Raw genomic sequence first — 144179 nt, 5'->3', positions numbered from 1 at the left:
ATGGTTAAGTTTATAAACTGTTCACCTGCCACCGTGTTAATAGTATAATGGAAAAACTGCGCTGTCCAATACCGACACGGAGGCGACCGTTGTGCACCACGGCCATAAACGTCAGGAGTGAAAAACGGGCGCGGAGGTGTATAAGGGTGAACCGACGTGAAACTCCTCGGACGAACAAAGAGGCTATCAACAGTGTCTTCTCAGCGACCGTTCAGCGAACGTTGGTGCGTGTAGGCTTCCACAACAGGCGCCTAGTTTATGCAATCCTGCTGTTTGCTGTTCATCGATGACGAAAGCTTAAATTTTCACGCCAGTACAGCAACATGACGTCCAGTGAGTGGCGACGGGTGGTCTTTTCAGACGAATCACTTTTTATGCTTCATTGTGAAGAGGGCCGTTGTAGTGTACGGCGTCAATCGTGTGAGGGTCCCGGCGGGGAGAGGGATCGTCATGGTCTGGGGATTGTTTCCGTGGTATTCCTTGGGTGAACTCGCCATTCTGGAAGGCGCTATTTATCAACACAAGTATACATCTATCCTTGGGGAGCCCGTCTATAGTTCGTTTTTCCTCGGCACGATAGCATTTAGTAGCTGGACAACGACATGTATCACACAGCTCGCAGTGTACGTGCGTGGTTGGAGAGCACCAGGATGAGTTTATCATACCCTCCTGGACATCCTGGTCACCGAACTCCCAATCGAGAATCTATAGGACAACCTCGATTAGGCTGTTCGCGCCATGGATCCTCAACGAGAAGTCTAGCGCAGTTGCTTAGGTCACAGGTGTCGGCATGGGTCAACATCCTAAATCCTCATTGACTCTCTTCCTGCACATTTGGCAGTGGGCCACGCTGCAAAAGTGATTATTCAGGCTTTTGACAGAAGGTCAACTAATGTGACTGGATACTGTAATACCACTTTGCTCATTCCCACCTTCTGTGTTACATTTCTTAAATTGTAATAAATGTATCTTAGAAATTTTCGCCATATGTGTCTGAAAGGATGAGCTGCAGATTACCTTTAGCAAAACGTTTATGTAATGTATATTCAATTTCAGTAAAAGCAGAAAAATACTGTGTATGGTACAATTTATGAGACCTTACCATACTATTTTTAGATAACGAGATATTGCCCAAAACGTAAACAAAAATGTTTCAATAAAGCTATCTTTCCTACCTCATGGGTTATTTCAGTCGGAAAAAAAGATACAACAGTGCACATATTTAAGAGAATAACTAATTTGTCAGATTCATTCAAATTTTCATTTGTATCTCCAACAGTATTTCTCTTTATTCCATTTGTTATTCTATTCGTACTATTAAGTCGCCATCTGTGCACCTGTTTCCTTTTTTTAGCTCTTCTTCTTTAACTCGGAAAATATGAAATTTCACACATTCATTCACGAATGCATCTGGTGGCGTCACCTCTCTTATTCCTTAAAAGAACGAAACTCTCTTGATATGTAAATCTTCTATCTTCACTTGTCGAAACTGTTGACGATAAAAGTACTTACATTATAATGGGAGAAAAGACAGTATCGATTCAATTCCGATGTATGCGCGTACCCTTGGGTGCCGATACACTGTTACGTACGAAGGCAAGCGGAAGCCTGTAGCATGGCAGAGAACTTCCACTGGCGATCAGCTGTTGGCTGCCTAGAGAATGCATCACATACCAGTATTATTCATAGTCTGATTTTCTTTGTATCATTTGGCCGCTCATCGACTTGCTACTGATCCGTTAAGTGATGCCAGTTCAGCTGCTTCCCTCGAGAATGTACCTCACTGTTCCACTGCGTACTTTTCATTGATGGATTGACTCACGTGAACTCCTTAATATGAGGTAACTTTTTGAGCTATTATTTCTATACTGTTATTGTTACATGCTCCGAGGCTCTGCTTGTATGTTCTTCAGTCATCGCTCTCTTCTACTCGTGACATTATATCTATTAATTCGTGATATCAAACCGTACTGGTCCAGCATCTTATAGCCTTAAATGGAATGCGTTATGAAATTACTGATACGAAATGATCGAAATTGCAGTAAATAAAGGCATAATAAAAAATTCGATTGTAATGCCGAACCTTCTACAAAAAGAACTTGTCTATTATATTCCTGTGCCTCTCTATTTTTAACAGTGATATGGCATTAACCAACAAAAGGCAAAGCGATCACATGAAGAAATTATTGTCTAGAAGTTACAGATTTACGGAAGTAATTAAGTAGATTAGAAATGCGATTACATAAAGGCACGTAAGACATAGTAAGTTAACGACTGATAACTATCGTCTAGCAACTGTGTTTGTGAGTGTTACATTCATTACTAAGAACCATCAACAAATGCGAAATGTCCACCAATGAACATTACATTTTCTTAGGCATAGTTGAGCACCAGGTTCTGTAGACGCGAGAACCTAACAGCATCTGTCGTAATCAGCTTTCAGCGTCTTCGCTAAAATAAATGGCAGAATTTATCACCATTTTTGACATTTAACTCCAACCCCGAGGGTTGCGAAATGTGCCTTCCATTTAATCAACCGATAGTGATAAAAACTCTTTCGAATGCTACCATCAACATAGTAGTTCAATATTATTTATTGTTTATAAACCAACGTGACATAGGAACACGAAAGTAAACTGGCGTGTGTAAGGATGGAAATAAAGACGTTCTTACGGAAAGAGATAAAACAAATACGATGTGCTTTAGGGAAAGGAGCACTCTTACATTGAAAGAACTCTCCTTCCAAATGAACTTACAGGGTATATTCTTAAACATGACATACATATCAAACAGTTTCGAGAAAACGGTCAAATCTGAAAAATTTTGGTCCATAATTTACAGAGGCAGACGCAGTCGAAGTCATTCTTTCAGCATACTATTTGTGTTTGGCAAAGTAGGCGGAATTAGCAACTAATGATAACGGTATGCAGCATATCATCACACTGCGTGAAGTGGATTGCCATGTACGAAGGCAGATGTGCTGAACAGGAATACGGCTCATATTTTGACACTTAAACGGCGCTATCAGAACCAGATAAATTGATCACTCCAGGACACAGAACGCTACGTTACTCGCATGGCACACCGAAAAGCAAGCTCAGTGGTCTTTCCGGTTCCTGCAGCAGTGACCGAATTCAGTTGTAAGTCAGTGACCTATCAACGAACTTACCTGAAACTTTGTGACCTCCTGAAGCAAATGTTCACCTGGAAGCAAGAGGTTCTTGGCCTGCAACAAACTTAGAAAGAGTTTGTCAGAGCGCATGGTCGGGTCTATTACAGTTTCTCTCAACGTTGGCAAAATGTTGTGCGTTTGCTAGACATCCTCAATATATGCAGGTATCCCAGATAAATACTAGTCACTATTCAAGGGTAATGATTAAATACGTAAATCAGCAGAAGAGTGAAGCTGTATGAATTTAAGAGCCGTACATAAAGTACGGTAAGATTCCTCAGTTTCCAGTAAACATGACAATATTAGGTGATCCAAATGCAAAAGCAGTGATGATAATTTCCCAGAAATCTGATAAAATAACAAAAATATACTAACTGCGTGACACACAAGACACATCAGTAACTCTAAAGTCCTCACATGGTAAACTAACAGCAATGAGATTTTACATCCCGGTATTCACATAGCATTGAACTGAACACCGATGGGCTGAGTTGCGTATCATTATGCCCAGAGTTCGTCACATAAAGTATCGATAGACGCTAATGCGAAATCCGTTCTGTGGAACAATCGTGCAACAGATGAGCGTGATACACAAAAGCAGGAAGCAACTGATGAATTAAATGTCCATCTGCAGAACAGAGCGTGATGTCCAGCCACAGCTCGTGCCGTAACCAACAATATCACGTTGGCAAAATCAGTCAGCAGTTAATAACATCGACTCTTGGAGAGTCTACGCGTGCTACTGGAACAACCACAGAGCGTTTATGATAGATTTTTGTATCCTGGTTTACTATGGGTACAGCAGTGGAAGGCAATCGTATTCGATACACTTTCCCAGATTATTCTCTGAATGCGAATTTCTTAACATCAGCTGAGTTGGATATAGACGTATTAACCAACTGTGACGTATGAAAACTTGTGCCGCACCGGTTATCGGGAGCGGTCGCCTTAACCATTTCAACTATCTGTACATGCACCCCGACCCGATACAGACCTCTATATCTTACTGTCCACTTCCTTAAATCATAGTCTTATGTACGTCTCTCTTCAAGCTCGCAACATTCTTTGATTCCTCATCAGGGAGAATTGTAATACCACAAGGAATCCAGACCAATTTCATCGTCGTGTGGCCTGCCTCAGCATACGATACTTACACACGATTTGACGATCAGCATCTGCATGAAATAGTATTTAACATTCTTGGCTCGATGTGAATTTTATGACATAAGACATACACAAGACTACGATATAAGGAGGTTGAGAGTGACATACGGAAGTTTGGATCGGGCGGGGAGCGTGCGCTGATGGCTGAAATGGCTATGGTGAAAACTCGCGATATGCCGGAAATTCGGGCTTAAGTCCCATCGGCAACAAGTTTTCGTCTGTCGCAACTGATTGGTACATCTGTACCCTTTGCAGCTGATGTCTTGCGATTCGTATTCAGCGAATAATTTGGAATAATATTTCATGCAGCTGCCGATCGTCCAGTCACATGTACGCATTCGACATAACATGAAAAAGGCCAAATGGGAAAAATTAAATGTAGAAACGCCCTTGAGATATGAGAAGATTCTGAGCGTGGCGTGGACTAGATGGCACAGACATTTACAACTGCCTTGCAAAACGTATATTGGCCATCCCAGTATATAAAACTGCTAGACAGTGTGGTATATCCTGGAGTACAGAAATTACAATTCTGAAGAAAAAGAAACTTGTCAACAACAGCACAAATTTCATCAAAGAACTTTAGGACAAGAGAAGGGCGAGGTTAGACTACTATTATATAGTAGCCTAGTGAAAGCCGAATGAAAAGCTCTCATAGATATCACGAAGAAAAGGTACTGAGACTAATGTGTTCAAAGGAAACTAGTAACAGATGTATGAGGTACTGCATACAGAACAGTAATAGATGAAGTAAGAACAACTGTGTTATCTATCTACGCTTATAGCAGCAAGGAACTGTTACTAGAGGTTGGAGAGACCCCGTTAAATACCAGTTAACGTCGCTTCTTCCGGGAGATAATAGCGAAAATGTTGACGCTCTTCAAAGCGATGTTATGGCCCAGATGAAAGCCCAGATGTTGTCTTCCCTTTCCATGAGAGGAAATACAGTTTCTATCACTCAGCTAGTGAATGGATAAGCTCCCGGTCCTGTTTACATTCAAAACAAAACGTTGAAAGGAGCAGAGGAGAAATCTCTTCCATTATTAACACACGTATTAAATGTATCGCCAAGACAAGGAGGAATTACTGTCGTCTGGAAATCCGCGCAAGCTATAACGGTACATAAAAGCGTGACTAGAGATGCAATGTTTCCTAAGAGGTACAGACCAATATGTCTTCTTGACACCTTGGGTAAAGTACAGGGGAGCTTGCTGCGCAGCAGACATCACTTCCACAGGGAGTGAAAGGCGTCAACCATAGACATTTCGGAATCAGTCCCCGAAATTAACTGTGCTCTCAGCGTTATGGCCAAAACTAGCAGCACCTATGTCGTAAGCATCATGTTTGACACTTCGGGCGCATTTGACAGCCTGTGGTGAGCCGCAATGTTGGACCGCCTGACACAATTACAGGTCCCAAAATATATTTAATTGGTGTGAAGGGCGCAAAGTGGAGTGTGACACAGGGTCCATTAAGCCAGTGAGGCATCCGCTGGGATTATGTATGGTACCTTACGTTCGAGCCATTACTAACAATTCTGAATGAAAACGCTCACGTGTCAGGAGTAATAGCCAATGCAGGTAATATACTAGTTCTCCTGGCAGAGGGCTCAAAGAGCGAGGCTGGAAAGAAAAGAATGTGATGTGTTTGCTCAGATGCAAGAGTAGTACTCAGATAATAAATTAGAAATCGCATCATTTACCTACCTGCTGCTTAAAGGCATCCTGTCCCACTCGCGGAAGTCTGCTCTGAGAACTGGGAGAACTCCGGTGCAACACAGTGAAATATTTAACGGAAAAAAAACTTGGACGAGAAGCGTAACTTTCACTCACACAGATTTGTCAGGAAGATACCAAAGTTACGCGCAAATTGGCAAAACAGGCCTCCGTTTACTTTAAGATCCCTTTGCAACAGCTTACATTTTATAACTGTATAATCATCACTGCTATGGTGATATCTGAACCAGCTCCTGGGCACATAAACTGAGATACAACCGATTAAAGTCAATCCTAAGGCGTACACAGCGGTGTGTTGCTGGGGCTCACAGGGGCCTACGGTACGATACCGACGGAGCCACTATCAGTCACATTAGCTATGTGCCTAGTGGATATTACTGTGAGATATAGGGGTCTCTCTATTGGCTGCGCAAAGGGAATCATCCCAAGGTGTGAGAAATAACAACCAAACAAGAATTAATATTATCGAAAGCACGTGAGTGGCAAAGAGAGTTGGACAATGTCTCAGCAGGTCGAAGAGTATATGGCATATTTCCGAATATTAAGGAAGCATGATCCAAATATCTAGAAGCATGACAGGCTATTCCCTGAGGATGTATGTGTATCTGACAACACCGGTGCACTAGACCACATAGTGAAACTTCCTGGCAGATTAAAACTGTGTGCCGGACCGAGACTCCAACTCGGGACCTTTGACTTTCGCGGGCAAGTGCTCTACCAACTGAGCTACCCAAGCACTACTCACGCCCCGTCCTCACAGCATTACTTCTGCCAGTACCTCGTCTCCTACCTTCCAAACTCTACAGAAGCTCTCCTGCGAACCTAGCAGAACAAGCACTTGCTGAAGGAAAGGATATTGTGGAGACATGGCTTAGCCACAGCGGAGTGTGCGATGATATGAAACTTCCTGGCCGATTAAAATTGTTTGGCGGACTGAGACTCGAACTCGGGACCTTTGCCTTTCGCGGGCAAATGCTCTATCATCTTAGCTATCCATGCACGACTCACGCCCCGTCCTCACAGCTTTACTTCTGCCGCTTCAGTCCGGAACCGCAGGTTCGAATCCTGCCTCGGGCATGGATGTGTGTGATATCCTTAGGTTAGTGAGGTTTAAGTAGTTCTAAGTTCTAGGGGACTGATGACGTCATATGTTAAGTCCCATAGTGCTCAGAGCCATTTGAACCATTTTTACTTCTGCGAGTATTCGTCTCCTACCTTCCAAACTTTACAGTAGCTCTCCTGCGTTCGCAGGATTTATCTACATCTACATCTACATTTATACTCCGCAAGCCACGCAATGGTGTGTGGCGGAGGGCACTTTACGTGCCACTGTCATTATCGCCCTTTCCTGTTCCAGTCGCGTATGGTTCGCGGGAAGAACGACTGTCTGAAAGCCTCCGTGCGCGCTCTAATCTCTCTAATTTTACATTCGTGATCTCCTCGGGAGGTATAAGTGGGGGGAAGCAATATATTCGATACCTCATCCAGAAACGCACCCTCTCGAAACCTGGGGAGCAAGCTACACCGCGATGCAGAGCGCCTCTCTTGCAGAGTCTGCCACTTGAGTTTGATAAACATCTCCGTAACGCTATCACGGTTACCAAATAACCCTGTGACGAAACGCGCCGCTCTTCTTTGGATCTTCTCTATCTCCTCCGTCAACCCGATCTGGTACGGATCCCACACTGATGAGCAATACTCAAGTATAGGTCGAACGAGTGTTTTGTAAGCCACCTCCTTTGTTGATGGACTACATTTTCTAAGGACTCTCCCAATGAATGTCAACCTGGTACCCGCTTTACCAACAGTTAATTTTATATGATCGTTCCACTTCAAATCGTTCCGCACGCATACTCCCAGATATTTTACAGAAGTAACTGCTACCAGTGTTTGTTCCGCTATCATATAGTAATACAATAAAGGATCCTTCTTTCTATGTATTCGCAATATATTACATTTGTCTATATTAAGGGTCAGTTGCCACTCCCTGCACCAAGTGCCTATCCGCTGCAGATCTTCCTGCATTTCGCTACAATTTTCTAATGCCGCAACTTCTCTGTATACTACAGCATCATCCGCGAAAAGCCGCATGGGACTTCCGACACTATCTACTGGGTCATTTATATATATTGTGAAAAGCAATGGTCCCATAACGCTCCCCTGTGGCACGCCAGAGGTTACTTTAACGTCTGTAGACGTCTCTCCATTGATAACAACATGCTGTGTTCTGTTTGCTAAAAACTCTTCAATCCAGCCACACAGCTGGTCTGATATTCCATAGGATCTTACTTTGTTTATCAGGCGACAGTGCGGAACTGTATCGAACGCCTTCCGGAAGTCAAGAAAAATAGCATCTACCTGGGAGCCTGTATCTAATATTTTCTGGGTCTCATGATCAAATAAAGCGAGTTGGGTCTCACACGATCGCTGTTTCCGGAATCCATGTTGATTCCTACATAGTAGATTCTGGGTTTCCAAAAACGACATGATACTCGAGCAAAAAACATGTTCTAAAATTCTACAACAGATCGACGTCAGAGATATAGGTCTATAGTTTTGCGCATCTGCTCGACGACCCTTCTTGAAGACTGGGACTACCTGTGCTCTTTTCCAATCATTTGGAACCTTCCGTTCCTCTAGAGACTTGCGGTACATGGCTGTTAGAAGGGGGGCAAGTTCTTTCGCGTACTCTGTGTAGAATCGAATTGGTATCCCGTCAGGTCCAGTGGACTTTCCTCTGTTGAGTGATTCCAGTTGCTTTTCTATTCCTTGGACACTTATTTCAATGTCAGCCATTTTTTCGTTTGTGCGAGGATTTAGAGAAGGAACTGCAGTGCGGTCTTCCTCTGTGAAACAGCTTTGGAAAAAGGTGTTTAGTATTTCAGCTTTAGGCGTGTCATCCTCTGTTTCAATGCCATCATCATCCCGGAGTGTCTGGATATGCTGTTTCGAGCCACTTACTGATTTAACGTAAGACCAGAACTTCCTAGGATTTTCTGTCACGTCGGTACATAGAATTTTACTTTCGAATTCACTGAACGCTTCACGCATAGCCCTCCTTACGCTAACTTTGACATCGTTTAGCTTCTGTTTGTTTGAGAGGTTTTGCCTGCGTTTAAACTTCGAGTGAAGCTCTCTTTGCTTTCGCAGTAGTTTCCTAACTTTGTTGTTGTACCACGGTGGGTTTTTCCCGTCCCTCACAGTTTTACTCGGCACGTACCTGTCTAATACGCATTTTACGATTGCCTTGAACTTTTTCCATAAACACTCAACATTGTCAGTGTCGGAACAGAAATTTTCGTTTTGATCTGTTAGGTAGTCTGAAATCTGCCTTCTATTACTCTTGCTAAACACATAAACCTTCCTCCTTTTTTTTTATATTCCTACTAACTTCCATATTCAGGGATGCTGCAACGGCCTTATGATCACTGATTCCCTGTTCTGTACATACAGAGTCGAAAAGTTCGGGTCTGTTTGTTATCAGTAGGTCCAAGATGTTATCTCCACGAGTCGGTTCTCTGTTTAATTGCTCGAGGTAATTTTCGGATGTGCACTCAGTATAATGTCACTCGATGCTCTGTCCCTACCAACCGTCCTAAACATCTGAGTGTCCCAGTCTACATCTGGTAAATTGAAATCTCCACCTAAGACTATAACATGCTGAGAAAATTTATGTGAAATGTATTCCAAATTTTCTCTCAGTTGTTCTGCCACTAATGCTGCTGAGTCGGGAGGTCGGTAAAAGGAGCCAATTATTAACCTAGCTCGGTTGTTGAGTGTGACCTCCACCCATAATAATTCACAGGAACTATCCACTTCTATTTCACTACAGGATAAACTACTACTAACAGCGACGAACACTCCACCACCGGTTGCATGCAATCTATCCATTCTAAACACCGCCTGTACCCTTGTAAAAATTTCGGCAGAATTTATCTCTGGCTTCAACCAGCTTTCTGTACCTATAACGATTTTGGCTTCGCTGCTTTCTATCAGCGCTTGAAGTTCCGGTACTTTACCAACGCAGCTTCGACAGTTTACAATTACAATACCGATTGTTGCTAGGTCCCCGCATGTCCTGACTTTGCCCTGCACCCGTTGAGGCTGTTGCCCTTTCTGTACTTGCCCAAGGCCATCTAACCTAAAAAACCGCCCAGCCCACGCCACACAACCCCTGCTACCCGTGTAGCCGCTTGTTGCGTGTAGTGGACTCCTGACCTATCCAGCGGAACCCAAAACCCCACCACCCTATGGCGCAAGTCGAGGAATCTGCAGCCCACACGGTCGCAGAACCGTCTCAGCCTCTGATTCAGACCCTCCACTCGGCTCTGTACCAAAGGTCCGCAGTCAGTCCTATCGACGATGCTGCAGATGGTGAGCTCTGCTTTCATCCCGCTAGCGAGACTGGCAGTCTTCACCAAATCAGATAGCCGCCGGAAGCCAGAGAGGATTTCCTCGGATCCATAGCGACACATGTTATCAATGTAGTAAAAGCGGCCGACAATGTGAAATTGTGCATGAGGTTCGAAATTCTCAGGAAAATAGAACTAAGCTATATGGAACGACAGATAATACACAGTATATACAAGAACCCAGGAGGCTGCAATAAGAATGGAAGACCAAAAACAGAAGGGTTTGAAATAAGAAGGTACAAGACAGCAATGCAGTTTTTCGCTCCTATTGACCAATTTATATATCAAAGAAGCAATGACGGAAAGAAAAGGAAGGTTCAAGAGTAGTATGACAGTTAAGAGCGAAAAAATATCGATTATAAGATTCGCTGACAACTTTGCTACCCTCAGAGAAAGTGAAGAAAATTTACAGGATCTCCTGAATGGATGATGATGATGATATTCGGTTCGTGCGGCGCTCAACTGCGCGGTTATCAGTGCCCACCCCAATTGCCAATCTTTTCACTGTCCAATGTCGCCACTATCGCAAATGATGATGAAATGATGAGAACAACACAAACACACAGACCCCGGGAGGAGAAAATCCTCCACCCGGCCGGGAATGAAACCCGGGGCCCCGTGATCCAGAAGCAGCAATGCTAGCCACTATACCACGATCTGCGGACTGCTCAACGGAATGAACATTCTATAAAGTACAGCATATGGATTTAGAGTAAATTAAAGCAATGAGGATTAACCTAAATTAGATTAACGGTATACTTAACATCAAAATTGATAACCACGAATTTGACGTAGTCAAGGAATTCCGCTATTTTAGGAGCAAAATAGCACCTGACAGACGGATCAAGGAGAACATAAAAAAGGCTAGCGCATGCAAAATGAGCATTCCTGGCCGAAAGAAGTCCGCTAGCTTAAAAAATGGACCTTAATATGAGAAAGAGATGCGTGAATATGCACATTCTAAACACAGCAACAAAAATCATGGGATACCTCCTAATACTGTGTCGGACCTGGTTTTGGCCGGCGTAGTGCAGCGACTCTACGTAGCATTGACTCAACAAGTCGTTGGAGCTCCCCTGCACAAATACTGAACCATTGTGCCTCCGTAACAGTCTATAACTGCGAAAGAGTTGCCGGTGCAAGATGTTGTGCCCAAATTGGCCTCTCGATTATGTCCCATAAATGTTGGCTGATCTGGATGGCAAAATCTTTCGCTCGAATTGTCCAGAATGTTCTTCAAGCCAAACGCGAACAATTGTTGCCCGTTGACAAGGTAACATGAAGACCATGAGTGGCTGCAAATGGTCTCCAAGTAGCCGAACCTAACCATTTCTTGTCAATGATCGGTTCAGTTCGACCAGAGGACCCAGTTCATTCCATGTAAACATAGACCATCGCATTGTGGAGCAACCACCAACACTTCACAGTGCCATGTTGATATATTGTGTCCATAGCTTCGTTTGCCACATTCGAATCCTACCATCAGCTCTTACCAATTGGAATCGGGACTCATCTGATCAGGCCGTGATGTTCCAGTCGTATAGGGGCAAACCGGTATGGTCACAAGCCCAGGAGAGGCCCTGCGTCCGCAGCCCGTGGTCGTGCGGTAGCGTTCTCGCCTCCCGCGCCCGGGTTCCCGGGTTCGATTCCCGGCGGGGTCAGGGATTTTCTCTGCCTCGTGATGACTGGGTGTTGTGTGATGTTCTTAGGTTAGTTAGGTTTAATTAGTTCTAAGTTCTAGGGGACTGATGAACATAGATGTTAAGTCCAATAGTGCTCAGAGCCATTTGAACCATTTAGAGGCGCTGCAGGCGGTGTCGTGCTGTCAAGCAAAGGCACTCGCGTCGGTCGTCCGCTGCCCTAACCCATTAACGCCAAATTTCGCCGCACTGCCTTAACGGATAAGTTCGTCGCACTTTCCACATAAGTTTCTGTGCTTGTTTCACGCTGTGTTGCTTAGGACTGACGACTCTATGGAAAAAGCTGCTTTCGGTCGGTAAGTGAAGACCGTTGGTCTTTGCGTTGTCCGAGGCGTGAGGTAATGCCATAAATTTGAAACTCTCAGCACACTCTGGACACAGTGGATATCGGAATACTGAACTCCCGAAGGATTTCGGAAATGGAATGTCCCACCCGTCAAGCTCCAACTATCATTCCACGAACAAAGTCTTAATTCCCGTCCTGCGACCATAACCACGCCGGAAACCTTTTCAAATGAATCATCTGAGAAAAAAATGACAGCTTCGCCAATGTACTGCTCTTTTATGCCTTACGTACACGATAGTACCACCATCTGCACGTGACCATATCTCTATCCCATGACTTTCCACGTTAGTGTATACGAGTAATTATGGGCTGCGAGAAAATCGCAAATGACGTGATTCGAAGCCTTCGAGAAATGATGACGTAGAAGGGTGCCTAAAATTAAGTAGACTGATAAGAAATGTGGAGGTTCTCTACAGAATCGGCGAGGAAACGAACATATGGAAAACACTAGCAACAAGAAGAGATAGGGTAGTAAATAATTGTGACAGGGCCACTTTCCATGCTTTAATCTTGCATATTGTAGTCGAAGAGTAATTTACTTCATGTTTGCCGCGTCTCAATTATGATGACAGGTTTGGTGTATCATAATATACTCTGATTATAGGTTTTCCTGGATTAGGAAAATTTTGAATATTTCTTGAGTATTTAACCTGACAGCGTCATCCAGCCGCGCAGAGTGGCCGCGCGATTTGAGGCGCCATGTCACGGATTGCGCGGCCATGCCTGCCGGAGGTTCAAGTCCTCCCTGTGGCATGGGTGTGTGTGTTGTTGGTAGCATACGTTAGTTTAAGTAGTGTGTAAGTCTAGGGATCGATGACCTCAACGATTTCGTGCCTTGGGAATTCACACACATTTGAACATTGTTTTTTTTTTATTTTTTTTTTTTAAGCATCATCCAGAAGGTGCTATATTTCGGTACGTCAGCTTCTTCAGATATGAAGAGGGTGGCTTGCCGAAACATCGTGCCACCTGGACGGCGCAGCGTGACTGCATACCGGAGAAATATTCAAATTTTTATACTTTGTTGCTGGAACTTTGCTATGAACTACACTGACAGAAAGACAAATCGCAACACCAAGTAGTAGTTGTGCGACCTAACCTAAAGTGGTAGGTGTGTTTCTACATCTGAATGATGAAGTCTGTTCCAATTTTGCACCAGTAGCGTCATTATGATGATGTAAATTAAGTTTGCTTTAAATACAAACCGTAAGAGTTGTGAGCGCGAGTTAGTTTTGAGATTGGACGTTGTGAATTAACGTTAGAATGCCTTTAAGGCGACAAAGATGCCATTATCAGCACCTCATTGGCTTTGAACGATATCGGGTAACAGGGTTACGAAAATCTGAATGTTACTTCTGTGACTTTGCAGAAAGACCGTACGTAGGTGCTGGAAGTGGTGGTCAAGAGAACGTACGATCGCAAGGAGACCTGGCTCCGGACAGCCTTGTGGCACTACCGAGGGCGAAGACCAGCGTGTTCAGTACATGGCTCTGTTGCATCGTACTGCATCCTGAGGAGCAATGTCAGCAGCAGCTGGCACCCCAGTGACATCACAAACTGTTCCAAATCAGTTAGCTCAAGGACAGCTCCGAGCCGCACGACCTGCAGAGTGTGTTCCAGTGGCCCAAACCACCATCTTTCGCAACTTCAGTGGTGTCGAGAGAGTGCTCAGTTGAGGGCAGGGTGGAGCTTTGTTGTGTTTTCCGATGAAAGCTTAGTCCGGCTCGGTGCCAGTATGGCCGTGTGCTAGAAGGAGGCCAACTGAGGACTTGCAACCAACCTGTCTGAGTGGTAGACACACTGGATCTACATCTGGAGGTATGGTCTGGGGCGCGATTTCGTTGTGCTCCTATTGTGCTGTCGTTCATGAACAGCATTCCAGGAGGTGCATTTAGAACAGGATAACACCCGCCCGCCTCCACTGTTGCAGCCCAACATGATGTACAGAGTGTCGGGATGTTGCCTTGGCCTGTTCGATCACCAGACTGTGTCCAATCCAGCACACATGGGACATCATCGCACAACTCCAGTGTTATTAAGAAACAGCATTAACCGTCCTTGCATTGACCGATAAAGTGCAAACGGCATGGAAGTCCATACCCCAAACGTACATCTGGGACCTGTACCACTCAATGCATGCACGTTTATGTTCTTGCATTCAACATCCTGGCAGTTACACCGGTTATTAATGTACCAGCACTTCACATTTGCCATGGAGCATCTTGCGATTACATTAACCTGTGATCTTCCAATGTTAATCACTTGAACATGTTACGTAGACAGATGTATTCACGAAATTTCATTGCTCTACTTTAGGTATTCCTTGGTACTGGAATTTTTTTACTACGGCTCCCACACCATCTAAATTAATCTGCAACTTAATAGCCATTACAGAAATAATGAATACTGTTTTGTATTTTAAAATAAATTTCTCGAATTGCAATTGTCAACAGTTGCATTTTTTACGTTTAATTTGAACCCCTAGAAAATCTCTAGTGTGCTAAAGCTACCCATTGGGTTTACTCATTAAGAAAAAAATAACAAAATAAAAAAAAAACTCTTGTTTGAAAGATAACGCGCTATAAAACTGCGTAGCTGACATACGAAAATTGTGGAGGAATCGAAAATACATGACTTGGACAGCAATTTTTATAACCCCACTGTTATTATAATGTTTATACACAAATATAACGACTCATGTATTACTATCCTAGAGAAACACGAAGGTTTTTCACATACGACGAACGACGTGTGTCCAATGGAAGTGCAGGCACCGATTTCCGCAGAAATGTTCGATGCATTTCTCAGGCGATGCAACAGTGAGGGGGTGAATGGTTGCCTGTTAGACTACGACGTATTGATAGAGTATATATTTATTATTGACAAGGGGAGGTCACGACGCAGGGATCATGGATTTACTGAAACTTTGTACATCTTTAGTAGGCCATTAAAACAACATAAAGTGCAAGTAGTAAGGTGCACTACTCTGGCAATTCCGAGAAAATCGTAAAAGAAGTAATACGCGTCTGTTATGTAATTGATGTCTCTGTGCGAAGGTACAGGTCGTAAATGATTGTGGTCAAGCGGTTAGCGTTCACGATGTGCAACAGGGCGGTGGACGCGGCGATGGTTCAAATCTCGCAAACACTGACTTTTTACGAATTTCGCAAACACTTACTTTTTAATCTATATTTTTTTCATCACTCGTCACATTATTTAATTAATATGACATTTGGGAGCTAATATAATGGTAAAAGCCACTTGCATTTTCAAGAAGTTGTAGTGAATTTCATATGTTGTTTGACTATTTATTATTTTTCATTAAATTTTCAAGGACGAGGGACAGGCTTGGAAAGAAGTCAAACCTCGATAATGATGCAAAAGATGTTATTCATCATTAGAAATACAGTATGTCACAATGTGCCAGACCGCAGGAGTAATAGACAATTACTCATCGAATGTGCTGTCGACATCAAACGTCATACAGACATTGAAAACATACACTGAAGAGTCAAAGAAACTCGTACACCGGCCTAATATCATGTAGGGCCACCGCGAGCACGCAGGGGTGTCGCAACACGATGTGGCATGGACTCGAATAATTTCTGAAGTAGTGCTGGAGGGAACTGACACCATGAATCCTGCAGGGCTGTCCACAGCTACGAAAAAGTACGAGAGGTTGGAGATCTCTTTTGAACAGCACGCTGCAAGGAATCCCAGATATGCTGATTACTGTTCATGTCTAGGGAGTCTGGTGGCCAGTGGAAGTGTTTAAACTAAGGAGAATGTTCGTGAGGCCACTCTGTAGCAGTTCCGGATCCGTGGGGTGTCGCAGCTGGAATTGCTCAAATTGACCAAGTGAGTCGGAATGCAATATGGACATGAATGGAGGCACGTGATCAACAGGTTGCTTACGTACGTGTCACCGGTCAGAGTAGTATCTAGACATATCAGGGGTCCCATATCACTCCAACTGCACACGGCCCAAGCCATTAAAGACCCTCCAGCAGCTAGAAAGTCACCTACTGATTTGCAGGATCCATGGATTCATGAGGTTGTCTCCTCACCCGTACACGTCCATCCAATCGATAAAATCTGAAACGAGACTCATCCGACCAGGCAACATGTTTCCAGTTATCAACAGGCCAATGTCGGTGCTAAAGCTTTGTGTCGTGCAGTCGACAAGTATAGCCGAGTAGATCTTCGGCTCCGAAAGCCCATATAGATGGTGTTTCGTTGAATGGTTCGCTCGCTGACACTTGTTAGTGGTCTTGCAGTGGAACCTAAAACAATTTGCAGAAGGGTTGCACTTCTGTCACATTAAACGGTTGTTTTCAGTCGTCGTTGGTCCCGTTCTTGCCGGATCTTTTTCCGGCCGCACCAGTGTCGGAGATTTGATAATACTCAGGGTATACGCGCCAAATGATCGTACGGGAGATCCCCACTTCATCGTTCATGCGTCGACTATAACATCATGGTCGAGCTCACTTAAATCTTGATAACCTGCCATTGTAGCAGCAGTAACCGATCTAAGAAATGCGACAGACACCTGTTGTCTTGTATAGAAATTGCATATCGCAGCGCCGCATTCTGCCTGTTTACATATCACTGTATTTGAATACGCATGCCTATACCAGTGTTTTTGGCGCTTCACTGTAAATTGGAACGGTATCTATTACTTCTAATGAATGCTTTCTCCCTGTATTTACAGCGAATTATCATGTTATATTAATTAAATAATATGACCACGGATGAAAAAATAGATTAATAAGATTGAGCGGGAATCGAACCGTCCCTTCATACACTTCCGTCTTCCGTTGCTTGAACGCTAGTCACCTGACCACCATGAAATCCAACGTCCAGGGGCTACACGTAATAGACGTGTGAAACGTCTCTTGCTATTTTCTCGGAATCGCCAAGGTAGTGTACCTTACTAGTTGGTCATTATGTTGTTTCAAATGCCTACTAAAGGTGTACTAAGTTTGAAGTAAATCTTTGATCCCGACGTCGTGGCCTCCCCTAGTGAGTACTATAATACTCGTGCCAATACTCAGAGGGGCCATAGCCATTAGGACGTAAGCTGTACATTGCTGATGGGGAAGTCGCTGTGGTCAGCACGCTGCTCGTCATTGTCGTGCAGGCGAGAAAGGGATGACATCAACAGCAAGCAGGGCCGCTGATGCCAGCTCGTCGGCATCCATTGCGAAAATCGCGCTGGCTAAAGGAGGCCAAGTAGCCCCAGATGAGGCACGCAGTGACGTGCAAGATAACATTCGCTCAGATCTTGTCTGACCCACTTATTTGCCCCTTGCATTAGCTGTGGCAGGTCTCATAAATTTTTACTCAGCTGCGCTAATTAAGATTTTTGACACCTTTACCATCCTGGTGTTTGTCATAACATCCTTTATGGATAAAAATAGAGGAACAGTATTCTGATATACTTGAGCCACTTGCAGCACGTTTTAGCACCGCCTCCGTCTAGTAAGGTCAGCCGAAGGCCAGTATCAGTTGCAAAGCGATTTAGAAAAGATTGCTGTATGGTGTGGCAGATGGCAGTTGACGCTAAATAACGAAACGTGTGAGGTGATCCACATGAGTTCCAAAAGAAATCCGTTGGAATTCGATTACTCGATAAATAGTACAATTCTCAAGGCTGTCAATTCAACTAAGTACCTGGGTGTTAAAATTACGAACAACTTCAGTTGGAAAGACCACATAGATAATATTGTGGGGAAGGCGAGCCAGAGATTGCGTTTCATTGGCAGGACGCTTAGAAGATGCGACAAGTCCACTAAAGAGACAGCTTACACTACACTCGTTCGTCCTCTGTTAGAATATTGCTGCGGGGTGTGGAATCCTGACCAGGTGGGATTGACGGAGGACATCGAAAGGGTGCAAAAAAGGGCAGCTCGTTTTGTATTACCACGTAATAGGGGAGAGAGTGTGGCAAATATGATACGCGAATTGGGATGGAAGTCACTAAAGCAAAGACGTTTTTCGTCGCGGCGAGATCTATTTACGAAATTTCAGTCACCAACTTCCTCTTCCGAATGCGAAAATATTTTGTTGAGCCCAACCTGCATAGGTAGGAATGATCATCAAAATAAAATAAGAGAAATCAGAGCTCGAACAGAAAGGTTTAGGTGTTCGTTTTTCCCGCGCGCTGTTCGGGAGTGGAATGGTAGACAGATAGTACGATTGTGGCTCGACGAACCCTCTGCCAAGCACTTAAATGTGAATTGCAGAGTAGTCATGTAGATGTAGATGTAGATGATGAAAATGCACATGGTTCTTGTAGTCCTTAGGACTCCATGCTTTCGCCGTAGCTGTCTGTTCGACACGAAGATTACTTTCGTGTGTTTGAGCTCATTTATTTTCACTCCGGCGGCGCAGTCATTTGCTCGCTCCGATCTCTTTTCGATTACATCATGCCCATGGCGCTGGAGAAACCTTAACTTGACGCTACTTTAGCAGCCGAACTTCTAACTTTTTCTCCTCTCAGGCAGAAGCTGGGGGAGGGGGGGGGGGGGGGAGGGGCATGACGCCAGATTTCCCTGAGGAAACTCGGCGACACAGACACCGGAGAGTAACGAGCAAGCCACTTTGGGTATTTTCTGCAGGCAGCGTGTTCACATGCCTAAATGCTTCGATATTGAGGAAATTTACTTATTACTCTAGATATATGCCTGCAAAATTCTTCAAGTTTTTTCTCTCGTTTCTCCCGTTCTTCTCGCATTCGATCATTCGTTGACGCCTGCATAATGGAGTCTTTGTTATCAATAATAATTTAGGTATGTTCTGCCATATTAGATCGCGTTCGGAACCTTCGCAAAAGCCCCAGCAATTAGACCCTTTTTCTCTAAGACTTACGCTTAGAATTCGTTCACTTGTGTATTATTCTAGAGAATTCTTCATTTCGAATTTCATTTAACTTTATATATATATATATATATATATATATATATATATATATATATATATATATATATATATATATATAGTAACACGAAAGTTTCCCTTGAATTATATTCTACTTTTTGAGGTCATCGTCCGGTGCAGTGTAGCGCTCTTAGTTTCAGAAAATGTTTCGTCCGCTGCTGACCAGTGCGTGACTCGACAGATTTTCAAAGGACTGTCTTCTCTAATGATAGTGCGGTAGTTAAATAATCATTGCCTTATTTTGAGTAACGTAGCTTTTGCAGCATTTAATGTATTTTTACAAATATTTTTGTCTAGCAAAGTTTTTCTTTAGTTCATGTTTCTCCGCATTTATTTCTGGCGCCTGACGCCAACCGGCTCACGCCAATTGTAACATCTGTACTCCAGCATTTAATGTTTGATTATAGTGAAAATCTGTCGGAGCCGCAACAAGTATAATATCGACCGTTTTGTTTATACATTAAATTAATCTCATTAATTCGAAACGAACGTTCAGCAATAAGAAATATACGTGTAATTTAATACTATTTTTGAGTCTGTCTTTCCCGCACTCAGAAGATATGTAAATACCTTACCTGACGTATACCATCAGTTCCGTCACATCTTCTACATTATAGTTACAAAGAAGTAGCGGTAAACTGCAGTGCTGTCATACACTCTTTGTAATATCGCCTAGCCACTATTAATTTATTATCCTGTAGCAATTTCCAGTGTCAAAATTTCTTGTAACCGCGAGTGACAAGTTGCACGTAATGTTCTGCAATTGCTGTTTCAAAATTCGTTCACCAGATTCCACTTTGGGTCTGGGACAAAACGATAAGCATATCTTCTGCAATTCGTCTTCCTTTTTGAAGAATCCTAGAGTTTCATACACCCTAAACAGACCTACGACCAAGATATACCGAGAACTTTGGGGAAATTATTAGATGATGTAAGTCGATAGCGACCCTGATGGTTGAGGTCAGGATATTTGAGGTATCAGATCTACATGATCGACCAATAGGTTGGTATGTCGTTCACTAGCTGAGAATAATGCGAGATATACGAAGGCCTCATTCCATCTTATGCAGAAAAGCATCAAATTCAGGAAACAATGACAGAGGTGGATAGCGATCACACACCCTTCTCTCCAAAGTAGACAACAAAGCTCAATAATATCGAGACCTCGTGAATGGTGTAGCCAAGGGAAATGCGACAACTCCTACTCGTGCTCACAAAATCAGTTCTGGACGATGCGAGCTGTGTGAACAGGGTTTAATGTCGTCTTCGAACACAACATCGATGAAACAATGTACCAAGGGATAGACTCGCTCACCCAAATGATCACACAGTCCTTGGCAGTAGCGTGACCTTGGGCTCGAGGAATATCATGATATGGCTGCCCGAATCATCACCGAACCCACGCCATATCTCAGGTCGTGGTGTAAATTCGGCCAGAAATCGGAAAAAGTGTACAACAAGACTCGCCCGTTAAATGACTTTTTTTTACATTGCTCCATAGTACAGGGTTTGATGCTTCGGCACCATATTATCTTCTTACGGGTATTTCCATCACTGGTATTTGGTTTTGGAACTCAAGCTCTGCAGTTCCCAGCTTGTTGAGCGCTCTTCGCGTTGTTTTGTTGTTGGCTGGATTCGTTCACTTCTGCAGCGACGTTTGCAGCTATCTTCCTTTTACTTTTCGTCACAATACTCTTCAGGAACAATCTGTCAGGATCACTCAAAACACACTTTCATCTGCGTTGTAACTTTTCGGATGATGTTTTTCCGCTTTCCCTATATGTGATATAAATTTTCGATACAGTGCTGTCGAATCATCAAATGCCTCGGCTCCCTTGGTTACGGAATCGTCAAAATTTTGTCCAAATTTAAATTCAGTTGACTTCTACATAATTCAGTCACAACAACACAAAACACTGTTCTAACCACAACTGAAACTTGGAACGTAGAGAGGACATTGTACAGGTCCCGTTAGTGGTTAAAAACTACAGTTATTGTTTGCATCAGATTGCATATTTTCGTTCTGTACATACTCTACAATCTACAGTACGACGCAAGGCGGAGGGTACCTTGTACCACTACTTGTCGATTCCTCTCTTGTTCCAGTCTGAAATAGAGCGAGGGAGGAACGACTCTCTATATGTTTCCGTACTAGCCCTTTCTTTTATCTTCTACATTTATAATCCGCAAGTAACCTCGCGATATGTGGCAGAGGGTACTTTGTGTACACAGCCCCTTCCTCCCTTTCCTGTTTCAGTCGCGTATGGTTAGTGAAAGGAAGATTGCCAGTAAGCCCTCGGGTATTCCCGAGTCTCTCTAATTTCGTCATTGTCTTTTCGCGAGATATACATATTTAACAGTAAACTACACTGTGACCCACAACCCCTCTTTTGCAGCGTCTGACGCTTGAGTTGATTGGTCATCTCCTTGACGCTGTCGTGCTTAGTAAATGAAGCTGAAAGAAACACGCTACTCCACTTTGGATCCTCTATCAGTCCTACCTGAGATATTCAAGTAATGGTCGAACAATGGTTTTGTGAGCTGCCTCGTTTGTTGACGGACTAATGAGGATCTTTCGAGTGGGAGTCTGGCATCTACCTTTCCTGTGGTTAGTTTTATGTAGTCGTCCCTGTTTAAATCACTCCGTACGCATTCTCCGAGGTATTTTACTGAACTAACTGCGTACAGTGACTGATCTTCATTAGTGTAACGGAACAATAATAGGTCTTTCTGTCGTTTTATACGTACTACTTTACTTGTGTTTATGATGAGGGTCAGTTGGCAGTCCCTGCGCCAAGCGTCGATCTTCTGTAGGTCTTCCTGTACTTCGCTACAATTTTCTAGAGTTGCGATTTCTCTGTATACACTATCATCATCCACAGAAAGCCTCATAGAACGTCGGATGTTGTCTATTATGTCACTTGCATACACTGTGAAAAGGATTGGCCCTAAAACACTCCATTGCGATGCGCCAAAAGTTACATTTATGTCAGAAGATTTCTCTCCATTCAGAATAACACGTTGTGCTCTGTTTGCTAGAAACTCTTCAGTTACACAGCTGTTCAGATATTTCAGACGCTTGTGTTTTGTTCATTAGGCTTCAATGCGGCAGTGCAACGAATGCAATACGGAAGCCGAGGAACACGGCATCTACCTGGGCTCCCGTATTTACCGCCTTCTCGGACTCGTGGACGAACAGAGCGAGTTGTGTCCCACACGATAGTTTTTTTTTCGGAACTGGTTTGGATTCCTACAGAGTAGATTTCCGGTCCCCAGAAATATCATAATACGCAAGCAAAATAGATGTTCCAGAATTCTACAACAGACAGACGTCAGAGTCATAGGCTTGTGGTTTTATGCGTCTTTTCAAAGACCCCTTGAAAAGGGGAAAGACTTGTGCTCTTTTCCAATAACCAGAAACGTTTCACTCCTCCAGAGACCTACGGTAGTCTGCTGCTAGAAGAAGGGCAATTTATTTCGCATACTGTGTGTAGATTCTCATTGGTGTCCCATCAGAAGAGAGGCTTTTCCTCTGTTGAGGGATTTCATTCGCTTTTCTATCCCATGGTCAGTTATTTCGGCATCGGGCATTTTGTCGCTCGTGCGATGGTGTAAAGAGGTACTACAATGCGATCTTTCTCAGCGAAACAGTTTTTGATAAAGACATTTACTATTTCGGCCTTGTCAACGCTGTCCTCCCTTTCAGTGCCATTATGGCCACAGAGTCCCTGGACAGATGGATTCGATTCATTTACGATTCAATCTAAGACCGAAACTTCCTACGATTTTTTGAGAAGTCGATAGACAGAAAGTTACTTTCGAATCCGCTGAATGCTTCACGCGTGGCCATCCTTAGGTCAGTCGTGCCTTAGATATATTTTTGTTTTCTCTGTGGTTTCGGCTATGTTTGTATTTTCAATGAAGCTGTCTTTGCTTTCTTAGCAGCTTTCTAACATGGCTGTCGAACCAGGGCCGGATTTTTTCCATCAGTCACAAATTTTGTTCGGCACTTACCTGTCTAAAGCATCTTGTATAATGCTCTAGAACTTAGTTAGTTGAAAATGGACATTGTTAACTCTGCAGATGAAACGCTCTTGCTGACCTCTCAGGTAATTTAAAATCTGTTTCTTGTCTCTCTAAGCAGAAATATCTTCCTGCCTTCCCTTGCATTTCTATTTACAGCCGTAGTCAGTGATACTGTAACAGCCCTATGATCACTGATTCTCTGTTATACTCCAGATCGCAATCTTCAAGTGAGACACAAGCAGATCTGAGAGGGTGTTTTCACGACTCTGTACTCTAACTGCTCAAGGCAATTTAGGAATAAGGCATTAAGAACAGTTTCACATGATTCCATATCCCCTAATCACGTGAGTGTCCCAGTCTATAGCTGCTAAGTTGAGATTTTCATCTGATGCTAATGGTGATCCTTAAACGAAATGCACGTTAGCGGCGGTAGAATCGTCCTTCAGTCGGCTTCGGACGTTCAGATTACTTTCTGCGCTTCTGATAGCTAAGGACTGCTTCATAGTCACTACATCTCAACAATACCAGAGGCCCATGTTTCGTCTGCCCTGATGTGGCAGTTCCAACACGAAACCTACTAGCGACTGTGACCGTCTGTGTCCGGATTCCTCGCCACATCGTGCTCTATGTCAAACCCGCTAGCGCTAGCCGTCTCAGACGTGTTAGAAACATCTGCTTTAACTCTTGTAATGAGCCACTCTTCAGTCGCATCGCTGCCGGTGTTGTTGTATCTGTTAACAAAGGCTCTGAGCACTATAGGACTTAACTTCTGAGGTCATCCGTCCCCTAGAACTTAGAACTACACTCCTGGAAACTGAAATAAGAACACCGTGAATTCATTGTCCCAGGAAGGGGAAACTTTATTGACACATTCCTGGGGTCAGATACATCACATGATTACACTGACAGAACCACAGGCACATAGACACAGGCAACAGAGCATGCACAATGTCGGCACTAGTACAGTGTATATCCACCTTTCGCAGCAATGCAGGCTGCTATTCTCCCATGGAGACGATCGTAGAGATGCTGGATGTAGTCCTGTGGAACGGCTTGCCATGCCATTTCCACCTGGCGCCTCAGTTGGACCAGCGTTCGTGCTGGACGTGCAGACCGCGTGAGACGACGCTTCATCCAGTCCCAAACATGCTCAATGGGGGACAGATCCGGAGATCTTGCTGGCCAGGGTAGTTGACTTACACCTTCTAGAGCACGGTGGGTGGCACGGGATACATGCGGACGTGCATTGTCCTGTTGGAACAGCAAGTTCCCTTGCCGGTCTAGGAATGGTAGAACGATGGGTTCGATGACGGTTTGGATGTACCGTGCACTATTCAGTGTCCCCTCGACGATCACCAGTGGTGTACGGCCAGTGTAGGAGATCGCTCCCCACACCATGATGCCGGGTGTTGGCCCTGTGTGCCTCGGTCGTATGCAGTCCTGATTGTGGCGCTCACCTGCACGGCGCCAAACACGCATACGACCATCATTGGCACCAAGGCAGAAGCGACTCTCATCGCTGAAGACGACACGTCTCCATTCGTCCCTCCATTCACGCCTGTCGCGACACCACTGGAGGCGGGCTGCACGATGTTGGGGCGTGAGAGGAAGACGGCCTAACGGTGTGCGGGACCGTAGCCCAGCTTCATGGAGACGGTTGCGAATGGTCCTCGCCGATACCCCAGGAGCAACAGTGTCCCTAATTTGCTGGGAAGTGGCGGTGCGGTCCCCTACGGCACTGCGTAGGATCCTACGGTCTTGGCGTGCATCCGTGCGTCGCTGCGGTCCGGTCCCAGGTCGACGGGCACGTGCACCTTCCGCCGACCACTGGCGACAACATAGATGTACTGTGGAGACCTCACGCTCCACGTGTTGAGCAATTCGGCGGTACGTCCACCCGGCCTCCCGCATGCCCACTATACGCCCTCGCTCAAAGTCCGTCAACTGCACATACGGTTCACGTCCACTCTGTCGCGGCATGCTACCAGTGTTAAAGACTGCGATGGAGCTCCGTATGCCACGGCAAACTGGCTGACACTGACGGCGGCGGTGCACAAATGCTGCGCAGCTAGCGCCATTCGACGGCCAATACCGCGCTTCCTGGTGTGTCCGCTGTGCCGTGCGTGTGATCATTGCTTGTACAGCCCTCTCGCAGTGTCTGGAGCAAGTATGGTGGGTCTGACACACCGGTGTCAATGTGTTCTTTTTTCCATTTCCAGGAGTGTACTTAAACCCAACTAACCTAAGGACATCACACACATCCACGACCGAGGCAGGATTCGAACCTGTTGCGTAGCGGTCGCACGGTTCCAGACTGTAGCGCCTACAACAGCTCGGCCACTCTGGCCGGCTATCTGTTAACACGAATTATTCACGAGGATTTATAGATTCGTGGCACCTACAAGTAAACGCATAATTTATGTGAAACTATTCAAGTACAGTTCAGAGAAGTTACGGGAATGATACCGCTCGACGTCTTCGACAGCAGCCGATATTCCGAACACGTGCATGCACAGTCACTTTCAGGCGACAAGTACAGCAATGAAGCGCTGTGCAAGGGAATTTGAAACTTCAGTTTGCGAATTACGTCCACAAGCATGACATCCCCCCCCCCCTCCCCCCGCCATACACACACAAACTCTCTCACTCTCTCTCTCTCTCTCTCTCTCTCTCTCTCTCTCTCTCTCACACACACACACACACAGACACACACACACACACACACACACACACACACACATTCGCACACAACTGAAGATGACCGGCGTCGATAGTTAATAACCAAAGCAATAACTCTGTCCCTGTGTTTATTGACAAGGGAGAGAACAGGACTCCATCCAGCCTTAAGGAAAAAAAAACCTTCATCTCTATTTATACGATCACTCGCTAATTATATATGAATTACTTCCTTAATAACACTGTCCCAACAACTGCAAGTGCACGACAGAATCTCCATGTTGTTTTATTCCATGTAATGAACGGTGTAAAGGCAATATTCTACAGTAGCAGATTTTCTCGGATACTGTAAACGTGTGTGACGCTTATGCTCAGTACACAGGTTCTCCACGGTCCTAATGGTCTGAAATGCCGCAACTGCAAGTGATACGATGTACCTGCCTTACGCAAATCAAGAACATCCTTTACGGACCCTTGGCTTTGGTGTCACCTCGGTATTATCGTCAGCTCATCACTCACCCGCTGAATGTATGGACGATAGAGCAACACAGGTGTGACCCGTCAGTCACTGTAACCATTCTGACGAAAGGTAACTTCGAAATGGACTAGTTCAGCTAACAAGCTTTCAAGGTCTGGGATGACGTGGACCCTGTGTACCTTATAAATAGAAGGGAGGCTGTTGCTGCGTGGAATCCTGCGCTCTTCCTTGCCAAAAACCAGAGGGACGGAGATACTGCTATCTCGACCGATGATTATTAATATTCACTGTCGGTAACTTCTGACGTCGGTCATGTTTGGTTGCGCGTGCTTGCGTGTGTGTGTGTGTGTGTGTGTGTGTGTGTGTGTGTGTGTCTGTGTGTGTGTGCGTGTGTGTGTGTGTGTGTGTGTGTGTGTGTGTTTGTGTGTGTGTGTCTGTATGTCTGTGTGTTGCCTTTCTGGATTCGCTTGCAAACCGAGGTTTCAAATTTCCTTATACAGCGCGCCCTCGTACAACGCTTTCTCACTGCATTTGTGCCGTGAAAATGGCAGGGTCCGCATGTGGAAAAATATCGGCGATTTTCAAAGACGTCACCTGGTTGCATTCCCGTAAGCTATTTGAACGTAGTATACGCCGGGACAAACTCAGGTTTCACACTGAAGTACATCTTTTGGTGGGAATTGTTGGACTGGATAGAGCTCGTCAAAATTTTAGGTTTTTTAAAACAGCCAGCCTTCAGTATTAGCCAGCATTATTTCGGACTCGCCAGGACAGTGCATCTTCTGGTGGCTCGTCCAACTCTTCAAATTCGGAAGCAACGGTAGGCGTCTGAAAACCTCTGCCGAGTCGGCAGGCCGCAGTAACTGCCAAGTCACGCGATTCCCGCTGACGACTTCCGAGAACTCAGGCGTGACTTCCCTTTACGAGGAGAACTTGCCGCCACCTGCCGTATCATCAGTGCGATCTCAGCAGTAGCCTCTTTTCCTCTACGTTCTAGTTATGCTTCAGAAGACTTGTCTGGATGAAGGAGACAGAATCACCAGTATAATCTTAGTGAAGTATCTGGTTTTATTAAATTTTCATCTCATGTGCCACTAATGCCTAAGGTTATGTATGACTGTCAGAAGGTTTCTCAAAGCTGTGTTACTAGAAGTCACTGAAGGAAGCCACGTTAGCGAAGTCTCATTAGTACCTACGCATCTTTCACGGTCCTGCAAAAATCAGATGTGAAGTGTAATTGCCAACTTCCTTTCCAGTTATAACAATAATTTTACCAATAGTCTTACGGACGGTATCACTTTCAATTTAATCCACTCGCTGCTTTTGTCGACGTTTCACAGATGTTATATTTGGAAACAGAGGTGTCAAACCTAAATCTTCATTTATTAATTGATGGAAAAGTGGCATGGAATTTGGTATATCAAAAGAATACATAATGTGTGTTTAAGAGTTAGCGATCATTTGCACACTTTCATTAATGAGTTCAGTCTACATCACAGAGATTTTCATTGTTTTAATACTTCACAGATGAGTAGTATGGGACCATTGGTTATTATCGGATCTGTGCAAATGGAGTAATATATACTGCTACGATATGCGATAAAAAAAATACAAAAAGCTGAAACACAACACAGATGTTAGACGCTGTGGTGGGGTATTATGTGTGACGTATAGAAAATTCGAATATATGCAGTCTAGGATGAATTGATTAATTAAAACGTTCCCCGTGTGCAGGAAATCTTAAGCCTAGTCCCACTTCGGAACAGTTTTGGTCAATGAAAATAGGAAAAAATGTAATGAAAAATTCGAATCATCATGATTCGTTGATTTTGGGTCGTTAATTCAAATCATGGATGCTCGCCACTCTGAACATATTATTACTGCACATGTGAGGTCATACCTGCAGCCATAGCGTGACTTTAATTCAATGATGGAGAAAACTTGGTGTAAGCCGTAACAGTTATTCTCACAGTTGAGAAGGGACGGCTGCAACCCATACATTAATTAAGCTGGCATTCCACTCGTTGGGCTATTCCATGAAGAAAGTCATGGAGATTTCACAAGGTTACCTATCTAGCGGTTTCAGGGGCAACAACAATTCATGTTCATATAATTACTGACCGAGTTAATTTAAAATGCTGTCATAATCTGCTCATTGAGAGGTATAATGTTAATTACATGGCTTAAAACTACAAGTTAGGAAGAAGCTATGTATATATATTCAATCAGCATAACTCAAGGCACAAAAACTGCCCAGAATTACCACAAATAAATAAAGGAAAGAAGTTTATCGCTGTTCATGCAGTCAAACTTCAACGTAAAGCATGATGTTTTATTTTATTCTTTTTCACTACTTACTACACTGGCAACACATTTTACAGACGGTATCCGTTTGTACCACTGAACGTACATGCAAAATTATTTAACTATGCAGTGCATAATTCAGAACATATAAGGCCACAAACACTGAAATGCGGCCGGCCGAAGTGGCCGTGCGGTTAAAGGCGCTGCAGTCTGGAACTGCAAGACTGCTACGGTCGCAGGTTCGAATCCTGCCTCGGGCATGGATGTTTGTGATGTCCTTAGGTTAGTTAGGTTTAACTAGTTCTAAGTTCTAGGGGACTAATGACCTCAGCAGTTGAGTCCCATAGTGCTCAGAGCCATTTTTGAACTGAAATGCGCGAAAAAAGTAGTATTTTCATTAGTCTATGGATGAATAGTCCGAAATAAATAAAACTTACATAATTAGGTTTTGCATCTTCAGGCACAAACGTTTTACACGCTTGCAGTTAAATATTTAACACATCAACTCATCTGTAAAGTAATCACATGTCTGAAACTGTTTGTGCATGGAGTTCGATTCTGTAGAGAATAAAGGGTTGGTAGGTGGTGATGCACTAACACCGTTTCTCCAGGAGGGCGAGCGGCTTAGTTCGCCACTAGTGGAGTAGAACGAAGTCCATTGAAAAGCGCACTGAACGTATAGAAATTGCATTAGACTTGCGGGGAGAAATGTCTTTTGATTGCATCATACTGAGCTAGTGAAAATTGGAGACGTCCCAAGGGGTGAATGATGCTATGTGTAGTGATGCAAGCGAAAGTTACTTGTCCGCAGCTCGTGGTCGTGCGGTAGCGTTCTCGCTTCCCACACCCGGGTTCCCGGGTTCCATTCCCGGCGGGGTCAGGGATTTTCTCTGCCTCGTGATGACTGGGTGTTGTGTGACGTCCTTAGGTTAGTTAGGATAATTAGTTCTAAGTTCTAGGAGACTGATGACCATAGATGTTAAGTCCCATAGTGCTCAGAGCCATTTGAACCATTTGAAAGTTACTTTTGAGTCAGTGATTACAATTTTCGTGTACAAAGTCAACCAGCACCTTGGAGACTATGAGATTGTATCAGACAACAACACACTCGTATAGGACGGTCTAGCCTACAATAACGGTAAATCTCTTGTCTTTGTTGATATAAAACTCAGCAGTCTGGGGTACAACATTATCACTACCCAGCCGGTTCCATAATATTTCCTATGTCAGTCTCCTAATTAGTGTGTGTGGGTGCGGTATGGTTTAGCAGTGACATACTTTGACCAATTGTGATAACAGATAGAAGTTGCTTGAATATCCGCTACAATTATCTCAATGCGCGAAAGGCTTCATTATATCGAAATAAGAGCACATAAGATGAAGTTATCTATAAGGCTATGAGCCATGCCGTCATTATGTCCTTAGTTTACGTTCCTTTATTGTGCTCATATATTCTGTACTACTTACGTTACACTTGAATCAAACGTCATTGATGTTTGACCTTATTCATGGTGTTCATTTTAAAAGATTACTTGTCAAAATTTCAACGAAAGTAAAATTCGTTATTTTACGATGTTGTCCCTAGAAATGAACTGATTTCGTCGAAAACGGAAGTTAAACGATGTCAGTGGTCAAGTTATGATGTACAACGTTGGCTCCTGCACACCCGCACACGTTGCCTCCACTGCTGTCAGTAGTATAATTGCCACCAGTTGGATTTGCAGTTCATTCGCTTGTGTCAACAATATATTTATTTGTGTTTGTCGGCAGCTATTGTTTCCTTTATTTGTACAGGCAATCACAGTTTAATATGCCATGTGAATAAAACTGTATGCGGATCGCTGACGATAGCAAATACATAGCAAATAACAGATTTCATAACTGACAGGTAAATTAACAGTTTTTGGTTCTGGTTTGATTTCTTTCTCCTTTGACAGAAATTCATCCACGAAGATTTGGAAACAAACTCGAAAGTCTCATTTATGTTGTTTTGATCGAAGAAGTTGAAATTGGTCACGTGGGTATCAACGGAATAACATCTCCGTCCGGCATGGTAAGTGAACTGATAACTGCGCCAGTGCACCATAAATAAAACTCAGATCATTTAATTTTTCATTTCCCACAGTTAAAAATCGAACCAAACCCCCTGAAAGACATTGTTGAGAAGCTTTCTGTAATTGTATGTGACTTAATCTCCAGAAAAAGCATGTATTCACTTTCTCTTCGTGGATGCTTGGCTCGTAGGTAGTCATTATATCGAAAATAGTACACAAACTTACGATTAACGTCATGTAGGAGCACATAGATATTATTTCATCAAGACATCATTCATCAAGTATGTGAATGCTGTGGAGTCCTAATTATAGACAAGTTTTGACACAATACACAATAATCCGTTATTTAGATAATGCCCTGTGTCAGTTATATGTGGAAAGATTTTAGTTTAGTTTCCGAGATGCCTTAAAGACCAGACATCATTTTTGATCCAGCAGCCATTACGTATTAAGACATAAAGGAATGCATAGTCTATTGTCTGTCTTGTTTGCTTCTATTTGACGTACACATACTAACATTTAGTTTCAGTTCAAAGCAACTGATCCACCTCCTCAAAATGGACACATCTGAATTGATTTTCTCCCTTGTTTTTCTCCAATCTAGACTTGTATTCTGTCTTTAATAACATCATCATCAGCGACACCTCAAACCCCAGTCTTTCATTAATTTGCCGACTCTTCAGCTGACACCGTATTCTGTACTAATAATTGGGCAATACAATTAAAGGGTCACTTTCTGAGACTCCAAAGCTGTCTCCTGTTGTGACGCTGAAGTTAGAAATTTGGCTCGAAGGCATGTACAACCTCCCTCTGTAATGGGGTAAAAGTGTGGTGTTCTGCAACATCCCTTTGGCTCGGCGATGCTTCAGACAGCAAGACGTCGACACATGTGAAAGAAAAGGTCAGAGGTTCATGCGAGGTGTAAGGTAGATTAATGACGTCACATTGGAACCAAATTTCACGACGATTCTGCCCAGCGCTCCCATGGACACGACACACAATTAGGAGGTCGTCATTCTCCGTCTTACGCACGTTTCTACCCCTCTCGTGATGCCTCTTCGTTGGACTATCTGCTGGCAGTATGTGGAATCTGTGTGGTGTCGAAAGGGTTGCCTATCCCGCCCTCACCGCCAAGCAATTATCAGTGAGACATTTTAAAGTGCGCCGCATAGGTATGTTGGTATCATTGAGGGTGTTGCTGAACTGGGGGATCTTAGAGGGACACTCCGCCATTTTATTCATGCATGTGTCAATGTTGCAACCACGCCTCCCATCGCCCCTCCCCACGATCACGCAACGGGAGGGTGCGAACAGGATGGCTGAAAAATCTCTAATACCCTTCGCCGTTCAGGGTAATGTTCAAATTTTGTTGAATGCTTTTGAACGGATCGTAGTGATTCCCCCAAGTGTGCCAGAGAAAAATACTGTGGAATACGTTATGGGAGAGGCAGTGATCAATGTTTTACAAATATTTGCTATTAAAAAACAGTCTTGATCATGATTTATTTATCAAGTTGAGCGGTTTCGACCACTACTGTAGTCATCTTCAGACCTACAAGTTGTATACAAAGCTTTAATTAGAGGGCTACATAAATTAAAGAAAAGTTTCGCAACAACTTCGTTGGAAAGAAGCCTGTTGCCACATCTTTGTACTGGCGTTTGTCCTCACCATGGCAACCACTAGCTCGCCTATCGACTTTACAACAACTTCAATGGAAAGAAGTCTGCTGCCTCATCTTTGGAACACCGTCCAACTTCACCATGGCAACCAGTGGTTCCAAATGGTTCACTAACAGGCCTTGAGAGGGCAACCCATGTACTGCCAAACCGAAGTTCATTTATCCTACATGTTTAAATATTTTTAACGCTTCTTAATTGACAATAGCTGTTTAATAAACTAAGTTCAGTGTGTAATTATTTTTAATTCTTGACAATGTTCTTTTAACTAAGAAATTTTAAATTGTAATTCGACTTATAGCTCATTGGTTAGTAATGATATCATGCCGTCAGAAGTGGGCGGAGCCTCCATTATACATACCAACACGTGCACTGGTTTCTCCAGTAGTGATTCTCCAACAGAATGAGGTTCCTACTCAATGGTAATTCATCGTTTTATAGCATTATAACTTTATGTATTTTCTTTAATGTATGTAGCCCTCTAATTAAAGCTTTGTATACAACTTGTAGGTCTGAAGATGACCACAGTAGTGGTCTAAACCGGTCGCCTTGATAAATAAATCGTGATCAAGACTGTTTTTAATAGTAAAGACACTGTGGTCACGCCAAGCTCTAAATGGGTGCGATCACGTATAGTGGGGTTGCAATCTTCCGATGTACTTAGAGAAAGGCTGAATCGTCCAAGAGGGTGCCAGCAGTGTCAGAAAAAGTTGTCAAAGACGTCGTCCTGTTGTTTATTACACTGTAAACAGTCGTTTTCAACCGCTAAAAGTGTGGGAATCAAGACCTCAGCTTAAGCGATGCTTTCAATGAGCGGCGGTGTGTCTGAAATGTTTTCCTCTGTCATCGATAAGAAAACCGGGTGATTTCAGAGCTGGTAATCGCAGTTCCGAGGTCCATTACACAGATGTCCCAAGGAGGTGTGACGACCTTCCCACCGTGTGACACGTCCACAATGACGATTGGGCAGAATTGTGGTGAAATTTGGTGGCAATGTAACATCATTAACGCACCTTACATCTCACTTGAACTGAGCTCTGACTTTTCTTTCGCATGGGTCCACACGTTGCTGTTTGAAGTTCACCGAAACCGAGGGTAGAAGACAAAAGTATATCTGTACAAGCTTACTGAAGTAGGGGAAAGGTACATGTCGTCTAAAACACGTCTTTTTAGGGATGAGAAACAGCTGTGTGATTGTATATGCCAAGCGAGTCCGTTATCAAAGAATATATTAAATATATAGTTAATGGCGAATATTATATTTACTAGTAACAGACATGTGGTTTACAGCATTTTAAACTTTAAAACCTGCCAGACGTCGATGAATAATCGAAACTAGTTTAAGCTAAATTACCATGTTTTTGGCGGTATCTATAAAAAAGTCATAGATAAAATCTGTAGACCATTTCTGAAGGGTAGTGATGAGTCAGAATTCTCCATTTGCCCTTAATTTAGGTTTTAGATGTTAATTTCTGCTATATCCCGCGTGTCAGAGACAAGGTGCCGGCAGCTCGCCGCTGACCGCTCGGCTCCAGGCGCCTGGCGGCGGCCGCTTTATTGGCCAATAAACAGCGTGTCGTGTCGCGGCCGTGTTTTACGAGCGCGCCTCATCTCCGCCGTGATGAGCCGCTGCCCCTGACAGGCCGACCCGCCCGCGGCGCAGCGTAGGTCGTTGCCAGCAAGCGCCACTAGGCGGCTGGCTGTTTTCTCTACTGCGGCAGTTGAGGCAGATAGCCGACTGCGATGTGGTCGGAAGGTCGCAGATTACCTCTTTCTGAAATGAAGATAGCAAATGCGAAAACTGCGCTGCTGGCTATTAAAAGTGAAAGTCATGACGGATATCAGAAAATCAAGTTTCGTTTAATGCGAGTGTTAGAGAAAAAAATACATCATTAATTTTAGGCGATTTGGAAACGTTCGAGGAGAGAAATTTAGTAAACCTCTTGCAACAAAAATTGTTCGAACCTGGTCGGACCGAGCTTCGATGACAGATATCGATACTTCTGCTTCACTGCCACGCCATAGTCCATCAGTCATTTTAGCGGCGCTTGATAGGTGGCTGTCTCCGGCAATTTTTGACCAGACATTTTTAATATCCGAGAGATTTGCTTGACAGGGCGAGAGTCGAACGGTTTACGTGTTGAGGGACCAGGGCACCATGGCAGTATGCGGGCTTGTGTTACTCTGGTTCAAATGGCTCTGTGCACTATGGGACTTATCCTCTGAGGTCATCAGTCCCCTATAACTTAGAACTACTTAAACCTAACTAACCTAAGGACATTACACACATCCATGCCCGAGGCAGGATTCGAACCTGCGACCGTAGCGGTCGGGCGGTTCCAGACTGTAGCGCCTAGAACCGCTCAGCCACTCCGCCCGGCTGTGTTACACTGTTTAAGATTCTTGCAGACTCCGAATATACGCCCCACCACTGGTCGCAACACGTCAGCAATGTAACCGATGATGCTCGTGTTGCGTACTCTGTGAGATCTCATTACTTCATGCCATGTGCTAGGCATATATATATATGACGATGACGAAAGCAATCCTGACTCATAAGTTCTCTGGAGCCTCGCACAACCATATGTCAGTGACGCACTAGCGGCGGCGCTCGTTTCTCTAATTCCACGTCAAGGCAAGCTGCAACAATGGTGGCTATGCTGATGGTCCGCGATGGCCCATACACCGTTGTAGTGTTCGTGTGCATACTTTTATTACTTCAGACAAGCCAATTTCTTTGCTGAAGGTACGTGACGCGGCTTTGCGATTCTGCACGGGTGAGCAAATAGTTTGTTGGTCCTCTAGTGTACTAATCACGTGGGTGCGCTCAGATCCCCATAAGGCGTTGAACATCGTTCCCAACGATTCCACATTCGCGTGGCACACTTGGGAACCTGACCAACGTTGCGATCTTGGGCCTGCCTGACCTTGTGCTTGTGCTTGCGCATTTGTGCGTGCGTGCATGTGTGTTTATGTAACGCAACAGACCAGTGCCGATAGCTTTCTCCTTCATACATGAATCATAACACGACCATCGTAAAAACAAACAATATTACAACACTATGTCGGCATGAGAGACCTTCTGCGTAATCTTTACTTGTATACGTAACAAAGACGTCAGTAACTCTACATACTTTGTGCGATTGAGCTGAAATGCTAATAATGACGCCATTTTTATGGTGTTGCAGTTTTAATGCTCATTAGTTTATTGTTACATATAGACTAAAAGTTGTAAAAGTTGTTGATCCAAGAAAGGATGGCCGCAATGACTCCAAATACCAGCTGTGTAGAATAGTGTATTAGCAGCTAGTGATTACTACAACCTGGATTTTAATGTCCTAATAACAGCTAAATATTTAAGTATTTATCACTTAAAACTTGCCGGCCGCTGGTGGCCGAGCGGTTCTGGCGCTACGGTCTGGAACCGCGCGACCGCTACAGTCGCAGGTTCGAATCCTGCCTCGGGCATGGATGTGTGTGTTGTCCTTAGGTTAGTTAGGTTTAAGTAGTTCTAAGTTATAGGGGACTGATGACCTCAGCAGTTGAGTCCCATAGTGCTCAGAGACATTTGAACCATTTGAACTTAAAACTTATTTAAATAGGACCTTAAAAATGAAGCATTACTTCATGTAAGTTTTTTTGAAAATATTCTTGTTGATATTTTATATACCATGTAATAAAACACACACTCTTGATCAAATTTTGAGTATAGTACTTGCTTGTTGCAGTGTTTGAAGCTAGCTAGCACTTATTTGTGAAACGTCTGCATCTGTCTGAAAGATAAAAAAACGCGACGTATAGTGCAAGCAACGACACCCATCCAAAAAATAAAGCGATGTTTTTAATATTGCATGCCATTTGTTTAAAGTATCAACATGTCTTCTCAGTCTTCATGTTCTGCAGATTTGCTCTGGCTCACAAGGTGCATTTTCAGGTTTTCCAGTTTCAAGTCTACTTTTTCAAAGGTCTACGGTTGTCGCCGAAAATAGTTTCTACCTTGAAAATACCCTCTACACACCGCAGGGCGTCACAGGAGCGTATCTGAAGGCGGCGATGTCACTGCAGGCCAGCTTTGTTTCATTGCCTTCAAATGTTGTGCCATTCCCAGAAAGACTATTACTTATTTTACACATTGTAGCATATCCAGGATTCCGCTGGACTTGGCAGTTTTTGTTCACTTTGCGAGCCACATGACCACGACCTTGACACATTTAGCTCTGCACGATTTGCACAATATGTAGGGCGACACACAGTTGAGAACCAGCAGCTTCCAGTCGCGTGATGGCTTTTAATACTACTGAAAATTTGGCGTTGATATATACTAAGTTTCTAGACAAGGTGCCTGTAAGGATTTTTCGCGGTTTTGGTGGCCCTTGATTCATCACTATCAAGCTGTCTTTATATTGGTGTAGTTGGTACAGTAATACTCAGTAGCATTTGAGCGCAGACCCTCATCATGTAAGAACAAGCTGAGGGGGAGGGGCATTCAAGGGCTTGATCCTTGTATTTCTGTACCAGTAGCGGAGCTTTCTCATAGATTTTCTTGCCAGAGAAAACTACTTTGTCCACATCGGGGTAATTTCTTCGTACCTTTTCTGCAGCTCTGCGTAACGCGTGTGCACGGCACGTAACATATACGATACTGGGATAGAAAATACGAAGCCCCTTGGTTCCTTTAGCTGTGTATGAAGCATCATATATTACTAGCAGCAAAATGTTGTCTTTGTTCACACCCTTCGAGCACAGTAGCTTGATAGAGTTGTTAAACAAACTGCCAGATTCGAGTTGTTCACTCCATGGAGAGCTTCACACGTTAGGAGCAACGTTTCTCCAAGTCCGTTAACTCTACGACAGTACTGGGCACTACACATTGAAGTTTGAATAGTTTGGCTCGAGCCCCCACGTGCTATGGCACGAAAGTATGTATATTTGTTACACCCATCTTCATTGAGTGGCCCAGAGATGTGGATGGTCTCAATGAATAGCTACGTTTCCGTCATTGGGTGCCAGCTCACACCTGTCGTAAACTCAATTTTTAAGCTGAAATAAAATATAACAAAACAATGCAGGCAGGTATTGCGGTGAAATTTAAAATACTGAGTCACTCACGTTGATTTACAATTTTAGCAAGTAGTTTATTTTTCTTCAGTATATTCACTAAACACTGAAAATGCAGTCTGGGGGGACTTTTACGTAAGGGCGGCCAGTAATAACTGATGCTACAACACTTCACTATAAAATTCATGCATCGTGATCACCGCACTCGATAGTCTGTTCACGATTCCCAAAATACACTCTTGTCTGCTGCCCTAAACCACTATATGGCGCTTCACTTGGTCGCTTTAGAACATGGCCACCAACCCACTACAACTCCCGAATGCGCTGCACGTCCGGCTCTTAGCGCCGCTCAGAACCTACTCCCTTGTCCTCAAATATGCCGCCCCATCCACCCTCGAAACGACTGACTAACTCAAAACAATGTTCGACAAAGGTTACGAATATTCTAAAACTAAACACAAAAACATATATGATACATTTAAAAATATGGAAATTTTCCAGGAAATAACAATCTGTGTGTTTGAACACAACGCACCAAGTGTGTTTGAACACACAACGCATCAACCACTCCTAACTATGGGACTCCGCAGCCGACGACCCATGGATGTGCCAATGTTAACAACCATGACACTGACAACTATGACTGGAATGGGCAAGTGACCATCGGCATTGGACGTTGGCGCAGTTGCAGACCATTGCATGGTCTGATGCATCCTGATACTTTCTTCATCATGCCGATGGGAGGGTGCGAATCCGTCGTAATCCAGGAGAACGGCTCCGTGAGAACTGTCCTGTGGGACGGGGACAACCTGGCGCCGGCTCCCTTATTGTCTGAGTGAAACGTGCTATTTGCGTCCAATAACAGGAATCAGCAGAGCCATGATTACCAAACATACACAGCTTGTGTTAAACAATGTTTATTAGCTTTCACAATTTAAATGCAATAAAACAGATAAATTGCACAACATCACAGGAACACAATAAAATTTTTTCTTAAATCCCTGTTGAAATCTGCATGACAAATGGTTAAAACATTAAGAAAATTTCTGTTAGTGTAAATACTTAATACAATCAAAACTTGCCAAACTCTGAATCCACAATGACTTCTCTTTAGCAATATAAATTCATACCAATCTATAACATTAAGGTATAACATAAGGCACACAAATAACAGTAATGCAATTCTAAAACTTCAGTGCTAGGAAATGAAGACACCGTGCACACAACCCTCTGACTAAGGAATAAGCCAGTTGACTCCAGTAGAGGTAGGCACTAAGTAAGTAACAAACAATTAATAAAAAACAGCGCCTGAGCATCTAAATATTCCCTGAGAACATACGCACATGAAACCCTCCTTTCCAAAAATAAACTTCACAATCAACATACAAGATACAAATATGATACAAATGGCTGATAATGGAATACAGAATTAATAATGTGGAGCGTCCAGCAATCTGATCGGGCACTAATTAAAGAGTGACCCCGTTTTATAGGTTTAAATTCATATATAGAGATAAAGATGCATCCTCCAAAGCGACGGAGGAACGAGCTACAAAGCTTATGATCTGACAGAGTGAGGAACAAAGAGAACATCAAAACTCAACTTAAGGACGAGATCGAGGCAGAAAGCTAGGTACATGGAGCCCAGTCTAACGAAACACTGTTCCACTGGCAGCGGCCAAGTCGTCAAGACACAGTGCCACGTCCCACCGTACCGGATGAAATACACTGCGCTCAGCAGAACTGAAACATAAATCAACTGCAACAGCACTGCTGCAGTTGCACATTCATATTACATAAAAGAATAAAACATAACATTAAAACAGGAGTGCTCACCAATTTCTTTTCTTTCAAATTCAACACTTAAGAATTCGTCTAAACACTGCAATACACGCGTAAATAAGATTGTTCCTGAATTCGTAATAGCAACAGCTGAGTATTACTTTAAACGGGCAAGAACCCACCAGAACTACACTTCTATGGAGTGTGATGTAGTTTTTCGAGACAACATAGTATTTAGTTACTCGTTAATTAAGGTACAAATTTTGGTACTTAACCACCTTGGTTACAACAATTTTAGATATACCATCACTCAATAATGAGTAGCTGACGGGGTTTGCTTACGTATAGCTGTAGATTCCTCATCAGGTGGTAGGAAACTAACATGGAAACCCCAAGCCCCTTTATCATGCCACGTGTGACATAACTTTGACATATCAGATTCGTCACTCAAGACAACGTTAGTTAACCATTAACAAATACGTATATATATAAGCACACAATTGAACCTGTTTGCCGGTCACTGTGGCTGAATGGTTCTAGGCGCTTCAGTCCGGAACCGCGCTGCTGCTAGGTTCGAATACTGCCTCGGGCATGGATGTGTGTGATGTCCTTAGGTTAGTTAGGTTTAAGTAGTTCTAGGTCTAGGGGACTGATGACCTCAGATGTTAAGCCCCATAGCGGGTAGTGCCAGCATCTGTTTAAACCAAAAGCACACCGTATGCCCTGGCGAACGGTTAATTCCCGGTGACGCTACGGCAAGCCCTTCTTCTCAACATGCACTGCGTGGCGAGAAAGGCCAAACACTACGCCTCGTGCCGGAACCCAAAATGTTTCCGCCGTCTCCGGCCGCAGCACTCCAACAGTACCACGCACAACGAGCATGCGGACCAAGCAAGCACCAACCTCCCGACCGTGTTGTAACTCCAACCGACAGATCACACAGTGATTGAACGTGCAATAGTAAATCGATCATGCGAGTCTCGTGGCGGGCGTTATGAGTATGTTTAAGGTGGTCACTACAGCAACGAAAAAAGAAAAGCTTTACAAAAATACTTGTATTTTCAAAGGAGACGCATTACCTTACTCGTTGTCGATGTTATCGTCATGTGAAAGTCCATGTGATGTATACGCTACAGGGACAATTCCCTTTTTCCCATAGCCGGGGTAAACTCTGCCAATATCACGCAAGAATATCGGCAGAGTGTCGCATGCGTTAACTTTTCCCTGCAAACGCAAGTTGTGGAAGTAGAGTTACTGAAACAAGTACAGTTCGTCTCTTTGTCTCGGATGCCCTTCTCTTTTTATGGAAGACATCACAGATTTCCACAGCTACTCAATATTCTGCATGTGGACACTGGGGCCATTCGAAGACACGAACTCCACAGAATGGTTCACGAATTTGTGATCGAACCCTTCAGCTTTCAGAGTCTTGTACGATTGAAACCCGTCTGTAATGACTTTAGTACCAGGCAGTATGAAGTGTTTTATGATACCCACTAAAGTGACCTTGTCTCGGGACAGTGCGCTCTCAACAAAACACTTCCGGTACTCTCTCTCTACTCCACTGAATACCCAAATATGATTGACTTCACTTTTTGAAGCTCGTCCTGTGGCGTCACCGCCAGACACCACACTTGCTAGGTGGTAGCTTTTAAATCGGCCGCGGTCCCCTAGTATAGGTCGGACCCGCGTGTCGCCACTGTCAGTGATTGCAGACCGAGCGCCACCACACGGCAGGTCTAGAGAGACTTACTAGCACTCGCGCCAGTTGTACAGCCGACTTTGCCAGAGATGGATCACTGACAACTATGCTTTCATTTGCCGAGACGATAGTTAGCATAGCCTTCAGCTACGTCATTTGCTACGACCTAGCAAGGCGCCATAGCATTGGATATTATTTTATATTGTGTTTATAACATGTACCATCAAGAGAGATGTTCTACAACTGTGGATTAAAGTTAAATATTATATCAACTACGTACTTTATTTGCTACTATTAATTCCCTTAACTGTTCCAGACCTCGCGCCAGCCTGCGTGAGCTGAAGCGCGTGCCTTTCGGCTTCCTCTCATTGTGACTTGGCTATCTTGCCAAGTCACAACACATCCTTTCTCATTCTTCCGTCTAGCTATATGACATTCGTCTACTTCTACAACTTTATTCGCTCCGCCAATTGGTACACTATCATTTATCACTACTACGTAACAGACTTCTTGGCAAACCCGAAATAGTCACACACGGTATTTGCAGATAGCTCAGTTTCTGATTCCGTTGCTTGCAACGTGTAGTGTCGAATCCAGCACGGTAGAAGAATTACTCTCGTCTGAACTGATATCTTGGAAGAGTCGAACCAGTATTTTTCCTGATACTCGTTCGTTTTCCGCACTGTCCGCAATGAAATTGTAACGGTATTTCAGCATCGTCACTCCTATTACGAAGTTTTACAGACTTTGTAGCACCACAGTCAACACAGTCCCTCCTTTCCTCCTCAGGCACAACTCCATATTTTCGGCAAAAAGTCAAACAATTCTCTACGTTGTATATGCATGGAATTAAGAGTTTTCCATGTCAGAGAATCCACCGAAGATACGTCAGGAACACTAGACATCACACTCACTATCGACAGAAACCGTCTGGGTTTCCCAATCAAGTTACACATAATTCGCGCGGGAATGTAATGTAGAGGAACTAAAGGAACGACGGAAAACAGATAGAAATGACAATCACAAACGATTGATAATAACGCCCACCACGAGACTCTCATGATCGATTTACTACCGCACGTTCGATATGTATCGATTGGACCCCGCGACTTTGATAGGCAATCATTCTTGGAAATTACCGAGATTGGAATACATACAACCAATAACTGAGGACGTCAGACTGCAAATGCCACTCTGAGATGGAAATGAAGACACAAGACAGGAATATGAAGGAAGCCACATCAGACCGATCAGAAGACTAGTTCATATTCTCCTGGGATCTGATAATTAACCACACAGCTGAGTGTTCTGAAATTATCATCATTATCATCATTTTCCCCCCCATGAACCATGGACCTTGCCGTTGGTGGGGAGGCTTGCGTGCCTCAGCGATACAGATGGCCGTACCGTAGGTGCAACCACAACGGAGGGGTATCTGTTGAGAGGTCAGACAAACATGTGGTTCCTGAAGAGGGGCAGCAGCCTTTTCAGTAGTTGCAGGGGCAACAGTCTGGATGATTGACTGATCTGGCCTTGTAACATTAACCAAAACGGCCTTGCTGTGCTGGTACTGCGAACGGCTGAAAGCAAGGGGAAACTACAGCCGTAATTTTTCCCGTGGACATGCAGCTTTACTGTATGATTAAATGATGATGGCGTCCTCTTGGGTAAAATATTCCGGAGGTAAAATAGTCCCCCATTCGGATCTCCGGGCGGGGACTACTCAAGAGGACGTCGTTATCAGGAGAAAGAAAACTGGCATTCTACGGATCGGAGCGTGGAATGTCAGATCCCTTAACCGGGCAGGTAGGTTAGAAAATTTAAAAAGGGAAATGGATAGGTTAAAGTTAGATATAGTGGGAATTAGTGAAGTTCGGTGGCAAGAGGAGCAAGACTTTTGGTCAGGTGATTACAGGGTTATAAATACAAAATCAAATAGGGGTAATGCAGGAGTAGGTTTAATAATGAATAAAAAAATAGGAGTGCGGGTTAGCTACTACAAACAGCATAGTGAACGCATTATTGTGAGCTGAAGATAAGGTGGGTAGATCACGTAACTAATGAGGAGGTATTGGTTGGTTGGTTGGTTTTGGGGAAGGAGACCAGACAGCGTGGTCATCGGTCTCATCGGATTAGGGAAGGATGGGGAAGGAAGTCGGCCGTGCCCTTTCAGAGGAACCATCCCGGCATTTGCCTGGAAATCACGGAAAACCTAAATCAGGATGGCCGGACGCGGGATTGAACCGTCGTCCTCCCGAATGCGAGTCCAGTGTCTAACCACTGAATGAGGAGGTATTGAATAGGATTGGGGAGAAGAGAAGTTTGTGGCACAACTTGACTAGAAGAAGGGATCGGTTGGTAGGACATGTTTTGAGGCATCAAGGGATCACAAATTTAGCATTGGAGTGCAGCGTGGAGGGTAAAAATCGTAGAGGGAGACCAAGAGATCAGTACACTAAGCAGATTCAGAAGGATGTAGGTTGCAGTAGGTACTGGGAGATGAAGAAGCTTGCACAGGATAGAGTAGCATGGAGAGCTGCATCAAACCAGTCTCAGGACCGAAGACCACAACAACAACAACAACATCATCTTACAAAAATCAGTGTTTGCAAATCGTGAGATGTAAAACGACTACGCCCTCTTCAAGGTTGCCATAAATGTGGTAGACTTAAGTAATCAACTCCTTCGTGATAAACTGTAACTGCAGGCATTCATCAACCAAGTCATCTCTAAATATTGCCTTGAATGAAGGTCTGTAGGAAAGAAGGAACATTTATGTTGATCTGTAACCCTACAGATCCGTCAGGGTTCAGACGCATCGATAGACGACTTTGGCAGCGATGCAACATTTACCAAGCCCGGAACAGTTAGCTGTTTATGAGACTCTAAAAGCGTTGCCGAAGGGCAGATAGAGGGACGGGACTGGCGCCATCAATTTCAGGCCACCGCCGTTCATTGGTGGCGTGAGAAAGGCGCCCTAATTCGCGCAGGTATTTTATAGCGTCAGCCTGAAATATCGATAGCTAGAAGAGGGCGCATCTTGATGTCAGAAGCGAGAGAGATTGCTTAAAGCTCCAGGCAGCAGATGTTCTGTCTTCCGCAGTTAATTTCACATTTTTCATTCCTTGCAATAATGTGCACGACGGCTTGTTTGGAAAGCGGCGCATTATGGAGCTGCAAGTGGGGCAGAATGGTTCAAAACTTATCTTTCTACTTAATGTGGCATAGTGTTGTATATATTCGAAACCATGTGTTGGATGATAACAGCAAGCGATAATATCCTCGAATTTCAACCCCTTAAACTCAAATAAATCAACCAACCAAGTCGAATTTCAGGCTAACACCTGTGGGCCTGTCATTTGTATCGCATGAGGAGAGGAGCGTCACAGCGCAAATTTAAGTCTGCTCAAAAATCCGAAAGTAGCGTCTCTTTTCGGTATCATGTATCTGCAACAAACTCGATTTTCTGACTTTCAATTTCACCTTATTATTCAATACTCATAAGGAGAGTTGCACCACATTGCTCGTACTCTGCAGTCCATGCGCAGTCTGCGTATGTCATCGAACTACTGCTATCCAAGTCTTGCAGTTTGAATAAGTAGCAAGACTGTATTTCCCTTGCGAAACACTGAATATCTTAAAAAGTAGGACAGAACATCTTACATACTGCTACACTTACATTCGAATCTCTATGCTGATCATTGCACAACGCCTCTCTAATATTATAACCTCTATTACAGCGCAACATGTTAACGTGACTGCCAGCGTTCTTCCACCCCCCCCCCCCCCCCACCACCCCACCCCCACCATGCGATACGACGAACATCGGAGGGCTTGACGAGGTCGAAACTAGTTTGTTGTAACATCAACATCGATAGCTGGCGGTGGTACATTCGTCATTTCAATGACATTCACAGAATGACCTTGATTTTCCCAACTCTTGTCAGGCGGACCAATTGGCACCAGACTATGTTGTAGTTAGGTAATATTTTCATTTCTCTGGTTCTGGTTTGCCTTATGTGCGTGCCAGTAATCGTTATTGTTGTTTCTCTAATCTCGGACGCTGTCATTTCCTTGATAGCCAGGATGATACGCGTAATTATTATACCACCTATTATCATTCCTGTTCATGTTAGGCGTGCAGTGATCAGATCGTCTCAGTCGTACTCTGATGACGTCGGCTGAGACGTCACAGAAGAACCGCGAAAGCCATTCGGCCGGTTTGGCCGCTGCTGTGTTGCTACGTGCGCAGCTGAATCGGCGGCGGCGCACTATTGTAGCCTTTATTTTTATTAGCCTTCACATCGTGTATTAGGCCAATCGAATGTGAAAACGATACGTATTCTAACTTTTCACGAATATCTACTAGCATTTTTACCTTCAAAATTCTCAGCACGTGTTTGTGCGAGACTGGCTCATCTCAGTGAGATTTTTGTATAACACTTTCCGAAGTAGCGGTGGACACTACCTCCCTTAGAATGGAATTCTTCTGGGTTAAAGTGCTGTTTTCTAATTTTTCGCTTATGACCTCGAGACCAATATTTCGATTAAAATAGTTGGTTCCAGCTGTTCATACGTTTGACAGTACTCAGCCATTTGTATCGCCCATGAGGCTCTATCTTTTTTTATATATCCTGTCGTGAAGCGTATGTCTTGCTGCTCCGACCAGGATGGCAACAACACAGCTTTGAAGGCCTTTATAAAAGCAGTCGGGTGGGGAGTATTCTTTTCCGTTGGAATTGTCTGTGTTTGAGGAAGCTCTCTTGAAGGAAGACATTGGGCAACGAAGGTGTTGCCGCTATTTCGTAACCTTTGATTGCAGATATTTCTTACTGAACGCTAGAAATCTAAGTTTGTTTTATCTGTTCGAGATCGGATTTAACTGAGTCACCAGAACTGGTACAATTCAACAATGCGGCAGGGGCCGTTTCGCTCACAAATCGGCCAAGTTCGGAATTTAGTTTATCGTTGATTTCCGTGTCTTTCTTTGTCAGCCATTGCGAAAAGTCGTCAACAGAGACTTTGCACTGATCTTTAAAGTGTTTTTCCACTTTCGCCTTCTGCTTATCAGCGAAAGTGTTTGCTTTATTCTCAAATTTTTTTTTATTGTACCGCGTACTTGCTTTTGCTCTTTCGTCAAAACTGATATAGCTTGATAAACTATTGTACTGCATAGACAGATCCTTAAAATCGGCAGTTAAAGTCGCTAATTCACTAGATTCTTTATTCTGTTCTGTTTTAAAACTCTTAAAATTTTCGCGTAACTCTTTTTGTTCCGTTGACAACTCATTCAGCTTCTTAAACTCCAACATAATCAGATCAGTACGCTGGTTATTAACTTACGTAACAGATTCACTGGAAGCATCGTCTGTCGGAACATTCGCCTCACGTAAAACATGCCCAGTTTCGAAGTCTGTATCTGCTTGAATATTGTCGTCACACAGAAGATTTCCAACTAAAATATGCACCAGCGTTTCAAAGGTGGATTCTAGTTCGGGCTCGGAAACATGACAATTTTCTAGATCCATAGCGACAAGTTCATTTTGCTCAGCGTTCATCTCAACGTTATTGTTATAGTGTGAAGCCATTTCCTACCTTCGCAAAAACAAATACATTTAATAAAATAATCTCAAAAAATTTTGAATGGAGTCAAGATTTAAAAAGGTATTTACAAAATTAAGCTGAGAATAAGTAGTGGCCAGCATAAACAATTTACTTCCGTTGGCAAACTATGAAATTAATCATTCGCATTGTACATAAGTTATGAAACGAGCTGCAAATTGTGGCAATGAATAAACGCAATTAAACTCAATAAAGGAAAGTTCACATTTATTCAGCAATTATGGACGAATGCCTTAGTGTTATTAATTGCACGCAGTGGAGCACAAAGCCTGTTGTGCCCAACGTGTGTGCCTGAAACAGCACTGATGTCGCATTGTCTTCAGTAACGTTTTTCACATTCAAAGCTTGTTTATACATCTGTATGCAGTTTTGGTCCGGAATACTTTTCATTCACTTCCAAGAATAGTAATGTTCTCGTGCAACAACGAACAGGTGTAATTCCATGAAAAACAGAAGAAAAATTTTACATACCCTGACTCCGTCTCGCCATTTATAATATTTATGCTCCACTTTAGAGTTAACCATTAAAATGTTTACTAATGGAATTAATGAGAGTATCAATATTATTATAGAAGACGACAAGTTCTGAAAGAAAATGAAGGAATAAAAGTTATATTTTAAAATCGGCACAATTGGCTTTCGTGGTCAGTCATTAATATGGTGACGCTAGATCGTGTATCGGCAATAAAGGTTTCAATCACCAATTCTCACATGCATAAAAGTTAGTACAACAAATTGTGATCGAAATTCGTGAATCGTGAAGAGATAACGAAGGCAGGTTGTACGACTGACCATACGAATTTGCATATAGGCTGGTACAATGGCGGCCGATCATCGCCTTATCAAGACTTCCACGTCGTCTCGTCTCATATTAATGCTGAACTAGATACATACCGGTTAGGGCAAGGTAGATACAATGATCTGTTTTAAATAAGAATGTTTCAGAGTTTAACTGTTATATTTACTAAAAATTTTCAGACATAAGAAATACTTACTGCATCTCATATGAAAATGTGCGCCTACATCGGAAGCTGCGATAGAAGAAAGTGAGTGAGACGAGATCCCTCGCTAAACAAACTCGAATCATTTGTTTCAACAGACGTTGTTCACATCTCAAGAGTCACATACTATGTTTACATGTTTTTCTTATTACGTTGCGTCGTTCCATCCGTGGAGCAGAAGAGTGGAGGAAAAGGACTAGTATAAGTTCCCACTGCCACGGTAAATTTTCTGCCTGAGACAAAATACTTCATTTTTCGCTAATTATCATCACAATCATGCTGATTTGAGTCCCGCCGTAGATGGCTACACATAAATCCATGAAATTCTCTTTTCCAAATGTCACCTTCCACTCAGTACTCTTACGAAAACATCTCCTTCTTACTTAAATGCAACTGATTTTCCACTACTAATCAGACAAGTCCCATCTACCTTCTCAACACTCGGCCGTCCGGCGACACCACATTGGTGTCGTGCGCGAAACAGCGGTCAACGGCCGCAGTCGTGTCGTGTGCATAGTATCGCTCACTGGCTGGCGACACCGCAGTGGTGCCGTGTGCATAGTATCGCTCACTGGCCGGCGACACCACAGTGGTGTCGTGTGCATAGTATTGCGCAGTGGCCGCTGACAGCACTTTAGTATCTTTTTTATTCTGTTAGTGTTTTGTTTAGGTAACAATAAGTTACACACGTCAACTAGTTTTTTGTTTTTATAAGTACTTGGGCACTTTCATCATGGCAGACGAAAGAGACGATACGATTAATTACTGTAAAAAAAGCAAGGATCGATGATTACTGGTCAACGAATACGTTGATAGACACACCCATATTTCGCAAAACGATGTCCCGCAATCGATTCAGACAAATATTATTATTTTTACATTTTTCGAACAACAACAACAAACCGGATAATGCCGACCGGCTTTTCGAAGTGCCACTCGTAATTATTTTTCCAAAAAGTTTAAAGAAACGTTTAATTTAAGTCAAAACATCTCAATTGATGAAGGAATGATACCGTGGCGTGGACAGTTAAATTTTAAAGTTTGCAGTCCGTCGAAAATTACGAAATATAGCATACTCATTCGGATGCTGTGTGAGTCGAGTACAGGATACATTTCCTCATTCAAGGTATATTCCGGCGCTGGACAACCTTTAGTAAAAACAGTTAAGGACCTATTGACACCTTCTTATGGAAAGTAGCGTCACCTCGACATGGATAATTCTTATAACAGTGTAGACCTTGCAGAGAAGTTGCTTGAAAAGAAAATTCTAGTTTGTGGAACCATACGGCAAAATAGAGGATTTCCGGAAAAATTAAAGCGCGCAAAAGTAAATGTGTTTGAAGCTTGTCATCAACGGAAAGGTGACAAGCGGCCGGCGACAAGCCAAGTAATCCGAATTAGAGCTGATGGCGTCAAGCGAATAATTTTGTACGAGATGTGCAGACGGCGAAGTGTTAATATACACAAGTGCCACTGAAGACAGCCTATTTCCTTCGTTACTTCGCCGCTCACAAATTTGTACATAAATAAAACTTTCCCTATTAGAACAATGCTTCAGAAAACACAGGGGTTACTTATAACTACGTTGACAGCGTGATATTACAGTTTCAAACAACGTTTTCCTTATATTTTTCTTTACATTCAGATATGAAATAAATATAAGATACTTAAAAGACAAACAAAATACAAATTTACAATTCAGGTTTTAAGCTGTTCAAAGGTGTCTGTGTAATTACTGGATGGGCTGCAAATATAACCAATGTATTAGAAATACCAAAACTTGCTTGAGAGTCACTGTTTCTCACGTCTAAGATATGGACCACAGACTTTCTTTCTAATGACAGACAGAGCTATAATCTGCTACGTAGATGTCCCAGTTTTTCTATTGCTTCACTCCATGGTGTTGAGATAAATACTGTATAATACAGGATGTTTCCTATAGGAAATAGTACTGGTCAAAACTAGAAGAAAAGTTGTTATAATTGTATGCCGGGACACCAATACATGTTCATATGCGACCAATCTACACTCCTGGAAATTGAAATAAGAACACCGTGAATTCATTGTCCCAGGAAGGGGAAACTTTATTGACACATTCCTGGAGTCAGATACATCACATGATCACACTGACAGAACCACAGGCACATAGACACAGGCAACAGAACATGCACAATGTCGGCACTAGTACAGTGTATATCCACCTTTCGCAGCAATACAGGCTGCTATTCTCCCATGGAGACGATCGTAGAGATGCTGGATGTAGTCCTGTGGAACGGCTTGCCATGCCATTTCCACCTGGCGCCTCAGTTGGACCAGCGTTCGTGCTGGACGTGCAGACCGCAGACCGCGTGAGACGACGCTTCATCCAGTCCCAAACATGCTCAATGGGGGATAGATCCGGAGATCTTGCTGGCCAGGGTAGTTGATTTACACCTTCTAGAGCACGTTGGGTGGCACGGGATACATGCGGACGTGCATTGTCCTGTTGGAACAGCAAGTTCCCTTGCCGGTCTAGGAATGGTAGAACGATGGGTTCGATGACGGTTTGGATGTACCGTGCACTATTCAGTGTCCCCTCGACGATCACCAGTGGTGTACGGCCAGTGTAGGAGATCGCTCCCCACACCATGATGCCGGGTGTTGGCCCTGTGTGCCTCGGTCGTATGCGGTCCTGATTGTGGCGCTCACCTGCACGGCGCCAAACACGCATACGACCATCATTGGCACCAAGGCAGAAGCGACTCTCATCGCTGAAGACGACACGTCTCCATTCGTCCCTCCATTCACGCCTGCCGCGACACCACTGGAGGCGGGCTGCACGATGTTGGGGCGTGAGCGGAAGACGGCCTAACGGTGCGCGGGACCGTAGCCCAGCTTCATGGAGACGGTTGCGAATGGTCCTCGCCGATACCCCAGGAGCAACAGTGTCCCTAATTTGCTGGGAAGTGGCGGTGCGGTCCCCTACGGCACTGCGTAGGATCCTACGGTCTTGGCGTGCATCCGTGCGTCGCTGCGGTCCGGTCCCAGGTCGACGGGCACGTGCACCTTCCGCCGACCACTGGCGACAACATCGATGTACTGTGGAGACGTCACGCCCCACGTGTTGAGCAATTCGGCGGTACGTCCACCCGGCCTCCCGCATGCCCACTATACACCCTCGCTCAAAGTCCGTCAACTGCACATACGGTTCACGTCCACGCTGTCGCGGCATGCTACCAGTGTTAAAGACTGCGATGGAGCTCTGTATGCCACGGAAAACTGGCTGACACTGACGGCGGCGGTGCACAAATGCTGCGCAACTAGCGCCATTCGACGGCCAACACCGCGGTTCCTGGTGTGTCCGCTGTGCCGTGCGTGTGATCATTGCTTGTACAGCCCTCTCGCTGTGTCCGGAGCAAGTATGGTGGGTCTGACACACCGGTGTCAATGTGTTCTTTTTTCCAGTTCCAGGAGTGTATCATCTGACTCCCGTCCGTCTGTTACGTAGAAGTAGATACTACAGGCGGTGCGGCATACCTTTACCACCCATCTTGACAGATTCTTCACCCCTCCTTCGCAATGAGTCATTCACATTTTCAAATACAAACTAGCTCCAATCGGTTTGTTTCATATGCATTGGCCATATGCTCCTCTGACGTCTGCACATTGTCAGTGGGTTGGGTGTACACCAGAGCTTTGAATGTCTCCGCAGCTAGAGATACAACAGAATCAAGTCTGGGGGCTGGGGGGCTGGGGAGATCATGCTACTACATCTTGAGAAAGCCATCGCCCATGAAACGTAGCGGTGCGATACCGTCGCATGATCGGCAGAAAATGAGTGGTGCTCCGTCTTGCATAAATTCATCATCATCAGTTATCTGCTATATTAGCAGGTCCTTTGCCTCTCCATTTTCTGCGATCCATTGCTTCCTTCTTAAGGCTGCTGTATGTTGTACCGTCCATCATGTCATCCAGTATCTGGAATCTCTTCCTTCCTCGCTTCCTTTTCCCTTCTACATAACCTTCTAAAACTGTTTTTATCAGTCCGTCATTCTTTCTTAATATATGCGCAATCCAATTTCTTTTTCTTCTCTTTATTACGTCTAGTAACTGCCTTTTCTCTCCCACTCTTCTCAGTACCTCTTCATTTTTTACTCTGTCCATCCAACTTATTCCTTCCATCTTCCGCCATGTCCAGATCTCAAAAGCCTCCAGCCTTTCTCTGTCTTTTTTCCTCATAGTCCATGGTTCAGCGCCATATAGAAGAACACTCCATACAAGACATTTTATGAGTCTCTTTCTGAGTTCTCTGTCCATACCGCTGCAGAAGATTCTCCTTTTCTTATAAAACGCCTCTTTTGCCATTGCTATCCTTGTTTTAATTTCTGTGGTGCACTTCCAGTCGGTGTCTATCCTGCTTCCAAGATACTTAAAATTTTGCACCTGCTCTAATGTTTCTCCATTCAGCACAATTTTTATTTCCTTATTTCCTCCTATTGCCAATACTTTTGTTTTATTTGTGTTAATTTTCATTCCATATTTTTTTCCGTTAGTTGCAATGGTGTCCACCAAATCCTGTAATTCTTTTTCCCCTGTGGCTAGAAGGACCATGTCATCAGCAAATCTCAAGCACCCTACTCTTCTTCCTCCAATTTCTACTCCTTTGTCATCCAATGAGCATTGGTCAATCATATTTTCCAAGTACAGGTTGAAAAGAGTAGGTGATAAACAGCATCCTTGTCTTACTCCTTTCCCTAGTCTGATCCAGTTTGTACTTCCTCCTCTCACTTTAACTGAAACTTTTTGATTAAGGTACAATGAGTTTATAAGTCTTCTGGTTTTCCAGTCCACTCTGTTACAACAGTTATATTCCGCATTGGTAGCATTATCTAACAGCGCTGGTAACTCATCGTGCAGAAATCGGTGATATACAGCACCTCTTAATTTGTCTGTGAAGTGTATGGACCTATTAGGGTGTCAACGACAATTCCTGCCTATTCACTGATATTAAAGTGTTTCGTACGCCTCACCTCAATGATTGATAGAGTATTTGCACCTACCCATACGTGCGGATTGTAGTAATTGACTACAGTGGGAAATTTTTTGGAAATTTGTGGTAAGGTCTTACTAGACCAAACTACTGAGGTCATCGGTCCGTAAGCTTACACACTACTTAGTCTAACTTAAATTAACTTACGCTAAAGACGACATACATGCCCATGCCCGAGGGAGCAGTCGAACCTCCGACAGGGAGAGCCGCGCGGGCCGTGGCCGAGGTGGAATGGCTGTGGTTGTAGGAGTGCACACTGCTGGGTTGCAATATTAAGGTACTTGTGATCGGGAAACGAAGTGAAGCTCCATATGCGATCACGCAAATTTACTTTCAAAAGGTAATGAAGCAAGTTACGCAAATGCATGAAATACACAGGTGAACCACCACATGACACCACGAATTAGTTAAAGAAAGCGTCTAACTACTGAATGAAAATGCACACTTATAAAAGATGTTATTTGTTTCTCTTAAAATGCATTCGAGTGGGAAAATCTACAAAAAGATGATAATAAATGTGAAGCTACAGAAGCAACAATGTTTAACTCCGATCTTGGTACGAATATTGCGATCACGTAATGAATATAGTCAGTGGTCAAAAGAAAACCATCTCAGAAGGTGCTAATGGTAAGTACACTCGGAAGAGCGCGTGTTTGATGACAGATATGTTTGGTTTGTGGGGCGCTCGACTACGAGGTCATCTGCGCCCGTACAAAGTCCTAATTCTTGCACCGTCCAATTTTTTCACAGTGCAATCTAGCCACTGTAACGAATGATGATGATTAAATGATGAGAACATCATAAACACCCAGTCCCCTACCTGAGAAAATCCCGAACCCGCCTGGGAATCGAACCCGGGACCCCGTGATCCAGAGGTAGTAGCACGTGTTTGGATGAGCGATTTGCTAGCAGCTCGACGCACTACCTCCTGTCGTTGACTTTCGTGGAGTTACAACACCCGCTCCATTCACCACCACCGCCTTCAATCATGGTATAAGGGTATGAGGATGGTCCAATACTGACAGAAACCGTTTGCCATCTAAATAAATGTTTTAGCGACCAAGAATGTTTATAATCCATTTTTAAAGTTCTTTTAGCCATACTACTGATTCTCCACGAGAAATATTCTCAAAAATTACTAAGTTATAAGGGGATTTATACTTTAATGTGGATTCTGAATCACGGAGCAACTCAGAGTTTTCACATCAAGAAATATTGCCAGAGAGGAACGAAATGATAAGTGACAGATAAAAACCCGAATGATAATCGGGGATTGAAGCCGAGACCTTTGGATTTGTAGTCTAGTACTTTACCACTGCACCACCAAGCTTCACACTGGCCCTTATAAAGAAAACCTCTCAATCGAAACCCAAGACTGAGAACACTATTCACTTTCAAGGTTGTACCTTTAATACATACCGTGCTTCACAGTATCAGCAAGAGCTGTGAGTTTACTAAACTTATATCCTAGTCGCATACTTCGTATGGAGGAGATTACTGGCAATGTACAATATGGGATCAGCTCAAAAGAACTTTTCACGGAGCTAGGCGCAACAATGCCTGTAGCAGATTTGAATGACATCTAACGAAATGTTAATAATGCACCTAGGCCTTGTAACAAGGTACTTAACAAAAATAGCTCTTTATATGTAACACAGAGATCTGCACAAAGAAGTTTGGTGACTTTCTCTAGGATTCATAAATATTTCTTGTAGAATGCACAGACGATCAGATTCACATAGCCGAAGTAATGCAAATGAAAAGTGACGGTATGTAAGTCATTGCAGTTAAGGCCGTCATGCATATGACCTTTAGAGTGGTAGTCCACCAACACATAGCAAAGTCAGGGAAATGAAAATGGACGTGTAAGCTCTAGATGGGTGCGGTTGTTGCTTTAGGAGGTTTACCAGATATGTTAGACGCTTATTATGATTGGCTTTGCTAACCTGGTAAGAAACAAATAGGCAGTGAATCAAAAAGCATCTAGACCTTTTCTCCTCTCAGTGGAACAGTGAAAAGCCTTGTAGGTACAGCAAACTCCTCGCTGCATAACGGCTAATTTTCTACCAATTTTAGTTACACTTGTCCTACTGGTAGATAGTAAGTACTGAAAATGCTTCTTAATGAAAGTTTTAAATACTGAATTTACCTCACCTTCAAATTGACCTTTCGCGCTTTGTTTCAGTCTGCAGTTTGAACCTAACTTCATATGGAATATTTGAGCTGTCCCATCACGTGATTTGAAGTCTTGTAACTACTCGCTGCTTATCTGGAATGTTTTGCGGCTGAATTTAATATCCTTACCGTAGTATTAATAAAAAGTGTCCGCAATTGTTGTGGGTCATTGTCTTGTTAGAACTCATGTTTTCCCTGTATACCACGCTTATTGTGTACTAAAACGAGCCGGCCGCGGTGGTCTCGCGGTTCTAGGCGCGCAGTCCGGAACCGTGCGACTGCTACGGTCGCAGGTTCGAATCCTGCCTCGGGCATGGATGTACGTGATGTCCTTAGATTAGTTAGGTTTAAGTAGTTCTAAGTTCTAGGGGACTGATGACCACAGCAGTTGAGTCCCATAGTGCTCAGAGCCATTTGAACCATTTTTACTAAAACGAACGTCTTCATGTTTGTTGATTTGGTTTGGTCACATGTTCCTGCAGGTGTTATTTGCACCATTTTATAAGTCTATTCTACAAAGTTTCATCTTTGACGGCAATTTTCTTCCCTCCTCAGCGATGAAATGCACTCAAAAATAGATGCTTTCTTGTCACTTTAACTTCTGCAGACTTTATCGTAATCGTCGCATTTTGCTTGTACATCGACGTTACAGCTCCACTGGCTAATTTAGAAATAATCCTAATATGTCCTCTCACACATCATTCTGAAAATTCCTACATCACTTTTTTCTCAGACATTTATTTAATCTGACGTCTGTTTAGCTTTGGTGCTGGGTTTTTGCATTGTTATCTTTCTTCTGTGTTATATCGGCCCATATGTTATTGCTCAATAGCAACTGCAAGTCAGATCAGCATATTTTGTGATTTCCGCTGCCAGAAACTTTATTTAACAGTCGCTAACTCAGTCACCTAGGTTTCCTACGTGCCATCTTTTTGTAGTGACCATATACTCTTGTATCGCAAAATGTAAATTGTGATCTTCAAAACACTTGATTCTCACAACAGACTGAAGCGCTGAGAACCGCTCGGCCACAGCGGCCGACATTACTTCACTGGCAGGCTCAGCATTGTAAATAGTGAAGTAGAGAATCATAAGGAACGTTTATAGGCACTGAAACAAATGCAAAATTTTACTTGAAAGAATTAAGCAAAATATGATTGTGCAAACAAGTTCAGCCATCTGAGTAGAATAATTGTTTGGGTAGACTTTAAAAAAGGCAGAGATTTAACTTGACGATGCCACTAGAGCTTCGTTATATTAGGTCATGTTTGAAAGCAGATCTGAAGATCGTCATCGCTGACCGAAAGCGGTAGTTTAAGGACCTAGCAATTTTGTTATCATAGACGGAAATAAAATATTTTTTTTTACTCTTTCTGGTTTGCTATTCTGCTCGCGAGCATGTCGCATCTTGTGTAACTTGAAACAATGAAGCAAAATATGACATTATAGAATGGCTCAGCAGTCTGACTGGCAAAACAGACCCAATACAAATGTTCAAAGAAACTGCAAAAAAAACAAAAATTTGACTAGATTTCCAATGAAATGAAACTGAGAAGTCTGAGATACCTGAAAGGAAACACGCGCACAAATTTCATGGCTTTGCTTAGGACTTAGTCAGAAATAAATTTTCCACAAAGTTAAGAACAACATATAACATAGTGATCGCTCGTTGGTCGTCATGGTTGACCACCGCACCGGGCTACGTCCGGAATAACTTAAACGGTGCAAAAAAAAGAAAAGGGCGAGAGAGATAGAGAGAGAAAGAGAGAAAGAGAGAGATGATCTAAATACACCAAGAGGCAAATTAATGGCAATGAACAAGTGATCAAAACCCATACTTAGTCTTAGGCTTAACACTACATTAAGCACAGCAAAAGAAACGTTAAGTGTAGCTTAAACCAATGCTCACAAAAGAGCGCAATTCAAGCTGAAGCCCGTTTAAAGGGTAAATAGGAACCTTTTCCAAATTTTAATTGAAATAACTCTAAACCATCTTTAATGGGTGGATTACAATAGCAAAGTCTTATCTTAGGTACCTTTTAAAATGAATCAAGGTTACACTGACCAGTCTTCAGAGAGTAGTAAAAATCTTTCAGACTTTCAACAATTCGTCATCACTAAGGTTACGGTGAGCCACTCTCAAAAGGTGAGTACTTTAACTTCCAGATCCCCTTTATTTCGGACGCAGAAGTTCCGATATTGCAGTTATCAACAATTAATTAACAAGCCAGAAGATCCGCAAAACGTGGCAGGCTGGAGGCGACTAAAACGCGGGCACAACCAAGCCAAATCAAATAACTTCGTAGATGTGATCAGCCTTGCCGCAGTGGTAACACGGTTCCCGTCAGATGACCGAAGTTGAGTACTGTCGGGCAGGGCTAGGCCTTGGATGGGTAACCATCCAGTCTGCGGAGCGCTGTTGGCAAGTGGGGTGCACTCAGGGCTTGTTAGGCTAACTGAGGAGCTACTCGAGTGAGAAGTGACGGCTCCGGTCTCGTAAACTGACATACGGCCGGGAGAGCGGTTTGCTGACCACATGCCCCTACACATCTGCATCCAATGACGCCTGTGGACTAAGGATGACACGGCGGCCGGTCGGTACCGTTGGGTCTTCATGGCTTGTTTGGGTGTTTAGTTTTTTACGCCGATGTGATGTAGGAAAACAGTACTCCGCGGGCAGAGGATCTTTAACATTTACCGCTAAAGGAAGTCAAACAGCAACATTCAAATAAAGCGGTTCATCAATAAAGGTCGCGGCAACTAGCCAGTAAAGTAATTCGCACTGACTACAGTATACTGCAAAGAATTCCGCTACACGGGCCACACCGCCCAGGCGAGTGAGTTCGGCCACACGAGGCGCTGCTCCCGCGAGACGTTCCCGGCGCTCGGCCAAGGTCTCTGCTGCTTGACACACGCGGCCGTTCGGCCGGCAGCCCGCGCTACCCTACCTGTTTCGTTCGCGAACACCGCCTGTCCACCAACTCCCTCTCCATACTCGCCTCACTACTTTGTCATCCCGCTTTCTTAAGTAGCCACCAAACCAAGACATTGCTCACACACGTAAACGTTATGGCCAACGATACGGGAGCTACGTATTGTGATATGATGATGTGATTTTAGTTCTGGAACGTAGTGAGCCTCTTCATCCAATAGAACTGTAGTTAAACGATAATTTTTCGTTATTCAAGTGCAGTGGCAGGAATCATTTAATGCCTATTTCTGAAATAGACCTCTGGGGGTGTGATAATTTCGTGATGGAGTTCTTACACATTTAAACCAATACTGCAAGTAGTTCTCGTAAGAGAAACGCGGTATACAATAACTGCCGACTTTAGTTGGATGTAGGTTGTAAGTGCCCTTCGTCTGTATTTTACTGTGGCAGCGGCTATGATGGTTGTACCCGCCAGGGTATCCGAGAGCGCTAACGCGCTGCTTCCTGGACTCAGGTAGCCGTGTCGGCACCGGATCGAATCAGCCCGGCGGATTAACAACGAGGGCCAGTGTGCCAGCCAACCTGGATGTGGTTTTTAGGTGGTTTTCCACGTCCTGGTAGGTGAATGCCGCGCTGGTCCGCACGTTCCACCTCAATTAGACGGCTCGCAGACATCTGAACACATTCACACTCTTCCATGGATTACGCTAGACGCAGACAGTTGTGGTACACTAATTCCTTCGCGGAGGGTACGGGGTGGCGACAGGAAGGGCATCCAGCCACCCATTGAAATTAACATGCCAGATCAGATAAACAAGCAGACCCTGAAAGTCGGGATTAATGCTTGGAAAGAGAGAGAGAGAGCGCCTATGAAGATGGTAAATATTGTTCTGAGACGGACTAACGGCGACATTAATTACATCTGTTTCGTTTTCCTACGACAGTGCGTTCAAGAACTGTGAGTCCTACAGGTGTAGCTAATATGTAACTTAGTAATAATAAGTGTGGTGAAACAGAACACGGCAGAGACGTACTGCGTTTTCGGCCGGGAGTCCGATCCGCCGTATGACGGGAGCCCATTATGATGAAACGTGATAGTGCCGCCAAGGTAACGGGCCACCCGAGACAGTGGGCGGAACAGCCAGTAATTGCACTCCGTAGCGAATGTAGCGCGTAACGGCAAATTGACTTGCTGATGTAATCACGATACAACTGAAGGACAGCGCAGGCATCGCGCGCATTTGTGTTTTAATTACGTCAAAGCGGCTCAGACGCTGTAAATCCCTTGACCACGTGACAACGCAACTGAATCCTGCTGGAACATCTTAACGTCCAATATTTCTGTTTGTTATAATAAATATTTCATCTACTAACAATAAAATCTAATTTTAGAATATACGAGTAGTTCCTGCTTGTTGCTGAAAAATTCCCTGCTCTCTGCTTCGGAATTCTGTCAGCAGTTAGATCCTAACATGAAGGGATGATTGCTGTCAAGAAGAGAAACGAGTTATTAGTTTTTCCCGTAAATGCTCTGACAGCTAACAGCTGATACTCTAAGATTCTCAGTGTCCACATTTGCAATTCGATCTGCTATCTGTGTCTGTAATGGCGATTGTCTGAAGGTCACTGAGTTTTGCCTAACCTAACCGATTCATATAGTGCCACAGGTATTCTGCCAACCGAGCAGGCGTTTACGGTGTAAATCGCACATCTCATCTACCTAGAGCTACGTTACAAGTCTACACTTTGCAGTACAGATCGAGAAATATACAGCCGAACCCCTCATAGAACCGACGAAGCAGTCAATAAAACCATTCGTCCAGATGAGTCCTCGGAACGATGTTCCAAGTCGCCAAGTGTGCAGAGACCTGACGAGTGACGCTTGCTAGCTGCCTTTAGCACTTCCGCCAGTCTCCGGAGAGACACTACATTTTAGTCGTAAAGGAGACGTCAGTGATTGCTGAAATATTTATTTAACGTGGATAACCATCCAACATAGCCACAAATAATTTCAACAAGAATGTGTCGATTTTGGTGGTCTCTGGCTATCTCCAGATCGTAAGAGGAAGTAGTTATACGTGACTGTGCCGAGCAGTAGACGTCTTTCAGAAAGGATGGGGAATGGTCTCAGATCTTAGGCAACAGTCGTTGTTGGTGCTGACGTGAGCGCCGATATGCAGCTGACTCAACACGTGCCGCAGTTTTCACCAGGCGAGCGATGCGAGTCCCCCTAGGACACCATAATGGGTGCTTCTTTGTTTCGCCTCCTCCCCCAGTGAAGCTATTTTCCTGACAGGGGCCCTCACGTGCATAATACGTGAACTGCCTACAACTGACAACTCTTCCTCTACCCTCTGTTGTTGCCCTGACACGGACGAAGTAGACTGCTGTTCTAACAGGAAAGCGGGGAGGGACAAAAGACCAAAAATTTGACAAGGGGACCGGGCTTTAGAGAAATATTTTAACAATGCGTGGGCATAATCCGTTTTTATATACGCAAGTGAACAAATGGCTCTGAGCACTACGGGACTTAACAGCTGTGGTCATCAGTCCCCTAGAACTTAGAACTACTTAAACCTAACTAACCTAAGGACATCACACACATCCATGCCCGAGGCAGGATTCGAACCTGCGACCGTAGCGGGCTTGCGGTTCCAGACTGACGCGCCTAGAACCGCACGGCCACAACGGCCGCAAGTGAACAGGTGGGGTGATCTTTGAGCTTTTAATAACTTAGTCATTTTATTGACGTCGACTTTGTCGTACATAATCAAGGCAACATGACACTTAAAAAAAATCCATGCATACTGTTTCGGCTGATGTGGCTTAACCACGTCTTAATGCAAGGCTTATGGCTAAAGATTCTAGGTGAACGTAGCTTATTGTTAGAGTTTTTGTGCGAATGTACCCAGGAACTTGGCATGAATATTATTATATGGTTTCTGAAGGTGGCGAACAGACTGTAGAAGTGTTGTACAATAAGCACTGTGCTCAATACGTTCAGTGTAAAAAACATACTTATGATAAAGATATATGTCCCTTTCTGAAAATATAGCTTTAACTTAAGCACAAGACATGTTAAACCAATTCTAAGCGTTTGTACAGTAACGAACTGTAAATTCACAGTTTATTTTTCAGTACTTGCCTGTGATGTGAGTACAGTACTTTAACTGAAATATTTAACTAAATATATTAATTCGGTTCGTTATTGTACGATAAAGTAAATCATCACTCATCAAATCAATGATAAAAGAATTCAGGTGGCTATAAAGTAAATCAACGATCTCACTGAATTCAATTTATTACACATATATAATCAAATTCACAATAAATAAATTGATCATTGAAATGAGTAAACTAATACCTTGGCAAACGTGGATAAGGTGACGTGGAATGCGATTCAAATAAACTCTTACCTGGAGAAAACAATTACATTCATGGAAGTCGTACCATGGTTGCCGAAAGTTAGTGCTAGGGACGAAAACGTTACAGCAGGATTTATATGTTCATCTACTGCCAGAGCTGAAAGCTTGTTGAACCTGTAACTGCGAACAAGTCTTCTGAATACTGAATGCTGTTACAGATGACTTGCCTTTCGCTACATTCCGTTTCGATGTTGTGGCTGGTTCTCACCATACTCATAATCTGCAAGTGGCAGGAAGTGGCTGCAAAATCAATTTCCTCGGCACCAACAAACCCTCTATGTGTGCATTTCACTTTAAATCAGCTGGATGAGAGCCTCTCCTCCCAGACTAACCTGGGTGCGCGGAAGTCGTCAGGAATTGAAATCTGCCAACGGAGAAGCCTACCATTCAACCTATACGCACAGTGCTTTTGACAAATAAAGCTTTATGCTGTGAGACTTTTGGTGCCTCATGAGTTTGATTGACTGAATGCAACATTCTTGTGAGTGGTCGCCAGCCTCAATTTATCCAAGATGCTGGTTTCCCTTCCTGATTTGAGGTTCAGATGATTAACCAGTTAACTTGTTAGTATTAGTACTCCAAAATGTGTCCGACTTACTCCCTCTCTCTGCCTTACGATATTCAAGGAAACCCCAAATTCTCTGTTTCCATTCCACTTCCTAAGAAATTACCTTAACGGCCAATGTTTTTATGGAAAGTTTGATTGCCTGCTGTTTCCCTCTGCAATGGCAGATCTTCCAGGAATCTGCCTTTAAGGTGAACGCATCCCGTATCCACACAGCTCGTGAAAAACAGATTGTACTGTCCAGCACATCCTGATGACGTGATATATCTCGTCTGACTACAGACACACGGTGCCAGAGCGGCTCTCTTACTAAATCTCGTTCCATAAAAAGCAGTCTGTCCCGATGTTAAACATGCCTGGCATTTCCTGTCGCATGGAGAAGGAGTGAAAATTTTGAGAATAGTGCTGGATGATTACTCCCTACAGTTTTGTGGCTCTATAATGCCTTCGTTTGTTCTCAGAGGAGCCCATCATGCTTTCACAGTGGCTTCTCATTTAACTATGCATGTAATTTAACATAGGAAATCGCTGTCTAAGTAGCTAAGTATTGCTAATTACTGGTACTAATTCATATCTCTTTATCCAGTTGAGATTAACTTATTCAGATTTAATTTCAGTCTTTCTTACATGTTTTACGTAAGTTATGGTACAGTTCGGAAAAAAATGGTCGCATAACAGAATCTAAACCGTCTACTTACACGTTACTTTCGTCATATGTCAGACATCAGTGATCTGGTGTGATCTTCAGAACATCAGTGAACTTAACCTTGGGGACCTTTGGGAGCTACGTCGTGCTCTATAAAAAATTTAAGAAGCTCTTCAGCTCCGCAAACCCACTCTACAATGTCAGGTGCGGATAAACTAGGCGGATACTTATCTCCAAATAGTTGTATCTATTAATACTCCTTTGGTGTGCTCAACATCGTGGAGCGCAGCTCCAGCATGGATTACCAGACGTCTGGCAGTCGCACGTTGGAAAAAAAATTTAGTGGAAGGAAGAGAGACAACGGCAGAATTCGAAGGAAGCGAAAAGAAAACCGTATGAGGGTGCCTAACCACACACTGGTGGCCAAAATCTTTAGTACAAATAATCAAAGCTAATTGAGTTTACTGCCGTATAGTAGCACTGTAAATGTAAAATAATCCATGTTTCTCCAGAGAATATGTTAATTTTATGATTAAACCAAGTTACAGTTCAAAAACCTTTTAGTCACATTCCTGCATTCCGATTTTAGGTGGTTACAAATAAACAAAGCGATGTGAGCTTAGCGTTGCACGCAAAAACTGTGGAAATAAATGAAATAAAAGGTTATTCATATGCCTCCACAGTGTATGTCAAAAGCATGTGCAAACTGCGTTGTAGTTAAAAAACATTTTAGTTACTTTCCTACACCTGACTCTGTGTGTGCAAAAAAAATTTAATTTGAAATGTAACGCTATTGTGTTTCTCTCCCTAAAGGGCAATAACTTTGCTTCTTGACCACATCTCATCAGCTACACAAGCAGCGCTGAATAGTTGCTTTCGCTACAAGCCGTGCTGTCTGAAGACCAACACGTCTTGCTGTACCTATTACCTTCAGCTGCATATTCCATTGACTCTCTTGAAGGAAGTCGGTGGCAGTATTTCAGACATACTGTACAGTATTCCGCTGTCTCCGGAGTATAATTCATTCACTGCTGTCAGGGGCATGGTACATTAAGGGTAGAGACGATGGAATTGCAAATTCATATGTTCTTTGTTCCAGAGGTCGCTGAAACAGGAAAGGGTCCAGTTATAGTTTATGCTTGCAGGGTTCCCTGCTGTCAGGATTGCGTCGCTGTCCCGTAAAGCGTAGGTCGTGGGTTACAATCATGCATGTGATCTGGGGTTTCACGCATGCCGTTACTGAATAGGTCCTACATATACACACATCAAAAAAAGTTTTGATCTCCCCGGTTCCCAGAACTCCTGAAGACAGATGTTGACTGTGGATATTGTATCATAGACACAGTCCCTTTGACTGTTCAGAGATGTCACCAAAACCGGCCAAAGATGTAAACAACCATGCATGAGCAGCGCCTGTTACACGGAGGGGCTCCGGCAGCCGATCAGTTCCAGTCATTCCAACTGTTGACTGTAGTTCCATCATGCCTAGACGGTCAATACCGCGGTTCGATCGCGTCCGCGATGTTACTTTGTGCCAGGAAGGGCTCTCAACAAGGGAAGTGTCCAGAGATACAGAGAGATAGGAACTGTCAATGACATGCCCCACTCAGATCGCCCAAGGGCTACTACTGCAGTGGATGACCGCTACCAACGGATTATGGCTCGGAGAATCCCTGACAGCAACGCTACCATGTTGAATAGTGCTTTTCGTACAGCCACGGGACGTCGTGTTAAGGCTCAATAGGCTGGATGATGCGCAACTTCACTCCGGACATCCATGGCGAGGTCCATCTTTGCAACCACGACACCATGCAGCGCGGTACAGATGGGCCCAACAACATGCCGAATGGACCGCTCAGGATTGGCATCACATTCTCTTCACCGATGAGTGTCGCATATGTCTTCAACCAGACAATCGTCGGAGACGTGTTTGGAGGCGAACCGGTCAGGCTGAACGTCTTAGACACAGTGTCCAGCGAGTGCAACAAGGTGGAGCTTCCCTGCTGTTTCGAGGTGGCTTCTGTGGGGCCGACGTACGCCGCTGGTGGTCACGGAAGGGGCCGTAATGGCTGTACGATACGTGAATGCCATCCACCGACCAATAGTGCAACCACATCGGCAGCATAGTGCCGAGGCATTCGTCTTCATGAACGACAATTCGTGCCCCCATCGTGTACATGTTGTGAATGACTTCCTTCAGGAAAACGACATCGCTCAACTAGACCAGCCAGCACGTTCTCCAGATATTAACCCTATCGAACATGCCTGGGATAGATTGAAAATGGCTGTTTGTGGACGACGTGATCCACCAACTACTCTGAGGGATCTACGCTGAATCGCCGCTGACGAGTGGGACAATCTGGACCAAAAGTGCCTTGATGAACTTGAGGATAGTATGCCACGACGAATACAGGCATGCTTCAAAGCAAGAGGACGTGCTACTGGGTATTAGAGGTACCGGTGTGTACAGCAATGTGGACCACAACCTCTGAAGGTCTCGCTGTGTGGTGGTACAACATGCAGTGTGTGGTTTTCATGAGCAGTGAAAAGGGCGGAAATGATGTTTATATTTATCTCTATTCCAATTTTTTGTTCAGGTTCCGGAACTCTCCGGACGGAGGTGATGCAAAACTTTTTTTGATGTGTCTATAAAGATCTTAAAACTGAAATAAGGAAATCGATAGTATGAAGCAAATACAACTTCTTGAATGTAAGAACGACTAGTTTTTCAACATACGTGTGACGAGTTTCTGGTTTAAGCAACCCATATACACTCCTGGAAATTGAAATAAGAACACCAAGAATTCATTGTCCCAGGAAGGGGAAACTTTATTGACACATTCCTGGGGTCAGATACATCACATGATCACACTGACAGAACCACAGGCACATAGACACAGGCAACAGAGCATGCACAATGTCGGCACTAGTACAGCGTATATCCACCTTTTGCAGCAATGCAGGCTGCTATTCTCCCATGGAGACGATCGTAGAGATGCTGGATGTAGTCCTGTGGAACAGCTTGCCATGCCATTTCCACCTGGCGCCTCAGTTGGACCAGCGTTCGTGCTGGACGTGCAGACCGCGTGAGACGACGCTTCATCCAGTCCCAAACATGCTCAATGGGGGACGGATCCGGAGATCTTGCTGGCCAGGGTAGTTGACTTACACCTTCTAGAGCACGTTGGGTGGCACGGGATACATGCGGACGTGCATTGTCCTGTTGGAACAGCAAGTTCCCTTGCCGGTCTAGGAATGGTAGAACGATGGGTTCGATGACGGTTTGGATGTACCGTGCACTATTCAGTGTCCCCTCGACGATCACCAGTGGTGTACGGCCAGTGTAGGAGATCGCTCCCCACACCATGATGCCGGGTGTTGGCCCTGTGTGCCTCGGTCGTATGCAGTCCTGATTGTGGCGCTCACCTGCGCGGCGCCAAACACGCATACGACCATCATTGGCACCAAGGCAGAAGCGACTCTCATCGCTGAAGACGACACGTCTCCATTCGTCCCTCCATTCACGCCTGTCGCGACACCACTGGAGGCGGGCTGCACGATGTTGGGGCGTGAGCGGAAGACGGCCTAACGGTGTGCGGGACCGTAGCCCAGTTTCATGGAGACGGTTGCGAATGGTCCTCGCCGATACCCCAGGAGCAACAGTGTCCCTAATTTGCTGGGAAGTGGCAGTGCGGTCCCCTACGGGACTGCGTAGGATCCTACGGTCTTGGCGTGCATCCTTGCGTCGCTGCGGTCCGGTCCCAGGTCGACGGGCACGTGCACCTTCCGCCGACCACTGGCGACAACATCAATGTACTGTGGAGACCTCACGCCCCACGTGTTGAGCAATTCGGCGGTACGTCCACCCGGCCTCCCGCATGCCCACTATACGCCCTCGCTCAAAGTGCGTCAACTGCACATACGGTTCACGTCCACGCTGTCGCGGCATGCTACCAGTGTTAAAGACTGCGATGGAGCTCCGTATGCCACGGCAAACTGGCTGACACTGACGGCGGCGGTGCACAAATGCTGCGCAGCTAGCGCCATTCGACGGCCAACACCGCGGTTCCTGGTGTGTCCGCTGTGCCGTGCGTGTGATCATTGCTTGTACAGCCCTCTCGCAGTGTCCGGAGCAATTATGGTGGGTCTGACACACCGGTGTCAATGTGTTCTTTTTTCCATTTCCAGGAGTGTATGACCGTCATAGCGTAGATGCTGTCGATATTTCGCAGCCTTTTCGACAATCGATAGTAAGTGAAGGGGCGAGTACTTTGCCGTGTGAGAAACCATTTAACGTTCTTATTTTCACCTACATGCTAATGGTATCCTAATACTATTCTTCCAAATAACATACAGAACAGTAAACAGGGAAAATAGCCGGAAAATTAGTTTCAGTATCTCGAACTGCCTTTGAAATGTGAGCAAATGTTCACTACAGGATTGCCTTACAAGACAGTGTGTGTCTGGATCAGTAGAGGAGGTAAAGAAGATCCAAATAAGGGCAGCGTTTAGTAATCCCAAGAGAACTATTAAAATATATTGTCACATTCTACAATACAGGCGTTTTGTAAAGGTTTACGGTTAAATCTCTTAAGTTTCTCGGAACGTGCGTTCCAGGAAGATTCAGGCAACAATTTACTTCCTCCGACATACGAGAGTAGTTTGAGAAGTAATGCCTCCGAATTTTTTATTCGAAAATTCTTAAGGCGTTTTGAGAAAACAAACGCTATTAATGTTCTATACCTTTATTCTTCGTGTCTATGTATTTGCACCCCTCTGCCACTAGAAAGCTCTAAATTGTAGCGTGTAACATGCCGGTGTGTAACGCAGCTATGTCGGTGCGTAAGAAACAGGATACTCTAACTTAGTTTCGAATTCGAAGAGTTCCTCCTCACATGGAACACCTTCATCTTCAGCACGACAATGCCAGACCACACACGAGAGCTTCGACATCTGCAACAATGTGACGATTTGTGTACAATGTCATCAATTATCCTCCATACAGTTCCTACTCGGTCGCATGCGATTTTCATCTGTTTCCAAAACCCGAGAAACATCTTCGAGGAGTTAACTTGTGATGAAACAGAGCAAGTAGCGGTGAGGTTGTGTCTCCGTCAACAAAGTGAAACTTTCTACTCTGAAAGTATCAATGAAGTAGTCTCTCGTTGGCACAAGTGTTCATGGCCAGGATTGATGTGTTGAGAAATAAACGTATTATCATGAAGAATGAAGAAGTGGACTGTTAATAATCTTAGTTTTCTCCAAAAATCCTCCATAGTTTTCAAGCAAAAAATTTAGAGGCATTACTTTTTAGCATAACCTCATTGAGTCATCAATATTGCGAAACGATTGATGCGACCCGCCACGAATTCCTCTCCTGTGCCAATCTCTTCATCTCAGAATACCACTTGCAACCTACGTCCTTAAATATTTGCTGGATGTATTCGAATCCTTGTCTTCCTCTACAGTTTTTGCCCTCTACAGCTCCCTCTAGTACAATGGAAGTCATTCCCTGATGTCTTAACAGATGTCCTGTTATTCTGTCCCTTCTCCTTGTCAGTGTTTTTCACATATTCCTTTCCTCTCCGATTCTGTGCAGCAACTCCTCATCCCTTATCTTATTAGTCCAACTATTTTCAACATTCATCTGTAGCACCACACCTAAGATGATTCGATACTCTTCTGTTCCGGTTTCTAAAGAGTCCATGTTTCATTAATATACAATGCTGTGCTCCAGACGTACATTCTCAGAAATTTAGTCCTGAAATTAAGGCCTCTATAAGATACTAGTAGACTTCTCTTGACCAGGAATGCCCTTTTCTGCCAGTGCTAGTCTGCTTTTGATGGCCTCCGTGCTCCGTACATCGTTGGCTGTTTGGTGCTTAAGTAGTATATTTCCTTCAGTTCATCTACTTCGTTACCATCAATCCTGATGCTAAGTTTCTCGCTATTCTCATTTCTGCTACTTCTCATTACTTTCGTCTTTCTTTAATTTATTCTACATCCTTGTTCTGTACTTATTAGATTGTTCAGTCCTTTCTGCAGATCGTGTAATTCTTCTTCACTTTCACTAAGGGTAGCAATGTCATCAGCGAATCGTATCATTGATATCCTTCCACCTTGAATTTTAATTCCATTCCTGGTTCTTTTATTTCCATGATTTCTTCTTCGATGTATAGATTGAACAGTAAGTGCTAATGACTACATTCCTGTCTTACACCCTTTTTAATCCGAGCACTTCGTTCTTGGTCGTCCTCCCTTATTATTATTCCATCTTGGTTCTTGTACATATTGTGTATTACCCGTCTCTCTCTCTATAGCTTACCCCTATTTTTCTCTGGATTTCGAACATCTTGCACCATTTTACGTTGTCGAACTCTTTTTTTCAGATAGACGAATCCTGTTAAGAAATTAGAATTATATTAATACCTTCAGCTACTCACGGGCGTTGATATATATCAACGGGGACATGTGAAAATGTGTGCCCCCACCGGGACTCGAACCAGGAATCTCATTCTCTACCCATCTGAGCCACCGAGGGGATGGAGGATTGTGCGACTGCAGGGACTATCTCGCGCACGCCTCCTGCGAGACCCTCATGGTCACCTTGTGTGTCCACACACTACATTCGTAGTGTCCCACCCCAACACACTCATTACTCGTGGAAGACATTGTTACCAAATCCCGTAAGAATCCGGGGAATGTGTGTGCATCCGCACAGAAGAAGAAGGCCATGGCCGGAATTGCCAGAACTATTTACGTATGTGGATATGGTGTTTGTTCTTTCGGACATGTCCAAAAGAACAGACACCATATCCATATACGTACAAATCCTGTGAACGTGCCTTGATTCCTCTTTAGATTTGCTTCTACTATCGAACTTTCCTGAAGCAAAACTGATCGTCATCTGACACATTCTCAATCTTCTTTTCCATCTTTACGTATATTACTCTTATCAGCAACGTGTATGCATGAGCTGTTAAGCTGATTGTGCCATATTTGTAGCACTTGTCAGCTCTTGCAGTCTTTCGAATTGTGTGGATGGTATTTTTCCGTTGGACGTCTCGCTAAATAACTGTCACAGGGAGAACAGAGGAAATAAGAGCTCATACGGAGGACAATTGACAGTCGCTATTCCCAAACATCATTTAGAAATATAACAAGAAAGGTAGATATCTTTTGTTTTCCTACACAGCTTATCATTTGGCAATGCACAAACTAGCCAATAGTTTTCTGTGAAGTTGTCGTTGTAAGGAAAGAAAAGAAAGTAATCATTGCTTTACATAATCTCCATTTACATTATATCCGTTTTGCGAAGGGGGAAATGGTAGTGTAAATTACCCTCTGCCACGCCTAGTAAGATGGCTTGTGAATTATGGGGCATGTGGTAGCTTTTTCGCATCAGATGGAGGTTTATGAAAATTCAGGAGTAACTACTTCCATTTTCCGTTCCTGCAAAAAATCAGTATGTCAATATCAAACTGCTGTACGTCAGATAAACAACCCATAGTTACCGTAGTGTCCCTGAGCTGACATATTGCTTAATAAAGTACGTGGAGATCCGGGCCCTAAATCGTTAGACGCAGCACGGAAATCCCGCATTTATTTACCGTACATCTGCCATGTGGTTACAGCAGTCCGCTGACTGTTACTGCTCGTGGCCGCTAATGGTCGCTCCCTTTTACCCCTTTTACGAAAACCACGATAAGAGGTGCCTATTCCCCGCCGGAAGCTCCGATAGGATCGAAAGCAAAAACGAAGCGCCGCGCCGTGCAGCGTCACGTCAAGCCGCGACTGACAGCGGGCTGTGTTTGCACGCCTACACTACACGAGGCGCCAGTGCTGGACGCGGCGGCCGCTATCGACTATCGATACGTCACTCCGGCGCAGTCGTCCGACTGTGGCGGGCGACAAGTATCAGCGCGGCACGCCACGGCGCGGCCTCAGATCGCGTGACGCGGCGCGGTAACCGCGCGGCGGGGAGGGGCGGGCCATCGCGCGGATTGAGCCCGCTTTGTCCGCGGCCGCCCGCAATCCCTCCTAATGGACTGAGCGGCCGGCGCGCTGATCGTCGCGGCCATGCGAGTCCTTTGTCCCGGTCTTCCTCCGCCTCAGCTCGCCGACCGCCCTCGTCTTACAGCGCTTAAGGTTTCGCGGCAAGTGAGGGCTCGCTAGTGTTTCTGACGTAGACAAAAGAAGTCATTACGTGAAAAGTTAGGCGAGTCAGCAGTAAGCCGGATGCAATTGTTCCTTCACTTAGTTGTATGAGACTTAGTCAGCAGTTTCACTTATAACCTCGAATATATCAAGCTGCCACCATGAGACAAGGTATTAATGTTTTGTGCATTCGTCATTCAGCGCGACACTGCTTTCCTAACGATGACTCACTTGGAGGAAGCCTACAAGGGTTGGAAAAAATTGTGGGACACAGCGAGATATGCATACTTGCATATAAATGCCTATGCTAGCCAAGCCTGCAGGCTCGGCTCTTGTAACTGTACCACCAGCGGCACCTGTACAATGCCCTCAATACGTTTCAAAGATTAGTCAGATCAGTGTCCTCTGTGAGCGCATTATGTGCAAGTTAAATGTATTCGAACGTGATTAATTTTTGATGCTCCTATAGTCGTCGCTTCCGTAACCAAGATTCCCGGGTTCGATTCCCGGCTTTGCCTGGTGAAACGTTGTTGTGATGCCTCGTGTAAGGAGGAGAAATGCGTACCATCACGTTTCCGACTTTGATAAAGGTCGCATTCTAGGCTATCGCGATTGCGGTTCGTCGTATCGCGACATTGCTGCTCGCGTTGGTCGAAATCCAATGACTGTTAACAGAATACGGAATCAGTGGGTTCAGGAGGGTAATACGGAACGCCGTGCTGGATCCCAACGGCCTCGTATCACTATCAGTCGAGATGACAGGCATCTTATCCGCATGGCTGTAACGGATCGTGCAGCCACATCTCGATCCCTGAGTCAACAGATGGGCACGTCTGCAAGACAACAACCATCAGCACGAACAGTTCGACGACGTTTGTAGCAGCACGGACTATCAGCTCGGAGACCATGGCTGCGTTTACCCTTGACGCTGCATCACAGACAGGAGCGCCTGCGATGGTATACTCAACGACGAACCTGGGTGCACGAATGGCAAAACGTGATTTTTTCGGATGAATCCAGGTTCTGTTTACAGCATCATGATGGTCGCATCCGTGTTTGGTGACATCGCGGTGAACGCATATTGGAAGCCTGTATTCGTCATCGCCATACTGGCGTTATCACCCGGCCCGATGGTATGGTGTGCCATTGGTTACACGTCTCGGTCACCTCTCGTTAGCACTGACAGCACTCAGAACAGTGGACGTTACGTTTCAGATGTGTTAGGACCCGTCGCTCTACCCTTCATTCGATCCGTGTTAAACCCTACATTTCAGCAGGATAATGCACGACCGCATGTTGCAGATCCTGTACGGGCCTTTCTGGACACAGAAAATGTTCGACTGCTGCCCTGGCCATATCTCTCACCAACTGAAAACGTCTGGTCAATGGTGGCCGAGCAACTGGCTCGTCACAGTACGCCAGTCACTACTCTTGATGAACTGTGGTATCGTCTTGAAGCTGCATGGGCAGCTGTACCTGTACACGCCATCCAAGCTCTGTTAGACACAATGCCCTGGACTATATATTTGTATAATGAATACCCGTTTGTCATCGGCATTTCTTCTTGGTGTAGCAATTTTAATGGCCAGTAGTGTATATCGCATACAGGGAAAACCGAAAAACATTATCCGCTAAGTCACAACGCGAACGAAAGTGTGTGATGAATGATCGTGACAGATAGGCAATGAAGAGGATTATAACGAAAAATAGGACGACAGCTTCAGAAGTCACTGCAGATCTCAATGTAGCACTCAAGAACACTTTCAGCATAAAAAAAAGTGAAAGAACTCCTTTAGCAGGAAACTGCAGGGTGAACTGGAATTTGAAAACCACGCATCAGTGAGTCAAATGCTCTCGAAAGTAAAACGTCGTGCCGAAGCCATAAAACCCGGACTACGCAGCAACCATTTAAAGCAACTTCTGGGCGAGTTTACGCCCTAAGAGTGAAACAGGGCTGGAATTCGGCGATGATTTGCGCATTCATATCGTAGTATTACATGGGCCCCCTGGTACTCTGCGAGGTCACATTCTGCCACCCTGTGGTAAACTTTCTTCCCGAATGGTAATGATGTGTTACAAGACACGACACCTGTTCACACAGCTCACATCTTTCAGGACTGGTTTTGTATGCACGAGGATGAATTATTGCAACTACCCTGGCCACCACAATCAAATTACAGAGTGGTCTACTTTGGTAAGAAGGGTGCTTGATCGCTATCCATCTCCATCATTGCTAATTCATATCGCTACTATTCTGCAGGAAGATTCCCTGGAAAACCGTACTAGATCTGCCTTCACACTTGCCGGTAGGCCTGGAAGCCGATTTGAATGCTGACGTGTTTCCTGCAGCTTATTAAGCATTGTAATATGTTCTGCTTCTAAAGTTTCCTGTTGTCCACCCACTGTAGGTTGTAGATGTATGCATTTTGCCTTTTCAGAAAACTTTTCGCTTTGAAAATCACTTCGACGTCATTCTGGAAATGCCTAACAAGCAACGGTTTCTCCACCCGAGGGAAGAGGAAGAAGTGCAATCTGTCTTGTCAGGAGTGTACGTGGAGCCCAAAGAAGCATTATGTGTGACTTTCTCGTGCAGAATGAACTGGAATTTTGGTCTGTACCAAAAACAGCCTTTAGCAGTTTCCCGCGACGCTTTGGCTTGACAGCCTCTCGTAACCTCGTCAAACGATTTCTGTGACTGTGACTGTCCCTTATGAGCATAATCTGTTGGTGCCACACCGTGGAAATCTCAAAAAACATTAATCGCTGCCATGTGCTATGCTGGTTGGGTCTATTTCGGCGGCAGTAAATCCACAAGTTTCCACTGCTTACTTTGCTCTTTTGCCGCAGGGTCGTCCATGATGATCAGGCGGCGAAAGATGTCGCCTTGATTAGTCTGACGCAGCTGCAACATTTACTTGAAGTAATGCACTGTAAACAACCATCTGTACCATCACATCTTTAGTTCTTACGGTCTTTGGTTCAGAAAACCACCATTACTGGGAGACTTAGTAACGTAATAAACACGATGTCGGTTACATAGACAAATACAGAAAAAAATGTTTTGAAAATCTACAGATCTGAGGTTACTTACAAAGTTGTACAATGGTGATTTATCCATACATATCAGTATAACAGCAGCTCACTATATACTTGCTTCTGGCTTGCCTCACACAATAGTTGTTAATCATTACAGCAATTTATGTCAAAAGATCACAGTCACAAGCTTAAAATATGACATTCACAATCGTCAGAAATCACAAAAACTTATCACCATCAGGAGCAAAGAGAGTTGTCAAGAACCGAGAGAGGTGGCGCAGTGGTTAGCACACTGGACTCGCATTCGGGAGGACGACGTTTCAATCCCGTCTCCACCCATCCTGATTTAGGTTTCCCGTGATTTCCCTAAATCGTTTCAGGCAAATGCCGGGATAGTTCCTTTGAAAGGGCACGGCCGATTTCCTTCCCAATCCTTCCATAACCCGAGCTTGCGCTCCGTCTCTAATGACCTCGTTGTCGACGGGACGTTAAACACTAACCACCACGACCAGAGTTGTCAAGAACGACCATAGACCGTAATGCCTGTTACTCTATGTCAACACCGAGCGAGGTGGCGCAGTGGTTAGCACACTGGACTCGAATTCAGGAGGACGACGGTTCAATGCCGCGTCCGGCCATCCTGATTTAGATTTTCCGCAATTTCCCCAAATCGTTCCAGGCCATTGCCGGGATGGTTCCTTCGAAAGGGCACGGCCGACTTCCTTCCCCTTCCTTCCCTAAATCGATGAGACCGATGACCTCGCTGTTTGGTCTCTTCCCCCAAACAACGCAACCATATCAACAAATATGACATATATATACACTCCTGGAAATTGAAATAAGAACACCGTGAATTCATTGTCCCAGGAAGGGGAAACTTTATTGACACATTCCTGGGGTCAGATACATCACATGATCACACTGACAGAACCACAGGCACATAGACACAGGCAACAGAGTATGCACAATGTCGGCACTAGTACAGTGTATATCCACCTTTCGCAGCAATGCAGGCTGCTATTCTCCCATGGAGACGATCGTAGAGATGCTGGATGTAGTCCTGTGGAACGGCTTGCATGCCATTTCCACCTGGCGCCTCAGTTGGACCAGCGTTCGTGCTGGACGTGCAGACCGCGTGAGACGACGCTTCATCCAGTCCCAAACATGCTCAATGGGGGGCAGATCCGGAGATCTTGCTGGCCAGGGTAGTTGACTTACACCTTCTAGAGCACGTTGGGTGGCACGGGATACATGCGGACGTGCATTGTCCTGTTGGAACAGCAAGTTCCCTTGCCGGTCTAGGAATGGTAGAACGATGGGTTCGATGACGGTTTGGATGTACCGTGCACTATTCAGTGTCCCCTCGACGATCACCAGTGGTGTACGGCCAGTGTAGGAGATCGCTCCCCACACCATGATGCCGGGTGTTGGCCCTGTGTGCCTCGGTCGTATGCAGTCCTGATTGTGGCGCTCACCTGCACGGCGCCAAACACGCATACGACCATCATTGGCACCAAGGCAGAAGCGACTCTCATCGCTGAAGACGACACGTCTCCATTCGTCCCTCCATTCACGCCTGTCGCGACACCACTGGAGGCGGGCTGCACGATGTTGGGGCGTGAGCGGAAGACGGCCTAACGGTGTGCGGGACCGTAGCCCAGCTTCATGGAGACGGTTGCGAATGGTCCTCGCCGATACCCCAGGAGCAACAGTGTCCCTAATTTGCTGGGAAGTGGCGGTGCGGTCCCCTACGGCACTGCGTAGGATCCTACGGTCTTGGCGTGCATCCGTGCGTCGCTGCGGTCCGGTCCCAGGTCGACGGGCACGTGCACCTTCCGCCGACCACTGGCGACAACATCGATGTACTGTGGAGACCTCACGCCCCACGTGTTGAGCAATTCGGCGGTACGTCCACCCAGCCTCCCGCATGCCCACTATACACCCTCGCTCAAAGTCCGTCAACTGCACATACGGTTCACGTCCACGCTGTCGCGGCATGCTACCAGTGTTAAAGACAGCGATGCAGCTCCGTATGCCACGGCAAACTGGCTGACACTGACGGCGGCGGTGCACAAATGCTGCGCAGCTAGCGCCATTCGACGGCCAACACCGCGGTTCCTGGTGTGTCCGCTGTGCCGTGCGTCTGATCATTGCTTGTACAGCCCTCTCGCAGTGTCCGGAGCAAGTATGGTGGGTCTGACACACCGGTGTCAATGTGTTCTTTTTTCCATTTCCAGGAGTGTATATCGTTATTAATCAGTACACACTGAGGTGACAGGACATGAGATAGCGCTCTGCATATACACAGATGGCTATATTATAGCGCACGCAAGGTATAAAATGGCAGGTAATAGGCGGAGCTGTCATTTGTACACAGGTGATTATGTGAAAAGGTTTCCGATGTGCCCATGGACGCATGACGGGGATTAACAGACATTGATGCGGAATGGTAGTTGGAGCTAGACGCAAGGAGCATTCCATTTCCGAGGTCGTTACAGATTTCAGTAATCCGAAATGGGCCGCAGCTCGTGGTCGTGCGGTAGCGTTCACGCTTCCCACGCCCAGGTTCCCGGGTTCGATTCCCGGCGGGATCAGGAATTTTCTCTGCCTCGTGATGACTGGGTGTTGTGTGATGTCCTTAGGTTAGTTAGGTTTAAGTAGTTCTAAGTTCAGGGGACTGATGACCATAGATGTTAAGTCCCATAGTGCTCAGAGCCATTTGAACCATTTTTTTAATCCGAAAGCCACAGCATCCAGAATGTGCTGAGAATAGCAAATATAGGGCATTACCTCTCACCACGGACAAGGCAGTGGCGGATAACGTAGAGTTGTCAGTGCTAATATTCAAAAAACACTGCGTGAAATAACCACAGTAATCGATGTGGGACGTATCACGATCGTATCCGTTGGACAGTGTGACGAAATTTGACGTTAATGAGCTGTGGCAGCATGTGACCGACGCGACGAACTTGTGCTAACCTCATGACATCGCCTGTAGCGCCTCTCCTGGGCTTGTGACTATATTGGTTGGACCCTAGACGACTGGGAAACCGTAGCCTGATCAGCCGAGTCCCGATTTCAGTTGGTAAGAGCTGGTGCTATGGTTCGAGTGTGGCGCAGACTCCACTAAGCCATGGACCCAAACTGTCAACAAGGCACTGCGCTAGGTGATGGTGGCTCTGTAATGGTGCGGACTGTGTTTACATGAAATAGAGTGGATGCTTTGGTCCAGTTGAACAGATCATGAACTGGAGGTGGTGAACTTCGGCTACTTGGAGACCATTTGTAGCCATTCATGGACTTCACACTCCCAAACGACTGTGGAACTTTTATGGATGACGACGCCCCATGTTACCTAACCAGATCTGTTCAAATGTTCAAATTTATGTGAATTTCAAAGGGACTAAACTGCTGAGGTCATCGGTCCCTAGACTTACATACTACTTATACTAACTTAAAGTGCCCGCATCTCGTGGTCGTGCGGTATCGTTCTCGCTTCCCACGCCCGGGTTCCCGGGTTCGATTCCCGGCGGGGTCAGGGATTTTCTCTGCCTCGTGATGGCCGGGTGTTGTGTGATGTCCTTAGGTTAGTTAGGTTTAAGTAGTTCTAAGTTCTAGGGGACTGATGACCATAGATGTTAAGTCCCATAGTGCTCAGAGCCATTTGAACCATTTTTTTAATCCGAAAGCCACAGCATCCAGAATGTGCTGAGAATAGCAAATATAGGGCATTACCTCTCACCACGGACAAGGCAGTGGCGGATGACGTAGAGTTGTCAGTGCTAATATTCAAAAAACACTGCGTGAAATAACCACAGTAATCGATGTGGGACGTATCACGATCGTATCCGTTGGACAGTGTGACGAAATTTGACGTTAATGAGCTGTGGCAGCATGTGACCGACGCGACGAACTTGTGCTAACCTCATGACATCGCCTGTAGCGCCTCTCCTGGGCTTGTGACTATATTGGTTGGACCCTAGACGACTGGGAAACCGTAGCCTGATCAGCCGAGTCCCGATTTCAGTTGGTAAGAGCTGGTGCTATGGTTCGAGTGTGGCGCAGACTCCACTAAGCCATGGATCCAAACTGCCAACAAGGCACTGCGCTAGGTGATGGTGGCTCTGTAATGGTGCGGACTGTGTTTACATGGAATAGAGTGGATGCTTTGGTCCAGTTGAACAGATCATGAACTGGAGGTGGTGAACTTCGGCTACTTGGAGACCATTTGCAGCCATTCATGGACTTCACACTCCCAAACGACTGTGGAACTTTTATGGATGACGACGCCCCATGTTACCTAACCAGATCTGTTCAAATGTTCAAATTTGTGTGAATTTCAAAGGGACTAAACTGCTGAGGTCATCGGTCCCTAGACTTACATACTACTTATACTAACTTAAAGTACCCGCATCTCGTGGTCGTGCGGTATCGTTCTCGCTTCCCACGCCCGGGTTCCCGGGTTCGATTCCCGGCGGGGTTAGGGATTTTCTCTGCCTCGTGATGGCCGGGTGTTGTGTGATGTCCTTAGGTTAGTTAGGTTTAAGTAGTTCTAAGTTCTAGGGGACTGATGACCATAGATGTTAAGTCCCATAGTGCTCAGAGCCATTTGAACAAATTTTTTTTAACTTAAAGTAACTTACGCTAAGAATAACACACACACCCGTTCCCGAGGGTGGACTCGAACCTCCGACAGGAGGGGCCGCGCAATCCGTGACATGGTGCCTCAAACCAAGCGGCCACTACGAGCGGCACCAGATCTGTTTGTGATTGGTTTGATGAACGAATGTTTTGGCAACCCAGATAACACCACATGAATCCCATGGAACGTTTAGGAGACATAATTGAGAGGTCACTTCGTGCACAAAATTTTGCAGTGGCAACACTTTCGTAATTATGGATGTATGTAAAAGCAGTATGACTCAGTGTTTCTGCAGAGGCCTTCCAACGACTTATTGGGTCCACGTAACGTCAAGTTGCTGCACTACACCGGGGAAATCGGGTTCGCGCACGATATTAGGAGGCTGCCCCTCAGTGTATACACATTAAGTTAAAGGAGACATCTGCAAAAAGTGAATGCAGAGTGTCGTTTATACACAAAACGAAGTGTATTAATTTGACCATTTGTCCTTTTCAAACATGTGAATAAAGTACCAAATAGTTTCTACGTACAGTCATGCGAACCTAAAATAACATCTTTTTAAAACACAAATAGACTGCCAATAATTAACAGTATAGAATGTTACAGCTTGCATTTCCCACCAAATCAGCTTCCTGGCCTGCTACTTTGATAATTAGGAAGAGCGATCAAATCGCAGCCCACTTAGTAATAAACTAATGTTGAACAGTGTATAAGGTTTATAGCGAGCAGGTGGAAAGTGATCTGAAAAAGACTGACGGTTTGCTTTACCATGAGTGATGGAAGGTTTGAGTCACTTTCAAATGATCGTTATTTCTTAAGACACGAAAGAATAAATGCATGACTACCATATCGGTACACAGTATGGAATGTTCCTCTTAACACAATAACTGTGAAAAGACATTAGAAATACACTCACGAAGAGAAGAAAACGAGGAAATCGTTAAGTATAGAAAGGAGAAATACTAGGATGTAGAAAAATTTCCGCTACCAGTCACAATAAAAGGTTATTTATTTGTCGCATGACCGTTTTCGGGATTGCTCCCATCTTCATGTGTTTATACATTCATGTACATGTTTATATGCTGGAGATCACTGTATAAATACAAAAAAAATTGTTAGATGCTGACTAAACAGATACAAGTGGGACAATTGTAAGTGGCAAGGCAGCATTTGTCGAAAATATGTCTGTACTTACCTAGAGCTGAAGCATCATTATTATAGTTACTCTGTGGTGACCGTTTTTCCACTTACAAGGGCAGGCCGCCAATTGTGAAATTCAGATTCGATTCATACTGCGCACAATAAAAGCTCATGGCCAGAGGTGTAATGTGGCAAAGCACCAAGATGCACTTCTCAGCCGTTGTCGAGAAAATCGACAGTTAAAAGAAACCGTTGCGGTGAAATACTCTCTACGATTTATAATTTTCTACAGCGTCGTGGCGCAGTGGTAAGCCCTCGGGTTCGTAATCCGAAGGTCGCCGGATCGAATCTCGCGCCATGCAACTTTTTTTATTATTAGTTTATTGTAATTCATACATATATATATATATATATATATATATATATATGAATTGCTTATGCATGTTGGTGAAGGCGGATCGCTCTCCAATTGTACCGCCTCCATCTTTCCGTTTGTTTAACAGGGTGTACCAAGGCTCTCACGTCCGCAGTGATTTTCGATGATGTTATAAGTTGCGCTACTGACCGCATCTATCTTCTTTCGAAGTTAGCAGGCAACTACGCTGTTATGCGGCGGCTCGTTTCGGCCCATTCAACATCTGTTCTTCAAGTGTAACGAGCGAGTGACGGAGTTTATATTTCATACCTGCCACAGAAAATTCTATTCTAATTCGAACGTTTGACTTACGCTATACGTATTCGTTTCGGAATATCGTTTCTACGTGGTTAACATTATGAAGACAATTAATAACATTTGTGAAATACAACTTTGTTTGCGGAAAACATAATGATGTTCGAAGTCGCCAGTTTTTCCACGACAAACGACTTTCAACAACTTATTATATGCATAATTGTTGCAACTGATTGCCGAGAATTATATATAATCTGAACTACAAAAAAAAAAAAAAAAATTGCATGGCGCGAGATTCGATCCGGCGACCTTCGGACTATGAACCCGAGCGCTTACCACTGCGCCACGACGCTGTAGAATATTATTAATCGTAGAGAGAATTTCACAGCAACGGTTTACTTTAACTGTCGATTTTCTCGACAACGGCGGAGAAGTGCATCTTGGTGCTTTGCCACATTACACCTCTTGCCATGAGCTTTTATTATGCACAGTATGAACTGAATCTGAATTTCGCAATTGGCGGCCTCCCCTTGTTAGTTACACACTTATTATCATTTTCAGGTCCATATTTCAGTTTTATAAAGTTAAGCTGCATGTTTCACTATTACGAAGTGCACTTGTGAAATAGACTGTATTTACATACAAGTATGTGGGCTGTGGTCAAAGAACGTACATGTAACAGGTGTAAAGATGTTGCTCATACAGAAACATGGAGGTTATGGTCAAAGAACTTAGCCACAGAAGTACAAGGGTGTTTCACATATAGTAACTTGAGAAGCTATTACAGAATGCGTAGTTTTTTGATACACGTTTATCCACTATGGCTAAAATTCATTCGGAGAAATACTGTCCTCTTGCCTAACTTGGGATACACCTGAGAAACGTGCTTCTCTGGTAATTTTTGGCTACTGTTACAGTAACAGGTGCCAGTGTGAAGAAAGAATACGGTAGGGTAGAAACGGACATTGGTCATATTTTTGTTGAATCCAAAGTCATTATGAGATGTAAAAACGACGCCAAACTTGTGCCTTATTTGACTGAATCTAATAGGTAACGACGGGAAACGACGGAAACGCGACCGAAGATCACCTAAGCTCGGTTCTTCCATGAATTGCAGAAGATCTCGCGCAGTCACCTCGGCGTGCTAACCCCAGCAACCAGGCGCCACCGAGAGCTCGCTTCTCTCCTCACTGCCCTGGAAGCACTCTCGAAATTCAAGTCATTCCGTGGTCCTTAGGAGGAGGGAGGGGGGGGGGGGGGGGAGGATGGGAAGGAGGTGGAAGCAAGATGCATTAACTTTGAAACTGAGCAGTCATTCTCTCTCTCTCCTGTCTAAATTTTTCCATCTTCATGTGAAACTGTGCCATACTGCGAGGCTTCTGTCTCACTAGTGCTACTCTCGCTTCCAAAGGGAGGCGGAAACATCTTGTTGGATTTCAGAAGCGTCTAATTGCCCCATGGCTTAAGACTCTGCGTCCCTCTGTCGCTCTCACCCCTTGGCTATCACAGTCGCCCCCCCCCCCTCCCAAAACGGTGCTTGGCCACGGGTAAGAAAGGGGGAATGTCCGGTAGATTTGAAACCAGTCATGGACTATTGAAGGTTCACCTTCTTGTGTCCCTTTTCTGACATGAGTTCTCTCTCACGTCCCAAACTGGCTCTGTCTGTTGGATGGTGGGGAGAAGATTTTGCTATAATTTGAAGACGCCAACGATGTACTCATTTGCGGTTCCATGTTCAGACATCTCCATTACATAAGCACCTCTTTCTAACTTTCAACATAACGTTCTGTTTCAAATGTATAAGACAACTTTTTGTTAAAATTCAAACAACTCAAAGAACGAATCCAATGTTCCCTCTCGTTCTAGGCTTTTCCCTCCATTTAACACCATGGTGCGTTAATTCTCCACAACCACATTGTCACCAAATTACAGTCGCACATGGAGTAAGGAATAATGAAACTTAAGTGGAATAAAGACAGCAAGTACCACCTCCCTACCAGAAGGTATTAGTGCAATCTCACCAATGCAAAAATTTAGCATGACAGACCATATATGGCGTCACTTGCAAAATACTTACATGACACATGAAACGGACCAATTGTCACGTTTCACAAGATCCTAGATCAGACCGTAAGCTCAGACATTACGATGTTACTGTAGTCAACTAAGCTTATTATTGGTGTACCGGAACTATTTCTTTTTCAATCCCTGTTCAGTAGCAAAATCAAAACCGCGGTGGAAATCCGATGTTGCTTTGCGCAGGTATGTTGCGCAGTGTCTCTAGTATGCCCGTCGATCGTACCACGTTGCGCTCTTCACTTCTGAGTGTACAGTGAACGCGTACGATACTTCGAGCAATAGTATTTCCTGCCAAGTGTGAAGTGCATGCTCGTGGTTTCAGCCTGATTTCATGCAGCCTACAAAATGCAACTGTCATGCGTGTCCTTCATGACAATGCTTGGCCGCACACTGAAGAGACAACAACGACGCTCCATTAGCGTTTTCGATGGTAAGTGTTTGATCACCCACAATACCGCCCGGACTTGGCTCTCTCTCTTCTTTTACCTTACATGAACAACTGGCTATGACATCATTTTGTCTCAGAAGGAGAGCTGCAGACCAATGTATGGAATTGGTCGAAAGCACAGGCGTCTGCTTTCAGTGACGAGGGTATTAGACAGTTGGTACAAGGCTACGACAGATGTCCAAGTCGGAGTGACGACTATGTAGAGAAGTATCTGGAAGGTGGAGCTCAATGTTGCAAATAAAATAATTTTGAGAGAGAGAGAGAGAGAGAGAGAGAGAGAGAGAGAGAGAGAGAGAGAGACAGACAGACAGAGAGAAAACAGTAGTATCTGATTACAGGATTAGTACTGAATGTCTACAGACAGTCACATCATGTAACTATCAAGGATTAATTCTAAGAGGCCATATAGTACGGAACAAACACGTACGTTTAGAGAACCTCCACTGGAGGAAGACTGTGCAACAATTTTCCTGTCAGCGTCGTGAGAGAGCGTATCGCGTGCTGAAAAGTATTGTCTCTCTTAAAGCTTTTTAAATAAAGCAAACGTTTATTCTCCATGTCTACATATTTGCAGCCCTCTGCCGCTAGAGGACTCCGAATTGTAGAGTGTAACATGGCGATGTGTGAGAGACAGTGTGCTATAATCTAGCTTCGAATTCGAAGAATTCCTTCACACTTGAAGCACCCTCTCCTTCAGCGTTACAGTGGCAGACCACACACAGGCGCTGCGACTTCGGCCACAACCCGGCGACCTGTGTTCGCTGTTATCGACCATCCTCCATACAGACCTGACTTGCCCCCATCCGACTTTCATCTGTTTCTAGAATTTAAACAACACCTTCGAGGACTTCAATTTGATAGTGATGAAAGGGTGCAAGCAAAGGTGAGGTTGTGGCTCCGTCAACAAACGTTATACAGTGACGATATCAAAAATCTAGTCTATCGTCGGGACAAATGTGTTCGTTGCCAGGGTGACTAAGTTGAGGAATAAATACGCAGATACGAAGATAAAGAAGTATAATGTTAACAGCGTTTGTTTTATGCAAAAATCTTTAAGAGTTTTTACTTAAAACATTCGGAAATACTACTTTTCAGAACTGTATCGTAGATAATCCATTTTCCCTTGTGCGATACCCAGTTGGTAATATTAGTACGAAATATCCGCAGCCTAGCACCGTACAGTTGCTTGGCGAGTAAGAGTGTAGATTTAGATGTTAAAGGGATTAGATAATGGACTGTGATTTCTATTTCTGGAAACAACTTCTACAGATCTCTGTTCTTTGCATCTGGTTTTAAATATGTTGGTAGGTTTGCTACCAGTACGTGTGTTTATTTAGAAATGCCAGCAACTTGAATATCATCAACTCAGATCTTGTATACACAAATGGGAAAGAAACGTAAAGCACAAAACATGGACAGAAGCTATTTGCTGCTTACTTCCTAATAGAAGCACGTAAAAATCCAGCAGTAACACAGAGGAGTGTACTAGCTGGTGGGTATCTGCTAAGCTGGCGGCATTAGTCAGCTGGAAGATAGGAAGAGCAGTAGAATGGGAAAAATAGACAAAAACAAACAATAAAGATAGCAGAGGACGCTGTAGTAGCCACTAAGAGGTGAAATAATGGGTATAAAATAAGAATATGGAACCAGCCTTACGGTTGATGAACTATAAATTTATTCGCAATTACGGAAGTAAATACTTTGATCACACAGATTCTTATTAAAATTACAGTAAGTTCTTTTAGTTCAAATGGCTGAACAGAATTATCATGTTGTGGTAAAATTCTTTGTGTTTGATGGGTTTTCACCAAGGGAGATTCAAAATATTGTAAGACGGTCTAATAATTCACTTTCAAAAATTGAGAAGTGGGTAGCTGAAATTTTCCGCATGAAACGAATATAATTGTTGAGAAAGATCTTTCGGTAATGGGTAATGGAAACATTTAAAAATTTTAGGTATGAATTGGTCCTGCATTTTCCATTCTCAAAAAATCCTGTGACTTGGCTTTTCACCACCTGTAATGAAACTCGCGTCTGGAAAACGTAATCTGTCGTCTGAAGAAATGCATCAAACAGGTACTTTTTATTTAGACTCTTTCATGCCAAGGCGCTGTTCGGATTCCACCAGTCTTCTCACCTGTGATATACAGTACACACAAATGCAGACTGTATTTTGAATGCTGTAGATGCCTTTTGTGGCTACTTTTTCCATTCTCGTTTGTATAGGATCAGTCTAGCACAGACATCCTAGTCATAAGAAGTCTACTAGTATCAAACTCCGGCCATAACTTGAGGAGAACATTTCTGAGAATGTACGTTTGGATCATACCATTGAACGGAAGTGATCTTGTGCTTCGAAGCGTCTGAAATGTGGTGCTATAGAAGGATGATGAAAATGGAATGAGGAAGTGCGTGCAGACTCAGCAAGGAGAAGATCGTCTGGAAAATTGGTAATCATCGGGGTCTAGAAGAAATCAGGGCATTAACTTTTATGGAACTAGAGAGAACTGCATTGAGCAAAATATTCAGGGGAAGGCAGAGATTGGAATGTATCAAATAATTACGGACTTACGATTAAAACGCTACCCTGAGCTTAAGTACAGCCATGAAACTATAGGATGATTGCACTTCTTTTGACAGCTAAGAGTGATGGATTCTTCTTCAGCGAACTGTGTACTTATTAGACTATTGGTGCATTTATTGCGTATAACTAATTTGTCTGTAAAGTTGCTTATAATACTGATCATCGTCCGGAAGGAGTTTGCCAGGCAGATATTCTGCTCTTTGTCTCCATCCACTGGTCACCGTTCTATCTTCATTTCTCGTTGTGGGTAGAACGATTGGGGTTTCGATTTCTTTCTATCAGTATTTTTTACGGGTTACCACACACATAGTTCTTTAGCTCATTTCTCGGACAGTTTTCTAACTACGCCAGTTTGTGCTAATCGGGCCGTCTGGGTTGGCCGAGCGGTTCTAGGCGCTACAGTCTGGAACCGCGCGACCGCTACGGTCGCAGGTTAGAATCCTGCCTCGGGCATGGATGTGTGTGATGTACTTAGATTAGTTAGGTTTAAGTAGTTCAAAGTTCTAGGGGACTGATGACCTCAGAAGTTAAGTCCCAAAGTGCTCAGAGCCATTTGAACCATTTTTTTCCTAATCTGGTACTTAACATTTCTGTATTGTACCAGTTGTACTGACTTGATGGCTGCAGTGGGAGACTTGTGATAGTCTCTTATATCTCAGCTAATAAGCCATCTAATGTGCGCCAGCTCAGATGACCGTGGAATCTTTTTTCATAAAGTGATACATTCCAGTTGTGCATTTTGTATTACCTCTTGTAATGACAGACCCCTTAGATACTTATGTATGATGGCTCCTAATGTGTTGACGTTGGATATTACTTCGCTTAGCTCATTCCAGTTTTTTTCTTAACGTTATATATTTCTGGCGTACATAAGTTTCAGTCGATATTATTTCTATCGCAAATCATGAATATACTTATTGATACAGGCAACAAGGACTTTTATCTTGCGAGGACACCAACAAATAGTTCCTAGAATAAGGTCTGGAAAAATTATCGATCATCATTTGTTACCAAGTACTCTTTAAAACAATTCATGAACCAACAATAAACTCTTTCCCTCAACAGCAACGAGGTACATGGCTCAGCTAAAAAAGTGAAAGACTAAATTTGAACTTACACTCTTACGAAAGGGCGTTAAACGTGAAATGCCAAAAGCGAAATGGTTTGCTCTCTAAAGTTTTGTTAAAAACATTATAATTCAACAAAATATTAAATATTAATAATTTACATTGAACGTAAGTCATGGCGAGGCACACCATAACCTGAAAATTGCAATAGAGTAATAGAATGGCCCCACTTCAGGCAGGGCATAAACCTGCAGACGACACAAGAGGCAGGAAGGGGTGAAGGAGGGAGGGGGAAGGGGGAAGGGAGGAGGGGGAAGGGGGGGAAGGGAGGAGGGGGAAGGGGGAGAGGGAAGGGTGGAGGGGGAGGGGGCTGTGTGAGGGGGAGGGGATGTGGTGGTAGGAGAAGGGGGGAAGGGGGGAGGGTGGAAAGGGAAGGGGGTCGGAGGGAGAGGAAGAAGGAGGGCAGCTTGGATTCTGGACATCGAATTTCATTCATCCATGGGCTTGCATAGGATCTCTAAACACACTGTGTAGATTCACAGTTTCCAATTTTTTGTATAGACTTCACATAGCAGATAACATAATTCTTTAAGATCTCTCAGCAGATTATTTGCTTCATTATTACTTTATCTGCTGCCCATCTTATGAGGACGTAATTGATCTAATGTCATTTAATATAGCTCCTGGATGCAGTGATGATGTGTGGACAACAAATTAACGATAACACCACAGAAAACCACTTACATACTCCTTAAAGGTCAACTTTTCATAGGCTTCGCAGGAAATGTCTGGATGCGCAGACTTCAGTGCACAGGATAGCCAAATCCTGTGACTTGCACAAAGAGATGTGCTTCTCTGGCTCATTGGGCCCTTTGGCACCACGCCAAACAATGAGATATTCGGGATCTAACAAGTCAACTTTACGGTAAGATATGCAGCCTCACACTGGTTGCAAAATAGGGATTTGACTAAAGCCCCAACTCCTGAATTGGAAAATGGGTACATGATAGAGTGAACGGGACCGCAGTGAAACGTGTCGAAGATTCCACTAAAATGTCCATTCTGTTCTAAAACGCCTAGCGTATGACCTTCCAAAACCCAGCCAGGAAACTGATCAGTGTGGTCCATCGATCACATTATCTTTGACTGTGAAGCATATAATGGGATTAGGTAATGAACAGAAACCAACCAATCAATATCCGCACTTTTAAAGTATAACAAATAGTGGAAAATAACAATCAATGTTGCTAACAACTTTCCCTGGAATGGGAAAAGCAAATTTGTCAGGGCAGAGCAATTACAGCATCACCAAAGAAACTTGAATAGGATTAACCAAGTGCTAGGGAGTGCATGTGGTGTTATGGAGGTTGTGAATGCGAATGCTGTGTTACACTCTGTGTGCGTGCAACTTATATCACAGAAGCACATCAGCCACCACCACAGTGCCACATCAGCTCCACGTCGGCACAACATCCACTTCCACCTCGGCAACGGTAGCGACAAGATGCCCTTCAGGGGTATGTGCATAGCAAGTGAAGTGTAATACAGTGCCATAACAGTCGCGGTGGTTTTTCGGGACTGTTTTCAGTCATAAAAAAAGAGAGAACGATAACGTACTCTGACGCCATTCCAGAGAACACACACACACACACACACTCACTCACACACACACACACACACACACACACACAAACACTTATGGAGAAAAGTCGCAGCACCAAGTAGGAGTTGTGCTACAAAAAAGAAAGTTAGTAGGCGTGTTTCTACATCTGAAGCCGGCCGCTGGTGGCCGAACGGTTCTAGGCGCTTCAGTCTGGAACCGCGCTACCGTTACGGTCGCAGGTTCGAATCCTGCCTCGGGCATGGGTGTGTGTGATGTCGTTAGGTTAGTTAGGTTTAAGTAGTTCTAAGTTCTAGGGGACTGATGACCTCGGATGTTAAGTCCCATAGTGCTCAGAGCCATTCTACATCTCAAAGATAATGTTCGAGTTTCAGTCATACTAGAAGTGAGTTAACGCTCTCATTTAAGTACATGGCTGAAAGAGTCAACCTTCAATAATTGTGAAATGAACCCTGTCGTCCAGAACCGCGTGCCACAAAGAAGGCGGATTCACCGAAAGACGGGGAAACTCACAGGCGTCTATTGTCTATTGAGGCCTAAGCGCTGTAGTGTGCGGTTGGGACAGTCGAGAACCTATGTCATAGGGAAACCCAGTAGATGCTGTTTGTGGCCAAGGAGAGGTAGCAGCGTTAAATATGGCAGACCTAAGTTCGGCCATAAAGGGAAACATTTATGGAAACTATTTAATTCTGTAGTAATGCAGGGAATGAAGCCACAGTAATTTTAATCTATCATCCTTCATACATTTTCGTGGTTATCCGAAAAAACTTGGATATTAATCACATCTACAATAGTTTAGGATTTACTGTTAAAGTGAAATTCACAAGTTTTGTAACAAAGACCTGAATGCTAAAATCTGAATGCTTTAGGTGACCTTAACGATCGGCATTTCATATACACTACTGGAAATGGAAAAAAAGAACACATTGACACCGGTGTGTCAGACCCACCATACTTGCTCCGGACACTGCGAGAGGGCTGTAAAAGCAATGATCACACGCACGGCACAGCGGACACACCAGGAACCGCGGTGTTGGCCGCCGAATGGCGCTAGCTGCGCAGCATTTGTGCACCGCCGCCGTCAGTGTCAGCCAGTTTGCCGTGGCATACAGAGCTCCATCGCAGTCTTTAACACTGGTAGCATGCCGCGACAGCGTGGACGTGAACCGTATGTGCAGTTGACGGACTTTGAGCGAGGGCGTATAGTGGGCATGCGGGAGGCCGGGTGGACGTACCGCCGAATTGCTCAACACGTGGGGCGTGAGGTCTCCACAGTACATCGATGTTGTCGCCAGTGGTCGGCGGAAGGTGCACGTGCCCGTCGACCTGGGACCGGACCGCAGCGACGCACGGATGCACGCCAAGACCGTAGGATCCTACGCAGTCCCGTAGGGGACCGCACCGCCACTTCCCAGCAAATTAGGGACACTGTTGCTCCTGGGGTATCGGCGAGGACCATTCGCAACCGTCTCCATGAAGCTGGGCTACGGTCCCGCACACCGTTAGGCCGTCTTCCGCTCACGCCCCAACATCGTGCAGCCCGCCTCCAGTGGTGTCGCGACAGGCGTGAATGGAGGGACGAATGGAGACGTGTCGTCTTCAGCGATGAGAGTCGCTCCTGCCTTGGTGCCAATGATGGTCGTATGCGTGTTTGGCGCCGTGCAGGTGAGCGCCACAATCAGGACTGCATACGACCGAGGCACACAGGGCCAACACCCGGCATCATGGTGTGGGGAGCGATCTCCTACACTGGCCGTACACCACTGGTGATCGTCGAGGGGACACTGAATAGTGCACGGTACATCCAAACCGTCATCGAACCCATCGTTCTACCATTCCTAGACCGGCAAGGGAACTTGCTGTTCCAACAGGACAATGCACGTCCGCATGTATCCCGTGCCACCCAACGTGCTCTAGAAGGTGTAAGTCAACTACCCTGGCCAGCAAGATCTCCAGATCTGTCCCCCATTGAGCATGTTTGGGACTGGATGAAGCGTCGTCTCACGCAGTCTGCACGTCCAGCACGAACGCTGGTCCAACTGAGGCGCCAGGTGGAAATGGCATGGCAAGCCGTTCCACAGGACTACATCCAGCATCTCTACGATCGTCTCCATGGGAGAATAGCAGCCTCCATTGCTGCGAAAGGTGGATATACACTGTACTAGTGCCGACATTGTGCATGCTCTGTTGCCTGTGTCTATGTGCCTGTGGTTCTGTCAGTGTGATCATGTGATGTATCTGACCCCAGGAATGTGTCAATAAAGTTTCCCCTTCCTGGGACAATGAATTCACGGTGTTCTTATTTCAATTTCCAGGAGTGTAGAAGTGCACCATTGAAATGTCAAATGTTGTAAATATCAATCCTGTAACATGATATGTTTAAAAGATACAGTAACTTTAAATTATCAGTAGTTTCAGTTAAGCATCAGATCATCATTTCCTCAACACAAGATACATTGAACGATGACAGCATGACACCTTATTGAATCATTAGGTAACAGAATATTTGTTGTAAAGTTTAGTGCATAATATTTACTTCTGTTCTTTATTTGTCTTGAAGGGCATTGGTGCAAGGCTACTGACCGTGACATTCAAAGTTAAGAAGGAAATTGTATTGATTTTCTGTAAAAGAATTTAATGTTTATTATGTAATGAATGTTATTGTTACTTCATTTAGAACGTGAAAGTGGTCAAGCTTTGATTATTTAAATGTGTTAAAATGTAAAATAGTGTAGAACAAGCTCTATCCAATCAGATGGACGGCTTCAGGAAACGGAACTGCCCTAGACAGTGGAGCGAGGATATTCGGTGTGCGGGAAACGCGGCCGAGGACGGGCAGAGGGAAGGTGCTGGTGTAGACGCGGAAGCAGACAGTTCGGCTGGAGACACCAAAGGGTACAGTTCGGTTTGAGACGCGAAAGCGGACAGTCGGTCTTTAGGCAGCTAGGAAGTGAAACGACTTGGGAAATTTATCGTTGTGTGGTATCGCGGGAGTTATTCTCTGAGCGGTGTGCCGCGTAGATAACTTGTATTACGCGATGAGATTGTGAATGATTGCACTGAGTCAAATGGATATGCGCTCGAATGTAACAGTAACTCTAAATACGACCACCTTCGCTATTAGTTTGCTTTCTGAATAAACATAATTTCTAACCAAATCGCAATTGTGTAGCCTACATAATTTATGGGTCGTTAATTTAGTTCCCGATATTATTATTACTGTTACTATATGTTATATTAACTTCGTATTTCGCAATCTTGCCATCAGCCAGACAGTTTAACCCAGAGGTCACAAGTGTCTATTTTAGGGCGTGTAATGTGACATGCGCGGTTCAACCCCTAGACGAGTTTGAGCCAAGACATTTCGATGGGATCCGTGCGACTGCTACGGTCGCAGGTTCGAATCCTGCCTCGGGCATGGATGTGTGTGCTGTCCTTAGGTTAGTTAGGTTTAAGTAGTTCTAAGTTCTAGGGGACTGATAACCATAGCAGTTGAGTCCCATAGTGCTCAGAGCCATTTGAACCATTTCGATGAAGGAGAACCGCATGTAAGCCAGAACATCTTTGGAATGTTAGATCACAAAGACTGAAGCTAAAACGCCACCATGAGGAAGCCAGTCAGATATTCTTTAAATACACACTGTCATGGTCCTAAGCGTTAGTTCACTGTGAGACAGAACGTGGAGAGTCAGTGTTAGTCAAGAATGTATTTAAGGTGACAAAGATGTCATCATCTACACCTCACTGTGTGTGAACGAGGTCTTTTAATAGGATTATGAGAAGGTGGATGTTTCTTCTGCCACACTGCACAAAGAATCGGCAAGAATGTAGCATTCAGTAGGACGACGGTTCAAACTCGCTTCCGTCCATTCTTATTTGTTTTCCGCGATTCTCTAAATCACGTCAGGCAAACGCCGGATTGTTTCCTTTGAAAGGGCACAGCCTATACCCTTCCCTGTGCATCCTTAATCCGATGTAACCGATGACCTCCCTGTTTGGTCCCCTCCTGTAAATCAAGCAACCAACAATGTAGCCACCATACACGACTGGTGGCAGCAGTCGCAATGAGAATATACGGTCGCTAGAATACTGTGAAACGTCCCCTTAGAAAAATTTATGAATGACTGTGCTGATAAACCTCTTGCATTATTTAATTTTCAAACAGCTCAGCAGAACTGAACGTACTCGGACATTTCGCTCTTTACCTATTCTGATCAACACTAAACTGACACACAATATTTTTAGCGCAACGCAATCTGACTTTCAATAATCCCTACAAAAGAATGGCCCTGACTAACATTAACCTATACCTTTCACAAATCACTTACCTCACAAAAATCTTCGTTACTTGAACTACTGCAATACAGCGAGCGCCACTACTGCCAGCTAAATAAAAGATTCAAACTACTGAAGGCACTAACTACTGATAGGCATAGTTAGCAAATGAAAGATTTTGACAGAGAACAAACAATGTATTTACTTTAATGGTGTTCAAAAGTCATAATATATGTATCAGTTCATGACATCCAGTCTTACAAATTTACTGTCTCAGATGGACACACGTCCAGATCATCCGCTCTCAAAACTCCGCCATTTCTCTCCCCACATCCACAACTGCTGGCGGCTCACCTCCAACTGCGCAACGCTACGAGCTGTTAACAGCCAACTGCCGAACACTACAATAGCAAATTCCAACAATGCCACCCAGCCACAGACTGCACACAGCACAGCCAGTGATTTTCATGCAGAGCGCTACGTGACGGTGGCGTTTTACAAATTGTTTTGGGCGGTGGCCACTACAGATTTGAAAAAAAAATTTACAGAATTATAATAACAAAGAAATCAAATGCACACACTTATTGATACAATGATGGTCAAAAGCTAAAATTTTCTCACAGTCAATGAAGACAGTCTGATCATTCATCACAGTAAAATTGCAGTGTTTTTTTTTCTCAAAGTCTGAGCAGTAAAAGAAAATGCACACGGAAGTAGTAGATTTCCATGCAGTCTTGAAGAAGTAGTGTTGTCCTTCCAACGGAAAGACAGTGCTGACTCTTGACATGCAGACAGGTAATGGGCCACAACAGAGCAAACCCACAGCAGAGTCAGGCAAAGTTTTGAAGAATATTGGTAAGTAGGTCATCACAGAGCAGACCCACTGTAGTCCTGGTAGAGATTATGGTATTGGTGGGCCACCAGAGGTGCAGACCCACTGCAGTCCTTGTAGAAATTATGGTATTGGTGGGCCATCAAAGGTGCAGACCCACTTCAGACCTTGTAGAGACGGCCAGCAGCCATCTGTTGCGACTGTACAGGTGCACAATCACCATCGAAGAGTCTTGTACTATATAGCAAGTCCATAAACCACCACTTGTGCACTCACAAAGTTTTTGGAATTATCCTTAGACCAGCAGTGCTGTTAACCAGTCCCTTGCTGAATTATCAACACACGTGCAAACACTAACAGTCCCAACTTCTCATCTATTGTGCCTATACTATGACCAACAGAAACGTGTGCAGTGAAATGAAACTTAATTTGAAGAACTGGTGTCTATACAATTATAAATTTACGACATGAGAATACAATTACAAAGGTAAAAAATACATCATTAAAGAACATAACAATACAGATAACAATTGTAGTAATACGGGCTTCACAAAAGAATAGAAATAAACATATACATCAGTGTTACAGGAATTATGACATAAGTAAATACATAAAAGGTCAGAATAAATTTCGAAACATCAACTTCACACGTGAGAATAAAAACAAAACAGAATAAATAATGTCTAAAAATCTTTACAAAGTAAATAACATATTATAAATGCAAATTATATTTGAGGATAACAGTATTCCTCATCATATTGAATGTAGCTGAGTATTAGAAAAATTCTGCAACATAAGTCTTATCAGATAAACACATAAAGACAGGAAGAACACAAATACACAAGGTACACAGACACACAGTGGAATAACACAAAAGGACAGGACAGGGTTTGTTTTCAGTGTGACATTTGGTACTGCAGTCCAATCCAAAACTTCATTTCGTAGATGTTTCCTCTTATTTCACTTTTTTTTATGCCTTGTCAATGCATTACTTCCAATTCATCACAACTCATTCTCTTATATAGCCGACCCCCTCTTAAGCTAACTTAAATCCACTGAGCTCAGATGCTAAACTAAGGGACGAGGCAATGCAGCAGCACAAGACAATTAACACAAACAGCAATGACAAAAAATGCAAACTGGCAAAGCAAGCAGCAATATATATAAATTAGCAAAGCAAATGCAACACTATCACTAATATGAGCCAATGTGCAGGAAAGGAAAATAAATCAATAGTAAAACTGGCTTAACAGAGTAATACAAAGTGAAATTTAATAGCACTATACCTGGCAAGCAGCAGCAGCAAATGCAATAACGTATACCTAAACATTACAAAGCTCAAGCAGAAAAAATATTACAGAAAAATGGCCATGTTTAATACCTATGTAACATCTTAACACTAGAGTGATGCATCACGAGAACTTACTCTAGCAGACAAGTTACCAAGTCATTGACAAAAATTATGTATGCAATTCCTGTAAAGTGGAAATGTCTTTTTGTGCTCCCTCGTTTTTTTGGAAGTAGATCATAAAATTATTATTTTTGGATCTGTAGGCATAAAATAACTATATTAGTACGTCTATTAAATTTTATTTTAACCAATGCTAAAGTGCAGCTAGAAACTAGATATTAAACAAAATGAGCAATCTCTCAACTAGAAAGACAATAGATGTAAAATGTTTCTCATCATTTCATTAGGCATTTTAGTAAATATCATAAATTAAGAGCTCCTCGGTGTAATCATATGTTTCCAATTTTGAGCGTGTCGTATTTGCGATGCTTAAACAATGTATTTACCTTAATAGTGTTCAAAAGTCATAATATATTTTTCAGTTCATGACATCCAGTCTTACAAATTTACTATCTCTGATGGACACACGTCCAGATTATCCGCTCTCAAAACTCCGCCATTTCTCTCCCCACATCCACCACTACTGGCGGCTCACCTACAACTGAGCAACGCTACGCGCTGTTAACAGCCAACTGCCTGACACTACAATAGCAAATTCCAACAATGCCACCCAGCCACAGACTGCACACAGCACAGCCAGTGATTTTCATACAGAGCGCTACGTGGCGGTGGCGTTACCAATATAAGAACCTAAACAGCCTACTTACAACCGGGCTCTGGACAACCTCTTTCACTATTGAGACGAAAGACAATCGTGTTAGGCCTATGGCTCGGGCACATCGTACTGCATCTACAGTAGCAATTTGAGCAGCAGTTGGACCACAGAACGCATTGGAGGGCAGGGTGGAAGTCTGTTGTTTTCTCTGGCGAAAGCTACTTCTGCCTCGGTACTAACGATGGCCATGTGTTGGTTGAAAGGAGACCAACTGTCTGAGTGCTAGAGAAAGTGGTCCTACACCTGGAGTTACGGTCTGGGGTGCGATTTCCTATGACAGCAGCAGCACTCTCGTGGCTATCCTAGGCACCACGACTACAATTTTGTATGTCAGTCTGGTGATTCGACCTTTTGTTATGGCATTCATGGAAAGGATCCGCCAGGGAGGGGGGGTGGGGGGGGGGGAATGATAATTATAGAAAAATGCTCGCACACATACTGCTATTGTAACTGAACATGGTCTACTGTGTGTCGACGTTTTGTCTTTGCCTCCTCTATCACCAGATCTGTCTCAAATCGAGCATATATGGAACATCAGAGGATGACTACTAAAGCGTCATCCACAAACAGCAAAAGCATACCCTGTTTTGACTGACCAAGTGCAACATGCATGGAACGCAATCCCACAAACTGACATGCGGTACCTATACAACACAATGCATGCTAGTTTGAATGGTTGCATCCAACATTCTGGCTTTTACACCGGTTATTACTGTACCAGCATTTCACATTTGCAATGGCTTATCTCGCAGTTAAATTAACCAGTGATTTTGCAGTGTTAATCACTTACATGCGCATGCGTTACCTAGACAAATGAATTACCGAAATTTCATTGCTCTATGTTAATTACCCCCCCCCCCTCATCAACCATGGACCTTGCCGTTGGTGGGGAGGCTTGCGTGCCTTAGCGATACAGATAGCCGTACCGTAGGTGCAACCACAACGGAGGGGTATCTGTTGAGAGGCTGGACAAACGTGTGGTTCCTGAAGAGGGGCAGCAGCCTTTTCAGTAGTTGCAAGGGCAACAGTCTGGATGATTGACTGATCTGGCCTTGTAACAAAAAACCAAACAGCCTTGCTGTGCTGGTACTGCGAACAGCTGAAAGCAAGGGGAAACTACAGCCGTAATTTTTCCCGAGGGCATGCAGCTTTACTGTATGATTAAATGATGATGGCGTCCTCTTGGGTAAAATATTCCGGAGGTAAAATAGTCCCCCATTCGGATCTCCGGGCGGGGACTACTCAAGAGGATGTCGTTATCAGGAGAAAGAAAACTGGCGTTCTACGGATCGGAGCGTGGAATGTCAGATCCCTTAATCGGGCAGGTAGGTTAGAAAATTTAAAAAGGGAAATGGATAGGTTAAAGTTAGATATAGTGGGAATTAGTGAAGTTCGGTGGCAGGAGGAACAAGACTTCTGGTCAGGTGACTACAGGGTTATAAACACAGAATCAAATAGGGGTAATGCAGGAGTCGGTTTAATAATGAATAGGAAAATAGAAATGCGGGTAAGCTACTACAAACAGCATAGTGAACGCATTATTGTGCCCAAGATAGATACGAAGCCCACACATACTACACTAGTACAAGTTTATATGCCAACTACCTCTGCAGATGACGAAGAAATTGAAGAAATGTGTGATGAAATAAAAGAAATTATTCAGATAGTGAAGGGAGACGAAAATTTAATAGTCGTGGGTGACTGGAATTCGAGTGTAGGAAAAGGGAGAGAAGGAAACGTAGTTGGTGAATATGGATTGGGGCTAAGAAATGAAAGAGGAAGCCGCCTGGTAGAATTTTGCACAGAGCACAACATAATCACAGCTAACACTTGGTTTAAGAATCATGATGGAAGGTTGTATACATGGAAGAACCCTGGAGATACTAAAAGGTATCAGATAATATATATAATGCTAAGACAGAGATTTAGGAACCAGGTTTCAAATTGTAAGACATTTCCAGGGGCAGATGTGGACTCTGACCACAATCTGTTGGTTATGACCTGTAGTTTAAAACTGAAGAAACTGCAAAAAGGTGGGAATTTAAGGAGATGGGACCTGGATAAACTGAAACAACCAGTGGTTGTACAGAGTATCAGGGAGAGCATATGGGAACAATTGATAGGAATGGGGGAAAGAAATACAGTAGAAGAAGAATGGGTAGCTTTGAGGGATGAAGTAGTGAAGGCAGCAAAGGATCAAGTAGGTAAAAAGACGAGGGCTAGTAGAAATCCTTGGGTAACAGAAGAAATATTGAATTTATTGATGAAAGGAGAAAATATAAAAATGCAGTAAATGAAGCAGGCAAAAAGGAATACAAACGTCTCAAAAATGAGATCGACAGGAAGTGGAAACTGGCTAAGCAGGGATGGCTAGAGGACAAATGTAAGGATGTAGAGGCTTATCTCACTAGGGGTAAGATAGATACTGCATTCAGGAAAATTAAAGAGACCTTTGGAGATAAGAGAAGGACTTATATGAATATCAAGAGCTCAGATGAAAACCCAGTTCTAAGCAAAGAAGGGAAAGCAGAAAGGTGGAAGGAGTATATAGAGGAGTATATAGAGGACAATATCATGGTAATGGAAGAGGATGTAGATGAAGATGAAATGAGAGATGCGATACTGCGTGAAGACTTTGACAGAGCACTGAAAGACCTGAGTCGAAACAAGGCCCCCGGAGTAGACAAAATTCCATTGGAAATACTGACGGCCTTGGGAGAGCCAGTCCTGACAAAACTCTACCATCTGGTGAGCAAGATGTATGAAACGGGCGAAATACCCTCAGACTTCAAGAAGAATATAACAATTCCAATCCCAAAGAAAGCAGGTGTTGACAGATGTGAAAATTACCGAACAATCAGTTTAATATGCCACAGCTGCAAAATACTAACACGAATTCTATACAGACGAATGGAAAAACTAGTAGACGCCGACCTCGGGGAAGATCAGTTTGGATTCCTTAGAAACACTGGAACACGTGAGGCAATACTGACCTTACGACTTATCTTAGAAGAAAGATTAAGGAAAGGCAAACCTACGTTTCTAGCATTTGTAGACTTAGAGAAAACTTTTGACAATGTTAACTGGAATACTCTCTTTCAAATTCTAAAGGTGGCAGGGATAAAATATAGGGAGCGCAAGGCTATTTACAATTTGTACAGAAACCAGATGGCAGTTATAAGAGTCGAGGGACATGAAAGGGAAGCAGTGGTTGGGAAGGGCGTAAGACAGAGTCTCCCAGATGTTATTCAATCTGTATATTGAGCAATCACTAAAGGAAACAAACGAAAAATTCGGAGAAGATATTAAAATCCATGGAGAAGAAATAAAAGCTTTGATGTTCGCCGATGACATTGTAATTCTGTCAGAGACAGCAAAGGTCTTGGAAGAGCAGTTGAATGGAATGGACAGTGTCTTGAAAGGAGGATATAAGATGAACATCAACAAAAGCAAAATAAGGGTAATGGAATGTAGGCGAATTAAATCGGGTGAAACGGAGGGAATTAGATTAGGCTCTGAGCACAATGGGACTTAACATCTATGGTCATCAGTCCCCTAGAACTTAGAACTACTTAAACCTAACTAACCTAAGGACATCACACAACACCCAGCCATCACGAGGCAGAGAAAATTCCTGACCCCGCCGGGAATCGAACCCGGGGACCCGGGCGTGGGAAGCGAGAACGCTACCGCACGACCACGAGATGCGGGCAATTAGATTAGGAAATGAGACACTTAAAGTAGTAAAGGAGTATTGTTATTTGGGGAGCAAAATAACTGATGATGGTCGAAGTAGAGAGGATATAAAATGTAGACTGGCAATGGCAAGGAAAGCGTTTCTGAAGAAGAGGAATTTGTTAACATCGAGTGTAGATTTAAGTGTCAGGAAGTCATTTCTGAAAGTATTTGTATGGAGTGTAGCCATGTATGGAAGTGAATCATGGACGATAAATAGTTTGGACAAGAAGGGAATAGAAGCTTTCGAAATGTGGTGCTACAGATGAATGCTGAAGATTAGATGGGTAGATCACATAACTAATGAGGAGGTATTGAATAGAGTTGGGGAGAAGAGAAGCTTGTGGCACAACTTGACTAGAAGAAGGGATCGGTTGGTAGGACATGTTCTGAGGCATCAAGGGATCACCAATTTAGTATTGGAGGGCAGCGTGGAGGGTAAAAATCGTAGAGGGAGACCAAGAGATGAATACACTAAGCAGATTCAGAAGGATGTAGGTAGCAGTAGGTACTGGGAGATGAAGAGGCTTGCACAGGATAGAGTAGCATGGAGAGCTGCATCAAACCAGTCTCAGGACTGAAGACCACAACAACAACACGTTAATTACTTTTTGTGATTTTTCTTCCGTCGGTGTTTAGCTATACAGGGTGATTCTGCGGCGATGTTACAAACTTTCATGGATGACGGAGAAAGGTAAATTACAAATTTATCAAATCGAGGAAAGGGTTCCTGGTTCGAAAACTACAGATTCGATAGTTGTTACTTTCAGGAAAATATGACATTTGTTACCCATTATTAAAGTTGTCAGTGGCTCAGAGGAATTCAGTATAAATCAACCAAATTTTATTATTAGTTTTCCCAGTAACATAAAATATCTTTCAGTTAGCAGAGCATGTTTTAGACCTACCTCAAAATCGTTTCACTGGGTAACTGCTGCTTTCGTGGACCAAATTCTATTTCAAAGCACGTAGCCTCTAAAAATTGTTTTCAAGTATCATACTGTTGCGTGAATAGAATTAAAAAATAATGTATTCACTAACGTTAACAATAAACAAGTACAGATGAAATAACTCGTTGTGCCTGATTTCTATGAAATAATGGTTCATATGATTTATTGAACTTGTAACTGCCTAAATAGCTAGCGTGAACTCTTGTTGTTATGATTGTAAGTTAGGCAACTTTCAGAGGTGACACTATGGACCAAAACAAGAAAAAATATCTCTTAAGCATGGCTCTAAAATGCATACCATAAGAGCAATGAGCACTTGTTCATCTTCGATACTGTCAAACACAACTCTCCCACTCTCTACCCATAGCTCTTAAGGTATGCATTTTAGAGTTTTGTTTACTTTACTTGGTATTTTTTTTTATTTGGTCCAAACTACCACTTCTGAAAGTTTTCTATATAAGACCAATTGCTCCTGGTATCTGAAGAGTGTAGAAAGAATGCAATTCGTACGGTGTATGCGGCAAGATATCCCAATAGACGTCAACCATCGTGGCAATTAACAAACTCTTCAGCTAGTTACGTGAAAGTGGTAATGTAACACCTAGACAATGTAACAGAAGGAAACAAGTGAAGACAGAAAAGGGGAAAATTTATGTTCTTGCTGAAGTTGCAGCTGATGCGCACGTTAGCTCCCGCGCAATTGGACGAGGAAGTGGCATGAGCAGGACGAGTGGCCTACGCATTCTTCATCGACGTAAGTTCCATCCCTATCACATCTCTTTTCATCAAGAGCTGCATGGTAACGATTATGAGAATTGTGTTAACTTTTTTACATGGACATTACGACAGGTTAGTACAGGTATATCATGTGTCTTGTTTAGTGATGAAGTCCGTTTACCAGTTATGGCAGGTAAACCACCGAAACATACACTATTGGTCTGTTGACAATCGCCATTCGCTTCGTCAGGTGGAACGTCATCGTCCATGGAGTGTAAACGTAGCTGTGGGATAGTGAGCCATCAGCTCATAGGCCAGGTCTTCATAGACAGAACACTGAACGCGCGAAAGTATCGCACCGTCTTCACTGATCCTAGAAGACGTTCCTCTTCAGAATTAGAAGAAGCTGTGGTACCAACACGATGGCGGTCCAGTATATAGTGCAGGATGTACTAGAGTATGCCTTACGAATTGTTTCCAAATCATTAGAATGGATGCAGAGGATTTGATAGCTGTAGAGTGTTCTCTGTGGGGAAAGCTAAAAAAGGCTATCTGCAAGAAGATACCTTCTATATCCTGTGATGCGCAACGAAGTATTACTGTTGCTTGCTTGGTCATCTACGCTGAAATGATAGCGTGTGTGAAGGAATCATTCCATCATTACTGGTCAAAATGCACGTAGTTAGTGTATGTACATGTGTGTTCTTTAGTGTGTGCTACCGCAAGTATTGTAAAGAGTCGGTATGGGAACTTTTTCAAAATGCGTCACCTCGTAGACGACTCGCACTAGAATCCTGCAACAAATACTACTGACATTCTCGATTAACCTACTTTTAGTTTGTTAATGTCAATAGGGCGTGTTCCCTTTAATAAGTGTTTGCATAAGAATTTCACTTTCTAAGTATTATTGCATTCTGTTGATTGGCTTACAATACGAACCCTTGACTATCAATCCATTCTTTAAGAACCGCCGATCAATAGCAATTTCCATTTCCGCAATGTTTGTGGTGTAAGTTTTAGGTGATTCACCCACCGTTACCAAATCATTACTATTATTATTGTAATTACTGTTACTATTATGCTTTATCACACATATGGGAAAAATTCCATCTTGTGCAACGTTCTAGTTTTCCTGTCTGTATACTGCATCGTATTTTAAATAGCAACTGAGGAAAAATAGCTGCAAACAGTGACATATTATTTATTTATTACACACGTAGTAGACCCTTTATGGATCACGTGAAGCTTCTCTAGTTCCTCCTGCGGTTTCTCCATGAGACCTTCATTTTCTCGCTCATGGTTTTCTTTCTTTCATCCGTCCGCTTTGTACCGGTCTTTTTGGCTCTTGTCTCTGGCTGGGCTTCCCAATTGTCTATTGCTTCTGTAGACGTTACGGTCTGTAGTGTCCTGAATGGTGAGTTGAGCATCAGTAAGGTCTCTTCGTACTTGTTCGGCCCATGTCATAACTTTAAGATTTTCAGTGGCTGTGAGTATCTGGCGTGTGAGTCTATATTCAGAGAGTCTGTGTATGTGTCCATAGAATTTTACGCGTATTTTCCTAATGTCAGCAGCAATGTTTGAAATTTTCTCTGTAGTTTTGTTGGTTTGCAGTCTATATCCAGCTTCAGTTTTTCGTGGTCCAAGGATTTTCCTAATTATCTTTCTTTCATATTATTATTATTATTATTATTATTATTATTATTATTATTACGCTAAGACAACTTTGTAATCAACATATGTAACAACTTTTACAAAATGTTACAAATGCTATCTATTACATAAACATGGAGAGTAGGTCTACAGGAAGCAATTGCATAAGAAGCCAAGAACTGTCTTTTGTAGATCTTCCATAATTGCATTTCATAGATGGATTGCACACAAGTGGACACAGCGCCTGAAACAAAGCTGGCTGTGTCTAAAAAAGTTATTTTCTTAACATAAAAACGCAGTTTGCATGTCGAATTAGTTTCATCGTCACTCTCTTAATAACAGAAGCTGCCAAGAACATAACCCGTACGTATTCAGGTATGAGTGCACCTGTACGGATTATGTTTAGAAATCCATATTTTGGCAGTCGAAGACTGGGAGAGAGATTACAGGTAGAGCGACGCTGCAGCGTTGGCGGCGTAGACGCCGTAGGGAGCGAGTGGCGCTGGGTTGCCTACGCGCCAGGCGGAATGAAAGCGCAGCCGAGCGGAGGGTGGCAGGCGGTGCTTCCGGCGCCGGCGCCGGCGCCGATACGTCACAACGCCACCCCGCACCCTCCCCCCTCCACCCTCCACATTCCTCACACCTCTGTCTGGCGCTGGCACTGTTGCTCACGCCGACGCCGCAGCCAAACCACACCCAGCGTGCCAGTCGTTTCGTAAGTCTGTTGGTATCTCGCTGTGTTATCTTTTCACACTGCTGTAACCAAACTCGTTGGTCGCCTGAATCGGTTCAACGTTTGTTAAAGTCGAAATATGAGACATACTTTCACATGAGCAGAGTTTCATTGTAAATAGTTAATGAATATGTTCTTTTAGCTGCAAATTGTAATGTACAACATTACATAAATGTTCCTCATAATTTAACAAAATGAAGCTGAAGAACAAGCTGCATTACTTCTTCTCCTTCTACAAGTAACAATCATCTGGTCATTAGTCTATAGAATAGAATAAGTACAAAATGTTTACATTACATTAACATAGCGTCCGCCCCTGGTAGCTGCGTGGTAGTTGAAGTGAACTTGGCGCCGCAGCTTCACGCATCCCCACAGTTCGGCGCTAGCGGCCGTGCGAAGCGGAGCTCCGATACTTCTGCCTGTGCGGCGTGTGCGAGTGTTTGTTTACTTGTGGACTTAGTCTGCGCGCGGGCTAGTAACAACGATCATGGCGAACAAGTACAGGAAAACTACATTACATTTAGCAGTGGAACGATTCATTCGAGAGGACGTCAAGATACCGCCAAACGATATTGTCGGAACTCACCTGTCCATCGTTAGTCCCACGGTGTATGTTAAGAAGGTAAATGACGCGGCGAGTGAGAGAATTCTACAGGCGTCAAAAGCAGGTCTCCGATTTTGCCATAGTGACGGGAATGTCGGCACGGTAACCGTAGAACATGCTGGACTGGGTGTGTTTTTGAGCTGCCATTTGAGCTCCCGGCTGATAAAGTTATCGAGGCTTTTAAGCCATACGGCACGGTACATGGTCACACAGCAGAAAGCTGGACACAATTCGCCACGTACCCCGTTCTTAACGGAGTGCGACAGATCACTATTGATCTTCAGAAGCATGTACCGTCCTATCTCACAACTGGTGGTTGTCGGGCGGTGGTTATTTACGATGGTCAACCACGTACATGTTCTGGCTGTGGCCAGGAGGGACACCTCAAGTCGAACTGTATGCAACGGCGGATTACGCAACTGCCTTCAGATGTGCGGGAGCCGTCGCCGGCGATGACAGTACTACCGATCACCTATTTCAAAGCCCTCGCTGCGTCCGCTGATGACCGAAAGGACATAGCCCCGGTGGAAGATCAAGATGGCACTCTCCGAAACCTTGTAGCAGACGTCGGGATGACAGAGGGTGCTGCTCCATCGAGCATACAATCTACGGTGACAACATCAGATGAGACCGAACTCCCACCAAGCACATCGATAGTACACGAAGCAGTTCCAGCCACTACGGATGCTGTTCCGTCTCGAACGCACTCTGTGACGACAACATGTTTCGATCGAACTCCCGCCAAGTACAACGATGGGACTCGAAACACTTCCAGTTCCTACGGATGCTTTTCTGTCGGGCAGCCGTGATTCCCTACAATCTGAGGACACGGAAGGAAGATCACGCAAACAACGTTCCCCGAAAAGGAGGAAACGGCGTCGTCGCACGACATCTCCTAGGGATGACTCCCCTTGCCCCGACGACGATGTGCCTGTGGATCAAGACGACACAACAGCCTGTACGAAACAGGATGAGGCAATGGAAACTGTTCGATCAGACACGCAGCGGTCTGTCACATTGACGGTACCGGGACGTGGATATGCTGAAGGGGAATCACAACCAGTTGGCTCTCCAGAAGCAAATGCTGTGGCTATGGACACGAATATATCACTGCCTGCAAAGATGTGGTATGACGATATTGAGGAGGTGCCGGACGTCATACAGAGGCAGCCTGCACTCACGAAGACTGCCTAATAATTGCTGAAGGTGAAGGGAGAGGGGCGAGAGAACGTCTTCTAACTCAGCCCCCAGTGCCGATGCAGGGAGATGTTTGTTGCGGCTCGACAGAGTGGGATTCAACGCCATGCGACCGTATTGCGACATTAAATATAAAAGACGTGCGTTCACCGGCCAAAATACACCTACTGAAGGAAACGATTTGTGCATCTGATGTGGATATTGCTTTGCTGCAAGAAGTCCACATAGCTGCACTCCCATACATCGCAGGCTACCAATCCTATTCGTCACACGGAGATCACAATGGGAGTGGGGTGGCAGTTTACGTGCGAGATGGCTTCCCAGCGGAAAGCGTGTGTTACCTTCCGTCGGCCAGGGGAATGGCTTTCACGACGTTTGGGACACGCATCATCAATCTTTATGCACCGTCGGGAAACAATCGGTGGCGGGAAAGGGCGCTATTTTATGCAGAAGACATTGCCCCACTTTTCCATGGACGTTATGAATGTGTAATAATTGGTGGAGATTTCAACTGTGTTCTCAGCCAGGAAGACCAATGGCCGCAAGCAAACATCAGCCAGGAGTTGCGAATCGTTGTCAACGACCTTGTACTTAGTGACACATTGGAATTACGACATGGGGATGCACCGGGATACACCTATGTGACAACTCATTCGGCGAGCAGGTCAGATCGCATTTATATCTCACGGGCTCATGCAAATGATGCCCAGGACGCGGAACGCTGGCCATTGGCATTTTCCGATCACAGCGCTTACATCTGTACGGTGCTTCTTCCCCATAGAGAGGTGTGGAACAGTAAGGCCCCGTGGAAATTAAACATTCAACATCTACATGATCCTGAATGCCGTCAACGGATCCTTGAGACATGGACGATGTGCGAGCGAAGGGTTGGAAGGTATGCGACGAGGCTTGATTGGTGGCTGACTTGTGCAAAGCCGGCGCTTCGCCGTTCATCTCATATAACAGGGAGATAGCAGAATGGCGCCGCCGTACGACCGACTTTTATTTTGCAGCGCTACGCGACCTGGACGATGGTCCGTCGGGACAGGACGTCTGGATCGAACGCAAAAGGATAAAAGCTAAACTAGTGGCTTTAGCTCGGAAACATCTTCAGGGAACCATGGTGCGCGCCAGATGTCACGATGCGATAATGCATGAGATTCCTTCCATGCACCACGTCGTGAATGAACGAAAGCACCGACGACGCGTTTTGGTACGGGAATTAATTACCCGCGAAGACCGAAGAGTGACGCGTCAAGCGGAATTATCTCTGCATTCGTCGACCGTTAAAAACACACCTACCGGGAAGAAGCAGCCCCTGTCGATGACCTAGAACGTATAGCCACTTACGTCTCCCGTACACTGACGGTGGAAGCCGCGGGAACCTTTTTGGAAGCCATTAGCTGTGAGGAAGTACGTGATGCGATCGCAAAGGGTGCATTGAATCGGTCCCCAGGCATTGATGGACTTCCTGCTGAATTTTATCGAGAATTTCGCAACGAAATGGCACCGCGATGTACGGAAATGTACAACGAGATGTTAAATTCCGATGCGCCTATTCCACCGGCTTTAATGGAAGGCCTCTTGGTGCCAGTACATAAACCGAAGCCAGGAATTACGGTCACACATTATCGCCCCATCACCCTGCTTAATGCCGACTATAAGATCTTTGCACGGTTGCTAGCGTCCCGATGTCGTATGTTAATTCGTAGCGTTCGCTCTCCAGAACAGACGACACCGGGTGGATCGATGAATGTGCAAACAGCTACTGGCGAATGCCGTGATGTGATAGCGCTGGCGGAGGAGTGTCGGCTTAAAGCGGCGATGGTGGCGGTTGATTTTGACAGTGCTTTTGATAAGGTGCGCCACAGCTATCTGTACGCTGTACTGGAACAAATGGGATTTCCAGACCGTTTTACTGGTCTCATTAGAAGGATTTATGGGGGCGCACAATCCTTGGTACAGGTTAATGGGCGTATAGCAGGGCCCATTCAAATTCGACGATCCATTCGCCAGGGCTGCCCTCTTTCGATGCTGCCGTTCGCGATAGCGTTGGAACCATTAAATGGGAGGCTAACAAATTCTCTTTCTGGGATGGAACTGCGGGGTTACACCTTCAAATGTCGTGCCTATGCGGACGACCTCCTGCTGCTCGTTCGTTCTGAGGAGGAGGAGGTGAAGACGGTCCTTGAGCTGTTGTTGGACCACAGTGTGACGGCGGGTAGTGCAGTGAACATGAACAAATCGGCAGCAATGCCGGTTGGAAGAGGTCTTAAGCCGGAAGAAATCAGTCCGTTTCCTTATGTGCAACGATACCGCTATCTCGGCATAGACTTTACCTCATCTGTAAAACCTACTGCGGCAGTTAACTACCGACGTATTTTACAGACAACACGTACCATGGTCCGACAACATCTCGTACGGCGCCTTGATACTTTGCAGCGAGTCGAATATCTGAACACTTATGTGGTTTCTCGAATGGTGCATATTTCGCAGATCCTGCCCCTACCACTCACGCTCGGACGTCGACTTAAATCAGCACTAGGCTATTTTGTGATGATTGGGTCGCCCCTCAAGGTGCGATACGCAACGCTCACGCTCCCTACGGACAAGGGGGGACTCGGACTTACGAATGTTCACTGCCGAGCGACGGCGCTCCTTCTTGCCACGATGTACAAGCAATGGCGTAGCGGGCGTGATTCCCTTACATCCCGCCTACTGGATCTACTAGTTCCAGCGTCCCTCACACCTCCGGTGGCGGTGGGCAACATTACGCCACATTTTGCGCATGCATCAACATTTATCGTGGAACTTAGTTATATCAGAGACGAGCTTCCGCGCACGAGACCACCATGCGAGAAGGATTTTTATGTTTGGCTGCTACGGCGGATAAGTCGTAATGTCATTGAACTCAAACACCCCAAGTTGCATTGGCCGAAGATTTGGAGACATGTGCACCAAAAATTCCTTCCTACCTTCGTTCGGGCACTGTGGCTCTCTGTCGGCTATGGAAACTTCAACACCAACCAACGGCTCACTGCAATTGGACTAGTGGACACTCCACTATGCCCGAAATGTCGTCAAGTGGATGACGACCATCACCGCTTAACTTGTATCGCGGTGGAGGACGTATGGCTCCTAGGAAGACAGATGGTGGCTTGTTACCTCCGTGTGACCCCGCAACTTATTACACCTGCTTCCTTCTTACATCCGGAGAGTGACTACTTTCCGGCGACTAAATCACAGTCTATCATCTGGGTCAAAGGTTGGACGATCGCGTACCTCTATGGGGATGCTGCCAAGTCCCGACTTGACTTTTGGTATTTTTTGCAGCAAGCCCACAGTGAGGTTCATAGATGGTCACACTATCGGAAAACCTTTGCCAACTATCTTCAGGCAGTCTTCCTGGACCCCCAACGCAGTTGGGATGTGCCGGGTGCAGTCGGTGTGCACATTTGACAGCTGATAATGAACCTCACGCTTCTCTCACCGCTCCGTATGTAATGCACATACTATACCATGAAATGATCTACATGTTCCTTTTAACAGAGTGATCTTTATGGAAAATAAATAAATAAGAACAACAACAAAAAAGTGGTCAGCGCGACGGAATGTCACACCTAAAAGGCCGGGTTCGATTCCCGGCTGGGTCGGAAATTTTCTCCGCTCAGGGACTGGGTGTTGTGTTGTCATTATCATCATCATTTCATCCCCATCGACACGCAAGCCACCGCAGTGGCGTCAACTCGAAAGACTTGCATCACGTGAACGACTTACTCGGCGGGAAGCCCTAGCCCCACGGCATTTCCATTAAAATAACAATATCTTCCGCAAATATACTTTTTCTTTATCTCTTTCTTCGAAGGACAGTGATAAACCTGGCTGATGATTCATCCTGAGATTCTTGCAGCTCTGTCTGAGAATACACTTATCTTCTTTCCCAAACATTTTTGGTTCAAATCATACTTTCTGGAGGTTTTTAAATGTTTGCTTTCTGTTTGCAGGCTACAGACTTTGGTATTGACTTCTTTGGAAGCAACAACAAATCGTGGGATCGGACAAAAAAACTTGGGATGTTATTGTTATTGTAAAATGGGCTTGCCGGAAGTGACAATCTGAAATTCAATTTCGTCTGGTGTGTTTTCTTACCTCGATGATTGACTAGCCGGCAAGAACTTACGTTCAACCACAGCACTTTCATTCAGAGGTAAACGCCTGTCGAACAAAATCCATTTTCTGCGGCGGCTGTTGCTCTCGGTTTCGTCCATGGATCCGTGCATATGTTTCCAAATGTGATCTTGCTGGTCTTCCTTGCCCTTTTTGTGTCACGAAGTTCATACATTCATAGTAGTAGCTCAGTTTTAGCGATCTATAAATGATCTATCTAATGGGTGCAGGCGACGAGTTGTGTGGGATATAATACTTCTTTTTCACGCAAAAGTGGAGCCCTTATGAGAAGTAAGACTTTCCGTAAGTGAGATGTAGCGCCCAGGAAACCGATGGGAATGAACACGCTTCAACCACGTTAGGAATGTTTCTTTACTAATACATCTAGCCTGTTATCATGGTGCCTTTTGGAAAACCATCAAGGAATCCCGGTTAATTATTTTTTACTTTAAATGTGGCTTTGGTGACCAGTTTCCCTTTCTCTGTATATAAACAGCCTTCCTTCCTTTTTCAGCGAAAACTTTCTTGTGCGCTTGATGTTCGTTTGACCAGCTGATTCACCTGCATTGTAAATAAGATGAAGTTTTTCCAGTAAGTGAACACTCTCCATACCTTTTCTCAGGGAAAGGAAATGAGCTGCTTCCTCTTTATTACGCTACTGAATCCCGATAGGGAATGGTATACTATTTTCGAAGACATTTAGGTTTTTTCCGTGACTCTTTTAGCCATTTATTACCTGCCATTTTGTTGCCGTCTGAAAAGCTATGCTTTCTTGTTGTTCGATTCTGTGAATTCATGGGCAGCCCTCCTAGCTTTATTTCCAGGCCATAAGAAGCTAAATGCAGATGACTTTAGGATTCTTGAAACGAATCTTGTTTCTTTGTCGTTACTAAATATCTGTTGACCATCATTTGCTTCTGCTGGAGAAAATTTTCCACTCTGCGGTTGTCTTCACTGATAGGTACGCAGCACCACAAATAATTCCGCTGTATATCGCATTCATAGCAAGATTTAATTGCGTTTACTGCTGCATTATGATTTCACATTTTCTCAAATGCAATACAAAACGAAAACAAAATAATACAAAACGGAAAGAAAATAATAATAGCTATCAAACAACAAAATTATCGGCTCTTTCCTAGGACATGCAGTTCACAGATAGAAGAGCAACACAGATGTGTAACTTCATACAACAAGTTATCATCCGTAGTGGTAATCCGTTGATGCGACTCTAGTACACGGGGTACGTAAAATCTGTGTTAAAGACAGCCTCCCACCTGAGCTGCAACATCTTAGAGGTATTTTTCGCGAAAATGGGTGCAGCGAAGCGCAGAGTGCATTGAAATGAAGAAAACGAATCACACAGTCATACCCAAAGAAGAAGCAGGGGAAAAGGAGGATAAACTCACCATTACCCCCTATATTTAGCCTCCCTCAACCAAAATTGCGGCAATCTTCGGAAATAGACATCACTGCCATCTTTTGACTACAAAGGAAAACCAAATATATGTTCCAAATGGAAATACTCGTTATATATGTAGCATCCTTTGCTAGCGTGGCGGACAGACATTGGGCAAATGGAGCGCTGAGTTCGTAATGCAGCGTGGAACATATCAGTTGCGTACCTGTGGCACAATAATGATAAATCAGCTGTGGAATATCAGAGCCTCAACGAGAAACTTAAGTTAGAATTTGAGAAAACAGAAGTGTTGTGCCAAGCTAGTGGCTTTTAGGAGAGGAACATCATACAAGTAGTTGACGTAATGATCCATAACAGTCTCGTCAAATTGGAAGAAGGCCACCGGCTAAGTTTGGCGGGGAACACTTATCTATCAGCGACAACCGAAGGACACACTTACCAGTTGACGTCTCGCGAATTTGGGCAAGACTGAGTGCAGCGAGTGTCGAAAAGCGGTCCGCTGCCCACATTGCAGGTCATCGAGACTGGCACCTGCAAAGCAGGTTGGGGAGAGACGGCCGCCGTTCAGCTATGTATGTGGGATGCCGGCGCAAAATCCCGTCACTTCGCTGGAAGGTGAAAAGACTACCAATCTTCGAAACGCCGAAGAATTTTTTTGACGTAACAAATTTTCTCTATTAACCAATTTTTATTCTGAATTTAGTAGTTGTTGTACGTTTACTAACAGGAGAAAGCTCGAGAATAATTCGTCAGACGCTTACTGCACTATATGAAAAAAAAACGTACATTACTTACAAACAACGGCGTGCACAGACTTACTCAACATGTAAACGTCATTACAGATATTCAGATTTAGGTTATGACACGCTCGATATGCCTGCCATCATTGGCGATGACCTGGAGCAGACGAATAGCAAAATTCTGCATGACCCGCTGAAGTGACAGAACTTCGATACTATCGATGACATCGTGAATGGCTATTATCAGCTGAGCAATGGTTTTGGGGCTGTTGCTGCAGACCTCTTCTTTAATGTAGCCTCACAAAAAGGAGTGGCATGCGTTCACACCCGGAGAATATGGCAGCCAATCGATGCCCATGCCAATGGCCTCTAGGTACCACAGAGCCAGAATGCAGTCCCCCACAGTGCTCCTCCACGACGTCAAACACTCTCCTGCTTCGATGGGGTCGAGCTTCGTCTTGCATGATCCACATCTTGTCGAAATCAGGGTCACTTTGGATAATGGGGATGAAATCATCTTCCAAAACCTGCGCGTATCATTCAGCAGCCACAGTGTTATCAAGGAATATCTCACTGATTATTCGTTGACTGGACATTGCACATCACACAGTGATCCGTTTACGGTGGGGAGAGTTATCGATCGCGAAATTTGGATTCTCAGTCCCCCAAATGCACCATTTTTTCTTATTGACGAACCCATCCAAATGAAAATGGGCTTCGTCGCTAAACCAAGCCATGCATGTGCATACTAATTCCCGTCATGCCCCGAGGCCAACCGTGCAGTTAGAACGTCCTAACGCAAACCATTCAGAAGCTGTGACTATTTAACTTAATATAGTTCAAGAACTGTCACCCTGCAGGATATCCTAATATGGCAAGTTGCAGAATCCTCTGTTGTTCTGCTCAGTCAGAAGAGTGTTTAATGCAGTTCTCCATGTAGTCTAACGTGTGCAAGCTTCTTATCCCAGCGTAACCACCACAAACTACAAATATTTTAGCTAGCTTACTGTATTCGTGCATTGGTGTCCCTCTACAATTTCTACCCTCCCCAATTCCTTTTATTATTAGAGTCACAATTCGTCGGTTCTTCAGTACGTGTCCTATCAACCGATAACTTCTTTTATTCTAATGGTGCCATAAATTTTTTATTCCGCAGTTCAGTTTAATGCCGTCTCATTTGTTATTAGATCTACCCATCTAATATTTAGCATTCTTCTAAATCACATTTCGAATTCTATTATTATCGTGACTGAACAGCTTGTCGTACACAATTTCCTTCTGTACAAGGCTACACGCCAGACAAATACACTGCCTGACATAAAAAATGAAGCACCCAGAACACTTGGTCGGGTGTTAAAGTAACTACGTGCACATACGTATCGTCGATGGGTGTATAAATGATTACAGTTGCAATTATCTGTGACAGGTAAAACGGTCACAACAGTGTATCACCTTTTTGCGTGTTTAGAGTTGCTACCAGACCTGAGAAGGTTTATAAGGGTCGTGAACAGAGTCATGCATACAGTAAAGGATACGGAGATGCCTCGGACTCACGTGAGACAGCAATGGCAGGAACTGACAGTGTTTGCCGGGGGCCTCTTTGTGGGTCTCCCTTTCGACTGACTTGTCGAATCGTAGAATTTTCAGATTTGTGGGGCATACGGCTGGACTTGACTCGATGTTGGGCTGCGTGGGAACGTGAGGGCACGCATGCTTGTCGTCAAGTTTCCAATCAGTCATATCTCACCATTACACGGGTGATCTTTGTATTGCGAACCAAGCACGTCGTTATCACATCTGTGCGTGCCATCCAAATAATATAAATGACTCTGTGTAGGATTCTGTGTCATCTCAGGCCATTCGTCGGATTGGTTGGTCGGTTGGTTGTTTGGGGAAGGAGACGAGACAGCGTGGTCATCGGTCTCATCGAATTAGGGAAGGATGGGGAAGGAAGTCGGCCGTGCCCTTTCAGAGGAACCATCCCGGCATTTGCCTGGAGTGATTTAGGAAAATCACGGAAAACCTAAATCAGGATGGCTGGACGCGGTATTGAACGGTCGTCCTCCCGAATGCGAGTCCAGTGTCTAACCACTGCGCCACCTCGCTCGGTCATTCGTCGGAGACAAGCAGCAGCCGGACTAGAGAATTGCCGTTCTTTGTGTAGGCTGCTGTTACCACGACAGCACAAATGGCTGCGTTTTGAGTACGGCCGGGACCAAGTTGACTAATGGCATCGCATTGTGTTCGTAGATGAATCGCGATTCTACACTATTCCGGACGATTGTTGAGTTCGAGTATAGCGGCGGCATTGGGAGAGGCCCTCTTCTTCCATTATTTTAGACAGAAACAGCTGTATTACTGCTAGAGTCACAGTGAGGGGAGCCATCGGTGATTATTTCAGGCAACAGTTCATAGTGACTGAAGGAACAACGGCAAGTCACGGACATACTGCGTTCTCGTGTATTGACTCCCACTGGGTAGTATCGAGGTGCCATAATTTTCAAGACGACAGTGCTCGTTTACACTTGAATTGTCTGCTTGATGTCAGGGTACTCCTGTGACAAGCGAGATCTCAAGATCTCTCGGCGGCAGAAAATGTGTGAAAGCTGCTCTGACGTCAACTCCGTCCCATTACCAGTATCCAGCATATAATGGACCAGTTGCCATAGCTATGGTCAGACTGCCTCAGGAGAGCACACAACGGCTATATGACAGCCTTCCCAACCGAATCTCCGCATGTACTCAGGCTAGAGTGGGTGCACTGTCATACTGTGTTTATACTGCCAAATTCATTGTAAATTTTACCTGATTTTCTGATCACTGAAATAATATCACATACCCTCCTAGCCAGTGAAGTTCCAGTTTGTTTCTTCCTCCCCTTATCGGTGCCTCTCTGGTTTGGTCATGCAGAAATGACAGTTTTACTATTGCCAGTCCGCATCATTCATCCTCACTACTCCGGTCATTATCAGTCACTCTGCTGCGAAGTAGCAGAACCCATCTGCTACATTCGTTGTCTTATTTTCTAATCTAATTCTCTCGGAAACGCCTGATTAAATTCGACTACATTCCACTCCCCTTGTTTTAATTTTGATGATGCTCATCCTATAATCTCTTTGAAGATTCTATTCATTCCACTCAATTTCTGTTTCCACCGCTTTCCCATATCTGACAGAATTACAGTGTCATCGGTAAAGATTAAAGTTTTCAATTCTTTTCTCTGAAGTTCAGCCCCTTTCCTGCATATCGCCTTGGTTTGCTTCACAGATTGCTCACTGTACAGACTGAATAACATCGAGGATAGGCTATAAGCCTGCCTCACTCCTTTCTCAACAGGAGTTTCGCTTTCACGTAATTCGAGTCTTATAACTGTGGTCATGTTTCAGTTCAAATAGTACATAACCTTGAACAGCCACCGAGCGAGATGGCGCACTGGTTAGCAAACTGGACTCGCATTCGGGAGGACGACGGTTCAAACCCATGTCCGGCCATCCTCATTTAGGTTTTCCGGGATTTCGCGAAACCGCTGCAGGCAAATGCCGGGATGGTTCCTTCGAAAGGGCACTCATGATTGCCTTCCCATACTTCCCTAATCCGAGCTTGAGCTTCGTTTCTAAAGACCTCGCTGTCGACTGGACGTTAAACACTAATCTCCTCCTTCTCTTCCTCCTCGTCTTTTGACTGCCTCTATTTTATCCCTGCTACCTTTAAGTTTCAAAGGGTGTAGTCAACACCGTGAAAAACTTTCTCTAAATCTACAAATGTCATATATTTCCCTTTCGTAAACCTTTATTCTTAGATATAGGGTCAGTACTGCCTGGCGTGTTCCCACATTTCTGCGGAACGCAAACTGATCTTCCCCGAGGTCGGCTTCTACCAGATTTTCCCTTCCTGTTCCAATAATTACGTGTCTGAACTAGTTGCTACTGTACGGAATTATAACCACTAGTCGTTCGTTCCACCATTTCCGTTGTAAACTATTCTCACTCTCTTGATTTGCATAGCCTCCAGAGGACGCGTAAACGTTCATGAATTAAGTGTCGACACAAGTTAAGGTAAAGCCTCACGTGGATACCAGTAAAGTGATAGGCAGAACCTGCTTCCCTACCAGTATTTGTAATGGACTCAAAGCTTGTATTCCAAGAATTTTGGGGTGGCTGTTTCCTATATCACGTCGAGACAAGCGGCACGCACGTATTGCTCAGAATGTGATATTCTCGAAGCAAACACATTTCTGTTTACATTGATTTCCCCACCATGTTATAGTTCTGGGTGGAGATTTTAATTTAACGGGTGGCAGGGACAAAGAATCCATTGAAATTTTTTTAAGTGCTTTATCTGAAAACTACCTTGAGCAGTTAAACAGAGAACCGACTCGTGGCGATAACATATTAGACCTTCTGGTGACAAACAGACCCGAACTATTTGAAACAGTTAACGCAAAACAAGGAATCAGCTACCATACGGCGGTTACTGCATCGATGATTTCACCCGCAAATAGAAATATTAAAAAAGGTATGATGATTTTTCTTTTTAGCAAAAGTGACGAAAAGCAGATTTCAGAGTACCTGACGGCTCAACACAAAAGTTTTGTCTCAAGTACAGATAGTGTCGAGGATCAGTGGACAAAGTTCAAAATCATCGTACAATATGTGTTAGATGAGTATGTGCCAAGCAAGATATTTCAAAGGGCACGGCCGACTTCCTTCCCTGTCCTTCCCTAATCCGATGAGACCGATGACCTCGCTGTCTGGTCTCCTTCCCCAACACAACCAACAAACCAAGCAAGATAGTAAGAAATGGAAAAGAGCCACCGTGGTACAACAAACGAGTTAGAAAACTGCTGCGGAAGCAAAGGGAACTTTACAGCAAACATAAACATAGCCAAAGCCTTGCAGACAAACAAAAATTATGCGAAGCGAAATGTAGTGTGAGGAGGGCTATGCGAGAGGCGTTCAATGAATTCGAAAGTAAAGTTCTATGTACTGACTTGGCAGAAAATCCGAATAAATTGTGGTCTCTTGTCAAAGCGGTAGGTGGATCAAAACAAAATGTCCAGACACTCTGTGACAAAATTGGTACTGAAACAGAGGATGACAGACTGAAGGCCGAAATACTAAATGTCTTTTTCCAAAGCTGTTTCAAAGAGGAAGACTGCACTGTAGTTCCTTCTCTAGATTGTCGCACAGATGACAAAATGGTAGATATCGAAATAGATGACAGAGGGATAGAGAAACAATTAAAATCGCTCAAAAGAGGAAAGGCCGCTGGACCTGATGGGATACCAGTTCGATTTTACACGAAGGAACTTGCCCCCCTTCTTGCTGCTGTGTACCGTAGGTCTCTAGAAGAGCGTAACATCCCAAAGGATTGGGAAAGGGCACAGGTCATCCTTGTTTTTAAGAAGGGACGTCGAACAGATGTGCAGAACTGTAGACCTATATCTCTAACGTCGATCAGTTGTAGAATTTTAGAACACGTATTATGTTCGAGTACAATGACTTTTCTGGAGACTAGAAATCTACTCTGCAGGAATCAGAATGGGTTTCGAAAAAGACGATCGTGTGAATCCCAGCTCGTGCTATTCGTCCACGGGACTCAGAGGGCCATAGGCACGGGTTCACAGGTAGATGTCGTGTTTCTTGACTTCCGCAAGGCGTTCTATACAGTTCCCCACAGTCGTTTAATGATCAAAGTAAGAGCATATGGACTATCAGACCAATTGTGTGGTTGTATTGAAGAGTTCCGAGGTAACAGAACGCAGCATGTCATTCTCAATGGAGAGAAGTCTTCCGAAGTAAGAGTGGTTTCAGGTGTGCCGCATGGGAGTGTCGTAGGACCGTTGCTATTCACAATATACATAAATGACCTTGTGAATGACATCAGAAGTTCACTGAGGCTTTATGCGGATGATGCTGTGGTATATCGAGAGGTTGTAATAATGGAAAATTGTACTGAAATGCAGGAGGATCTGCAGCGAATTGACGCATGGTGCAGGGAATGGCAATTGAATCTCAATGTAGGCAAGTGTAATGTGCTGCGAATACATAGAAAGAAAGACTCCTTATAATTTAGCTACAATATAGCAGGTCAGCAGCTGGAAGCAGTTAATGCCATAAATTATCTGGGAGTACGCATTAGGAGTGATTTAAAATGGATTGATCATATAAAGTTGATCGTCGGTAAAGCAGATGCCAGATTGAGATTCATTGGAAGAATCCTAAGGAAATGCAATCCGAAAACAAAGGAAGTAGGTTACAGTACGCTTGTTCCCCCGCTGCTTGAATACTGCTCAGCAGTGTGGGATCCGTACCAGATAGGGTTGATAGAAGAGAGAGAAGATCCAACGGAGAGCAGCGCGCTTCGTTACAGGATCATTTAGTAATCGCGAAAGCGTTACGGAGGTGATAGATAAACTCCTGTGGAAGACTCTGCAGGAGGGACGCTCAGTAGCTCGGTACGGGCTTTTGTTGAAGTTTCGAGAACATACCTTCACCGAAGAGTCAAGCAGTATATTGCTCCCTCCTACCTATATCTCGCGAAGCGACCATGAGGATAGAATCAGAGAGATTAGAGCCCACACAAAGGCATACCGACAGTCCTCCTTTCCACGAACAATACGAGACTGGAATAGAATGGAGAACCGATAGAGGTACTCAAGGTACCCTCCGCCACACACCGTCAGGTGGCTTGCTGAGTATGGATGTAGATGTAGATGTTCTCAATTAGTACCGCGGGTCGTTAAGTGAGTCTGGATTTGTCCATCAATTCACCTTCTCCGTAAGATTACACTTGTGGAACGTGTCGTCGCGAAGCGTGAGAGCTTTTCTGTGGGACCGATACATCATTCAGTAATCCTTTGATTTAAGAGTTCCCAGGCTTCCAGTTGCCAGTGTGACGGAGGCCCATCCTGTTCATAAATGAACTCGTTCCAATCAGTCTCCGACTGTGGGAAAAGAAAATTCTCAACCATATCGAGATATGTGCTTCCTGTAACAGTGTTCTCGACAAAGAAAAATGAACCGTACACCTTTTCCTGGGAAACTGCTGAAGATTAGATGGGTAGATCACATAACTAATGAGGAGGTATTGAATAGAATTGGGGAGAAGAGAAGTTTGTGGCACAACTTGACTAGAAGAAGGGATCGGTTGGTTGGACATGTTCTGAGGCATCAAGGGATCACCAATTTAGTACTGTAGAGCAGTGTGGAGGGTAAAAATCGTAGAGGGAAACCTAGAGATGCATACACTAGGCAGATTCAGAATGATGCAGGCTGCATTAGGTACTGGTGGATGAAGAAGCTTACACAGGATAGAGTAACATGGAGAGCTGCATCAAACCAGTCTCAGGACTGAAGACCACAACAACAACAACAATTCAGGTTTTATTCGAAAACCGTTGATTTGTAACTTGATAAAAACGGGTGTTATAGCAAAAATTTAGAGATTATAAATTTATCATACAGGGCTAGAAAAGGCAAATTCCCCAAGTAAAGGAAAATTTAAAACAAATGCAAATCAAAAACATATCAAATATAGCTTCAATATGTCGTCGCGCTTATATGAAACGTATTTCTGTCGTCCCTAAGAAACTTTCGCACTTATCAGTTATAACAGGAAACTCTTGCCTTTGACCGTGGTGAAGATTTTATACTGAGTACAAAATAATAACAATAATTATACAGATTTTCTTGTGTTTGTGCATGTAAATCCTATTTGCGTCAAAAGTAATTGTTCTGTTACATAAATGAGCAGACGTTACGCGAGCAGCCAGCCTGTTTTCCACATAAAATGCAGCTTATGTTTTGAACGTATGGGAAATACACAATGGACTAACACTGAACGATGTGTGTTACTAATTATGCGCAAAATAAACAAATAAAACCAGTGTAGTCGTCGGCTTGCAGTTATTCTCTCACACATTCATTTACGTTTTTTCCCCTACCAATGCTATCTATAAACCTAACATTTACTGCGTCGTTAAGGTACCGCACCAAAACAGCCACGCCGTAGTTCTGGTAGAGAGTAAGTGTAGCTAGACCACATCCGCTTCCGGCGGAAATCGAGACTTCACTGGTAGTGTGTAATGGAAGCTGCAGTTCGTATGAATTGTCAGGGGGATACGATCGAGTTCCTTAGCCAAGTGCGTTAGTGTAAATTTCTGTAATGGCATTCGTATCGAGTTCTGATGATGGAGGTGTGTACCTAGTTAGGGGCAGAGACAGTCAAGTCCTAGAGCAAGGACTGGGGAAAACCACTGAACAGTATTTGCTATACAATACGTTCTCCAAAAATTTATTAACCAACAGGATTTTTTAAGAATAATAACGAGGTACAACTATAAATGTTGTCTTTTCTATTTAAAAAGGAAAAACAAATATTAAATATCTTAAGAAACATTGTTAAGCTGCAAATGCTAAAAGTTAAGCGATTTGGACATGCTTCACAATTTTAGAAGGATTACAAAAGACGAAACATATTAAATGTTAATGAATTCCGCTTGTCCAGCCCGACGTCAGATTTGAAGACAAGCCAGCTGGCGGCTCAACAGAACACCAACGTAGAAATGTTCAAATATGTGTGAATTCCAAAGGGTCCAAACTGCTGACGTCATCGGCCCGTAGACTTACACACTACTTCAGCTAACTTATGCTAAGAACAACACACACACGCATCCATGCCCGAGGGAGAACTCGAACCTCCGGCGGGAGCGGCAGCGCAATTCATGACATTGCGCCTCAAACCACGCGGCCACCAGTGTAGACCTCGCGCACCGGCCCCCGGACACAACGAGCCAAGCGGGAGCAAGTTTACCGCTACAACATGTGCAGCAGACACTCTCGTAAACAATGAAAGGGTTAAACAAAACTAAAGCCTTTGGCATCGATCTAAGAGGTATCACATTTAGACCGGTTATAAATACGAGAGTAACCAAGAATCAACGGTTAACTATACTTTAAAAGTTGCCATAATCTTGACAAATGCAAAAGCCCCTTGCAGACTAGTAGCCACAACTCAAAAAGTTGCCTTCGCCCTGCAGCGGTTTGTATGTACGTTCCCCCTAAACAATCGCGTACATAATTTAACAGATGTAAGCACCGTTTGAGTATCATACGAAAAATTCCACTAATTCTGCTAAAGAGTAGTTGTGCTGTCTGAGGCTGTAGATCACTACAACTGACTGAAGTGGATCTCCATTTCAAGTTCAGTAGAGTGGCAAGATGGAATCTATAATTAAAACTGAGCAAGGCCGCTAGGCCTTAAAATCAAAATCACAAGGAAACAACAGTTTAAACTTTTACTTAAAGTCAGACATCCGAAATTTAAACAAAAATTAGACACTCTAAACAAATAAGCTAATTTCCATAGGGGAGGGGGTTGAGCACACACCAGCAGGCCCTTCAGCTCATCACCAATTAAATGAAAAATGCGGGAACGCAGCTGAAGTTGAAAACGAAGCACAGGGCAAGCGCCGAGCTACTCAAACTTACTGAAGGCAAGCTAGACAAATTTCTGCCTAACATTATAGATGACGCTCACCCATAAACAGGAGAAAGCAGGCTGTGGCTCTGTCCTCGACCGGAAAACGCAAGAAGGCGTTCACTCGGTCTTCTGCAAAATCCCACGATGAAGGTGGTCCAAGCGACTAGGGCGGTCCGAGGCACGTTCCACAGGCTTCGCCAAATCGCTGTGCCTGCTGCAGAAGGAACTCCGAAACCACGCGAACCAGCGCAGCGAAGACAGGCACAGCCTCGTCAAGCGCGTCACGGCAGCAACCTGTAAGGCAGACGCCGGCTTGCGACGCTCGCACCAGAAAATCCGGACGGCAGCAGTGCGGCACAACAGCTCCCCAAGAAGCACGGAACGCTCCGCCGGCCACCACTCCTCATCCCCCCGCGACTTCGACCATTTCCTTCCTTCCTACCACAGAGAGAGACCAAAGACCATCCAACCGGCAAAGAAAGTACTCAACTCGCCGAGCGCGAGCTATCGACCTGGCAGCATGTCTCATCATCGGTAGGAGATATTGCCGGCACGTTGCTGATCACAAGTCTAACAAAAACGACAGTAAGAAGAGATGAACAGAGACCCACTTCCAATAATGATCCGTCCGTCGAAATCGCTGAGCTCAGAAGAACCGTTCGAAGAGTGCCAAACACGCATCACATGCGAGATGCACTTTCTCCCCTCTTTGCCATTATGACGAAAGGATAAGCACTACACAGCACTTGTAACACACTTATTGCCGTCACCGGCAGTCACAAGTTAGGTACGTCGGAAATACATCCTACTAAATGAACCTCACGGGACGCAAATATTCCAGCCACGTCAGTAACAGTAAGCTACAATACGGCATCTAACAATATTCACACCTTGCGTAGTACGACGAGAACGGATTTACAAACTGCCTCTTTACACGATATGTCAACAGCTTCGCGTGGAGTTTGACTTCCCCATACATTTGCAAGTGAATGCGACTTGATAACCGAGACTGCTGTTAGGAGTGTATGTACAACGCGCTTATCACCATTCTAATCTGTAGCAGCATTCACTGCAGGAAACCACGGCTTCCCCTCCCCCCCTCCCTCCCTCCCTCCGCACCGCCAGCCAACGGCGCGAAGTCGGTAATCCCCGCTGGCCACTAATCACATTAGACGACTTCCGAATTCGTTAATTACCGCTAAGCGTTACAGTTTAACACCGCGGCCATCCAGCTCCGCCTTCTACCGACATGGTTTGCATAACAAGCTCCGCACCGGAACTCCCACTGCCAGCGCCACTTCCGTCCCTTGAAGAAGGCCGTCAGATTGAATGGCACGGCTGCTCGCAAGTGTTCGCACCTTTTTTTACCAGTAAACATCATTGTGATACCTGTCTTTCAATTCAGCAGCAAATGCGACAAATTATTTTATCTCACCACAGCTTCATTGTTGTATTTGATGCCATTATTTACGCTAACGATCTCCTGTAGATATGTTTAAGACTATAAATATAGTTTTGAGAGCAGTTATTTGTCTGAATTGTGAAACGTAACCATCGTACTTTCTCCCGTACGATACACGAGGTAAGCAACCCGACTTTTCTTACGATATGCTCTATAGCATGCTGGATGAGCGAGTGTAATGGTCGTTATATATGAATTAAACAAGTGCTTGCAGTATCTGTATATCAATTATCAGAAGGTTTTCTCGCTGCCCTGCAACGCTACACGGTCACAGTCAAATAGAAATATAGGTAAATTGATTATATATATAACCGAACCAGGAGCAGATATAGAAATAACAGTTTTGTTCTCAAATTCATATCAAAACTGGGTTTACTTTCTCATTTACTTACTCTAAAATCTCGACACATACTACATTAAAATGACGTGGAATAACTTACCAATGAAGTGAACATTAACTCTTGTAAGATGACTGAGAAACTGCTACAACACAGTGAGCGCAAAGTCATCTAAAATATTGTAGAAGCTGATTTCACAAATGTCCCACTAACATTGTCGGTAGGTACCTCAATAATGTGAAAGACTACCTGAAAAACGCTACAAACTTACTTAATCTGTGCAGCTTGAAAATTCGAAGTAAACGATCCCAAGAGCCACGAAACAACACAGTTAAATCAGGCAACACAAGCTGAGTAGCAAATTTTGGATATTTTGAGCTGCACGGAAAGTGCATAGCACTAATGCGAAATGCGTCACTTACTCAAACGCGGAAACGTGCTCTAGACTGCGCCAATGGCCACTGGATAAAGGTCTCCCTAATCGGCGTCACAAGGACTAGACGCCTCTCTCCCTCCACGGCAGACTAGCACATGTCCGAAATTACCCTCCCCTTAATCTTATTGTCATTCCGCGCGGAAGTGATAACTCAGTGCTACTGCCAACCTTAACACAGAAATGTTGCTTTATTTATAAGAATGAAGGGGAAACATGCTGAAATTTTCCGTCCTTGCCTTACAGAACGCATCTTAACGTGCAAGAGGTTGGTGTCAGCAGCTGGCGATACTCCACTCATTAGTTGATTGCTTAACGCCGTGGCGCGGTGGCGGATAAGACCCATTTGTTTGGATAACAAAATGTTTGGCTACAAATTGCTTAACGTCGAGGCGCGCTGGCGGGTGAAATAAATTTGTTTGGATAACAAAATGTGTGGCTACAAATTTTCTCCCTGTGCCTGAGCAGAGCCATGGCCGCCTGTTCTTAGATCTGCGTACAGGGAGTTGAATTCGCCACGCTCAGTAATATACCAGGGATCTGATGTGGCTTAGTGGCAGACTGCCTCCAAGAAGAAAGTCGCATTTTCTGACAAAGTGCGGGGCAGGGGCTTACCGCAACAGACTTCTTCTCCAAACTCCAGTGCCCAGGAGACACACGTCCCTTCTCTAGAAGCTCTGCGACTTACCTCCTGTGGGCACGGCAGTCCACGGGACGAACACCTTGGCCTGTTTGTGTGTAAAACGAAAACGTCAAGCCTTCTATCTTACTCAGTAAGCCATACACTCTCCTCAAAAATAGCCAAGAAACAAGCGGAAAAATAATCAAATACCAGGTATATAACTTGTCACAATTACCTCTCACGAAACTATCTTTCTTCTAAGGAATGATATGTCACCTGAATACCACGCGCATTGCCAATTTTCCATAGAATGTCAAAGTATTGCAATGTACAATGAGTACTTTTTAAATAAAGGTTTTGTATTAGACGAACTTAAGTGCATTTTGGCAGAAATAAGTTGTGTCTGTCCTGTAACGTTCCTTGCATTACATTTTTTTGAATTACCTGCCAGATAATTGAATAATTTCTCTAAATTTCTTGAGTCAGAAAAGATCTGAATACATTCCATAGATAAGTGTTCGGTAACAATTAAAAACTCTGACGTAGCTTTCACAAAAATTTTAATGAATGGTCACTATACTCAATCACTGCTGCACACAATTAGTGTGGTGCATGGTGCATTAGAAGTAGAATCTGCAATTATATATCTAGTGATATGAGCAGAGAGTCATTTAAGTGGTGGCAGGCTTGTGCCCGTCAAGGCTGACGCCTACCTTTCCACGTTGCTGCTGCTCGCCTTGGTCGGCGTCACACAACTGTCATGTGAATCTAAATTGATAGATTCAGGTGGACCCCAGTACACACCATAAGATGTCAGTAGTCCCATGTGACTAACGCCCGACGTTTTGTTCACTCTACTGAGCAAGATGGTGCAGCCAGTAAACATACTTTGAGTCAGGAAATTGGCTTACTTTCATCGATACCTGCATCTATACAGTGTAATGATGTGCATGTGGATCATCACGGATTGTAAACATGGCGACCACTGCTGTGACTTCCCTTGTCGCGGCAGGGGAGAGGAGGTCGACACTGGTGTGCGCTTCAACACTGGACATTGGAGAGATAGCACGTCGTCTCTCGAGATTAATCTAGGATCTGCTTACAGCATCACGATGAACGTATTCGTGTGTGGTGGTTCCATGCAGAATGGACACCGTCAGATTTCAATAGTCATCATCATCATCATCATCATTTGCTGAGAATTTTTCTGGTTGTATGGCCATGGTCCATAGAACTCTTCAATCCCTGACGTTTCGTCCAAGGCTACGTTGGACATCTTCGGAGGTTCAAAATGGCTCTGGGCACTATGGGACTTAACATCTGAGGTCATCAGTCCCCTAGAACTTACAACTACTTAAACCTAACTAACCTAAGGACATCACACACATCCATGCCCGAGGCAAGATTCGAACCTGCGACCGTAGCGGTCGCTCGGTTCCAGACTGAAGCGCCTAGAACCGCTCGGCCACACCCGCCGGCTCTTTCAAGGTGCTCCTAGTTGTGCTGAGTCTTGCCAACTGACGAGTCGGACGTCGAAGAGCGGCCTAAATACCGTGGAAAGTAGGTGTGGTCTGGATTTCACGTGATAGCAGAGATAAATCTTGTCAAAGATAATTTTTTTTAACTATCGATTACAGTACGTCAAAGATGAAACTTTTCATCCATTCTGTAGCGCCACAGTCCATGTATGACTGAGTTTCATGGCTTCTTATTTTTTGTTAAAATTATCCCCATTTTTATATATTTCGATGGCTTCTCTATATAGCCGTGGATAACAGTTCGCCATAGTACATAAAACTTCAGTTTCCGAAAATTTCACTACGTGATCACCTGATTGAAGCTCATGCCCCGCCACGGCTGGTTTGTCAGTTTTTCCTAGTCGGCAAAGACTTTTATGTTCTTTCAACTATGTATTCTCACTTCTCTTTGTAGTTCCAATGTAGACCTTGCCACACGTACACGTAATCTTATATACACCACTTGCAGACAGAGAAGGACGTTTACCCTTAACGGACGAAGTGCTTGGCTATTTTCTTAGTTGGTCTAAAAATCGGTCGAACGTCATGTTTCCTCAGAATCTTGCCGATTTGATCAGTTACATTTTTGATGAAGGGTAGAGAAACCATGTTGTTCCACCGCTATGTCCTATCGTTGTCCTTGGGCTTCCTGTTATTCTGTGGCAAAACTGTGTTTCCTTACTAGAGTACCCATTCTTCTCAAAATCCGGCTTTATTTATCTTAACTAGGCGTCCAGGTGTTCCGGCGTACAAATCCTTTTAGCTCTCTCCACTAGACTTTTAATTACATCTCTTTTCTGTTGTGGATGATGATTGGAATCTTTATGCAAGTATCTGTCGGTATGTGTAACCTTCCGAAAGACTTTATGTTGCTATTAATTCGAGTAATTAGCTCTGGGAAATGCGAGTAAGAAACCATGTCGATGGTATCGATAAGTGGATGATACTTTTGTTCTTTGGTCACATGGCAAAAAAAAGCTTGTGAGGAATTCTTTTGTTATTTAAGTAGTATAAATAAAAAATCCAGTTTACAAAGGAAATGGAGAAAGACAATGCAGTATCCTTCTTGGATGTCTGCGTCATGAGACAGACTGATGGCAGCTTGAAACATAATGTCTTTCGTAAAGTTACACACACCGACAGATACTTGCATAAGGATTCCAATCATCATCCACAACAGAAAAGAGGTGTAATTAAAAGTTTAGTGGAGATAGCTAAAAGGATTTGTACGCCGGATCACCTGGACGCCGAGTTAAGACATTTAAAGCAGGCTTTTGAGAAGAATAAGTACTCTAGCAAGGAAACACAGTTTTGTCACAGAATAACAGGAAGCCCAAGGAAGATAGGACACAGCGATGGAACAACACGGTTTCTCTACCCTTCATCAAAAATGTAACCGATCAAATCGGCAAGATTCTGAGGAAACGTAACGTTCGACCGATTTTCAGACCAACTAAGAAAATAGCCAAGCACTTCGTCCGTTAAGGATAAACGTCCCCCTCTGTCTGCAAGTGGTGTATATAAGATACCGTGTACGTGTGGCAAGGTCTACATTGGAACTACAAAGAGAAGTGTGAATACACGTTTGAAAGAATATCAAAGTCTTTGCCGACTAGGGAAAACTGAAATCAGCCGTGGCGGAACATGTCTTCAATCAGGTGATCACGTAGTGAAATTTTCGGGAACCGAAGCTTTATGTACTGTGAGGAACTATTATCCACGGCTATTTAGATAAGCCATCTATATATATAAACATGGGAATAATTTTAACAAAAAAGAAGAAGCCATGCAACTCAGTCATATATGGACTGTGGCGCTACAGAATCGATGAGGAGTTTCATCTTTGACGTACTGTAATCGATAGTTTAAAAAAAATTATCTTTGACAAGATTTATCTCTGCTATCACGTGAAATCCAGACCACGCCCGCTTCCCACGGTATTTAGGCCGCTCTTCGACGTCCGACTTGTCAGTCGGCAAGAATCAGCACAGCCAGGAGTACCTCCGATGTCCAACGTAGCCTTGGACGAAACGTCAGGGATTGAAGAGTACAGTGGACCACGGCAATACAACCTGGAAAAATTCTCAGCAGCTGAAACATCCGGTCGTGAAAGCCCTCACTGTATGATCATCATCATTATCAAATAAGTCCATCACTTGGTGTCGTTGGGCACGCAACAATATCAGCTCTAGTTTTTATAATCGGTAGATTTATGACTTGTTAATACGAGACGCTGAGACATGTCACTGTGGTCTCTGAATGTGTTTCATGTCACCCACGCTGTCCCGATCAACCCCAGTGCACGTGTTCGATCATTGCCTTGGTCAGCACGTTCTCTCAATGTATCCCAAAATTACCTATAAATTTAACGACGTACTCGTATCTTTCCTACTATACTGTATACAAACGCTATAAAAAAATTTCGATAACATGATCCAAAGATTACCTTGCCCATACTTTCACCTCCAAGTGCAGTCTCATCTTCGGAACGCTGCATCTCTGCAACCAGTGCTTTGGAGGATAGCGTTATTTACCAGTCAAATCATTAGGCGGCCGTTTTAGAGTTATCTTGGCACTGGCACATGCAAACAAAGATCTTTTATTTCTTCTTCCTTCCTCGGTACTCTCGGAGGTGGAGGTGCTGTTTATATCACTCTGCACGGCGATACTCCCACGCCGTTGGGATCACAGATTTTCTCCAAACTTTGTAAATCTTTAACACTAAAACAATATAGTGTGCAAGTAGTAAGGTGCACTATTCTAGCAAATCCTAGAAAATCGCAAGAGGTTTTACCCGTCTATTATGTAACTCTTGTAACTGTGCGTAGGAGCCGAAGGCTGGAGTTCATGATGGTCAAGTGGTTAATATTTGAGCGTCAAAAGACGAACGTGTATGAAGTGACGGATCGACTTCCCCTCAAACTTAATTTTTAATACAGTTTTAAACACGGTTGTTTCCCAGCAACCGTATACAATTTTCAAACATAAGAATTATACAGCCTACCGGCTGCAAGTAACTGTTTGGTACAATTGACATAGGTTTCGACACCTACTAAGGATGTCTTCATCAGAATAAAATTTTGAGAAACCGTAAAGTTACGTAGCGAGAAAGCAATTGTCAGAACTTAGAGCAACTATGCTGAGAAATAGCCATTTTTAAAACTGTATTAAGAGTTAAGTTTGAGCGGAAGTCGAACCGCCGCTTCATACACGTTCGTCTTATGACGCTCGAACGTTGACCACTGAACCATCATGAACTCTAACGTCCAGCTCCTACGCACAGTTACGTGAGTTACATAATAGACTCGTAAAACTTTTCTTGCGGTTTTCTGGGACTTGCCAGACTAGTGCACTGTACTACTTGCAAATTAAGTTGTTTTAATGGCCTACTAAAGGCGTGCAAAGTTGGAAGTAAATCTGTGATCTCAGCGTCGTGGCCTCCACTTGTTATTAAAACTCAGACATATCTCGGGTGGTATAAGGTGGGAGTTACTCAACTGCAGCTTCCAGGAATTTTTGTGGGACTGTAGCATGCCGGCGCAGCATTCTCCTGGTTACACTTCGTATGTTATTTCAGGTGCTATTGTGAATGCACGTGCGTAAGAATACGTTTCCCTGTTCTACTCAAGGCCATGACGAAACACGCAAGGACCAGTATCGGTCTTTCATTAAGTCATTTGTGGGTAACGGTCGAATTCTACGTTACTCTTGCAGCTATTCAGTAGTATTAGGGGGATATGAAAATACATTGTGTTTATTCTGCTTTTGTGATGATACTGTACTTGTGCAATCATTTGGTCCGATTGAAGACTTTTGTATCCACAGGTCACGAATTTAAATGTGCATTTTGAGAAATGATAGAATTTGCCTTAGAATTTCTCATGAATTATTATCCCCTGCAGTCATTATTTAAGAGTACTATCTGTTAGAGCAAGTGGCGCAAGTGCATGTTTAGTCTCTGGCCTGAGTAGTAGAAGGTGCCAACTTATTGTGAAGATCGTCTTCAGCAGTATCCAGACCAAAATAAACTTCACTTAGCAGATGACATATTTACAAGTTTTCTAGACTATTTGCACCTCAGTTAAGGTAAGTCGTAACGTGCAGAGAGCGTCGAGAAATGTTATGCTAACCTGACCGTTTGTAATCATTACAATTTAGCGAATTATTCTGTTGTTAGTAGGCATTAGGTTAGGCAGAAATACCTGCATAGCACGCGCCTTTTCTATACGAAAAGACGGATTCACACTTATATCCTATATTAGAACCGTTGAAGAACATGGATATCATTTCGTTTTGGTTTAATAAATGGCAAAAGTCCGTTTTCATTCCGCTGCCCAACTACACTACAATATATTTCGTTCACAGTGGGCAGATGGTGTTCATTATTCATTCCTGGGTCAAATTATAAAAAGAAGAATACTTTCAAAGCAATAATATCGGAGTCGTAACTTGCATGCACTCACAGGCAGCTACAAAACAGGTAGTTGCCAAGGCTTTCAGATCATGCTCAAACACTTATTAAATGACATCCAAACTGCACGTGATGCAAACAGGAATTCTAAAAGCATTGAACAGAAATAAACAGGTGCCGCATGTGCCCCGGGGAAGTCTCTGCGCAGTTTATATGCGAACAGACAAAGCATCAGTTGTATTCGCTGGTGGAGTGTGCGAACAAGCCGACCAACCACGTCCTAGTCTTGTCTGGAGCAACATGTCGAGCGAGTACACTGGCAGGGAAGCGGCCTTAGAAGAAGGCTTTACCCCCACAGCCACAATCATCTGATCAAGCAATGAAGCAGCACTGGACACACCAACCTTATGAGGCATCACGCAAATTCGGTGATAATGGTCTCAGTTTGTCGAAGAAAAGTGTCAACCAGTTTCTTCAGTCATATCCAGCTGTCGCTAGTTATTGAGCATTACGTGGCGATGTTGAATGCTGTGTTCCACCCTCTGATCTAAACAGTCTCGGACGTTTCCTACGAGATTGAGATCAGGTAATTTAGCGAGCCATTGGAGATACGACACGCCACCTGTGCGCTCCTAATACCAGGAATTACGGGTGCCGACCTGTAAATCTAGATGTTACCTAAGGGCTGTCCAAAGCATATGATGAAGATGAAGCAGAAATGGCAGTGACCTGCGGTCTGCAGGAAAGAAATAACGATCAAGTTTGAACACTCTTTATTATACCTAAAACGCCTTCTCGGCGTGCTCTAATTTCCAAACATAAGAACAACAATAAGCACAACAATTCTTGTGGTGCCAAAAAACCAGGTAGGAGTACAAGACAACGAAAAGAAAAATAATAAACAAAATACTACTGTACACAATTACCATGATACAACTTCCTACTGAAGTCTACGGCGAGTGTCTACTGGGCTAGAGCCCGCGTAGGTATTGGCTGGAGCTGTGCTATCTGTAGGTACAACTGCTAGTCTGACTATACTGGCGTCATGAAGCCGATTTGGAAAAGTGCTACACGTAGTCACATTATTTCCAATTGGAGGATCTCTGTCACATAGCTTTTCACGAAGTAGTGCCATGTTTATGCGGGAAGTCTGTTGATGTTTACATTAACACTAACCTAAACGGCCTGGCTGTGCTGGTACTGCGAACGGCTGAAAGCAAGGGGAAACTACAGCCGTAATTTTTCCCGAGGGCATGCACCTTTACTGTATGGTTAAATGATTGATGGCGTCCTCTTGTGTAAAATATTCCGGAGGTAAAATAGTCCCCCATTCGGATCTCCGGGCGGGGACTACTCAACAGGACGTCGTTATCGGGAGAAAGAAACCTGGCGTCCTACGGATCGGAGCGTGGAATGTCAGATCCCTTAATCGGGCATGTAGGTTAGAAAATTTAAAAAGGGAAAATAGGTTAAAGTTAGGTATAGTGGGAATTAGTGAAGTTCGGTGGCAGGAGGAGCAAGACTTTTGGTCAGGTGAATACAGGGTTATAAATACAAAATGAAATAGGGGTAATGCAGGAGTAGCTTTAATAATGAATAGGAAAATAGCAGTGCGGGTAAGCTACTACAAACAGCATAGTGAACGCATTATTGTGGCCAAGATAGACACGAAGCCGACGCCTACTACAGTAGTACAAGTATATATGCCAACTAGCTCTGCAGATGACGAAGAAATTGAAGAAATGTATGATGAAATCAAAGAAATTATTCAGATAGTGAAGGGAGACGGAAATTTAATAGTGATGGGTGACTGGAATTCAGTGGTAGGAAAAGGGAGAGAAGGAAACGTAATAGGTTAAGAAATGAAAGAGGAAGCCGCGTGGTAGAATTTTGCACAGAGCACAACATAATCATAGCTAACACTTGGTTCAAGAATCATGAAAGAAGGTTGTATACATGGAAGAACCCCGGAGATACCGACAGGTTTCCGATAGATTATGTAATAGTAAGACAGAGATTTAGGAACCAGGTTTTAAATAGTAAGACATTTCCAGGGGCAGATGTGGATTCTGGCCACAATCTATTGCTTATGAACTGTACATTAAAACTGAAGAAACTGCAAAAAGATGGGAATTTAAGGAGATGGGACCTGGATAAACTGAGTTTGAGAGAGAGCATAACGAAACAATTGACAGGAATGGGGAAAGAAATACAGTAGAAGAAGAATGGGTAGCTTTGAGGGATGAAGTAGTAGGCAGCAAAGGGTCAAGTAGGTAAAAAGACAAGGGCTAGTAGAACTCCTTGTGTAACAGAAGAAAAATTGGATTTAATTGATGAAAGGAGAAAATATAAAAATGCAGTAAATGAAGCAGGCAAAAAGGAATACAAACGTCTCAAAAATGAGATTTACAGGAAATGCAAAATGGTTGAGCAGGGATGGCTAGAGGACAAATGTAAGGATGTAGAGGCTTATCTCACTAGGGGTAAGATAGATACTGCCTATAGGAAAATTAGAGAGACCTTTGCAGAAAAGAGAACCACTTGTATGATTATCAAGAGCTCAGATGGAAACCCAGTTCTAAGCAAAGAAGGGATAGCAGAAAGGTGGAAGGAGTATTAGAGGGGCTATACAAGGGCGATGTACTTGAGGGCAATATTATGGAAGCAGAAGAGGATGTAGAAGAAGATGATACTGCGTGAAGAGTTTGACAGAGCACTGATAGACCTAAGTCGAAGCAAGGCCCCAGGAGTAGACAACATTCCATTAGAACTACTGACAGCCTTGGGAGAGCCAGTCCTGACAAAACTCTACCATCTGGTGAGCAAGATGTATGAGACAGGGGAAATTTTCTCAGACTTCAAGAAGAATATAATAATTCTAATCCCAAATAAAGCAGGTGTTGACAGATGTGAAAATTACCGAACTATCAGTTTAATAAGTCACAGCTGCAAAATACTAACGTGAATTCTTTACAGACGAATGGTAGAAGCCGATCTCGGGGAAGATCAGTTTGGATTCCGTAGAAATGTTGGAACACGTAAGGCAATACTGACCCTACGACTTATCTTAGAAGAAAGATTAAGGAAAGGCAAACCTACGTTTCTAGCATTTGTAGACTTAGAGGAAGCTTTGGACAATGTTGTCTGGAATACTCTCTTTCAAATTCTGAAGGTGGCAGGGGTAAAATACAGGGAGCGAGAGCATATTTACAATTTGAACAGAAAGCAGATGGCAGTTATAAGATTCGAGGGACATGAAAGGGAAGCAGTGGTTGGGAAGGGAGTGAGACAGGGTTGTAGCCTATCCCCGATGCTATTGAATCTGTATATTGAGCAAGCAGTAAAGGAAACAAAAGAAAAATTCGGAGTAGGTATGAAAATCCATGGAGAAGAAATAAAAACTTTGAGGTTCGCCGATGACGTTGTAATTCTGTCAGAGGCAGCAAAGGACTTGGAGAGCAGTTGAACGGAATGGACAGTGTTTTGAAAGGAGGGTATAAGATGAACATCAACAAAAGCAAAACGAGGATAATGGAATGTAGTCGAATTAAATCGTGTGAAGCTGAGGGAATTAGATTAGGAAATGAGACACTTAAAGTAGTAAAGGAGTTTTCCTATTTGGGGAGCAAAATAAGGTCGAAGTAGAGAGGATATAAAATGTAGACTGGCAATGGCAAGAAAAGCGTTTCTGAAGAAGAGAAATCTGTTAACATCTCATATTCATTTAAGTGTCAGGAAATCGTTTCTGAATGTAATTGTATGGAGTATAGACATGTATGGAAATGAAACGTGGACGATAAATAGTTTAGACAAGAAGAGACTAGAAGCTTTCGAAATGTGGTGCTACAGACCAATGCTGAAGATTAGATGGGTAGATCACATAACTAATGAGGAGGTATTGAAGAGAATTGGGGAGAAGAGGAGTTAGTGGCACAACTTGACTAGAAGAAGGGATCGGTAGGTAGGACATGTTCTGAGGCATAGAAGAGGAGTCTGTGGCACAACTTGACAAGAAGAAGGCACCGGTTGGTAGGACATGTTCTGAGGCATCAAAGGATCACCAATTTAGTATTGCAGGGCATGGTGGAGGGTAAAAACCGTAGAGGGAGACCAAGAGATGAAAACACTAAGCAGATTCAAAAGGATGTAGGTTGCAGTAGGTACTGGGAGATGAAGAAGCTTGCACAGGATAGAGTAGCACGGAGAGCTGCATCAAACCCGTCTCAGGACTGAAGACCACAACAACAATAGCCCTTTGGTCCACATAAGGCCTTCCGATAATCTGAAAAGAGGAAAAATCGGGACTCATCAGACTACGTAATTCACTTCCAGCCAGCAACTCCAGTTCCTTTGTTGTTTTATCGATTGAAGATGAAGATGTGCTGCTCTGTGTAATGGACTTGTGCCAAATACACAACACAAAATATCAGCTGCATGTAGTATCCTTCGCCACTCTTGCTCAGAAACTGGTTGAGCCGGAACTACACTAACAGACAGGAATTATTGTTGGATTTCAAACCGACTGTCATTGACATGATGTGACACTCGTCTCTAGTGTCTATTGCCGACCATTGTTCTTGCGCTATGTTATATCACTGCAAGTGGTACACTATTCCTTGTAGATACGTTGTACGAGGGCTCTTCAAAATGTATCTGACCTTATGTTTTATCGTTAAAACCAACAATGGTATTGGGCCACGCTCGCTCTCTATATTTGTAGGCATACATAGTGTGCATGCCTAGTTTTCTGGTCGCTGGCTAGTCGTTGACAAGCGAACACGTGTAAGTGGTAGTCGCCGGCTTTTGTGATGAGGGCAAAGTGACAGAAAAAATGGTACAACGTTATTGCATCAGATTTTATTTGAAGCTTTGATTCTCAACTTGAAGCAATCCACAAGATTCGACAAGCGTTTCGCGGCGAAGCAATGGACATCATACAGATAATGAAATGGCGCACCGCTAATCAGTGGAGAGTGAAGCACGTTCAGGTAGGCGTTGAAGATCCGCAAATGAGATTATTAGTGATCATGTAAGTACCCTGGCGGAGAACAGACGAAACATGATCGGAGAACTTTCAGACGAACTTAAAATTGTATTGGATTCAGTCATTCTATTTTAACGGAATATTTGGACCTCAGAAGGATCTCAGTAAAATTTGTACCGAAGTTGCTAACAGCTGAGCAGAAGTAGCTTCAGAGATCGCACAGGACATGCTGAATAATTTTAACAGTTCTCCGTACTTTCTTAAATCAGTGATCAGTGTTGATCAGGCCTGGGCATACGGGTAACAGGGGTAAGATCCAGAAACAAAGTTTGCCATCGCAGTGGAAGCAGCCAAAAAAAAAAAAAGTAGGTAAGCCCGCTACAAAGTGAAACTCAACTCATCTCCTTCTTTTTTATTTATTTATTTTTCCCTTGTGCCCCATCTAACAACCCTACCACAACAAAGGTCAAAATTTGACAATGATTGTGGTATTGCTCACGCTGCTAAATACGGCATTTTCGGGCAACAACAAAGTTATTATGTGGCAGGTGTCATCAGAGCACAGTTAATAAATTCATTTCATGTAATAATGACTATATTAGGCACTCATCTTTTCGTGTTTCCCACGCTGGTCTCGTTGTAAAATCATGGCTCAATCGTCGAAAATCTTAGGTGGTGATGATTCCAAGCTCGGATGCAAAGAGGCCTAGGTTTTATTCTGCTATGTTCAAAAGTTTTATAGATGTGTTTCGCAAACCATTCTTTAAGATTACACCTTTGAAAGTTAGCACAATGGTGATGTAAAAAAGTAATCAGCACTCCGAATTTAAGTTACACTTCCTTTTTATTGCTTTTGTTGCAATATCACGTAACACACAAAACATCACTTCACAATACAAAACATACTTGAAAACATCTTCCTCACTGTCAAAGTTCTTATTTTATAAGCTGACTACAATATGCGCCTTTTCAACATGACGTCCAAGACTTGACCTTTTCAAGGTCCGACTCTCTAACAAACTAGTAATCGCCCACGCGCCCAAAAATCAGAGCTACAAGCACGTCAAAGATCATAGTGACAAAAGAAAGAACACACATAAGAATAATATCATTGCAACAGAAACATATCGATGCATCAAAGCACCTCCACACTAACCAAATCAAATCGGAACGTTGTCTCAAAAACACGTCAACTATCCCACAGAAACACAACAGAACATTGCCGGCATCGAGAGGTTCAGGTGAGGTGCCGCAACGGCGACGCAATTCAAGTACCACTACACCCAGAAGGTGCCAGTGTCAATGAGAAGTACTACCAACTTGTTCTACATCACCTTTGTGAAGCTGTGAGACACTTACGACATGACTTGTTGGCAGCGGGCAGTTGATATCTTCACCATAATAGCGCGCCCGCCCAATTAATTTGGAGTGTTTTGGCCGAACACAGAATGGCTATGGTTTGTCAGCCTCCCTATTCCACTGCCATAGCCTTCCTCTAAATGGCACCACATTTCAGAAGAGGGAACCGTTATGGAGAATACTACGGAACAGTTGCGCACCATACCACAAGAGGCTTTCCGGCGATGCTTTCAGCAGTGGCAGCAGCGTTGGGTGAGGTATGTGGACAATGAAGGGCGACTACATTGAAGATGACTAGTGTCATACAACAGTATCTGAATATAGATTAATTTATTAGTAAAAGTCGAATACTTTTTGAACAGCCCTCGTACAGTCCTCGCATCACACAAACAATTGGGCAATTTCATTCACGTTGTGGTCAATACAACATCCAAGCACAGTATTTCTGACACGTGTCTACATCTTACTCTTCTTACTCTATACACCTGACTGGTAAATACGAACCGAACCTCGTCACTGTCATGACATATATGAGCAGTGGATGGTCACGTGAACGCATTGTATCAGTTCTACTGCATGTACAGCGCTCCAGATCGATCACAGTACTCTTTCAAAGGCAAGACTAATATTTTGTCTCGTGAGGTTAGTATATGGAAGAAAAGCATTGCCTTGCCCCCAGTATCTCTCAGATGTATGTGTAAGAATGAAATCAAGACGTACGAGCCGTGTTAATAATATTATTGCATCCAATGACGCTCCGATTCATATTATATGACAACTGGAAGCTATGCCACTCAGTAATGATAGATTCCAACTTCACAAAGGTAGTGTCTGAAGCATTCGCTCGTAAATATTTTGTCACTCAGCATGCCAGCGATGGAGTGATAAAAAGTCCTTATAGTTTACATTATTACTTTATATTACTTGCAGTGTAACAGTTTTCAAACCTGATTGTGTATTCTATGTGTTCATTTCAATTTTAACGCCTTTCTAGAGTATGTTGTTCGTATGGTCCAGCTCTCACTTCTATGAGTGGAAAGGAAAATTCCATTGTTAAACACAGAGGGGAGAGAATGGAGTATTCTTTTCCATTTCTAATAGCCAATCTTCTGAATGATTTGATGCTACCCCAACCAATTCCCCTCTTTTGCCAACTTTCCCGTATCAATGCAGCTCTTGCACCGTACGTTCTAAATTATTTGTTGTACCTGTTCCTATCTCGGTCTTCCCCACAGATTTTACCTTTTACAGCTCCCTCTAGTAACATGGAAGTTACTCCCTGATCTCTTAACAGTTGTCCTATCATACTGTCCCTTCTTCTTGCCAGTGTTTTGCGTATATTCCTCTTTTCTGCGATTCTGCGGAGAACATCCTCATTTTCTACCTTATCGGGTCACCTAATTTTCAACATTCTTCTGTAGCACCTCATATCAAATTCTTCGATTCTCTTCTCGTACAGTGTTCTTGCAGTCCTTTCTTCTTTACCGCACACAGATTTTCTCAAACGAACATTAAAAGAAATTCCTCAAACTAAGACCTGTGTTTGGTTCTTTGTTGTGGTCAGAAAATAACTATTTCCCTGTGCTAGTCTGCTTTTCATGTGCTCTTTTCTTAATCCGTCATGTGTCATTTTGGCGCCAAAGTAGCAGAAACGCTTCGTCTACTTCGTGGTAACCAATTTTTGTGTTAAGTTTACCGTTAATTCCATTTTTGCTACTCCTCACTACTTAATTTTCCTTCGGTTTACAGTCAGTGCATGGTCCGTATTCATTCCACTGTTCATTGCATGCAAAAGATCTAGTAATCCTTTTCTTTAACTGAGTAGAGGAATGTCATGAACGTATCTCATAATTGATGTCCTTTCACCGTGAATTATATTCCAGTAATAAAACTTTATTCCATGATTGCTTTTTCGACGTACAGATTGATCTGCAGGGTAAAAGACTACATTGCAGCCGCACTTCCTTTTCAATTCGGTCGCTTCACTCTTGGTCTTCCATTCTTGTGGTTTACTCTTAGTTCTTCCACATATTGTATATTACCCGTCTTTCAATGTGGGTTATTCCTATTTTTCTCGGAAATTAGAACATCTTGCGCCTTTCTGCATTGTCGAATGCTTTTCCTAGTCGACAAATCCTGTGAACGTGTCTCGATTTTTCTTAAGTCTGGATCTATTATGAAATGCAAACAATGACTGCCTTTCTGGTTGCTTTATTTTTCCAATGCCAAAGTCAGCCAATTCTAAATTTTACTACCCATTCTCCTGTGTATTGCTCTAGCTAGCAAGCAGGATGCATGAGATTTTAAGCTGACTCTGCAGTATTTCTCACACTTGTCTGCCGTTGCTATCTCCAGCAATGTACAGGCATTTTTACGAAATTTTGATGGTATCTCCAGTCTCATATATTTTACGCATCAATATGGATAGTCTTTTGGTTACAATTTATGGAAATGATTTTAGGAATTCTGATGAAATGTTATTTATCCCCTCTGCCTTACTTGATCACAACTCTTATACTGAATCCCCTATGTTTTCCCTCTCAACTACCATTTTCTAGCATACCATCACACAAGTTCTCCTCTTAGTAGAGGACTTCAGTGTTCTCATTCCACCTACTCGCGCTTTCCTCTGCGTCTAGCCGTGGTATTCCTTGTGGAATTCCCCTTCTTTTTAATTTTACCGATGGTTGTTCTGAATTTTCTGTGTGGTGAACCTGTCATTCTGATGGCCATTTCTGTTTACATTTCTTCATATTTTTCCCGCACCCATTTCGCCTTCACTGCCCTGCAGTTCCTATTTATTTCATTCCTAAGAGATTGATAATACTGCATTCCTGCTGAGGCATGGCGCCTTATATCGCTCCTGTCTAGAGCATGTGTATCGGGAGACTGACTCATGAGTGCACAGTGACAAATGGTCTGAAGCGGGTTCAGTCGAATATGTAGTTCTAATTTTCATCTGCTAGAGGACAATAGCGGACAGAGACATTCATGAAACAGGTCAAGAGAATGTTTTTGTGAATTGTTCTGTTTATTTCTTGGAGGCCTTTTTGGTTATTTATGCTTGTGCGGTTTTGTATATGTTTTTCGTAGTGTGAATGATGCGTGAATGTGGTCCTACTGATGAACGCTGTACGAATTACTGTGAGAAAGTTTTTAGACAGTGTGAATGCAGACAACGGGGCATTTCATTGCATATGTTAAATGGGTTTATGGTAAAATGAAAGCTAATTCGAGTGCAAATGAAAATTGTTAATAACGTAAAGTATAAACAAAATATCAGAATGTTAAATAATTATTTTGGGAAAAAGTACGTTTCGAAAGTGTGTTATTTGTTGATTGGTTAGTCATGAAAAGCGCAGAGTAACGCGGCAGAATAATGTTTTTCCATTCGCCTTAAAGAAAACTGAGCAATCACAACGGAGTATTCTTCGCGCATCTTTTCTTTTGGAGATATAGAAGGCTTACAGCAGTCTGAAGAACTCGGAACCAAGCCTTTAAATGGTATGGTCGTGTGTAGTATGAGCTCCGAAGGAAGTTATAATTTGCCGGTTTTATTTGTGCAACTTGCTTCAAAAGTGTTTTAAAGTGAAGGCATATTTATTCCGGTGTGTTTTTTAGAAGTGCGGATTTTTAAGTAGTTTTGTGTATGAGAAAAGACAGTAATTCCGTGTGACATATTGAGCAGATCGGTGACTAAAAACTTGAGGGCATTAGACCGATCAACTTAATAGTATGGCAAGCATTTTTATTTGAGAAAAATCCGTGCTTAGTAGCTGTTCAGATTTCGAGAAATACGTTACCATAAACTTGCTAACGTGAATGAAAGGGTTTGTGCATGACTGTATTAAGATTAGCACGGGCTTGGTAGTGAAGGTGCACATTATCAAGGTTCAGAATATTCCGAAGTTTTGGCAGTATTTCCCTCTTTCATTCAAAATTAAGATCTTTTCCCGATTTTTGGAATAGTTACGTTGTATGCAGCCTCGTGCGTGTTGCAGTAAGGTAGGTTTTTGCTCGGCTTTCCTACCGACGATCTGCCGCAACGAGTTCACAGGTAGGTGCAGATAATGGACGAAAGAAAGCGCGCCGTCGCACTGCCTTCCCCTGAACTTTTATGTATCTTCTTTGTTCGTACATCAATTGAAGTATTTCTCCCACTACCGACGGATTCTTAGCCGTTGTCTTCTTGAACCTACGTTTTTTTGTCCAGCTCCTGTCATTGTCGTGTTTAGATATCCTGCCCTTTTCAACTGAACCACCTACTGTGATATTCGGTATTCCAGTATGTACTGCGCCAGAGAACAGGCAACGCGTCTCACATTCCTCAGTGGTTCAGTATCCCACTTCTTCCCAGAGCGATCCTTCAGGACGATTCTTGTAAATTTCAGTCTACTAATTATTACTAAAATATGATTAGAGTATGTGTGTGCTCCAGGACATGCGTTAGAGCGCAACACCTGATTTTACAATCTGTCGGACCATAACGTAAACCAATAGGAATGCCATGTCACTCATCCTTCTATAAGTAAATCCCCATGTCTTGTGATTTTTGAACAGAATATTCACAATTACTGAGTGAAATTAGTGCAGAACAGACATCTTTCCCCTCTCTCATTCCTACAACCAATCCTATATTCTTTCTTCTATTGAAAGTTCTACTGGTTCTAGAATTTAATTTATCCCGAGCTCTGTGGATTAGTGAAACCATTTGCGTATGGCATTTAACTGAATCTTGTTTTTGAGATCTATAACACATCCTGGAAGTGCTGGGGGCAAATTCACTATCTTTAGCCATAAATAAATCTTTAATAACATTAGAATTTTATTTAGGCATTGGAAACGCTATATTTTTATTTGGATCTAGGCCCCAAGTACTTTATACAACATATGTATAACGTTCAGTTAAACGAGAATGGATCAGGCTGGGATGTGAATTGAAAAATAGAAGACTTGTTTAAAACTTATCTTATTAAATTTATTTTTGCTTCCAACAGAACCCAAAACCGAGATGGCGCAGTTAACGTTCTAGAGAAGACAACAATATGCGCTCATCATAAGGTTAACCGTAAGTATACGATTACGGGGAATGTACTACGATTCATCTCAGGTAGAAGCTGGGATCATCACTTAGTGATATGACGGCAGAGAAGGAAATACGTGGATTCATGAGGAAGACGATCACTCGCCTAAAAGTAGATTTTGTAAGAGAGAAGCTACCACACCACTGTACCTCCTGCAGCTACTGCGGACTAGACAGAGAAGCAACTTATCACATAGAACAGGTACGAAAGCTACGACAATTTGTTAAATTCAAAAAAACAAAAATTAATAAAATTCTGCTATAGATATAACTACTCATTCTCCAGCAAAGAAAGATAACAATCGAGTACATAAAGCCATAGCATGCCTCTGTACAGAATGCGACGCTTAAATCCATAAAAATTTCAATTTGAATTTCCCGCCATATCGCAGATCCGCCGTAGGTCGCAACTGACGTTCTTGAAAGCTATAGGTATCTAGTAGTCAGTCAGAACCTCAAAATGGTCGAGATGTTATGGACAAGTGTGGAGTACAACTGAAGAGCCGCGATTATCCAAAGTGTTCGCGGTGGCCGTTCGCACACTGAAATAGTTCGACTCTTCGGGTACCCGAGGTCAAATGTTTACGATATTGTGGCCAAGTATAATACTTCGGAGAAGTCTGCAGTTCACGTCCTAGGTATTGTTTCCAGTGAGATTGATATCGTATCGCCACATTTCTTAGCAGACGAAGTGGATTGGTTCTCCTTCGAAATAAAACAGTATATGATGGAAAGGGTAAAAATGACTCAAGGAATAGTGTAGGACAGGCAAAGGAAGCATTTTTCGCGGAAAGAAGTCTGTTAGTACTAAACATAGGCTTTAATTTGAAGAAGAAATGTGTATCTGGCGTAGAGCGACGTGCGTAGGTAAATCATGATGGGAAAACCGGAGAACTGAAACACATGAGAATGTTACAGAAGGATACTGGAAATAAAACGAACATAAAAATGAGATAGTCCTTAGAATAGCCGAGGAGAGGAACATGTATAAAATTGTAACTTAAAGATGGGTCAAGATGGTAGACTATTTTTTAATTTATCAGAAAATAATTTGAATCTTTATAAAGGAAGCTGTGAGGGTCTAAAACTGGAGGCAAAGACAGAAGTTCAAACAGATATTACAAATCTTGAGTTTTTTTTATAAAGGAGAGAGGATCGTGGCGAACTGCATCAAACCATTGAATGTGTAACCGTGTGCTTTTCTCCCATAAACTACGAGATGACGCATGCTGTTCGCATTCTCGTTTTGTATCCGGCACTGGCTAGGACAACGAAGCAAAGGCTGTGTGTCTGTGTTTATAGGTGTTTCTGGAAGCGACGTCTGCCATGTTGGCAGCAGAAGCGCACTGACTCTCAAATTCTACCTGGGATCGTCGTGCTCGGAGAAAACATACAGACTGACCCTTCCTCGTTTTACTGTCGCATACGTTTTACGCAGGTCTGTCGGGGGTATAAAATCCCAGCTGCCACTTGACAGGGAGGAGCCAGTGTTGATGTCCGTGGGCCATAAACAGACCGAGCCACAACCACACGAATCACGCTAGCCGGCACATCGCGTGACGCTTCACCACAACTGTTGAGAGACTTGTGCCCCTCTGCGCCAAAACTCCCCAAGGGCATCGTGAATAAATGAAGTCTCCATGTTGTTCCACAGGGAAAGAAAGATCCGTGAAAAATGTCAGGCTTCTATACGGTAAACAAACATTTGTTTCTTATACTGGCTATGCAAGAGATTCTCCCCTAATTGTAAACTTCTTATTTTAAAATAAGCGCGTCGGAGACGTAAAGCTGACATAACTAAAACTATTTAGCAAATAACACACATTTTCGGCGTGCTTCACCGCGAGTACTCATGGTGGGCATGTTTAATCCATATTAAATACCAGAACATGTATTAGCCAACAAGTCACGATAATCGACGCAGTGATTTCAGTTATCCTTTCTTTTACAGTTTCGGCGTCCGAAGTAAAATTGTGCTTGAAAACGTTACTGCTACACAAGCTTTCTCGATACATCACTATTTCATATTTTCAAACTGAAATTTTTCCTTGTTTTTTATGTATACCTTCAGTCTCTATGTGTTTTCATATAAGGAATCCAACACATATTATCCTCAGTACATATTCCACCACTTCCTCACCGTACATGCCAAACCCACCTAAATTTATCTTTCGTAACAATCACTAATGCGTCATCCACTCTTTTGTCTTATTTACTTATTTTCTATCCATCCTTGCCATACCCATGATGTGTCTTCCCAATGCTCATAGTGTGTCCCTCACGTTAAGGTACATTGGCTGTTTTCTTCCGATTATGTCTCCCAAATGAATTCAAAGCTGCTTTTACCTACATTTTTAAAGTGTCGATTCGATTCGTAAGTTTAACTATGTTTACAAATTCGTCGGCTATTTCTTTAATTTTATCTGTATTACAGTACAACCGACATATATATTGTACAACATACTAGTCTAGTGGGGAAGCAAGCGCTGTGGCTTCGTAGGAACGCTGGCGAGCGAATGAGATCGGTACCGCTACTTCTCTGCCACTTAGTCAAGAAAAAAAAAAGTGTGTGAAATCTTATGGGACTTAACTGCTAAGGTCATCAGTCCCTAAGCTTACACGCTACTTAACCTAAATTATCCTAAGGACAAATACACACACCCATGCCCGAGGGAGGACTCGAACCTCCGCCGGGACCAGCGGCACAGTCCATGACTGTAGCGCCCTAGACCGCTCGGCTAAACCCGCGCGGCACTTAGTCAAGGCAAAGCCGGACACGCTACACGTTTGAGAGCATTCGAAGCATTACAAATCAACCTAAAGTAAAGTTAAATATTTAAATAATATTCCAATACTCTGTTAGACGATGTAAAACCATACCATTGTCATATATTTTGGGTTTCAGCATGGTCTACTGATTAGCTTCCACAAAGTTCCATTTTTTACGAAATTTGAAAAATGTGAAATATTAAAGACGAAAAGTCGTAAGATTGGATTTGTGTAAAAACATACTGTAGAAGATTTTATGAAGTTTTCACTTTCATTCTTCATTTTCTAAGTGAAATGATTTTCGTATTAAAATTTGTAAAATAATGATAGATTAACTAACCTTTAGAAGTAAGTTACAAAGATAAAATTACTCCACTATCTTAATTAAAAGCAATGCTGGAACTGTATCAAATTTCAAAGTGATTATGAAACTTTACAAAGATACAGATGATAGAATACAGACAGTTCAGAGGCCGCTGTGTATAATCGGTTCTGTTAGAAAAGAAT

The sequence above is a fragment of the Schistocerca piceifrons genome, chromosome 1 (genome assembly GCF_021461385.2).
Source record: "Schistocerca piceifrons isolate TAMUIC-IGC-003096 chromosome 1, iqSchPice1.1, whole genome shotgun sequence".
Taxonomy (NCBI): Eukaryota; Metazoa; Arthropoda; class Insecta; order Orthoptera; family Acrididae; genus Schistocerca; species Schistocerca piceifrons.
The sequence above is the reverse complement of the archived record's forward strand: the minus strand, read 5'-3'. Positions refer to the sequence as shown.